Source organism: Calliphora vicina, chromosome 4 (genome assembly GCF_958450345.1).
Source record: "Calliphora vicina chromosome 4, idCalVici1.1, whole genome shotgun sequence".
In the NCBI taxonomy this organism is placed as follows: Eukaryota; Metazoa; Arthropoda; class Insecta; order Diptera; family Calliphoridae; genus Calliphora; species Calliphora vicina.
In genome coordinates, this window is record NC_088783.1 from 119,262,289 (window position 1) to 119,406,467 (window position 144,179).

Here is a 144,179-nt window from a genome sequence, read left to right on the forward strand (position 1 = left end):
AGCAGACCTAGTCTCACCTATAAATCAGTATCTAGTCTCATCTATAAAGCAATCTCGTCTCTTCTTTAGAGCAGTCTGTAGTTTAGTCTATGGATCAGTCTGTAGTTTTTTATTGCTTAAAATCAAATTATAAATATGAAAATAATTCACCCCCTTGGGGATGTTTTGACATCTTGGTGTAGCTCCACACCTTCATGTTATTTCTCAAGGGGAAATATAGAGACATCGGCGTCCAGGAGGTGCACGGACTTTTTAATTTAATTTAAATTTAATTCCTTTAAATTCGCAGCTGACTAAAGCCCTTATCTATTTCCACGGGTGATTCATTGAGCCCCAGGACTTGGACTGTTGGATCTATTGTGAGGTCACTTTGGTAAACACGTGCTGGCTATGGTTTTAAACCCAAAGCGGATGGAAAATCGTTGGTTAAAAGAATGATATTTGTGCTTGTGAGAAATTTCGGGCCACCAATTTTATCTTACTAGGTTCTAAGTCGAAGCAACAGGGCCATTGAAAGATAGCAATTGGCGCTGTGCTCAGGAAACATATTGTTGTGGTGGCATTCGTGATATACTGATCGTTAATACTTTGACTTCTATCGGCCGGAAGCATTTGAAGTCTGAGATCATATATCGGACTGGATTACCAGGCCGGATGTTGCTGCTTTGATTATTGTCTTGGGCCTGCTAATTGTCGAGCTAGCTAGGGATACCAGGAATTAAATAACCCCAGCTATCGAGCAAGGGGTTTGTTTATTGATCTGTGCATTCAATAAGTTGCCAATTGTTTGGTTCTTGCATGTCACACAATGGCGGTAATAGACGCATTGATTCTATCCAGTGTTAATATCACCGTGAGGTTGGGTCATCATGACTCATACCCATGATAATCTTAGACACATAGTATTTTCGTCCAGAATACATATCTTTTCTGTTTAGATTGTTCAAAAATGTGTAAAATTTGGGAAACTTTTAATTGTTTATAATTTTTTTGGCAGAAAGTTATAAAAATTTTAATAATTTGAGCAAACATTTATAGAAAATTACAATATTTTTAGCATATATGTCCAGAATACCAGACAATGCTGTTCAGATGGCTCACAAAATGTGTAGAATTGATAAACTTTTAATAGTTTATAATATTTTTTGAAGAAAGTTATAAAAATTATAAAATTTTTTGGGCAAATATGTCCAGAATACCTGACTATAGGTCATAAATGTGTCAAATTATAATATTTTGGGTAGAAACTTATAAAATTAACAAATTGCTAAAAATTAAATGAAAATATTATTAATAATTTATCAATTATTGGGAATTCAGCACGCTAATTCTTAACAAAAAAATTAATTTTGTATTCCCGTATAACAACTTTTTGATAAATATTAATAGTTTATAAAATTTTGTTGAAAAAATTACAATATTGTTAGAATATATGTCCAGGAAACATAGCTATTCTGTTTAGATGGGTCGAAAAAGAGTAAAATTTGAGAAACTTTTAATAGATTTTAAGATTTTATTTATTATATTAATAAAAACTAAGAAATTATTCATAAAATCTTAATAATTTCACTATTAAAATCATGAAATACCAAATTCTTCAATTATTTTATATATTTACTTCTTTTTACTTTAATTCCTCTTAGAAAAAACCGCTAAATTAACATCATTGTTATGTCAATTTAGTTACAGCAACAAAAAAAATACGTTAAATTGTTGTTGTTGTTGGTTTTTATTTCTTCTTCTGTCTCCCATATGCAAAACAATAGAAAATATTTCAGTTTTGCCATGGGATTGTTTTGATGCTTATTTGTTGATTTTTGTGTGTGTGTTTTTTGTTGATATTTATTAATTTAAATGCAAAATTATTCTATTTTATTCATTGTTTGGAGGAGATTTTTTTTTATTTATTTTTTTTTGAACAAAAAATAAAAATTTCTTTTCAAAAGAAGTGAAACAAAAACTGAAAACGAAAGTGTATTTTTTCAAATACATACATATTGCAAAATAGAAAATATTGTTTGTTAAATTTTATGATAGAAAAAATATGAAATAAAAGATTTTTGTTTAAAAAACTTACCCAATCGTTTTGTAATAATAAACTGATGATGAATTATTTTTTTTTTCAAAAATTTTAGAGTTGTGTATTTTTTTTTAATGGTTGTCTAGCTAATGATGTTTAATTGTTAATAACTTTTCTTTTTTTTGTTTGTTTATTTTTTCAGTTTTCTTTAGAAAAGAAATCTATCTATGTTTTAAAAGAGAAAAATAAAATAATTATCAAAAACTCCAAAAGGCAATTAAAATAAATTATATTTATAATTAACGGTAGATGTGATGATATTTTAAATTTCTATAATTTTTTCTCTAAATAGCTTTTTAAACACTTTTTTGGGACTAAAATTACACTATTAGAAATAAAAAAATAAAAAATTATGGCTTTTTTTGGGTGTTTGGCTAAATAACGGCACTAGCTGTAGTATTTTCTTGTTGTGTTGTTGTTGGCATTTCTTTTATTTCTCTTTTCAGCTTACGGTAGTAGTCTGCTTCTTCTTTCTTGTGTTGTAGTCGTTGTAGTTGTTGTTGTATTTCTTTAATTTAATAAACCGCGAAAAGAAAAGCTAATTACGTTAGAAACCGTTGTTTTTTCTTCTGGTTGTTGTTGTATTAGCTGTTATTGTTTTTTTTGTGTTAACCGTTTGCTGTTGTTGTTGTTATTATGGTGGTGCTTTTTCTTGATGTTGTTGTTTGTATATTTTGTCTGTATGAACAAACGAACGTGCTTACAGACGGTTTGATGGCTTCAATTACATTTTTTTTTAAACAATTTGTTTCTAATACTACAACAACAATCGATCTACCAACCAACAACAACTCACTTTTTCTATTTACAATTTTTCTTTTTTAAGCCAAAAGAATCTTAGGAGACACTTTTTACTAAAAAATTATTTTTATAAAAAAAAACACCACTTTTTAACAAGGAAAATCTATTTCCACTCTTTTTTTACACACACACACACAGACACTGTCACCTAAAACCCAGGAAAATCTTTATAATCTTTTCTAATGATTTTTCCAATTGTCTATCTAATACCTATGTATATTTTTTCCATTAAATTTTTATAGCTTTGGTGGCTGTTGTTGTTGTTTTTTTCTCTTCAGCTTCTTTGCAGCTGTTTGTATTTTTTCTTTAACTGTAAAATATTTTCTTCTGGGCTTGTGTTTTTCTTATAGGCTTTAATTAATTTTAATTGTTTTTAATTAAACTTTAATTAAAAATGAGTAAATTTTCTTTTTTAGCTGTGTTTTTTTTATTTATATATTTCTTTTTTTCATTTGTCATACCGCACTCTCAGACACCGTTGTATTAAGCTTGACTGCAATTGAAGAACTGCAAATTTTGTTGTTTTGTTTTGTTAAGAGAGTTGTTTTTTGTGTTGCTTTTTTCCCTACTTCGTTATGACAACTCTGTGTTTGGCTGTTGTTTGTTTTTGTTTTGGAAAGTTGTTTTTGTTTGGAAGTGTTTATACAAAGAGGGCGTTGAAATGGAAACTTGGTAGTACTTTTTTTGCATGAAAGAAACCGTTAGAGTTTGAATTAGCGGGGAATTTAAACAGAAATTACAAAAATGAGTTGTTTTTATAGAAAAAACAACATATATTAATAAAAATAATAATTAAATGTAATATATAAATAAATTTAAACAGAATTTGAACATAAATTAGTAATTTTTATATAAAAAACAACATACATTAATACAAAAAATTATTAATTACTTAAAATAGAATAAAATTCATAAATATAAAAGCAGAAATCACAAAAAAATTCACATATAATTCAAACTCTGAAGAATTATAAGGGAATTTTTTTGAGAATTTGGGATTATAAGTTATTTTTGTAAAAAAAACTACATTAATTAATGAAAAAAATTATTAAATACTTAAAATAAATTAAAATTCATAAATTTAAAAGCAGAAATCACAAAAAATTCACTTATAATTCATACTCTAAAGAATAATAAGAGAGTTTTTTACAGAATTTGGGAGTATGATTTATTTTCATATAAAAAAAACCTAAATTTAAAAGATTAAATTACAAAAAATGCTCTAAGAATTCAAATTCTATAGAATATTTTTTGAATGCCTTATTTTCATATAGAAAAGTACCTAAATTAATAAAAATATTTATTTAATTCTGTATTTTTGGAGAATTTATAAACTTTTAAAATAAAACTTATAAAAAATTAAATTTAGAGTTTAAATTACTAGGAAATTTTTAGAGAAATAGGGGAAAAAATTGAAATTAACTAAAAACCTATTAAATTCGAAATAATTTTCATTAAAATTGAATTTTTATACCCCTTATACCCTCTTAATCTATTAAAATCTATATATTTTGCTTTAAAATCTAATTTTTATGCTCCCTTTTTCCTCATAATCTATTGAAATCTAAATATGTTTCTTTAAAACGCAATTATTCTACCCTAATTCCCCTTTAATCTATTAAAATTTAAATATTTAGCTTTAAAACATGATTTGTCTGCCCCTAATTCACATTTAATCTATTAAAATTTAAATATTTAGCTTTAAAACCTAATTTTTCTGCTCCATATTTCCTTTAATCTATTATTTTGCTAAATATTTTGCTTTAAAACATAATTTGTCTGTCCCTAACTATCTCTTAATTTATTGAAAACTAAATATTTTACTTTAAAACTGAATTTGTCTTCCCCTAATTCCCTCTTAATCTATTAAAACCTAAATATTTAGCTTTAAAACATAATTTGTCAGCCCTAATTCCCTGTTAATCTATTAAAATCTAAAAATTTAGCTTTAAACATAATTTGTTTGTCCTTAATTCCCCTTTAATCTATTAAAATCTAGATATATAGCTTTAAAACTGAATATTTCTGCCATTAATTCCCTATTAATCGATTAAAATCTAAAAAGTTTGTTTTAAAAACAACTTTTCTGTTCCTAATTCTCTTTTAAACAATTTCACAATTTTCCCAACATGGCAACCTCATAACAAGTGCTGCCAAGTTTATTTCCCTTAGCAGGGTTTCACAACATACAGCTTTTTCTTATATTACTTTTATAAAATTACACACAAAATGAGAGTAATTCCTTTCAATTCTCTCACAAATTCCAATTTCCATTATCTAAAATCATCTAAAGAGCTATTTAAATTATCTAAGCATACAAAAAAACACACAAATCTTTAAATATTTATTAACAACAGCGCCCTCTAGAGGTCTGTAAAGACATTAAGCAGACGTCATCTCTATATTTTATTGTCTCTGCCATTTGCTAGCAGCAGAAAAAAAATTATTTTGATTAGACGGTCGTATAAAAAAAGTTTCGAAAGCCTTATAAAAAAAAAGCATAAACAACACAAAAAGTACATAAATTACAGCAAACAAATTAAAACAAATTGTTTGGACATAAATAAAAACAGCAAGAAACAAATGCAATTGCAGGGAATTAACATGAGGCGACAAGCCTAAAAAATAATGTCAAAAGAAATGAGAAAAAAGTGTGTGTGTGAAGAAAATTTAAGAAAAAAAAGGTGCTCCGCTGGCCAAAAAATAAAATACTAAAATAACCAAAAAAAAAGAAGAAAATCAAAAGAAACAAAAATAAAAAAACGAAACAATAAGAAGTTGGCTAAAATTGAAAACACAAACATATTAATGGAATTCAATAAGAAATTTATGAAATTAAAAGAATTTCCAATTTGGCAAACTAGCGTTTGTTTAATTTAAAGTGTATTGTGGCGAAAATCTTAAGAAAGACCTCCCCCGGTGTTAATGAAATTTTAATGGACTACCGGGCTTTAGGCTGAGACAACAGTGCTAGTGCTTCCTCTTGTAGTGTAAAGTTTTAAAAGTCGGGTTGTGGTTTATTTTTTGTGTTTTCTTCTATATTTCATTTAGTTGGCTCATCATCATCATTCAAAGGACATGGAAAGCATTTGTAGATTGTGCTTCCAACCGGCAGCGGTAAGTACGATGGTAAAGTATTTTTTTTATTAAAAATATTTCCTCAAAATTTTATGTGTATATTAAAAAGTTTGTTAAAAAAATTGTAAAATAGTGTGAAAAAAACAATTTGTCTTGGGTTAAAATAACAATTTGCGCGCGTCTTTTTATTGCTTTTGCAAAAATGTGTATTTTGTTGTTTTTATTGATTTTCTGGTTTCTGTTCTGTTCAGTGTGTGTGTTTTTTTTTTCATATTATTTTTTGTTGTATATTTCGTTTCTTGTTACTCTGGTTGGATGAGGAACGAGAAGGAGTATGCGGCTTTTGTTTTGTTAGAGTAAAGTTCACATATCTTCCTGTTTAGGTGGTACACTGTACAAAAACAACAACAACAAAAACCAACAGAAGCAGCAGCAGCAGTAGTAACGATAACAGAAAACTAACTACAACAACAACAAGATATATATGTATACAAAAAGCATCGGTTTTTTTGTTTGCTTTAATAAAGAGGGCGGGGGTTTTACAACAACAACAAACTACAACTTGCTTAGAAAATTTTAAAAAGGCTTGAATTGAAAATTTACAATAGTACTCCACTGTTTGTTGTTGCTGTAGTTGTTGTCCACTTGCTAAAGTAGTAGTATTTTTTATTGTGTGTCCAAACTAAGTACTAAATTTTACAACTGTGTGTTTATGTAAACACACAAACTCAAACACACAGCAAAACATAGGTAAACACTCATTCCATAAGGCTAGAGAGAGAGCGAGGCCATTCAATAGAGTGAGAGAAATATGTAGAATTTTTTTCATAGGACGAAACTTGACAAACTTGCTGAAACAGTAGTGTTTATGGGTTGGTATAGAAGTACGAAAAAAAGCGCCAAACTAATAAATTAGCGTTTTTTCTAAAGGGCCAGTTTAAAAGTATGAAAATAGTAAAAGAAAACAGTTTAATAGAGAAATAAAATAAATAAGTAAACATAATTAAAAGTATGCTTAAAAATAAATAAAAAATTCTGCATTACAGAATTAATTTAACCATCATTTTTATTAAAATTAGAGTTCGTAGTAGATATTTTTTTATATCTCTTGTAAGTTTAAAAAATTTCCACCCTCAATTTAGCTTTATTAGCAAAAAAATTTTAAATTTAACTAAAATAATGCTTTTCTGCCTACACCACATTTTCATGTCTATGAAGCAGTTTTTTTTTTAATACAAATGTTAACATTTTATTACATAGTACCTATTACAATTGCATTTTTGTATACATTCCATGTATTTAGAGCAAAACAGAGAAATTACATGAAGTTTTTATAAGAATTTTTGTACAAGGCAAAATGCTAATTACAATAATATTTAAAATAATTTTTTAAAAATAATAAAAATTTATAATTTTTTGTAAAACTATAAAAATTTTTAGCCACAGTTAAGGCATAACCATAGATAAAATATGTATTTTTTCAGGATTGGCTAACGTTAGCCTTTCAGCTCAACTACCACCGTTACCGCTTAGCTGCCGTTAGCTCTAAAATACCGTAACCGATATAATCGAAAATATCGTTACCTCTAAACACCGTTACCGGAATTCTATAAATAATTTGAATTATAAAAATACAAGTTTTTTATAATTCAACTACCGTTACCGCTAAGCAACCGTTACCGAAATATCTGCAATTAACGTTACCGATATAATCGTAAATTCCGTTACCGAAATTCTATAAATAATTTGAGTAATAAAAATACAAGTTTTAAATTCGTTACCGCTATCATCTATGTAACATTACCTCTAAGCTACAGTTACTGGACTAACTGCAATTACCGTTACCGATAAAATACCGTTATCGAAATTCTAAAAAAAATTTGATTTTTTTTTTTGATTTCATTGAGTTGATATTGAAAACAAAAAAAATTTACTTGTTTTTGATTCGTTACCTCTTTCAGCTCAACTACCGTTACCGCTAAGCAACCGTTACCGAAATAACTGCAATTACCGTTAGCTCTAAAATACCGTTATCGATATAATCGTAAATATCGTTATTTCTAAATGCTGTTATCGAAATTCTATAAATAATTTGAATTAAAAAAATACAAGTTTTTTATAATTCAACTACCGTTACCTCTAAGCAACCGTTACCGAAATATCTGCAATTAACGTTACCGATATAATCGTAAATTCCGTTACCGAAATTCTATAAATAATTTGAATAATAAAAATACAAGTTTTAAATCGTTACCGTTACCGCTAAAATACCGTTACCGAAATCCATCAATTAATGAAATTCTCTCATTAATTGATTTCAGATATTGCAATCAAAAAATTTAAAATATAATAAAATACCACATTGTCCACTTATTTTGAATTTTTGTAAATTTTATTTACCGTTAACGAAATAACCGCAATTACCGTTACCGCTAAAATATCTTTAATATAGTTTATTTTGGTAACGTTATTTTAGCGATAACAGTATTTTGACTTATTTCGGTAACGGTATTTAACGGTAACGTTATTTGCTGTTAGGTTGGTAATGGTAATTTCGCTCTGACTTAAATTAAATTCTTTATATTTCAATAAACTGAATTTTTGAAATAAAAAACTTCTCCTTTTATACACTTCCCCATGATGTTTTAATTTAAGACTACAGCAGGCTACGCCGACCACAATCTGTCAAAATTAAAATACACATGTTTATAGGAAGACGATTATTTTTTGAAGCCATCACAGCAACACGGCAACACGACCACCATTGGGGCTACAGCGGTTTAAGCTAATTTCTATGTTCGTAGGCGACAATAAACAATCAGCCCAATTATGAATAAAAATTTCCCGAAAGTTTTTTCCCTTTTACAATTTTTCCTATTCAAATTCAATGGCAAAATACTCCCGGGGAATTTTTTATTCATAATTGAAACGTCAAACTTCACTGTCAGCTGGTTACGATGATTCTGTCATTTTCATTATTATTAAGGAGCTGACTACAGGGCGACGAATGCTACCTACCAACTGCATTTTATAGCCTTTACCTTGATGCTTTTTAGTCAAATAGACTACAGCAGGCTACGGAACACAATCTGTCAAAATAAAAATACACACGTTTATAGGAAGACGATTATATTTTGAAGCCATCACAGCTACACGACCACGGTTAGGGCTACCGCAGTTTAAGCTCATTTCTATTTTCGTACACGACAATAAATAATATTTATCGAAAATTCAAAATTTACTGTCAGCTGGTTAGGACAATGCTGTCGTTTTCATTATAATTACTTAGCTGACTACAGGGAGACTAATGGTAGTCAAGTAGCTGTGTAATACATTTTGTAGAATATAATTCTATGGCGCTTTCTTGATTAATTTTGTTAAATTTCCTTTTAAAATCTCAATAGAGAAAGCTTTGAATTTTCCGAAAAAGTCATTAATATTATTGTCAATATTAATGGATATCTCATGATAGATATTTTAAAGACCTTTGCAATGACGTATATAAGACCATAGGACCTACAATGGTTCAAAATCGGAAAAAATATTTTTTAACCCGAATTTTTTTTTCACCAAAATCTTTTTTTCGCTGAATATTAAAAAAAATTTTTTAAAATTTTAAAAAAATAAATTTTAATTTAAAAAAAAAAATTTATTTAAAAAAAAAAATTGAAAAATTTTTAATTTAAAAAATTTTAAAAAACAATTCGAAAAAATTTTTTTTCCCAAAAATTATAAAACTAAATTGGAAAACAAATTAACTTTGTTTACCTAAAAATATTTAAAATTTTTATTTTGAAGTATAATTTGATAAAGACTCGGCACAACCGAATATAGCTCTCCTACTTGTTAATACTCAATTGCCCTTAAAACGTAAAGTCTTTCTATATATTAAGTTGTATATAACTGCTTGCTTATAAAAATTATACTAAAAATACCTAATTTATTAAATAAACCTGTTATAATTTCTAAATTTAAATAGAAAATTTGATTAATTATGCTGCACTTTATCGAAAATCATGTTGCGTAGGTTTGCTATGATAAAGAATTAAATACAAAGTTTGATTGATCATAATCAAGCACTTGATTGAAAATTAAAGGGAACTTTTACACTATCACGGTTCTCATATAAGCTGAATCTTATTATATTAGTTTGAAGATCAATGAGTGTAAAAACCTTTCTTTATGTGACTTAAGTTGGTCGTCAATCTTAGCTCTAAGATTAGTCAGAATTGAGCTTCAATAAAGTCAAAGTCGAGCTTCAATCGCAGCTTAAAATGTAGTCTAAACTGTGCTTCAATTGTAAGTCTTTATATAGACAAAGCCTAGCTTCACTCCTAGGTCTTTATGTAGTCCATGTTGCGATTAACTCCAAGACAAAGTCTAGTTTAAATCGTAGTCTATGTTAAGCTTCTACCGAAGCTCTTTATGCAGCCAAAGGATTTCAGGTCTTTATGTTACAATTGAAGATTAAGTTGAGCTTCAATCGCAGTCTAAGTTAAGCTTCAATCCTAGGTTTTTATATTAACTTAAACTTCATTCTCAGCCAAAGTTGAGCTGCAATCGTAGGTCTTTATGTACTCAAAGTAGATCTTCAAACGCAGCTCTCTATGTTCTCGAAGATGAGCTGCAATCGAAGGTCTTTATGTGGTCAAAGTCGACATTCAATATAATCTAAGTTGGACTACATTTGCAGAAGCTTTAGCTTTAATCGTTATTTTCTATGTTGTCCTAATTGAATATCAACCATTGTCTAAGTGAAGCTTCAATCGCAGCTCTTTCTGTATTTGAAGTTGAACTTCAAACGTAGTCTAAGTTGAGCTTATATCCAAGGTTTTTGTGCAGCCTAAAATAGGCTCTAATCGCATCTCTTTATGTCTGAGTCGAGCTTCAATTGAAGGTACATATATAGTCTAAGTTTAGCTTCATCGGATGCTCTTTAAGTAGACAAAGTAAAGCTGCAATTGAATGTCTTTATGTAGCTAAAATTAAGCTTCAAACGATGATCTTAAAGTAGCCAAAGTTGAGCTTCAATCGAGATGGTCTTATATAGTCAAAGTTGTACTGTAATCCAAGGTCTATTATAGACAAACTCGAACTTCGTGTAGTCAAAGTTGAGCTTTAATCAAAGCTCTTTAAGTAGACTGAGTCGAGCTTCAATCATAGTTATTCATGTAGTCTAAGTTGAGCTTCTGTCATTACATTTATGTCGTAAGTTGAGCTTCAAATCTGAACTGTAATCCAAGGTCTTTAAGTAGACAAACACGAGCTTCAATCGAATGTTTCCAAGTTGAGCTTCAATAGTGGAATCTGTTATAGTATAAGATTGTCTTCAATTGTATGTCTTTATATAGTTTAAGTTATGCTTCAAACGTAGCCGAAATCGAGCTTCAAACGTGAACTTAATGTGGTATGAGTTAAGCTTCAATGGAGGACCTTTATGTAGACAAAGTCTTGCTTCAATCGTAGCCTAAGTTAAGCTTCATTCGCAGTTCTCCATGTAGTCTGAGTGGATATTCCATTGATGGTCTTTATGAAGACAAAATCGAGTTTCAATTATAGTCCCTCTAAGTTGAGCTTCATTGGAAGGTCTTTAAGTAGATGAAGTAGAGTTCAATCGAATGTCTTATATAGTCAATGATGATCTGTAATCCAAGGTCTTTAAGTAGACAAACTCGAGCTTCAATCGAAGTTTTCGTGTAAGCAAAGTTAAGCTTCAATCGAAGGTCTTAAAGAAGACACAGTCTAGCTTCAATCATAGTTATTCATGTAGCCAAAGTTGAGCTTCAGTCATACCACTTATGTCGTTTAAGTTGAGCTTAATTGGTAGGCCTTTAATTAAATGAAGTAGAGCTTCAATCGATCGTCTTATATAGTCAAAGTTTAACTGTAAGCCAAGATCTTTAAGAAGACAAAAGCTAGCTTCAGTCGTAGTTTAAGCTTAGCATTAATAGTAGGTCATTGTGTAGGTTAAGTGAAGCTCTAATCGCATCTATTTATGTAGTCGAGCTATTACGAGACGAGCTTCTATCAAAAGTCGAGCTTCATCATAGTTATTCATGTAGTCTAAGTTGAGATTCAGCTATAAAACTTATGTCGTCTTAGTTGAGCTTCATTGAAAGGTCTTTAATTAGCCAAAATTAAGCTTCAATTCAAGGTCTTTAAGTATATCAATCCTCATGAGATCCAAGAGCGTCCAATGCATCCCGAAAAGTCACTGTTTGGTGTAGATTTTGGGCTGGTGGCGTCATCAGTTCATTGGATCATAATTCTTTACTAATGATTTGAGGGCATGGTCATCTGACGTAAAGGTGATGTGAACTGATCATCGAGATCGTGTACAGTGTACTCTCTCTATGCGGACACATCCCATAAACGGACACTTTTTTCAGTCCCAAACTAATTCTTTTGAATTATTTTCTACTCTCAATAGCGGACATCTCTTTAAACCGGACAAATTTGCCAGTCCCTTAGGTGTCCCCTTATGAGAGAGTACACTGTAATTTGACTTTTTCTTGTGGGGTTTTCTTAAGTTAGAGGTCTTTGTGAATAAGTCATAAACCATAGCGGCCCTCAAAGCCAACATTACCCATATGGTCGGTCAAATTCAGACTGATTTATACGCCAGAGTCCTTTGCCTTTGCATCCAGCTGTGACCAAAAGGCCTTGGACACTTGATAATCCGTCCTACTATTCCAGGATTGGTTGATGGAGTCACAGAATCTTTCATATATTAGCCTGTAGTAGTGACAAATCGGAGGTGTTACTCCGCGTTCCCCAGTATCCATGGTCTAGATCTGAGCCATGTCTGGTCAGTTTAATTATTTTTCTTTTCACAAAAAATTTTTGTTAATCTTTGTTAATCGGCTGTCGTGGGAATGACCACGACTTTGTACTTTGCTGAAGGGTATTTAAGATTCGGAAGAGCCAAATATAGCTCTCCTCCCCATTAACATAAACAGCCCAATTATGAATAAAAATTCCCCAGGAGTTTTTTTCCTTTTCTCATTTTTCCTATTCAAATTCAATGGGAAAAAACTCCCGGGGAACAAACTCCCTCGGAATTTTTTCTTCTTTTCTTGTTATGTGTTAACTTATAGTTATACTGTTGGTTAAAATAATTATTGGTATGAAAACTCAGTTTAACTTTAGGTTGTGATAATGGGGTTTATTTGATTTTCAATTCATTTATTTAAATAATTCCCTTACAATATAATAGACTTATGAAATAATTAAGCTACTATGAAGTTTTATTGACATTAGTCCTTTTTTTTCCAAACATTTTAAATGAAATTTTAATATTTTTTAAACACCTTGCTTGAGTTGGCAATTAAACAAACAGCCACCAAAAATCGCCAATAAAAAAGAAAGCAAACAGAAAAATCATTAAATTGACAACTCTGCTGTGTTAAATGTCAGTACTTTTTTGTTGTTGTTATAATAACTGTAGCAAAAGGGTTGTCAATGGGTTGTTGTTGTTGCTATTGTTGCTGCTTGTTGTTTTAAGGGTAGTTGTTGGTTGCATACACCAACACTGTGTGTGTATTTGAATAAAAAATGAAGAAGTTTTTTATGTTTGACGTAAACTTTTCATAAAGCGACAAGTGTTTTGTGTTTGCAAATAAAAAAAATCAAGAATATTTTTGTATAAAAAACCCAGAAAAAACACACCAATAATAAATTTCAATAATCAAAACAAATAACGCAAAAAAGGAAGCAAAAACAAAAAACTACAACACAAACAGATGAACTGAATAAAAAAAAAGACCACAACGACTTGAGAAATTAATTTTTTTTTTGTTTTACAAAGGGCTTCTTTTTGTTGTTGTATTATAATGGTTGTTAAAAAGAGTGTGTAAGTGGCAAAAAAAGGCTTAACAAGATTTACATAAAGTGAAATTATTTAAATGGGGAGATAATTGTTATTTTGTTAAGGTTTTTTTTTCAGAGTTTTTCACGATTTTTTTTGGGATTTTTTTTGATTTAATTGTTATAGGTCGGTTATGGTTATAAAGAAGGTAAAGAAAGGAAACGTTAAATGGCCAATAATAGCTGCTATTATTGCACTTTTTGTCACGTTTTTTTTAAGGATTTTTTTGTAGTATTAGGATTAAGTTGTAATAAATATGCTTTAAATATTACGCTAATTTCTGATTTTTTCGTGTGTTTTTTTCTACTTTTTTTTTTGGTATTACAATTGTTCTCATTATAAACATGTCTGGTTATTTATTTAGACATTATTAGATTTAAGGGAGCATTAGTGTTCGTTATTAGAAAAAACACAGTTCGTATGCAAATTTTTAGCCCATCATCCTTATTAGCAATGGCATCGCACCGCACCGCCATACACAGTCAGTCGTCAGTGTGTTTCACTATGGAAATAGTTCGTTTTAACTGTTTGCGACTGTACCTACTACATTTTATTGTTTTAAAATTCTTATTTTTTTTTTCTATCTACACTATAAAATATTCTTGAGCTTTTCCATTTAATTTAGTTTTTCTCTATTTGGCATTTTTTTTTTGTATTCTCTCGATACATATTTCTACTTTCTTATTAATTGTATTTAAAATCTTTAATTTTGAGTTTGTACACCCTTATAAATATACCGTCCATTTGCTTCAATGGTTTCAACTTGGAAATTAAAAAAAAAACATAAAAACACAAACAAATCAACATAAAACTAATAAAAAAAATCGCAAATAAATTCAAGATGGCCAGATTAATTAAAAAGGGTTAATACCCAATAAAAAGGGAAAAAATTACCAAAATTTCCAAATTACAAAAACATTAAAAATCCAATGATTTCTACATTTTTCATGATTTTAGTAAATCCCATAAAATTTCTATAATCCCATTAAATTCCTAAAAGGGGATTTTTCTTAAACAAAATGGGAATTTAAAATTTTTGTTTAAATTCTTTAAAATACTTAATAAATTTTATTAATAGATAATTTTTTAGTAATTTTAGGAAAATCCCATTGAATTCCTAAAATGGGATTTTTCTTAAATGAAATGGGAATTCATAAATTTTGCTGAATTCATTAAAAATGTTTGAAAATAGTTATAATTCATTATTTTTCAGTAATTCTGACAAATCCCACAAAATTTCCAAAATGGGATTTTTCGTAAACAAAATGGGAATTCACAATTATTGTTAAATTCTTTACAAAAACATTAAAAATCAAATAATTGGTAATTTTTTAGTAATTTTGGCAAATCCCATTGAATTCCTAAAATGGGATTTTTCTTAAACAAAATGGGAATTCATAAATTTTGCTGAATTCTTTAAAAAATTCAGTTAAAATTAAATTATTTGTACTTTTTGAAGGTTCTAGAGTAAATCGCGTTAAATTCCTAATATGTAATCCCACTATTTCTTAAAGTGGGATTTTTCATAATCAAATTAGGAATTTAAAATTTTTGTTTAACTCTTTAAAGTAATTAATAAATTTTATAAATTGATCATTTTTTAGTAATTCTGACCAATCCCACTAAATTTCCAAATTGGGATTTTTCATTAACAAAATGGGAATTAAGAATTTTTGTTAAATTCTGTAAAAATTTATTAGAAAGCTAATAATTTATAGATTTTTCAAGATTTTAGTAAATCCCATAAAATTTTCAATAATCCCTTTGAATTCCTAAAATGGGATTTATCTTAAACGAAATGGGAATTTACAATTTTTGTTTAATTCTTTAAAATACTTAATAAATTTTATTAATTGATATTTTTTTAGTAATTTTGGCAAATCCCACTGAATTCCCAAATTGGGATTTTTCTTAAACAAAATGGGAATTCATAAATTTTGCTGAATTCATTAAAAATGTTTGAAAATAGTTATAATTCATTATTTTTCAGTAATTCTGACAAATCCCACAAAATTTCCAAATTGGGATTTATCATTAACAAAATGGGAATTCACAATTATTGTTAAATTCTTTACAAAAACATTAAAACTCCAATAATTTTTAGATTTTTCATGATTTTAGTAAATCCCATAAAATTTCTAATAATCCCATTAAATTCCTAAAATGGGATTTTTCTTAAACAAAATGGGAATTTAAAATTTTTGTTTAATTCTTTAAAATAATTAATAAATTTTATAAATTGATAATTTTTTAGTAATTCTGACAAATCCCACTAAATTTCCAAAGTGGGATTTTTTGTAAATAAAATGGGAATTTAAAAATTTTTTAAAATTCTTTAAAATACTTAATAAATTTTATTAATTGATAATTTTTTAGTAATTCTGACCAATCCCACTAAATTCCCAAATTGGGATTTTTCTTAAACGAAATGGGAATTTAGAATTTTTGTTTAATTCTTTAAAATACTTAATAAATTTTATTAATTGATAATTTTTTATTAATTTTGACAAATCCCAGTAAATTCCTAAAATGGGATTTTTCATAAACAAAACGGGAAATAAAATATTTTACAAGATTCTTTAAAAATTTATTAAAAAGTAAATAATTTATAATCTTTTAAGGATTCTAGAGAACCATTTTTATAAACAATTTTAAAGCTCCTAGATTTGGCAAATTATTTAAATTTTTAAGTCATTTTCATAACTTGAACTATTTCCTTTGATAAAATTTCAAATCTCTAGCCTAGTCTAGTCTCTAGTCTAGTCTCTAGTCTAGTCTCTATTCTAGTCTCTATTCTAGTCTCTAGTCTAGTCTCTAATCTAGTCTCTAGTCTAGTCTCTAGTCAAGTCTCTAATCTAGTCTCTAATCTAGTCTAGTCTCTAATCTAGTCTCTAATCTAGTCTCTAGTCTAGTCTCTAGTCTAGTCTCTAGTCTAGTCTCTAGTCTAGTCTCTAGTCTAGTCTCTATTCTAGTCTCTAATCTAGTCTAGTCTATAATCTAGTCTCTAGTCTAGTCTCTAGTCTAGTCTCTAGTCTAGTCTCTAATCTAGTCTCTAGTCTAGTCTCTAGTCTAGTCTAGTCTCTAATCTAGTCTCTAATCTAGTCTCTAATCTAGTCTAGTCTCTAATCTAGTCTCTAATCTAGTCTCTAGTCTAGTCTCTAGTCTAGTCTCTAGTCTAGTCTCTAGTCTAGTCTCTATTCTAGTCTCTAATCTAGTCTCTAGTCTAGTCTCTAATCTAGTCTCTATTCTAGTATCTAGTCTATAATCTAGTCTCTATTCTAGTCTCTAATCTAGTCTCTAGTCTAGTCTCTAGTCTAGTCTCTAGTCTAGTCTCTAATCTAGTCTAGTCTCTAATCTAGTCTCTAGTCTAGTCTCTAGTCTAGTCTCTAATCTAGTCTCTAATCTAGTCTAGTCTCTAGTGTAGTCTCTAATCTAGTCTCTAGTCTAGTCTCTAATCTAGTCTAGTCTCTAATCTAGTCTCTAGTCTAGTCTCTAGTCTAGTCTAGTCTCTATTCTAGTCTCTAATCTATTCTAGTCTCTAATCTAGTCTCTAGTCTAGTCTCTATTCTAGTCTCTAATCTATTCTAGTCTCTAATCTAGTCTCTAGTCTAGTCTCTAGTCTAGTCTCTAATCTAGTCTCTAATCTAGTCTAGTCTCTAGTGTAGTCTCTAATCTAGTCTCTAGTCTAGTCTCTAATCTAGTCTAGTCTCTAATCTAGTCTCTAGTCTAGTCTCTAATCTAGTCTAGTCTCTAATCTAGTCTCTAGTCTAGTCTCTAGTCTAGTCTAGTCTCTATTCTAGTCTCTAATCTATTCTAGTCTCTAATCTAGTCTCTAGTCTAGTCTCTATTCTAGTCTCTAATCTATTCTAGTCTCTAATCTAGTCTCTAGTCTAGTCTCTAGTCTAGTCTCTAATCTAGTCTCTAATCTAGTCTAGTCTCTAGTGTAGTCTCTAATCTAGTCTCTAGTCTAGTCTCTAATCTAGTCTAGTCTCTAATCTAGTCTCTAATCTAGTCTCTAATCTAGTCTAGTCTCTAATCTAGTCTCTAGTCTAGTCTCTATTCTAGTCTCTAATCTATTCTAGTCTCTAATCTAGTCTCTAGTCTAGTCTCTAATCTAGTCTAGTCTCTAGTCTAGTCTCTAGTCTAGTCTCTAATCTAGTCTAGTCTCTAGTCTAGTCTCTATTCTAGTCTCTAATCTAGTCTAGTCTCTAATCTAGTCTCTAGTCTAGTCTCTATTCTAGTCTCTAGTCTAGTCTCTAGTCTAGTCTCTAGTCTAGTCTCTAGTCTAGTCTCTATTCTAGTCTCTAATCTAGTCTAGTCTCTAGTCTAGTCTCTATTCTAGTCTCTAGTCTAGTCTCTATTCTAGTCTCTATCCTAGTCTCTATTCTAGTCTCTAGTCTAGTCTCTAGTCTAGTCTCTAGTCGCTAGTCTCTAGTCGCTAGTCTCTAGTCGCTAGTCTCTAGTCGCTAGTCTCTAGTCTAGTCTCTAGTCTAGTCTCTAGTCTAGTCTCTAGTCTAGTCTCTAGTCTAGTCTCTAGTCTAGTCTCTAGTCTAGTATCTAGTCTAGTATCTAGTCTAGTCTCTAGTCTAGTCTCTAGTCTAGTCTCTAGTCTAGTCTCTAGTCTAGTTTTTAGTCTACTCTGTAGTCTAGTTTTTAGTCTAGTCTCTAGTCTAGTCTCTAGTTTAGTCTCTAGTCTAGTCTCTAGTTTAGACTCTAGTCTAGTCTCTATTCTAGTCTCTATTCTAGTCTATATTCTAGTCTCTAGTCTAGTCTATATTCTAGTCTCTAGTCTAGTCTCTAGTCTAGTCCATATTCTAGTCTCTAGTCTAGTCCCTATTCTAGTCTCTATCCTAGTCTCTATTCTAGTCTCTAGTCTAGTCTCTATTCTAGTCTCTATTCTAGTCTCTAGTCTAGTCTCTATTCTAGTCTCTAGTCTAGTCCCTATTCTAGTCTCTATCCTAGTCTCTATTCTAGTCTCTAGTCTAGTCTCTATTCTAGTCTCTATTCTAGTCTCTATTATAGTCTATATTCTAGTCTCTAGTCTAGTCTCTAGTCTAGTCCATATTCTAGTCTCTAGTCTAGTCCCTATTCTAGTCTCTATCCTAGTCTCTATTCTAGTCTCTAGTCTAGTCTCTATTCTAGTCTCTATTCTAGTCTCTAGTCTAGTCTCTATTCTAGTCTCTAGTCTAGTCCCTATTCTAGTCTCTAGTCTAGTCCCTATTCTAGTCTCTATCCTAGTCTCTAGTCTAGTCTCTAGTCTAGTCTCTAGTCTAGTCTCTAGTCTAGTCTCTAGTCTAGTCTCTAGTCTAGTCTCTAGTCTAGTCTCTATTCTAGTCTCTAGTCTAGTCCCTATTCTAGTCTCTATCCTAGTCTCTATTCTAGTCTCTAGTCAAGTCTCTAGTCTAGTCCCTATTCTAGTCTCTAGTCTAGTCCCTATTCTAGTCTCTATCCTAGTCTCTATTCTAGTCTCTAGTCTAGTCTCTAGTCTAGTCTCTAGTCTAGTCTCTAGTCTAGTCTGTAGTCTAGTCTAGTCTCTAGTCTAGTCTCTAGTCTAGTCTCTAGTCTAGTCTCTAGTCTAGTCTCTAGTCTAGTCTCTAGTCTAGTCTCTAGTCTAGTGTCTAGTCTAGTCTCTAGTCTAGTCTCTAGTCTAGTCTCTAGTCTAGTCTCTAGTCTAGTCTCTAGTCTAGTCTCTAGTCTAGTCTCTAGTCTAGTCTAGTCTCTAGTCTAGTCTCTAGTCTAGTTTTTAGTCTACTCTGTAGTCTAGTTTTTAGTCTAGTCTCTAGTCTAGTCTCTAGTCTAGTCTCTAGTTTAGTCTCTAGTCTAGTCTCTAGTTTAGTCTCTAGTCTAGTCTCTATTCTAGTCTCTATTCTAGTCTATATTCTAGTCTCTAGTCTAGTCTCTAGTCTAGTCTCTATTCTAGTCACTAGTCTAGTCTATATTCTAGTCTATATTCTAGTCTCCAGTCAAGTCTCTAGTCTAGTCTTTAGTCTAGTCTCTAGTCTAGTCTCTAGTCTAGTCTCTAGTCTTGTCTCTAGTCTAGTCTCTAGTCTAGTCTCTAGTCTTGTCTCTAGTCTAGTCTCTAGTTTCTAGTCTAGTTTCTAGTCTCTAGGCTAATCACTTGTCAGATCTCTATTCAGGTCTCTCGTCTAGTCTCTTGCAATCTTTCCTTTAAAAAACATGATTAAACATGAATGTAATTCATCAAAATCATTTAACTGCCCCCCCAAAAAATCACCTGTTCCAAAATGATGGAGAATACTTTCCCCAAATCTGGCAAGCCTTCACCAAAGAACACAAGCAAAACAAAAAAGAGTACAAAACACAACAACAACACAATACAACAAATATGAAATAAAACAACTTTGCATACAAACGTTCGTTCAGGCGCGTTTCTTTAGAAAGGTGTGGAAGGGGGCGGGGGGCTGGCTGGCTGGCTGGTGTGAGAAAGATGTTTGTTACTTTTTTTTCGTGCGTTTGTTTCTTAAGACAAACTTTGGAATGGGGAAAGATGCTGCTAGAAATGTGTGTGCTTTCCCTGTCTAACCCATTGACGAAATAGGTATGAATTGAGCGTGAGAGTGCCAAAAATAAACTTATGAATTCGCATTGGTAAAATGATTGTTGTAAAATTTTTAATTACTAAACAGGGTTGTCGTGGTTAAGATTTTCCAAAAAAACCGGTTTAAAGGGTTGAAATTTTAAATATTACACTCTTCAAATACAAAATACACAAAAACTATTTGGACAAAAGTTATTGACTACAAAAACTTTTCACTATTTTTATGTATCTTAATGAAAAAGTTGAGTTTCTATTTTTTTATTTTTTTTTTTTTGGAAATTTTTAATTACAGCACAGCGTTGCGTTGTTATTTTAGAATTTTAAAACCGGTTAAACCAAAAACAAAAAAAAAGGGTTGAAATATTGCTCTTCAATTGCAAAGAAGTTTTTATGTTTATTGTTTCGGCTATGGGGAGGGGATGACCAATTTCCTTTTTGATAGACAAAACTTCTTTAAGATACATAAGAATAGTTTAGCATAAGTGAAAGTTTTGTAGTCAGTAACTAACGTCCAAACGAAGCAAAAAAAGTTGTTCGAAGAGTTTCTTTTTTTTTTTTTTTAAATTTTTTGGTGAATTCAAGTGAAGAGTGTTGTGGAAGAAGCAAGAAATAATAAAAAACGAAAACAAAAATTAAAAAAAGAAATTTGAAAAAAAAATATAGAAAATTGAAAATAAGAAAAGTTTTTAGTTTTGAAACAAAATAACAAAAATTCTGTGATAAATTGAGATTCAAGGATTGACAAGTGCTGGGGTTTAATTGATAATTGTATTAGAATTTTTTATTAAGTTTTACCGTGTGTTTTTTCTCAAAGCTTGGTTCTTTTTTAAAAAGCATATTTTGTATAATTTTAAGGCATATTTTGTGATTTAAAAGCATATAGTTTTTAAAGTGTTTTTATTTGCATAATTTCTTCAATTGTTTTTAATAAGAAAATCTCCTGTATAATTTATTTGGTTTTTTAGTCAATATCTTTATATAAAAACAAAGTTTTTTAAACTCAATCCTGGAAAAATCTCACTAAATATTTTAAGCGGGAATATTTGTTTTCTTGCTATAGTGTTCATTACAACTATTCGTGTTAGTTTGGGGAATTATTTAATTTTTGGCGGCTGAATTATGCAGAATTTTGGAATTAAGAAGCAGAATTTAGCTAAAAAAAATTTGAAAATTTTTCAAATAAAAGTTTTGAATTAGATTTTTTTTTATTCTTGCTAAAGTGTTCATTACAAGTGTTCGTTGTCATTTAAGGAATTATTTTAAAACAGATTTGATGCAGAATTAAGATCAAATTTGGATTTTTTTTGCAAAAAAAAATTTTAAAATTTTTCAAATCCAAATTTTAAATTAGGTTTTTTTTTTATTTTTGCCTATTGTTAATTACAGGTTTGGAAAACTATTTCCAAACTATTGGCTCCAAAAGAAGGATTCTATAAAACAAACCTAAAAAATTTTTAAAATTTTCTTAATTCCAAAAAAAAAAAAAACTGAAAAGAAAAACATCTTCACCTCCAATCTATAAATCCCTCCATTTCTTAGAAACGAAATTCTCTCTCTTTACATTACTGCCTCCCATTTTGACATGTCAAAATCTTAGTTTCTCCCGGTCAAACAAAAAAATCTCCACACCACAAGAGCAAAAAAAAAAAAATTAAAAATTTTTGAATTTTTATTGAAGTTCTTAATTGGTTACACGCAGCTGTACATAATGATTTCCATATACTACAATTTTCTTAACGAATTTTTTCGCACTGAAGGGTGGACAGACAGAGTTTTTGGGACAGTTGTAGCGAGCGCATAAACGTGTTGTACAGCTATCACCTAAAATAGAGAGCAAAATAAATGTTGGCTCTCTTTAGTTTTTGAAAGTTTTTTTTTGTTTCATTTTTCAAAAAACTACTCGACAAGCGAATTTGATTTTATTATTATTGTTAGTTGTAGCCAGGCTTGCCAGACTTTGGGTATTTGGTAATGTATTTTGGTGGGGGGAAGGATTTGAATGATTGGGAATGTTTGACAATAAAATGTTATGAAAAGAAAGTTAAAATGTTGAGACTAGACTAGAGACTAGACTAGAGACTAGGCTAGAGACTAGACTAGAGACTAGACTAGAGACTAGACTAGAGACTAGACTAGACTAGAGATTAGACTAGAGACTAGACTAGAGACTAGACTGGAGACTAGACTAGAGACTAGACTAGAGACTAGACTAGAGATTAGACTAGAGATTAGACTAGAGACTAGAATAGAGACTAGACTAGAGACTAGACTAGAGACTAGACTAGAGACTAGACTAGAGACTAGACTAGAGACTAGACTAGAGACTAGACTAGAGACTAGACTAGACTAGAGACTAGACTAGAGACTAGACTAGAGACTAGACTAGAGACTAGACTAGAGACTAGACTAGAGACTAGACTAGAGACTAGACTAGAGACTAGACTAGAGACTAGACTAGAGACTAGACTAGATAATAGAGACTAGACTAGAGACTAGAATAGAGACTAGACTAGAGGCTAGACTAGAGAGAAGACTAGACTGGAGACTAGATAATAGAGACTAGACTAGAGACTAGAATAGAGACTAGACTAGAGGCTAGACTAGACTAGAGGCTAGACAAGAGACTACACTAGAGACTAGACTAGATACTAGACTAGAGGCTAGACAAGAGACTACACTAGAGAATAGACTAGATACTAGACTACAGACTAGACGTTTGTACTTGTTGTTTACAAGTGAGGTGTCGACGACCTTCGGTCCCTCTAGGCTATGAGAACGGATCCACTTTATATGGTCTGAAAACATATTGCACGGGAACTAGTATTATCCGGTTTCTTCAACTAATTCGAATACCACAAATTTCTAATTGGAATGTCAGATTTCTTTACGAGGAATTTTTTAAAAAAACTTTTTCTAAAATTTCCATCGCGAATTTTATCACGAATTTTATTTAGAAACCAGTTTTTAAAGGAATTTTATGATTTTAAAACAAAATTCTTGGAAAATTTTAACTAATTTCTTATGAATACCACAGATTTCATTACAAGGAACTTTTTCAAAAATTTCAATCGCGAATTTTGTCACGAATTTTATTCACAAACTAGTTTTTTAAGGAATTTTATGATTTTCAAACAAAATTCTTAAAACATTTGAACCAAATTCTAATGAATGCTACAAATATCTTTGCGAGGATCTTTTTCAAAAATTTCCAACGCGAATTTTATCACGAATTTTATTCACAAACCAGATTTTAAAGGAATTTTATAATTTTCAAATCAAAATTCTTAAAACATTTGAACCAATTTCTTATGAATTTTTTTACAAGGATTTTTTTTCAAAAATTTCCATCGCGAATTTTATCACGAATTTTATTTAAATAACAGTTTTTAAAGGAATTTTATGATTTTTAATCAATATTTTTTTAACATTTGAACTAAATTCCTATGAATGCCACAAATTTCTTTAAGAGGAACTTTTTAAAAAATTTTGATCGCGAATTTTATCACGAATTTTATTTACAAACCTGTGTTTAAATGAATTTTATAATTTTCCAAACAAAATTCTCTGAATATTTGAACCAATTTGTTATGATTGGCACAAATTTCTTTAAAAAGTTTTTTTTTTTTTTTAAATTTCCTTCGCGAATTTTATGACGAATTTTATTTAAATAACTATTTTTAAAGAAATTTTATAATTTTCAAACAAAATTCTTAAAATTTTTTTTACAAACCAGATTTTAAAGGAATTTTATAATTTTTAAACAAAATTCTTAAAACATTTGAACGAATTTCTTATGAATACCACAGATTTCTTTGCGAGGAACTTTTTTCAAAAATTTTCATCGCGAATTTTATCACGAATTTTATTTAAATAACAGTTTTTAAAGGGATTTATGCTTTTCAATCAATATTTTTTGATCATTTGAACTAAATTCCTATGAATGCTACTGATTTCTTTACGAGAAACTTTTTCAAAAATTTCCATCGCGAATTTTCTCACGAATTTTATTTACAAACCTGCTTTTAAAGGAATTTTATAATTTTTAAACAAAATTCTTAAAACATTTGAACCAATTTCTTATGATTACCATAGATTTCTTTACGAAAAACTTTTTCAAAAATGTCCATCGCGAATTTTCTCACGAATTTTATTTACAAAATTGCTTTTAAAGGAATTTTATAATTTTTCTTGACAAAATTTCAAATATTCAAAGAATTTCTTTGGAAAAATATAAAATTCGTTTAAAAAACAAAATGTAAATGCATAATACTGATAAAATTCGCGAATGAAAATATTGAAAAAGTTTCTAGAAAAAGATGGCACTTTAATTATATCATTAATTGAGCTTTATAGCCCCTTTTTTGAACGAATTTTATATTATTTAAATGTAATTCTTTGAAATTTCAAAATATTCAATATCTTTTCATTCTCGAATTTTATTAGTTTTATCGCGAATTTTATTATTTTCAGAAATTTTATAAAATTTACAGACTGTTTTTAAATGAATTTTATAATTTTTCTTGATAAAATTTCAAATATTCAAAGAATTTCGTCTGATAAATATAAAATTCTTTAAAAAAGAGGCTGTAAAATCTCAATAAATGATTAAATTTAATTGCCATAGGTTTGGAGAAACTTTTTAAATATTTTCATTCGCGAATTTTATCAGTTTAATCGCGAATTTTATAATTTTCCAAGGAAATACATCAATATTTGAAATGTTGATATAAAAAATTCCTATATTTTAAAATTCGCGATTAAACTGATAAAATTCGCGAATGAAAATATTTAAAAAGGTTTCTCCAAACCGATGGCAATTTAATTTGAACATTTATTGAGCTTTTATAGATTCTTTTTTAAAAGAATTTTATAATAATCAGAGGGAATTTCTTTGAATATTTGAAATTTTATCAAGAAAAATTATAAAATTCCTTTAAAAACAGTCTGAAAATTTTATAAAATTGCTGAAAATAGTAAAATTCGCGATAAAACTGATAAAATTCGCGAATGAAAATATTGAATATTTTGAGATTTCAAAAAATTCCATTTAAATAATATAAAATTCGTTTAAAAAAGGGGCTGTAAAAGCTCAATTAATGAATTTTGTAATAATCAGACGGAATTCTTTGAATATTTGAAATTTTATCAAGAACAATTTAGTTCGATATTTTATTGAGCTTTTTTAAACGAATTTAATATTAATCAGTCGGAATTCTTTGAATATTTGAAATTGTATCAAGAAAAATTATAAAATTCCTTTATAAACAGTCTGAAAATGTTATAAAATTTATGAAAAATAGTGAAATTCGCGATAAAACTGATAAAATTCGCGAATGAAAATATTGAGATTTAAAGAAAAACTAATTTGTATGCTTATTTATCTTGTAATTTTATCAGTCTGAAAAATAGTCTGTAAATGTAATAAAATTGATGAAAAATAGTAAAATTCGCGATAAAATTCGCGAATGAAAATATTGGATTAAAAAAAAACTAAATTTTTTGCTTATTTATCTTGTAATTTTATCATCCACAAACTGTTTAATTTCATTTGTATTAAACAATTAAATTTCCATTTTCCACAGGGGATTTATGGCCATTTCGTGTCACACTATTGTGTGTACAGCCAAGAAAAAATCCATGTGGCATCATAGGCACTTTGCATAGATAGAAACAAATATATGTATAATATAAATATATTTTCTTGAAGGAGAAGTTTTCCACCAATTATAATTTTCGCTATTAACAATAGAAGGCTGGAGTGGTGTGGAATGGTGGCAAACAAAAATGCCACTTTTAGATTTGCTCAAATAGCTGGTGGGAGGGTGTTTAGAAATTGAAAAGGATTTGTTAAAAATTTCTAAACACATTTTCAATACCTTTTTTTTCAATATTTCAAAGTCAGAAGAAGGTACTTTAGAAAAGTGGAAAAAGTGTCCCTAAATAACGGATTAACAAATGTAAATTTTAAAGGCTTGTTTTTTGTTTTAATTCATAAAGTTGTAGTTTATACAAAAAAAAAACTAATAAGTGGTGGTTTTCTAAACTACTTTATAACCCTTTTGAAGATATTGAGAAACTAGTTTAAATATGTTGAGAAAAAAACAGAAAAAAAACTATTTCTAAGACACACATGCTTTTATAGGCAGTACAGTTTCGTATTAAGAACAATGGATTTTAAATTAAAACTATTTCTGGAGAAGCTTTAGGAAATGGGGAAAAGTTATTTGTATTGCATCTGAAATCAGTTCAATTGCTTTTATTTGAAATTTACTAACTAGGATTTAGTTCTCTAAAAGCTTTACATCTAAAATTCATGTTAATAGGAATCGTTCTAGAACTAGTTCTAAGAGTGACAGTTTCGAACCAAAATCTCTGATGAAAGAACTAGTTCTAGAACAGTTCCTGGAACTAGTTCTCTCATCAGATATTTTTGTTTGGAACTCTCAGTCTTAGAACCACTTTCGAGTAGCAATTGAGGAGCTTTTATTCAATGATTGTTAGCTTTTTACCGGCAATAGGCTTGATAATCGATTTTTGTATTCATTCAGTGTCTAGTTGGAATTAGCAGTTGAGGATTTTTAATTCTTCCTCTGGTTCTGTTATAGAATTGACTTTAGAGATGTTATATTTACTGAAAATACTCGTGATAATCGATTTTTCTATTCAATGAGAGTTCGTTACATTCGATTTTAATGATACATTCTTGTCTGATATAGAATTCTGTTCGAAAAATGTTTGTAACAAAATTTTTACCTTATTGTGTCGCTGAAAGCATTATTTTTTATTTCAATCGCGAATTATATCACGAATTTTATTTAAATAACAGATTTTAAAGGAATTTTATAATTTTCGAACAAAATTCTTTGAACATTTTAACCAGAACTTTTTCAAAAATTTCTATCGCGAATTTTATCACGAATTTTATTCATAAACCTGTTTTTAACGGAATTTTATAATTTTCATTCAATATTTTTTGAACATTTGAACTAATTTCCTATGAATGACACAGATTTCTTTATAAGGAACTTTTTCAAAAATTTCCATCGCGAATTTTTTTGTATCAAAGAATTTTCAATAGAGAATTTTATCACATGTTGAACCTTATAATCTTTCTTTAAAGGAATTTTATAATTTTTAAACAAAATTCTTTGAACATTTGACTGATTTCTTTACGAGGAACTTTTTATAAAATTTTGATCGCGAATTTTATCACGAATTTTATTTAGAAACCAGTTTTTCAAGGAATTTTTTGATTTTCAAACAAAATTCTTTGAACATTTGACACAATTTCTTATGAATGCCACATATTTCTTTACGGGGAACTTTTTCAAAAATTTTGATCGCGAATTTTATCACGAATTTTATTCAGAAACCAGTTTTTAAAGGAATTTTATGATTTTCAATCAATATTTTTTGAACATTTAAACTAATTTCCTATGAATGCCACAGATTTATTTTTTGAACATTTAAACTAATTTCCTATGAATGCCACAGATTTCTTTACAAGGATTTTTTTTCAAGAATTTCCATCGCGAATTTTATTTAGAAACTAGTTTTTAAAGGAATTTTATAATTTTTAAACAAAATTATTTGAAAATTTTAACTTATTTCTATGAATGTCACATATTTCTTTACGGGGAACTTTTTCAAAAATTTTCATCGCGAATTTTATCACGAATTTTATTCACAAACCAGTTTTTAAAGGCATTTTATAATTTTTAAACAAAATTATTTGAAAATTTTACACAATTTCTTATGAATGCCACAAATTTCTTTACGAGGAACTTTTTATAAAATTTTGATCGCGAATTTTATCACGAATTTTATTTAGAAACTAGTTTTTAAAGGAATTTTATAATTTTCAAACAAAATTATTTGAAAATTTTAACTTATTTCTTATGAATGTCACAGATTTCTTTACGAGGAACTTTTTATAGAATTTTGATCGCGAATTTTATCACGAATTTTTTTACAAACCAGATTTTAAAGGAATTTTAGCCTCTGTACTGAACAGACGACCGAAGTCTCTGTATTGAACAGTTGGCCGAAGCCTCTGTATTGAACAGTCGGCCGAAGCCTCTGTACTGAACAGACGACCGAAGTCTCTGTATTGAACAGTTGACCACACGTTCTCGGTGGCCAGCCAATTCACAAAACCTCCACCCTGAGCTGACCATGATGATCCAATGTGACATGAGCTGTGTGGTACGTAGCGTCGTCCTGTTGAAACCACATTGCTTTCGTGCTGCACTTTCGAAGTACAACCCGAATCTAACCCAATACCTGATCTTGTAGTTTGCCGATTGTAAGAACTCTCGTAGCCGAATTCAAGAACTCGCGAATTCTTCTTGACTTCGTTGTAGTTTAGCCAATTGTAAGAACTTCCGAATGTTTCTTACATTCGTAGTTTGCATTCGTCGCAAATGTTCATATCATCCAATTTAGGTTAAAAGAAGTTTATAATCATTGACCTATAGCGCTCGCCTTTGACGATCTGATGGCCTGGCCAATGTCTTTCCCAAAGAAATTTGAACCAGCCAGCCAGCCCAAAATCCACACCAAACAGTGACTTTTTCGGGATGCATTGGAAGCTCTTGGATCTCATGTGAAGTAGTATCCTCTCAAATTCGATAAGTTTGTTTGTTGACTTTGCCATTCATCCAGAAATAAATTAGGCTTATCTTTTTTAATGAAAATTAGTGTCACAGTTTCCAACTGCTTCAGGGATCATTCAGCGAATACATTTCGTTGTCTATGAAAGTTTACCTTCATCTCCTGGGTCAGTTGAATTTTGTAAGGGTACATACCCAAGTCACGATGCCAAATTCGCCAAGTTGTGGTCTGCGAAAGACCGAGTTCTAGTGAGCGTCGCGAAATCGACTGACTCGGATAATCCTGCTCACTCTCCAAGACAGCGGCGATGTAAATGACAGATCTTGCATTTCGTTGTCGTACGTGAAGATGGTTCATTGTTTACTGACTCAAGTGGATTCAAATTTGTCCTTTCGGTAGGACCATGGCGACAGTAATATGGGAGAAGCTTACGGAATATTCCGCGAACATTTCGATAAAACAATTTTATCATTTGCATGCCTTGTTGAACTCTATATCCATCCAAGATGATTTGGCAAAACAAACTGAATAAATATCAGCCAATTCCACGGATGTAGCTTCAACAATATGGCCGCTAAAAACTGTTAAAGTTGGAAGACTCCCTGTTGGAAGACTATTTAATTTTTTTTTTGGAAGATTTTTTAATATTTACGCTCATCTGAGATTAATGTTAACAAAAACCCGCTTGAAGTTATCTGAGTGTGCAAAAACATTATAATTAGACACATTTCTGCAAACCTTTCCAAATCATCTCATCAACAAATATAGTTCCAGTTGTTCAACTTCCTAGGAAGTTTGTTCTCACATCCAAAATAATTTGAAATCAAGCAAAAACCTTCCAAAATGCCAAATGTTTGATAATATTTTTTATTCTCAAATGTATTTCAAGTGCGAAACATAAATTTCATATCCAAACAATGGAAATCAGAGAGGGAGAGAGATATAATATTTAAACACTTCAAATTTCCTTTACCTTTTCACGGGTTCTTTATCGAAATACGAAATATGAAGTTGCTTAAACTTTTTAAATTTGCTATGGCTTGGATTCTATCGAGGTTTCTTCTTCTTCTGTCCTCTTAACTCCCTGTGGAGCATAGGGCCTCGAGGTTTAATGTTCAAAAATTATCAAATTTTTACCGTAGTTTCAATATTTTCTTTTGAACACAGGATATTGAACCAAAGGATTTTCCTTGCCCAATTATTTTCGAAAGATTTTCCTCAATTATAAGCCATTGTATGGTTCACAACACATAAACAAATTCATTCAATCCCTGTCCTAATATTCCTAAGAATTAATTAAAAACTTCAAATTTTATTTTAGGTATATCTTTGTAAATTAGTTGTCCGATTTTTATAAACATGGTCTTATATAAATCGTCATATAAGGTCGTTTTTCGGCAAAACCTCGCTTCAAACGAATCAGTTGTGTTCGGTACAGTTACCCACCCAGTGATGGTCTGGTCATATTTCGGCAGCTCATGGATATTTGGCTTTGGTGTCGATTCGTCTGGTTGGTCAAGCTTCACATACGATCTCTTACGCATCTGTAGTATCGTAGTGGATTCAGTTTTCATCGCAAGTTTTTCAAGGTCTCTTGTCTTCAATTCGTATGGTAGGTACCTAAATTTCCCTGCTTTTGGGTGAATTTTGCTGCCTGCAAACGTTTTGAAATTGCTGCTTGAGTAGCTACAAATGATTTTGCAAACTCTTGTTGAGTTGAGACAACAATCTTCATGGAGTAATGCCTTCAATTCTCGGTCTTCAAACTGTTTTGGCTGGTCTGGGCGATGTTTGTCTTCCGTGTCAAAATCACCACTTCTGAACTGCACAAACAATATCTCGCACATTGAAACCGATGGAACACATTCACCACAAGCTTCGGCGAGCACTTTATTTGAAATTAAAGAAGTAAAGCAAAACTTCCAGCATATGACGTTTTGTTGGCACAAAATTCGACAGCTCATGCCAAATTGGACATTCTGCACAAACGATTTGAGGGCATGGTCATCTCAAGTGGAGGTGATGTGAACGTGACCCCGTTAGACTTTTTCTTGTGGGGTTTTCTCAGCTCTATGTGAATAAACCACAAACCTCAGCGGCCCTCAAAACCAACATAATCCATGCCATCGGTCAAATTCAGCCCGATTTATGTGCCAGAGTCATGGAAAAGGCACGCGATAGGCCTTTCAAACAAAACGAACATTTCGTTGATACAAATATCCCTTATTTAGGTTTGAGAGATTGATTTGAAACTAACATTTGATATCAATTAGAGAAAAGGAAAATTGTCCAATGTTTCTTTTTAAATCAACCTCAAATTGAATTCAAATTTAAAACACAAACCCCAGTCTTTCTTGTTTTGAATTAGCTTCGAGAATCGTGTTCCATATCAAATGTTATAATCATTATATTTCCAGTAATTTCAATTGAGTGTGCTTGGATTAGATGAGAACTCAAATAAAGTAAATGTAGGGTTGGTAATCGTTATGGCATATTTGAAAATAGTTTGACAAGTAAATGAACGACCAATTGAACGAAAAATATATATTTACAAGTGACAAAGAACTGCTTCCCAGAAAACTCTTTAGAAGTACATTATAATCACAATACTGTGCATCTTAAGAAATTCTATAAAGAACACAAACTATTTCCAAAGGAACTTCATGGTACCATTAAACAATATTTGAATTTTCGAAACAAAAAAAAAAAATTAAAAACTAAAATTTCCTTAACTGTTTGCAGAACTAGTTCCAAGTTTGACAATCTCGAATATAAAACATTGATGGAAGAACTAGTTCTAGAAGATGTGTTAGTTATACTTACATCGCTGCCGTAGAACTAGTTCCGAGGGTAATAATTTCAAGCTGTACGATTCCTTAATGGACTGTATAAAAAATAAAACACTGAATTTAAGACAAGCTAAAATCATTGATTAGAGAACTGGTTCCAAGGAAGGGATACTGGCTTTGTAATGATTCCATAGAACTTGTTCACTAAATCTATATATATAAAAATTAAATGGTCCATGTATGTAATGACATCACGTGAGAATGCCTGAAGCGATTTTGCTGAATTTTTTTTTATTAGATCCGAAATTTTCAGGAGATGGTTTTTTGTAAAGAAAAAAAATTCAAAAATTCTTGGTAAAACTCGGATTTTTTTTTTGGTGTCCAGACAACTGTATTAAAAAAGCTCCCTAAAGTATGCAGTACAAATTTAGATATTTTATTTGCAAATAAATAATAACAGGCAGGTGTATGTGGGTTGGAGAAACTTGAAGAACTAATGTTAGTAAATGCTAACGGGCGGGTCAACTAGTATTTAATAAATCAGGAATTTCGAAATTTTGTAAAATATTTTAAAACTGAATTACAATTTAATTATTTCCTTCTTTTTTTTTGAGATTTTATTAAATTTCCATATTGAGATTTTTTTATAAACAAATTACAAATTGAAAAAAATTGCAATAAAAACCTTGAAATTATATAAAAATACTTATTTTATTTTTTAAGTTTTTAAACAATTTATTATTTATATAATATGATTTGTTTAAAACTTTAATTTTGTGCACGATATCTATAAAATAGTAATTTAGCTAAACATTTGGAGATTTTTCAATAAAATAAAATACCTTAAGAGGGATTTTTTATAAATAAAATGGGATTAATTAATATTGGGCAGAATGAATGCTTTAAAAGGCAAAATGGAAATTTCAAAATTTGTTTGATTTCTTTAAAAATACATTGAAAATGTAATAATTTATGCATTATTAGAGATTTTAGCAAATCCCACTTAATTTGGAAAAAGTGGGGATTTTTTATAAAAAAATGGGAATTCATTTTTTTGGTGGAATTCTGTAAATTTGTATTAAAAATTATGTTGGGCATAGTTTTTTTGAGATTCTAGTAAATCCCAGTAAATTCCTAAAAAGGGATTTTTCTTAAAAAAAATGGGATTTGTTAAATTGGTTTTAAAACGATAAAAATTTATTAAAAAACTAATAATTTATGCATTATTAGAGATTTTAGCAAATCCCACTCAATTTGGAAAAAGTGATGATTTTTTATGAAAAAATGGGAATTAATTTTTTTGGTGGAATTCTGTAAATTTGCATTAAAAATTATGTTGGGCATAGTTTTTTTGAGATTTCAGTAAATCCCACTAAATTCCCAAAATGGGATTTTTCATAAACAAAATGGGAATTGTTAAATTTGTTTTAAAACGATAAAAATTTATTAAAAAATTAATAATTTATGCTTGATTTGAGATTTTAGCAAATCCCACTCAATTTGGAAAAAGTGGGGATTTTTTATAAAAAAATGGGAATTCATTTTTTTGGTGGAATTCTGTAAATTTGCATTAAAAATTATGTTGGGCATAGTTTTTTTGAGATTTCAGTAAATCCCAGTAAATTCCTAAAAAGGGATTTTGCTTAAATAAAATGGGAATTGAAAAATTTGGATAAATTCACAAAAATCTTTGATTGTTTTGTAAAAAATAGGGCAAATAATTTATTTAATTTTTATTTTGTAATTCTAGTAAAAAATCCCTTTAAATTGCCAAAATTTGGGATTTCTTGTACAAAGAATAGGAATTGAAAAATCTTGATTTAAAAAAAAATACCTTGAAAATATATCTAAAATAACAAATAATTTCAACAGTTTTAAACAAAAAAGAAAAGAACAAATTTATACAAAAACAAAAAAAGAAAAATCTATGAATAAAAATCAAAAATTATTAATTACTAGTTATTTTGGACTGTCGAAACGTGCCAAATCAGAACGTTGTGAAAGCTGTGTAAAGTACTGTAAACAATTCAATCATGAGACCGTCTGTTTAGGTAGCAGGTTTAGCATTTAAAAGTGGTTAGTTCTCATGCTCCTGGTACTGTATAACAACGTTTTCACAACTCTGCTACCATAATAATTATAACAATAATAAAAATAATAATGGACATGGACGACAATACTGTGACAGCTCTTCTGCGTCTGTATCTTTCTACCAGGGTATGTACAATTGAATTGAATTTATACCCCTCCACCTTAACTACGCCTTTTGTATACAGTACAACTTCTCTTTAGCGCGCACAATGTTGTTTTTTTGTTGTTTAGTTTTTTTCTTTCTTTCTGTTTTTTTTTTTTGTTTCCATACGTTGCTTTTATGTTGTGTTAGTTTTTGTTGTTTTTTTTTTCTTGTGGTGTTTTTGTTGTTGTTATTTTTAAAGCTGTCTCTTGATAGGGTTTAAACGGGGGGGGGCAGAGATATAAAGATAACCAACCTTACAATAGTTTACTGTGAGTTGGCTGGTTATATATAATTTTTTTAGTATTTCGATTTTTTTTTTGCTGTGTTGTTTTTTTTTCTTGTTACTTTTTTTATCCAATGTGATGTTAGCAGTATGATGAGGCTTGATATTTTTTTTTCATTTAATTTAATTTTTTTTTATAATAAATTTTCTATATTTCCAGTAGTAGTGGCCTTAGAGCTGTTTATTACTAAAGTTGTAGTATTTAGCTTCTTGGCTGGTTGTTGTTTTTTTTTCTGTGCTGTTTATAGAGAAGAAATTAATTTTTTTTTGTAACATAATATAGACAAACATCCAGAACTTAAAATTTAAAAACTTTAAATTCTAGTTTTTTTTTTTTAAAAAAAATAAAAATTTATTTCAATATTTCTTTCTTTTTCTATTTCAGTTGTTTCAAGTACCCGGCTATAATATACCCACCTGTGTAAAGTGTTCAGAGCATTTGACAAACAGTGGTAATGGCTTTTATCAGGCAGTAGCTGCCACTGCTTCTGGCGGCCAACCGGCACTGGCGGCAACAGCTGCTGCTGCAAACACCAATAACAACTCTAACAATAATACTACAACCAACAGCAACAATAACAACAACAACAACTCCAGCAATACAGCGAATAATTTGAATCAACAACAAATGCCTCAACAACAATTACAAAACTCCACCAATTCGACCAATAGTCTACAATCGCAGGACGATTCGGAAGATGTAAGTTAAACAAATTTTCATTTATTTTGTTTATGGTTTTTTGCTTTTTTATTATTATTACTAATAAACAATTTTTTATGGTTTATTTTTTATTGCTTACACACACAACACCCCTTCTTTTCTTCCCCCACGCCAACACAAAACAAAAACTCTTAGCTAACACTTTAAAACAATGATTTCTTATATTTTCAAAGGAAAAAATCAAAGCATACAAGCAAAAGTATTTGTTTTCTGCTATTTAAAACCTAATTTACACCACAGTTATTATGTAAATTCTTGTAAATCCCTTAAAATTCTTGAAAACTCCAAGATAAATTCAATTAGAATACAATCCCGCAAATTCCCAAATGGGGGTTTTTTCATAAACAAAATGGGAATTCCTAAATTTTTTTAAAATCCCTTAAATGTTCAATAAATAATATTAATTCATAATTTTTTAGTAATTTTAACACATTCCAGTAAATTTTCAAAAGTGGGGATTTTCGTAAATAAAATGGGAATTCTTAAATTTTATTAAAATCCTTTAAATGTTCAATAAATAATATTAATTCATAATTTTTTAGTTGTTTTGACAAATCCCAGTAAATTTTCAAAAGTGGGGATTTTTTATACCAAAATGGGAATTCCTAAATTTTGCTAAAATCCTTTAAATGTTCAATAAATAATATTAATTCATAATTTTTTAGTACTTTTGACACATCCCAGAAAATTTTAAAAGTGGGGATTTTTCAAAAACAAAATGAGAATTCCTAAATGTAGTTTAATTTCTTAAAAATAAATTAAAATGTTAATAATTTATAGATTTTTAACGATTTTTGTAAATCCCATAAAATTCCCAAAAATCCCATTAAATTCCCAAATGGGGAAATTTTATAAAAAAATGGGAATTCCTAAATTTTTGCTAAAATCCTTTAAATGTTCAATAAATAATATTAATTTATAATTTTTCAATAATTCTGTCAAATCCCAGTAAATTCCAAAAGTGGGGATTTTTAATAAACAAAATGGGAATTCCTAAATTTTGCTAAAATCCTTTAAATGTTTAATAAATAATATTAATTCATAATTTTTTAGTAATTTTGACAAATCCCAGTAAATTTTAAAAGTGGCGATTTTCATAAACAAAATGGGAATTCCTAAATTTAACTAAAATCATTAAAATTTTCAATAAATAATATTAATTCATAATTTTTTAGTGGTTTTGACAAATCCCAGTAAATTTTAAAAGTGGGGATTTTTCATAAACAAAATGGGAATCCTTAAATTTTATTAAAATCATTAAAATTTTCAATAAATAATATTAATTTATAATTTTTCAATAATTCTGGCAAATCCCAGTAAATTCCAAAAATGGGGATTTTTAATAAACAAAATGGGAATTCCTAAATTTTGCTAAAATCCTTTAAATGTTTAATAAATAATATTAATTCATAATTTTTTAGTAATTTTGACAAATCCCAGTAAATTTTAAAAGTGGCGATTTTCATAAACAAAATGGGAATTCCTAAATTTAACTAAAATCATTAAAATTTTCAATAAATAATATTAATTCATAATTTTTTAGTGGTTTTGACAAATCCCAGTAAATTTTAAAAGTGGGGATTTTTCATAAACAAAATGGGAATCCTTAAATTTTATTAAAATCATTAAAATTTTCAATAAATAATATTAATTTATAATTTTTCAATAATTCTGGCAAATCCCAGTAAATTCCAAAAGTGGGGATTTTTAATAAACAAAATGGGAATTCCTAAATTTTGCTGAAATCCTTTAAATGTTTAATAAATAATATTAATTCATAATTTTTTAGTAGTTTTGACAAACCCCAGTAAATTTTAAAAGTGGGTATTTTTCATAAACAAAATGGGAATTCTTAAATTTTTATAAAATGCTTAAAAATACATTAAAATGTTAATAATTTATAGATTTTTAACGATTTTTGTAAATCCCATACAATTTTCAAAAATCCCATAAAATTCCCAAATGGGGAAATTTTATAAACAAAATGGGAATTCCTAAATTTCTGCTAAAATCCTTAAAATGTTTAATAAATAATATTAATTTATAATTTTTCAATAATTCTGGCAAATCCCAGTAAATTTTAAATGTGGCGATTTTCATAAATAAAATGGGAATTCTTAAATTTTATTAAAATCATTAAAATTTGCAATAAATAATATTAATTCATAATTTTTTAGTGTTTTTAGCAAATCCCACTAAATTCCAAAAGTGGGGATTTTCATAAACAAAATGGGAATTCACAAATTTTTATAAAATTCTTAAAAATACATTAAAAACTAAATAATTTATAGATTTTTAACGATTTTTGTAAATCCCATAAAATTTCCAAAAATCCCATTAAATTCCTAAAGAGGGAAATTTTATAAATAAAATGGGAATTCCTAAATTTTTGCTAAAATCCTTAAAATGTTTAATAAATAATATTAATTTATAATTTTTCAATAATTCTGGCAAATCCCAGTAAATTCCAAAAGTGGGGATTTTTCATAATTAAATGGGAATTCCTAAATTTTACTAAAATCCTTTAAATGTTCAATAAATAATATTAATTCATAATTTTTTAGTAATTTTGACAAATCCCAGTAAATTCTAAAAGTGGGGATTTTTCATAATTAAATTGGAATTCCTAAATTTTTGCTAAAATCCTTAAAATGTTTAATAAATAATATTAATTCATAATTTTTTAGTAATTTTGACAAATCCCAGTAAATTCCAAAAGTGGGGATTTTCCATAATTAAATGGGAATTCCTAAATTTTGCTAAAATCCTTTAAATATTCAATAAATGATATTAATTCATAATTTTTTAGTTGTTTTGACAAATCCCAGTAAATTTTAAAAGTGGGGATTTTCATAAATAAAATGGGAATTCAAAAATTTGCCAGAATTCTTTAAAAATATATTAAAAACATAATAATTAATATTTTTTTGAGATTCTAACAAATCCCACGAAATTCCCAAAGTGGAAATACTTTAAAAAGAATTCATTTATTTTTTGAGATCAAAGTGTGATTTTTTTAATGTAATAATTTCTGTGGTAATTTTAATTGAAATCGCAAATGACAAATCCAAAACTAACAAGTATCTATCCTTTAGGGATGTTTTATTTCCATCCCATTTGCTTTATTTCAAAACTAGTTTTAATAAAACAAAACCCAAACCTTTAACACCTTTGCCATATGTTTCAATTTATTGTTGTTTTTCCCCTCAATTTCTCATTTTTTTTTTATATATATTTTTCTCTTCTCACATTATCAACACCAAACCAAATAATTGTTCTCTCTCTATGCTTTTTTTTAAGTTTTAAACAATTTATTACATTTTTTTATTTATAATTTTGCTAAAAATTTCTTTGCTCTTACTTTTTTCTTAAACCAATGAAATGTAATTTATAAAACTATAAAAGTGTTTTCATTCATTGAAATATCAATTGTTTGTTTCTTTCTTTTTCTTCTTTCTTGTGTAATTTTTTTGTTTGTTTTATATATTTTTTTTTTATTCGCCGTGCCACAAGCAGAGGGTGCAACAAACACCACGCCGTCCGCGTAAAAACGGTGTTAATAAAATCCAACAAATCACGATGTCCTCCTATGAATTGGAGAAGACCATACAACATTTAGATGTATATATCAAAGTTTTGTTTTCTAACTAAGCAAAAATAGTAGAACAATGTTTTTTTTTGGTTTATTTATTAAGAAAATTAAGTTATTTTCAAAGATTTGTGTGTAATTACAAGAAAATGTTGGCTTAAAGAAGAGGAATTCAGAATACAAATAAAATATACAAGTAAGATAACAGTTGAAAAGCTAATAATTCATATTTTTTGAGAGTCTAGCAAATCCCACCAAATTCCTAAAGTGGGATTTTTCTTAAACAAAATGGGAATTGTTAAATTTGTGTTAAATCAATAAAAATTCATTAAAAAAATAATAATTTATGGTTTATTTGAGATTTTAGTGAATCCCACTCAATTTGCAAAAAGTGGGGATTTTTTATAAAAAAATGGGAATTTATTTTTTTGATGGAATTCTGTAAATTTGCATTAAAAATTATGTTGGGCATAGTTTTTTTGAGATTTTAGTAAATCCCACTAAATTCCTAAAATGGGATTTTTCATAAACAAAATGGGAATTGTTAAATTTGTGTTAATTCGTTAAAATTATATTAAAAAGTTAATAATTTATGCTTTAATTGAGATTTTAGTGAATCCCGCTCAATTTTCAAAAAGTGGGGATTTTTTATAAAAAAATGGGAATTCATTTTTTTTGTGCAATTCTTTAAAATTACATTGAAAAGATAATAATTTATAGTTTATTTGAGATTTTAGTGAATCCCACTCAATTTAAAAAAAGTGGGGATTTTTTATAAAAAATGGGAATTAATTTTTTTGGTGGAATTCTTTAAAATGACATTAAAAATTATGTTAGGCATAGTTTTTTTGAGATTTAAGTAAATCCCACAAAATTCCTAAAATGGGATTTTTCAAAAAGAAAATGGGAATTGTTAAATTTGTGTTAATTCATTAAAATTACATTGAAAAGATAATAATTTATAGTTTATTTGAGATTTTAGTCAATCCCACTCAATTTCCAAAAAGTGGGGATTTTTTATAAAAAAATGGGAATTAATTTTTTTGGTGGAATTCTTTAAAATTACATTAAAAATTATGTTAGGCATAGTTTTTTGGAGATTTTAGTAAATCCCACTAAATTCCTAAAATGGGATTTTTCAAAAAGAAAATGGGAATTGTTAAATTTGTGTTAATTCTTTAAAATTACATTGAAGATATAATAATTTATGCTTTATTTGAGATTTTAGTGAATCCCACTCAATTTCCAAAAGTGGGGATTTTTGTAAAAAAAATGGGAATTCATTTTTTTGGTGGAATTCTTAAAAAATTGAAGATAAATTCACTAAAATACTTAATAAAAGCTACTAATCCATAATTATTAAATAATTCAGGCAAATCCCACTAAATTCCCAAAATGGGATTTTTCAAAAAAAAATAGGAATTGTTAAATTTGTGTTAATTCATTAAAATTACATTGAAAAGATAATAATTTGTGGTTTATTTGAGATTTTAGTGAATCCCACTCAATTTCAGAAAAGTGGGGATTTTTGTAAAAAAAATGGGAATTTAAAATTTTCACTGAATTGTTTAAAAAATCATTAAAAAGTAAAGAATTCATAATTTTTTTGAGATTCTAGTAAATCCCACTAAATTCCCGAAGTGGGATTTTTCAAACTCAAAATGGGAATTCAAAATTTTTTTCAAATTTCATTAAAAATTTTAAATGAATTCATTGAAATACTTAATAAGTGCTGCTAAATCCATATTTTTTCATTAATTCCGGCAAATCCTGCAAAATTCCCAAATTGGGATTTTCCATAAACTAAAAGGGAATTTAAAAATTTGCTAGAATTTTTTAAAAAACCCACTTGTATAGATGTGAAACTTACAAGCCAATTTTTAATCAAATTTATATTTCGTTCTTAAAATCACACTTTCCGTCGGCAAAAATTCCATAAAATCACCACCTTACTACTTCATTACAATACTGTGTTATAATCAAAACTATTTTTACTTAAACATAAGAACTAAATTTCTAGAGTGGAAATGTCACATTATGAAAAATGTTTTTTTTTTTTTTTTTTTTTTTGGTTGGCAGAATTCTTTAACTCTCTTTTGGCACATCATAACATTTTACCACCTTCAAAAGAAAAAAATAACCACTTGAGAAGTATTTTTGTGCTTTACGCAAGTCGCGCGGCAATATAACAATTTATTTGCTTCCGTCGGCTCCACGCAAGATTCATTTCGTTTCGTTATTAATAATAATAAGTATTTACTTATTGTTTGAGTGAAGAAAATCTTAAGTAATGTGGTCGCCGAGTAGTTTTAAAGTGCCGACGCTAAATTGGTCCAAAATATTGTTGAATTTGGTGTGTTTCATTTCATATACATATATGACAGTTTAAAAATGTGTATAATAGTTTGAAAATTTTGGATTTTTTGTTAAGAAAAGAAAATTCTATAGAAACTTAATGTAATAGTTTTGATAATTTGTTTTTAACAAATTTAAAAATATGTTTAATATTTGTTTTTCATTTTAAGTTTTATAGGATTGATGTATAATGGTTTTAGTCTAGTTTATAACAGTTACAAAATGTGTATAACAGTTTAAAAATATCCGATTTTATATAAAGTTTTGTAGGAACTTTATATAACAGTTTAAAAGGCTTTTTTCAAAATTATTATTTAAAAAATTTAAGGAAATATTGACGACAGTTCCAATAACAGTTTAAAAAAGTGTATAACAGTTAAAAAATGTATATAACTGATAAAAAATGTTTACAACAGTTTGAATATTGTTGTCTAAAATGTTAGAAAGTGTATAACAGTTTAAAAGTTATGATTGTTCTTATAAAGTTCTATAAAAATTTAGTACAACCGTTTTAATATTTTGTTAAATGTTTAGAATATGTGTATAACAGTTTAAAAATGTATTATAATATTAAAAATATCAAGTTTTTGAACAAATTATAACAAGTAAAGCAGTTTTAACATGTGTATAACAGTTTCTAATTTGGATAAGAGTTAAACTTTATCTATAACAAATTGAAATTTTGTATAACAGTTTTATATAACATTTAGAATGTGTGTATAACAGTTCTTAATTTTTGTATAACAGTTTATTATATATTAGTATAACAGTTAAGCTTTTTATAAAACAATCTAAAATATTGTATAACAGTTTTAATTTGAGTATAACAGTTTTATATAGCAGTTATAATTTTAGTATAAGTTTTAAATGTTTGTATGACAGTTTTTATTTTAGTATAATACTTTACATTTGTGGATAACAGTTTGGTTTTTTGGTATAACAGTTTCAATTTTGTTATAACAGTTAAACATGTTCTATAACAAGCTAAAATGTTGTATAAGAGTTTGAATTTAGGTATATTAGTTTTGTATAACACGTATGACAGTTTTATTTTGTGTATAACAGTTTAAATTTCTTATAACAGTATTAATTTAAGTATAACAGTTTAATATAACACTTAAAATGGGTGTATAACAGTTCGTAATTATTGTGTAATAGTTTAAATTTTAGTATAACAGTTTTAATTTTTAGTATAACAGTTTCAATTTAGTTATAAGAGTTAAAATTTTTCTATAACAATCTAAAATGTTGTATAACAGTTTTAATTTAAGTATAACACTTTGTATAACACCTTAAATTTGTGTATAACAGTTTCAATTTTGTTATAACAGTTAAACCTTTTCTATAACAATCTAAAATGTTGTATAACAGTTTTAATTTAAGTATAACAGTTTTGTATAAAATTTAAAATGCGTGTATAACAGTTTTTAATTGTTGGTTAACAGTTTGAATTTTGTATAACAGTTAAACTTTTTCAGGAAAAATTTAAAATGTTGTATAACAGTTTTAATTTGAGTATAACACTTTGTATAACACCTTAAATTTGTGTATAACAGTTTCAATTTAAGTATAACAGTTTTATACAACAATTAAAATGTTTGGTATGACAGTTTTAATTTAAGTATAACAGTTTTGTTTAACACATAAAATGTGTGTGTAACAGTTTGAATTTTGTATAACAGTTAAACTTTTTTAGGAACAATTTAAGATGTTGTATAGCAATTTTAATTTGAGTATAATAGTTTTGTATAACACTATAAATTTGTGTATAACAGTTTTAATTTGAGTATAACAGTTTTATGCAACACTTAAAATTTCTGTATAATTCAGTATAAAATAATCTAAAATGTTGTATAACAGTCTTATTTTAAGTATAACAGTTTGATTTTGTGTATAACAGTTTTGATTTTTGGTATAACAGTTAAACTTTGTGTATAACAAGTTAAAATTGTGTTTAACAGTTACAATTTAAGTATAACAGTTTTATATAACACTTTAAATTTGTGTATAGTAGTTCTTAATAGTTGGTATAACAGTTTCAATTTTGTATAACAATTATACTTTTTCAGGGAACAGTTTAAAATGTTGTATAACAGTTTTAATTTAAGTATAACAGTTTTGTATAAGACTTTAATTTGTGTATAACAGTTTTATTTTGTGTATTAGAAATTTTAATTTAAGAATAACACTTAAAATTTGTGTATAACAGTTCTAAAATTTTGGTATAACAGTTTCAATTGAACTTTTTCTCTAAAATTCTAAAATGTTGTAGAACAGTTTCCCAAACACTTAAAATGTGTGTATGAAAGTTTTAATTTAAGTATAACAGTTTTGTATAACAATTTAATTTTTTGTATAACAGTTTTTATTTTCAGTATAACAGTTTAAATTTGTGTATAACAGTTTTAATTTTTGTATAACAGTTTTTTGTGTATAAAAGTTTTCATTTAAGTATGTATAACAGTTTTCAAATGTGTGTATAACAGTTTTCAATTTTTGTATAACAGTTTTTTAAAACACTTCAAATTTGTGTATAACAGTTACATTTTTTGTCTAACAGTTCTCAATTTTTGCGTAGTAGTTTTAATTTTTGTATAACAGTTTTGTGTAACACATTTAATTTGTGTATAATAGTTTTCATTTAAGTATAACAGTTTTATATAGTTTTTTGTGTATAACAGTTCATAATTTTTGTACAACAGATTCAATTTGTCGTACCACAGTTTTTTATTTTTGTATAACAGTTTCTGATAACACTTTAAATTTGTTTATAACAGTTTAAATTCCGTGTATAACAGTTTTTAATTAATGTAGGTTTGAGCTAAATTTTGTAAAGGGTCTTTCATTAAGCGCTTCCTATCTTTAAATTTAAATAAAACAAAGTGTGTGTGAAATATCATTGACATTTTTTATTCGTTTGAAAGTCCCATTTGCCCGATGTTATCCAATATAACATCGGGCAAATGAACGCCACTACTTCGCTGGGTGGGGCTCAATCGAAATATAAAATTTTCCTTGACTCTGGCGCATAAATCAGACTAAATTTGAGCGATAGCATGAGTTATGTTGGCTTTAAGGGCCGCTGTGGTTTGTGGCTTATCCACATAGAGCTGTGACTTAAGAAAACACCACAAGAAAAAGGCTAAGGGGGATATATCGCACGATCTTGGTGCGATCTTCTGCTCAATGTGGCAGAAGATCGGCGCTACGTGCAAAACAACTCAATGTGGCATGAGTTGTTTTGCACGTAGCGCCGTCCTTTTGAAACCATATGTCGTTGGTCCAATCCAATCAAATTCTCAATGAAATATTGATGGATGACGCCGCAAGCCTAAAATCCACACCAAACAGTAACATTTTCGGCATGCATTGGACGCTCTTGGATCTCAGTTGGCTTGGTATCGCACCAAATTACTTTTATTGAGATTTCCACAAAACCCTAAAGTGGGATTTTTCATAAACAAAATGGGAATTTAAAATTTTCAATTAATTGTTTAAAAATACGTTAAATAGTTAGGAATTCACTCTTTTTTTTGAGATTCTAGTAAATCCCACACAAATCCTAAATTGGGGATTTTCATAAACAAAATGGGAATTCAAAAATTTTGCTAAATTCTTTAAAAATTGATTAGAAAGTTAAGAATTCACACTTATTTTGAGAATCCAGTAAATCCCAGTAATTTTCTAAATTGGGATTTTTCATAAACAAAATGGGAATTCAAAAATTTTGCTGAATTCTTTAAAAATTTATTAAAAAGTTAAGAATTCACACTTTTTTTGAGATTCCAGTAAATCCCAGTAATTTTCTAAAGTGGGATTTTTCATAAACAAAATGGGAATTCAAAAATTTTGCTAAATTCTTAAAAAATGTTTGCTAAATTCTTAAAATATCATTAATATTTAAATAATTCCTACTTTTTATGAGATTCTACTAAATCCCAGCAAATTCCTAAAGTGGGGATTTTCATAAACAAAATGGGAATTGTTAAATTTGTGTTAAATCAATCAAAATTTATTTAAAAGCTAATAATTTATGCATTATTTGAGATTTTAGTAAATCCCACTCAGTTTTCAAAAAGTGGGGATTTTTGTACAAAAAATGGGAATTAATTTTTTTGGTGGAATTCGTTTAAAACTAAATATAAATTCATTAAAATACTTAATAAAAGCTACTAATCCATAATTATAAAATAATTCTAGCAAATCCCACTAGATTCCTAAAGTGGGATTTTTCAAATAGAAAATGGGAATTGTTAAATTTGTGTCAAATCAATAAAAATTTATTAAAAAGCTAATAATTTATGGTTCATTTGAGATTTTAGTAAATCCCAGTCAATTTCCAATAAGTGGGGATTTTTTATAAAAAAATGGGAATTTATTTTTTTTGTGGAATTCTGTAAAATTGCATTAAAAATTAGGTTAGGCATAGTTTTTTTGAGATTCTAGTAATTCCCACAAATTCCTAAAGTGGGATTTTTCAAAAACAAAATGGGAATTGTTAAATTTGTGTCAAATCAATAAAAATTTATTTAAAAGCTAATAATTTAAGCGTTATTTGGGATTTTAGTAAATCCCACTCAGTTTTCAAAAACTGGGGATTTTTATAAAAAAAATGGGAATTAATTTTTTTGGTGGAATTCGTTAAAAATTAAATATAAATTCATTAAAATACTTAATAAAAGCTACTAATCCATAATTATAAAATAATTCTGGCAAATCCCAGTAATTTCCTAAAATGGGATTTTTCATAAACAAAATGGGAATTGTTAAATTTGTTTTAAAACAATAAAAATTGATTAGAAAGCTAATAATTTATGTATTATTTGAGATTTTAGCGAATCCCACTCAATTTCAAAAAGTGGGGATTTTTAAAAAAAATGGGAATTCATTTTTTTTGTGGAATTTTGTAAAATTAAATTAAAAATTATGTTAGGAATGGTTTTTTGGGGATTTTATTGAATCCCACACAATTTCCACAAAGTGGGGATTTTTTATAAAAAAATGGGAATTTAATTTTTTGATGGAATTTTGTAAAATTACATTAAATATTATGTTGGGCATGCTTTTTTTGAGTTTCTAGTAAATCCCACTTAATTCCTAAAGTGGGATTTTTCTTAAACAAAATGGGAATTTAAAATTTTTGCAAAAATTTTTTAATATGTGAAATATAACAGATTTAAAATGAGTTTTAATTTTGTTTAGAGAGAATTTTTATGAATTTTTTCATCTTAAGCTGGCATTTTCTTCAATTACATATTGAAAGGACTTTTTTTGGAATACAATTTTTTAGGCAAAATTTTAAGTATATATTGTTCTATTTTGATTTTTTTGATAATTTGCTTTTGTTATAAACTATATTAATGGAATTTTATTTAAAAATTTAGGTGGACTTAATATTCAATGAAGAAGGCTCATGTCCTTTATGCAATAAAACCTTTTCAAGGAAATCCTCTTTGATAACACACATACGCAATCATGCAGCTGAAAGGAAATTTGTATGCAATTATTGCAATAAAGGTAAAATCAAAAGAGAAATTTTTATAAAATTGAAAGCCAAAATTAATAAAATTTTCTTTTAAAGGTTTCACTCAAGCGGCCAATTTAAGAAATCATGAGCGCATACACACCAATGATCGTCCTTATGTTTGTGTGGATTGTGGCAAAACTTTTACACAGGTAAAATTTTTTTAACTTTTAAATAGAACAAATTATATTTATCAAAATCCTTACTTAATTACAGATCACCAATCTAAACAATCACAGACGTTTGCATACCGGCGAACGTCCCTTTGTTTGCATTGAGCCGGAATGTGGGCGCTCGTTTGCCCAAGTAACCAATCTGAATAATCATATGAAAACCCACCATAAAGTCCAACAATACTGTTGCAATCAATGCCCGAAGAAATTCACGCAAGTCACCTCGCTCAATCAACATTTACAAGCTCATGCCGGCATTACCGGCTACTATTGTCCCCGGTGTCCGGAAAAGACCTTTAAGCAGCAATCCCAGCTACACACCCATATGAAATCACATGGTCTTCAGTATCCCTTCGAGTGTTCGAAGTGTGATGAGAAATTCTTGCAGCAGGCCCACTTGGAGCAGCATCTGAAGATGCATGATGAGTTCAAATACAAGTGCAATATTTGTCCTAGTTCGTTCAATCAGGAGACCCTACTTAAGAAGCATGAACAACGTCATTTAGAGGGCAGGTGCTTGCAAAAGAACAATTTTTTACCAACGACTGCTTATTTTTTAAAACAAAAAAGCAGCCGGACTTTTTTCCAACACATTTTTGCTAATATATTAACCTTTTGTTTTTCTCTGTCTTATCTCTTTTTTTATGTTTGGCTTTGTTTGGTTTTCTATAACATGGAAATGGTATGATAATTGTGTGCAGGTACCTCACTTGCCCTGTGGCCAATTGTAATGAGGCGTTTGCTGTTCGCCAACATCTCTCGAAACATTTGCTAAATAGTCATTCGCATACCGAACTACCGCCTCCAAAACGCTCCAAGAAATGCATAACATTACAACCGCCTCAACAGCCTGTCACCATGGTTGGCCAGCCATTGTCTTTACAACATGCACCCCAACGTATGTTTATTAAAGATGAATCAGATGATGATTAAAAAAATATATTTTTATCTATTTATTTATACATACAACACACTCTTTATATATAACTCTTTATATATATAAAAAAAACAAATTTATTAAACATCTATCTATATATCTACCTATTTTAAAAACTAAATTAATTAACCTTTATGGCAATTATTAGTTTCGTTTACTAACCATAGAGATTTTTGAAAATTTTTGAGTTTTTGTAAGACCTTCCAATTCAATTCTTTATTATTATATAGAAAAATCTATGTTCTTCCCTTTTAAAATTAGTTTGAATTAATCATTCTTAATTGTATTTAAAATCTCTTAAATTTTTATCTTTTATTAAGATATCAAGACTTTAATATGTTTTGGAATAAAGTTTTATTAAGTGTTAAAGTAAAAAAACAAAAATTTTAGTTGGATATTAAGCTAAAGCTGAACAATGACTTAAAATGTTTGCTTTAGGTTTGAAATATAGACTTATAGATCGGAAACTCACCTAACTCAGTTGTCAGAAACCTTAGAGGTTTCAATGTGTTTTTTTGTTTGAGTTGCTTTCTAGTTTCCTCTTTATTTGTATTTCAGATTCAGATAAATATAGATAAATACATATAGATCGTAAACTCAGCTTTGACAGACCTAACTCAGTTGTCAAAAACCTAAAAAAAACTTATGTGAAAACAAAAACAAAGATTTAAAATGTTTGCTTTACGTTCAAAATATAGACTCATAGATCGGAAACTCACCTAACTCAGTTGTCAGAAACCTCAAAGGTGAGAATGTGTTTTTTTGTTTGAGTTGCTTTCTAGTTTCCTCTTTATTTGTATTTCAGATTCAGAAACATAGATAAATACACATAAATCGTAAACTCAGCTTTGACAGACCTAACTCAGTTGTCAAAAACCTAAGAAAAACTTATGTGAAAACAAAAACAAAGATTTAAAATGTTTGCTTTAGGTTCAAAATATAGACTCATAGATCGGAAACTCACCTAACTCAGTTGTCAGAAACCTTAGAGGTTTTAATGTGTTTTTTTTTGTTTGAGTTTTTTTCTAGTTTCCTCTTTATTTGTATTTCAGGTTCAGAAACATAGATCGTAAACTCAGCTTTCACAGACCTAACTCAGTTGTGAAAAACCTAAGAAAGAACAGTTTGAAAAGAAAAACAACACTCCTGTGATGATTTTGAATAATTTTTTCTTTGAGTTTTTTTTTTAGTTTCTGATCTATGGGTATTTCTCTATGTGAAGAGTCAGAATTAGGGGTCTGATTCATAGAGAAATACACATATTTTATTTTATTTATTTCAAAAAAATGCAGTAAGCCTATTAAGGTCATATAACGGAAACTAGAAACAAAACTCAAAGAAAAAATATTCAAAATCATTACACGAGTGTTCTTTTTGTTTTCACATAGGTTTTTGACAACTGAGTTAGGTCTATGATAGAAGAGATAGGATAAACGCTATCGGAAAATTATTTTAAAATTTTTTTGTATGAAAATCACTCAGTTTTTAAATAATTTTTGAGTATTTTTAAAACAAAAATTTTAAAATTGTTTTCCTTTTTGTGTTTCTGAATCAGGCCCTGTATTTTGGTAGTGTTTCTGAATCAGGCTGTATGTTGGAATTGGAATTTACGAGGTTTCACTAAACTTTTGTTTAAATAAATTGAATTTGAAGCCTTAAATCTTTTAATTCTGAAAAGTCTTTAAAACTTGTTATTGCCAGTCCGATTTAGCTACAAAAACTTAAACACATAATGGGATAGTTTCTCAATTAAAACATTTTATTTAAGAAAATGTTCTGTATTGAGAAACTCAAGATTCAGTGAGTTAGTTTTAAAGGAAATTTTGTAAAACAGTTATAAAATTTGGATAAATCGGATGGAACAAGGCTATAACAGTTTTATAGTTTGTATAATAGTTTAAAAATTCTCAGTTGTCATAGATTTTTAACATGGAATTTGTATAACAGTTAAAATATTTTAAATTTTTTATAGGTTTTTGTCTTGAAATTTTTATAAAAGTTTTAATATTTTGTTTAACAGTTTAAAAAACCGACATTTTCATATAAAGTTTGATACGAACTTAATATAACAGTTTAAATATGAGTATAACAGTTAGTGTGAGTTCTATAACATCTTTATTATGGGTATAACAGTTGAAAAATCTTAGGGTTTGTAGAAAGTTTTAAAGGAACATAGTAAAATAGTTGCAATATTGTATAAAGCATAATCAACTGTGTATAACACTGTAAATATTTGTATAACAGTTTTAATTTTTTATATAACAGATTCAGTAATTTGTATAACAGTTAAAAATGTTTGCTTTGAACTGTATATAACAGTTTCAGCATATATGTATAACAGTTTTCATTTCAGTAATTAGTATAACAGTTTTATTATGAGTATAACAGTTACAAATTATAGTTTTTGATATGCAATTTTATAGATACTTTATAAAATAGTTTCAATATTGTATTTATACATTTTAAAATGTTATGAATATTTGTATAACAGTTTTAAATTTTTATATAACAGTTTCACTAATTTGTATAACAGTTAAAAATTTTAGCTATGTAATAAGGTTAATAGGAACCCATTGTTATACAACATTTTGATCTGTTTATAACAGTTTAAACATCTGTATAACAGTTTCAGTAATTTGTATAACAGTTCAAAAATGTAAAACAGTTTCAATATTGTATAATATTCATTTTAAAATGTGTATAACACTATAAATATCTGTATAAAAGCTTAAATTTGATTATAACAATTAAAAGTTATAGCTATGTATAAAGTTTAATAGGGACTCATTGTTAGATAACATTTTAAACTGAGTATAACAGTTTAAATATCTGTATAACAGTTTCAGTAATTTGTATAACAGTTCAAAAATGGAATTTTTAGTATAAAATTTTATGGGGACAGTTTCAATATTGTATAATATACATTTTAAAATGTGTATAACACTATAAATATCTGTATAACAGTTTAAATTTGATTATAACAGTTAAAAGTTTTAGCTTTGTATAAAGTTTAATAGGGACTCATTGTTATATAACATTTTGAACTGAGTATAACAGTTTAAATATCTGTATAACAGTTTTAAATTAGTACAGTAATTTGTATAATAGTTGTAAATTATAGTAACTCACTGTTATACAACATTTTAAACTATATATAACAGTTTAAATATCTGTATAATAGTTTTATTTTGAGTTTTTAATATAAAATTTTATGGGAACTTTGTAAAACAGTTTCAATATTGTATATTATACATTTTAAAATGTATATAACACTCTAAATATTTGTATAACAGTTAAAAATTATAGTTTTCAGTTTGAAAAAACTTAAAACTGCTATAAGATCCCAGGTTTTCGTATATTTATTACAGTATAGCAGTCATAACAGTTTTAAAATTCTGTATAACAGTTTAAAAATTATTGATTTTTATATAAAGATTGACATAACATTTTAAATATTTGTATAACAGTTTCTGTAACAATTAAATTATAGTTTTTGTATAAATTTTAATAAGAACTCTGTATTTTTTAAAAAAAGTTCTAAAATGTATTGAATGTATTGAACATTTAGAAAATGTTCATAGATTTTTTTACAGGAAATTAGTAGAACAGTTTCTATAATTAAAAGTTTATACTTTAAAATCGCATTTTATATGAAAATTATTTTAATATTTTGAAAATTAAATTTCAGAATTATATTCTTTCTGTCTCAACTTATTTGATTACAAAATTTCCAGTACCCCAGGGGCTACTTTGTAGGAATTTTTCATAGAAACTTAACTGTCCATTCTAAGCTTCTATACATTGTGATAAAACGTAATAACCCTTCAGGGGGAACTACTGACTATACGATTCGAAAAGAAAATATGTAGAATTTATATATTTTTAGAAATTTGACATAGAAACTTAATTTGCAGGGAGACTTTCACATAATTCGTTTTGAAACTTGTATAAATTATGATAGTATATTGTAGACCCCCTTGGGGGACTAGTGGTTATACGTTTTGAATGAATTTTGTAGGAATGTTTCATAGAAACTTAACATTAAGTGGAGTTTCAACATAATTTGATTAGAAACTTATATTAATTGTGATTGTACATTGTTTACCCCCTGGGGGATCTACTGGTTCTATAATTTGAAAAGAAAATCTATAGAATTTTTTATTATTTATACAATTCCCAGGGGAGTTTATGAGAAATTCCATTAGAAAACAAAGTATAACATGTACTTATTCAGCTTTATAAAAAACTTATAGGAAGCAGGTAATTAGAGCAAAATGGACAAGAAAATCTACATACTTTCTGTATATAACATATTATTGACAACTTTGACTTGATCTCTATTAATTAAAAGTATTAGAAATCAAGGCATACAGGTGCAAACTTGAGCAAATACTTACAATTTCCTAATTTAATCTTCAAATGTTCAACATAACCTATTTTTTTTTTAATTTCCCTAAAAAATTCATTAAATTTGTACAGAAATTATAGTTCAAAGATAAGCTTAAATGTTTCAAGGCTTAATATAGAAATTTTCTTTGAAAATATTAAAAAATTTCAACCTAACCTAGAAAATATTTTTTAAATTTGCATTGAAATGCATTAAATTTGTATGGAAATAATAGTTTAAAGAAGGGATTAAATCGTTCAAGGCTTTAAAAGGAAAATTTCCTTGGAAAATGTTAAAAAATTTAAAAAATTCAATATAACCTAAAAAATTATTTCTTAAATATGCAATAAAATTCACTAAATTTATATAGAAATACTAGCTTGAAGAAGGGATTAAATCGTTCAAGGCTTTAAATGGAATTTTTCCTTAAAAAATATTAAAATATTCAACAAAATCATAAAATTTTCAACATAACCTAAAAACTATTTTATTAAATTTGCAATAATGCATTAAATGCATTAAATTTATATAGAAATAATTGTTTAAAGAAGGGGTTAAATTGTTCAAGTCTTAATATAGAAACTTTCTTTGAAAATATTAAAAATTTCAACAAAATCATAAAATTTTCAACCTAACCTTAAAAATATTTTCTTAAATTTGCAATAAAATGCTTTAAATTTATATAGATTTAATAGTTTAAAAATATTTTTTAATGTATCAAGCCTTTAAATGGAAATTTTTATGGAGAAATATTATAAAATTAAAAAATTAAAAAAAATTTCAACCTAACCTAAAAAATATTTTTGTAAATTTCCCATAAAATACGTGAAATTTATATAGATATAATATTTTAAAGAAGGGATTAAATCTTTTAAGGCTTTAAATGGAAATTTTCCCAGAAGAATTTTAGAAATTTCAACAAAATTAAAAAATGTTCAACCTAACCTAAAAAATATTTTCTTAAATTTGCAATAATATGCATTATATGTATATAGAAATAATAGATTAAAGATAAACTTAAATAATTCAAGACTATAAAAGGAAATTTTCTGGGAAAATGTTACAAATTTCAACAAAATCATACAATTTTCAACCTAACCTAAAAAATATTTTCTTAAATTTGAATTGAAATGCATTAAATTTGTATGGAAATAATAGTTAGAAGAAGGGATTAAATCGTACAAGGCTTTAAATCGAAATTTTACCTGAAAAATATTAAAAATTTCAACCAAATTAAAAAATGTTCAACCTAACCTAAAAAATATTTTCTTAAATTTGCAATAATATGCATTAAATGTATATAGAAATAATAGATTAAAGATAAACTTAAATAATTCAAGACTTTAATAGGAAATTTTCTGAGAAAATGTTACAAATTTCAACAAAATCATATAATTTTCAACCTAACCTAAAAAATATTATCTAAAATTTGAATTGAAATGCATTAAATTTGTATGGAAATAATAGTTAGAAGAAGGGATTAAATCGTACAAGGCTTTAAATCGAAATTTTCCCTGAAAAACATTAAAAATTTCAACCTAACCTAAAAAATATTTTCTTAAATTTGCATAGAAATGCATTAAATTTATAGAGAAATTATAATTTAAAGTTAGGCTAAAATGTTTTTAGGGGAAACAAGAAAATTTTTCCTGAAAATTATTAAAATTTTTTCAAAAATCTCTATTATTTAAGTTATTTTCCCTATAAATTCCTTTATTTAAACAATATTTTTTGGTTCTCTTGCATTCTGCTTACTTTCTTAAGCTTTAAGTTTATGATGGTGTATTCGCAATTAATTTTCTTTTTAACCCAGCTTATGATTAAGGGGATTGTGCTCTTTAACAAAATTTTTTATTTTTAAAAAAAATATTTAGCTGCATCTTGAAAAAAAAAACGTTTTAGTTAAACGTTTTTGCTTTAATACTTAAAACGAATGAGCTTTTACTTTAATTTTTTAAAAAAAAGCTTTAGTTATTATTTTTTTAATAAAATTTTTAAAATACTAAAAATGCAACAACTATATTATATAAACAAAAATATTTAACAATAAATTAACAGGATTTTCAGTTTTTTAAACTATAAACATTAAAAAAAATGCTTATTTTTTATACAAAATTAATTAGTTAAGTTAGTAATTCACAAATTTTAAATTTTAAGTTTTAATTTTTTTATAAAAAAACCCAATATTTACACACAATTTTAATTTTAATTTAATAAATTCAATTTTTCTTTTCACATTACATCCCCTCCCTAACCAAATCTTTTCATTTTCAAAACCTAAACAATTCACTGATTAACCTCCCCTCCCCCACCTTCACACACACACATTACTTATTATTTTTGGGAAAAACAAAAACAAAAACTTAAAAATTAAAACTTCCCCTTTAAACTATCGTTACGTCCTTGGTCCAATGTCTTCTGTTTTCTGAAACTCTTTTTAGGTGGTCGCCCCCCTAAGAATAAAAATAAGGTAAATTCTTTAAATATTCCATCATTGATTAAAATCGAAATTAATGATGTTCTGAATTATAATCAGCCAGTTATAAATAATGTAAGTGGCCTTTCGATACCACAACAATTAAATCAGCACCTGCAACAGCAGCAGCAACAACAGCAGCAGCAACAACAACAGCAGCAACAACAACAGCAGCAGCAACAACAGTTACTACAACAGCAACAACATCAGCTATTATTGGGCAATCAAGTTAAAGTCCGCTACATACCCAATAATCAAATCAAATAGAAATCAAGAAAAATGTATTCAAAACTTATGATCTGTCATAATTTTTGAATATTTCTTTCATCAACTTTATATAAATACATATTTTATTATTTTACTTTTATTTTTTTTGGCAATTTTAATTATTAACTCTATCGTTATTTTATAAGAACAAATTTATATTATTTTAAGTTTGATTTTTGTTTACAAAACTCCCCTTAGCCCCCCCTACTTCCCACAATATTTTTTCTATAAGATTTAAATATTAGATTTAAATTAATTAACTAAAACTAAAAGAAAATTATAAAAATAAAAACAATTATACAAAATTTTTAAACAAAAAAATAACTAATTTTAAGCTTATGAATAGTTTATACAAAAAAAGAAAAATAAAAACGTAATAAACAAAAAGAAAATAAAAAAAAATAATAATAATTTTTTTAAAAATGTATAACATATCTTGAACAGTTTTATAAACAGCAAAAAAGAAAACCCCTTACATGCAATAATAAAGTAATAGTAATTATTAACAACTAGTAAATACCATAAACAATAATAAACTAAAGTTTGAAGGAAAATGTAGAATAAATAGAAAACAAAAGGCAAAATGTTTTAAACAAAAAAAAAACCTAACCTAAAAAGTAATTTTTAAATTTCGCTTAAAATTCATTATATTTATAAAGAAATAATAAATTAAAGACAAACTTAAATAAATCAAGTCTTAAATAGGGAAATTTTCCTAAAAAATATTAAAAATTTCAACAAATTCATAAAATGTTCAACATAACCTAAAAAATATTTTTTTTTAATTTCCCTTAAAATTCAATAAATTTGGAAAGAAATAATAGATTAAAGAAAAACTTAAATAATACAAAGCTTTAATAGGGAAATATTCTTGAAAAATGTTGAAAATTTTAACAAAATCCCAAAATGTTTAACATAACCTAAAAAACAATTTTTAAATTTTCCATAAAATTCAATAAATTTATATGGAAACAATAGATTGAAGCTATGCTGAAATGTTTCAATAATTAAAATGGAAAGTTTCCTTTAAAAATATTAAAAATTTCAACAAATTCATAAAATGTTCAATATAACCTAAAAAATATTTTCTTAAATTTTCCTTAAAATTCAATAAATTTAGAAAGAAATAATGGATTAAAGATAAATTTAAATAATAACAAAGATTTAATAAGGAAATTTTCCTAAAAAATATTAAAAATTTCAAAAAAATCATAAAATGTTCATAACATATTTGTTTCAAATTTCTCTTAAAATTCACTAAATTTATAAAGCAATAAATAAATTAAAGACAAACTTAAATAAATCAAGTCTTAAATAGGGAAATTTTGCTAAAAAATATTGAAAATTTCAACAATTTCATAAAATTTTCAACATAACCTAAAAAATATTTTGTTAAATTTTTCATAAAATTCAATAAATTTGGAAAGAATTTATATATTAAAGATTAACTTAAATAATTGAAAGCTTTAATAGGGAAATTTTCTTAAAAAATATTGAAAATTTCATAAAAATTATAAAATGTTTATACCTAAAAAATATTTGTTTTAAATTTCTCTTAAAATTCACTAAATTTATAAAGAAATAATAGATTATTAATGAAATTAAGAAGAAATTTGTAGAAAACATTTTTAATGAATTGTAATTATGAACATGTCTTAATAATAATAATGAAATTAAATAAATCTAGGCTTCAATAGGGAAATTTTCCTAAAAATATTAAAAAGTTCAACAAATTCATAAAATTTTCAACATAACCTAAAAATATTTTTTTTAAATTTCCTTTAAAATTTATTAAATTTATAATGAAATAATAGATTAATACTGAAATTAAATAAATCAAGGTTCAATAGGCAAATTTTCTTAAAAAATATTGAAATTTCAACAATTTCATAATTTTTTTTTTTTTAATTTCCAATAAAATTTAATAAATTTATATAGCAACAATGGATTAAAGCTATACTTAAATGTGACAATGATAAAAATAGAAAGTATCCTTTAAAAATATTGAAAATTTCAACAATTTCATAAAATTTTCAACATAACCTCAAAAATATTTTTTTATTTTCCCATAAAATGCATTAAATCTACGTGGAAATAATATTTTGAAGATATTTTTAAATGTTTCAAGGCTTCAATAAGGAAATTTTCCTAAAAGATATTAAAAATTTAAACAAATTTCTAAAAATATTTATTTAAATTTGTAATAAAATGCATTAAATTTTAATAGAAATAATAGTTAACAGACAAAGTTAAATAAATCAAGGTTCAATAGGGAAATTTTCTTAAAAAATATTAAAAATTTCATAAAATTTTCAACATAACCTAAAAAATATTTTCTTAAATTTCCCATAAAATTCATTAAATTTATGTGGAAATAATATTTTGAAGTTATTTTTAAATGTTTCAAGTCTTTAAAAGGAAATTTTCCATAAGAATATTAAAAGTTTCAACAAAATTCTAAAATTTTCAACATAACCTCCAAATTTTTCACATAAACTAAAAAATATTTTCTTTAATTTCAAAAAATATTCCTAAAAATTGAGAAGAAGCAAAGTTTAAAGAAATTCCTAAATGTGTTAAGGCTTAAAAATAGACAATTTTATTAAATAGTATTAAAAATAAATCAAAATTTCAATGTAACCTTAAAAATTTCAACATAACCTCAAAATTTATTTTGAAATTTTGAGGATTCTTAAATGATTTAAGCCTAATAGCTAAGTTTTTAGCCAAAAAAACAAAATTTTTATGGAAAATTAAAAAAAAATACAAAGTTACCTTCAAAAATTCAAAATAAGAAATAATTAGAAAGTGTTAAGGCAAAAAGAAATGGTTTCAGCTTAAATATGAACTTTTTCATATAATTTGTTCACATAAGTTTAAAAAAATGTCTTGAATTTCAAATAATCTTAATAAAAATTAAGTAGAAACAAAGCTTAAAAAAATTATTAAATGTTTCAAGGAGAAAAATTAAAATTGTGCTTAAAAAGGTTTAAAAGAAAATCAAAATTTCAATGTAACCTCAATTTTTTGAACATAACCTTAAATTTATTTAATAATATCCAAATAAATTCTATACAGATTTAAAGCATGTAATAGTTTCAAGAAATACTTAAATGATTTAAGCTTAAAAAGGAGTATTTTGTAGTTTCTTTGTCTTAAAATATTAAAAATTTCATTATAACCTCAAAATTTCAAATTAAATTTTAATTAATTTTAAAAAATTTAATAAATTTTAAATTTGAATAATTTAAAAAAAAAATCAAATTTATTTTAAATTAATTAAATTTAAATTAATTTCAAACTTAGTTTCGAATTTTATTTTAAAAAATTTCAAATTATATTTAAATAAATGAAAAATTTTATTAAAATAATTTTGAAAAAAATCAAATTTAATTAAAATTAATATCGAATTTAAATTAAAAAATTAAATTTAAAATTTTATTAAATTTATAAACAGATTTCAATTTTGAATTTAATTTTAATAAATTTCAAAATTAATTTTGAAATAATTTCAAGTATAATAATTATGATTATTTTAAATTTTGATTTACGAAATAATTAAAAATATTTTGTTGGTTTTTAAAGTTTTTTCTAAATTTTAAAATAAAAAATTAAATTTTTTTTTTCAATATTTAGTTTTAATTTTTTCCAAAATTCGAAATGATTTTTTTGATTTTAAATTTTTTTCAAAATTAAAATTTATTGAATTTTTTTTTTCAAATCCAAAGTTTTTCAGTTACAGTTTAATTAAACTTGTTAGGTTTATACGCAACTTTATTCACATAAAGAATTTGTATTCTTATTCGAGAAGCATTTTCAGCTTGAGAATTATTAAACATTTTTGGGAAAGAAATTTGTTTAAAATAGAATTCATTTTGTCTATTTCATTTATACTACATTTTCCATCAATCCTCCGCAGCAAAATATTTTTGAACTATTTTCTATATATAAATTAATTAATCCAACTACCACAAACTACATAAAAATCAGTTTTCCTATAATTGTAAATACCATAAGAATACAACAATAAACAAAACAAATTTATTATAGCCAACAGCAATAAACTAAAATATTAAATTTTATTTAAAACCAGCTCTCATCATAACAACAACAATAAACCAAACTCAAATTCATTATTCATTTTTAACACTAAAAAAAAATCATTTAAAAAAACTTTTTAAAACAAAAAAAAAAAAAAATCATCGAATAATTATTGAAATATTATTTTGTGAAACATAATTTTATGTTTGGTTTTTTTATAGAAAAAAATTATTAAGTTTTTTTTTATTATTATTATTGAATTACAAATACGTACATAACAATTTACATAATAAATAACTTTAAACAAATAAACAAAAATTATATTTAATACAATTAATACAAAATAAATAAAATAAAAAAAAACTGAAGAAAATTAAGAAGTAAAAGAGAAAAAAGTAATAGCAATAGTATTTTACAATTAATTATTATTATATATTTACTATAAACAAAAACAACACACATAAAAAACAATTGTCATAAGTCTCAAAAACACTCAAAATTTCTAAAATAACAGTTTAAAACAACAAGAACAACAAACAAATCACACTACTGTAATGAGTAAATAAACAACAAATCATTATTTATGTAAGAAAAATACTGTCTTACAACACTACTGTGTTTTTAATTTTGAATAAAATTCTTAAAGAGAAAAATTAATGAAAAAAAATTATAAAAATAAAAAACTGAAGTTTTATTTAACAAAAACCGGGCAAATAACCATTTCCACGCAATTAAACCTTTACAAACCATTAACAATAAACACTTTTGTTTTGTTTTGGTCATTACAACAACAACTCACTTGTACACACAGCAATTACAACTGCTAAACAACAACAACAATACAAATTCGTCAACACTTGCCAACAACAACAACTACACCAGCAACAAACAATTAACTTCGCTAGTCACACGATTAAACATAAACACACGCACCCACACTTAACGGAAGTCATTATAAATGAGAGCTGAGCAAAAGGGGTTTCATTATAAATGAAAGCTGAGAAAAAGGGTTAAATAAGCAGCGCTGCCAGAAACTGCGTTTTTTTTGGTCAAGATTACAGAAATAGTTTTTTTAACGATTTTTGTTAAGGAAATTTGTTATTTGTGTAATAAAAAGCAAGTTTTATTAATAAATATCAATGATAACAATTATTTTTTAAGGCAGAGAGAGTAAAATAAATAAATTTAGGCTAGAAATGTTGGAATGATTTCTAATTTTCTGTTCAATAGCATTTTTGGAACAGCTTAGCGACGCTATAATTCTGAAAAGGTCATGTTGAGTCCAGCTGGCCTGAGTTCTTTTTACAGTGGGTCAAAGTTTTAATTTTTTTTAATGAAATGAAAAAAAAATTGTAAGTTAATCACCCCTATCGTGAAAAACATGTGAAATTTATGTTCCTATGAAATATTTATTTCCCTCGAAGGGAAAATTGCTATCGTGATATTCCCTTCAACTTTTCATTGTTTTTTTTATTGTTTACAAAATTTCATCTAAAAATTTCACAACATGAGGAATTTTTTCACGTGAACAAAGTTTATGAACGAAAAATGGGAAATGGGAACATATTTCATGTGAAATATTGATTCGCTATAGGGGTGAATGTCTGACAGAATTCTTATTGTTAGATTTGTATTGTGAAATTTTATGGGCATCATTTTTGTGGAAGATCTTAAACCTGTAGCTCCTCTCTTTAGGCGTCGATTTGACTCTTTTTTGAGAAAATCAAAAAAGTCCTTTCAAAAAAGACATTTAAGGATTCAAATATTCTACGAAAATTTTTGCCGGAAAATTTTAGGGGGGGTCACCAAAGATATCAAATTTATAAATAAAGTTCTTTACGCTTAATTAGCAAAATTACAAGCCACCTTGGGTTTCACAATTTTTTATAAAATCGCCAAAAATTCATTTATAATTCGAATAAGCTGAAATTGAAAATATAAATAGTCCTTGGGAAGGTCTACAAAAAATACTCATACTTGTATATTTTATTTCTTTCAGTTCAAGAGATATTTAGCTTTATTTATTTTATTTTTTAATTTTGCTCGATATTTTTTTTGGTTTTTTGGATAGACGGGCCTAAGGAGGGTCGAATTTTTTTTAAAAAAAATCTGCTATATTGGCTATAAAATTCTGAATACAATAATGGATTAAAATATTCTACGAAACCAAAATACCAAAGATACCAAAAATGTAAATAAAGCTGTTTACGCTTAATAAGCAAAATTACAAGCCACTTTGGGTTTTACATTTTTTTAAAAAATAGCCAAAAATTCATTTATAATTCGAATAAGCTGAAATTGAAAATATAAAGAGTCCTTGAGAAGGTCTACAAAAAACATGAATACGTATGTAAGTTATCTCTTTTAGTTCAAAAGATATTTAGGTTTATTTTTTTAATTTTGCACGATATTTTTTTTTGGTTTGTTGGATTTAACGGGCTTAAGGCTCCAATTTTATTTTAAAAAATCTGCTATATTGGCTATAAAATTCTAAATAAAATAAACAAATTTATTAAGAGTTATCTTGTCCCTATAAAAAGTTACAAGCATCCAAATTTTCAAGTTTTTTCCCAAAAAGGTCCCTGTATTTTTTCTTTAATAGAAAAAAATTTTCTTCGGGACTATATTTCATTTTTATATGATCCTGAAAGAGAACTTAATACAAAAGCTTATAAAATAAAATTTGGCTCATTTAAAAGGACATAGCCCCCCTAAGACCCATACAAACTTGACAAATTTTTGAAAATTTTTTTTTAATTTTGAAAAAATCTTTTATAGAAACAAATTTTCTTCGGGACTATATATAAATTTTATATGGTCTAGAAAGTGAACTTAATACATAAGCGTGTAAAATAAAATTTTGCTCATTTAAAAGGACATAGTCCCCCCTAAGACCCATACAAACTTGGCAAATTTTTAAAAAAATATTTTAGGTTTGAATGAAAAATTCTAAAAAACGCAAAGCAAAGATCCTCCTAAAAGCAACATATTTGTATAGCCCTCTATGTTATTTAAATTCATACAAAGTTTTTTTTTTACTATCACATGGTAAATACCGCCACAGTGGCCACTTTTCTAAAAAAACTCAGTTTTTGGAACACATTTTCCCCGTTTTACAAATTTCGGTATTTGAAAATAAAAACTGACCAAAATTATAATGACATTCATTTAAGGACTTTCAAATATTGTTATGATATCTTTAACCGTTGACATTTTTCAGCCCAATTATGAATAAAAAAATCCCCGGGAGTTTGTTACCCATGAGTTTTTTCCCATTGAATTTGAATAGGAAAAATGAGAAAAGGGAAAAAACTCCCGGGGAATTCTTATTCATAATAGGGCTGAATATTTTATTTTTTTTTTAGTTTTTTAAGGAATATGTCGTCTGAAAAATTTCTAAAATTATTTTATTCTACTAAAATATCAATCATGAAGTCCTAAGGTTTTCTGCAATACCAAATACTTATAGAAAAAGCTTGTATTTACTCTTCAAAGGCTCCACACACATTAACCCCTTTAAAAAATGTTCAAGTTTTTTTCATAAGCCATCTTGCGGAAAGATTTCTCATACCCAAGTGATTATTGAAAATTAAAACCACTGAACCCTCTCTCTCTCCCACTATCAATTTCCGACCGGCCAACACCATATCGTAATTTTTTTCAATTGTTTCTAGGGTAGAGCCTCGACTGGGAGTCCAGAAGGATCTGTATTTATCAAGCTTAGCCTTTATTTCAGTGACGGTTTTTATCCCCAAAAAATAATGCCAATTTCTCTTCAAGTCACAAGGTAGTCTGCTATTAATGGCTGTCAAACGCAGCTGGTTCAAATTTTGATAGGAGTCAACTGACTGCTGCCTGTTGAAAAGTGCAATGTTGCCCCCTTTCTGTTAAGAGACGGAAAATTGAAAATATGTTGGGGACAATTAAATCAAAAACAATTTAGTTTTCAATTGCAATTTACTTTACAAATATCTCTGTTACTACAAATATTTCCCATTCATTTCATAATTTTTAGTGCTTTAAATAGTTGGCATCACAATTCAACCACTCAATTCCCTCTACTCATTATTAATATTGTTGTTGTTTTGATCTTATAAAAGGGTTTGACATATATTTTTTCTGTTTGTTTTGTTTTGATTCTATCATTTTAATGTAGATGTGTGAGAGTGAGTGTGTCCATGTAATAGATATTTGATACTTTGCGTATAATTTGTTTTGATTTTGTTCTTGTAGCAAAAGTAAACAATGGTTTGTGTAGCTGTTGTTGTTTATTGTTTTGACACCTACACTCTTATGTTATATATGAATGGTGGGAAATTTGTGTTTATTTATTTTTTGTTGTAGAAAGAAACGGGAAATAATATGACCTTTTAACTTTGTTTTTGTACTAAAATATGAAGGAAAAACAAAAAGGAAATAAAAATGAGAGCGCGCGTTTTTTAAACTAATGGATTTCTATACCCCCATTCTACATTTATTCAGAGCATTATTATTTATATATTTAAATTGTTTATGAAACAAATTATATGCATATACCTACATTAAGTGTTTTATTAAAACAGACAGAAAAACACAACAATAAATTTATGAAATTTATAACAAAAAGGATGATGATGATGAAGTTGTAGGTAAATAATCATCTATCAAACCAAACAAAGTAATTTAGCCATTGTGTTGTGTGTTGTCGTTAATGGATGTTTTTTTTTTTTTTTTTTTAAAAAAAAAACATCAAAGTCATTAAATGTTGAAAGTAAAAATTGTGGTGATTTTTTTCCATTACAAACAAAGTTCATCAGTTGATGTCAGGGAACGTGGGGTAAATAAATTATTAGCTTTATAAATCATATAGATTTTCAATATTTATTATCTTTGTTTGAAAATCAGTAGCGTGGGAAGCGTGTTTTAGTTAATGTTAAGCATGTGTATGCAAATTAGCTAAAGAGGTCATGTGAATATTTTTATTGGGGAATATGTAATTTTTTTTTTTAATATGAGAAGCAGGATATTTGTGGGTTATATTGCCTAAAGGGTGTATTTTATAAATAATTTTTTAAACGTATGATTCAATTAAAATTTGGAAAAGTTTTTCAATGAAATTTTATAGATTTTGGAATATTTTTTAGAAATTTCAAACAAAATTTAAAAATTATATTATGAAAAATCAAAGTATTTCTTAAAAATCTTATTTTTATCAACATTTTATGTTCAAATTTCTGTATGGAACTTGAAATTTAAACTTTTCATAAAAGGTACTTTTTTGCAAAAAGTACTCTTTTAAATTTATTAAAGGATTCACTTAAATTCAATGAATTAATTTAAAACTTAATTAAATTTAATCAAAAAATAAAAAATATGCCAAAAATCATAATTTTTTCATAAATTTCAACAAAAAAAAAAATGTAAAAATAAAAAGTACTTTTTTAAAAATGGAAATTTTGTTCAGGAATTTTTTTAAATTCTTTAAGGATTTTATTTTAGTTTGTTCAAAACATGTTAAAATTAAGAAAATTCATTAAAAAAATACAACAATTTTTAAAGAAATTTTAATAAATCTTTTCTTTATAAAAAAGTACCTTTTAATAAAAACACATTTCTGAATGAAAATATTATAAATTCTTTGACAATTTTATTAATATTTTTTAAAGTGTCTTAAATTTAACTTTTTCTTAAAAAGTACTTATTTTTTTTTTAAAAAAAAGTACTTTTCTTAATTTTTTTATATATAAATAATATTTTTTTCAATAAATTTTATTGAACCGTACCTTTAAGATACTTTGTTGGGACTATTTCTGCTACATTTATGCAAAGGTAGCAAATTTTGGGTTTTAATGCCAGGATTTCTCAGTGAAAATATTCCACAATTTGAAATTTGTTGTATTACTACCTTTTTTTTTACTGTATTCTTTGAAAACACATTAAAATTATTATTTAATTAGTATGTAATAGGTATTCACTTTTATTTTTAAAGATCTTGTTCAGAATGAAATTTTTATTTTGCCAAAGGATTGCCAAACTAAATTTCCACATAAAGTTGGTTCTATAAACCTTTGAAAAGTTATAAATTTAATTGTGAACCAATTTAACACATGAATTGCAAAGTTATTTTCCACCTATTTTTATAATTTCCTTGATATAAAGCAGTTTTCTATTAAAATTACAATTAACTGTTTTATTTTTTAATTTAATTTTTCTAAATTCTGGTAGGTACCTATTTAATTTAAATTTTTTTCGATCTTTAAATTTTATATAAACAATACTCTTTGTTTTAGTTATTTTTATAATTTGCTTGATATAAACTCTTTTTCTATTAAAATTACATTTAACACTTTTATTTTTGAATTAAATTTTTCTAATTTTGGTTTTCAATTCTATTTTTTTATAATTTTCCTGAATTCTAAGCTATTTTAGTTTAAATTATAATTTCCACCTTTAAATTTTATATAAACAGCACTTAATAGCTCTTTGTTTTACTTATTTTTTTATAATTTCCTTAATTTAAAGCATTTTCTAATTAAATTTTAACTTCCCCTTTTATTTTTTATATAAACCTTACTTGGCAACTCTTTACGCCTCTTTAATATTAACCAAGATGAATTTATAGAATATCATTTAACAAAAACAAAGAGCCACCTACCTGTTGTTTTTGTTGTACTTCTGTCGCCTCCTTTTATTCGCGTAGATTTTTTCATTCCCCCATTTTTCTGCTTAATTGTTCAGCTTTTTTTCACACACAATGTTTACACTTAAATTTCGGTTTGAATTTTTACACTTCTTGTTAATTTTTTTTATTCAACATAAAGTTTATTAAGTTCTCTTTAATTTAACACAAATTTCATTAAAATCGATGCACTTTTACTATTTTAATTATTTAATTAATGAGGAACTAATCATGCCGTGACGAAAACACGCAATACAGCATCACATTAGCATAAACAATACTGCAATAACAACAACAAACACAATCTCACGCCACTTAAAAATATGACGTCACTATTAACAAGTACTCCAACAAAAACAATGCTACTCTCTCTCCCCCCACTCACATTCTTTACTAAAGGAATTTGATTAGTTTCTTTAAATTTTCGTCACGGCAAGATTAGTTCCTCATTAATTAAATAATTAAAATAGTAAAAGTGCTTCGATTTTAATGAAATTTGTGTTAAATTAAAGAGAACTTAATAAACTTTATGTTGAATAAAAAAAATTAACAAGAAGTGTAAAAATTCAAATCGAAATTTAAGTGTAAACATTGTGTGTGAAAAAAATGCAAGTAATGGTGGCTGGCTGCACAATTAAGCAGAAAAATGGGGGAATGGAAAAAATGGTAAAATCAAGGCGAATTAAAGGAGGCGACAGAACTACAACAAAAACAATAGGTAGGTGGTTCTTTGTTTTTGTTAAATGATAATCTTTAAATGCGTCTTCGGTAATATTAAAGAGGAGTAAAGAGTTGCCAAGTAAGGTTTATATAAAAAATAAAAGGGGAAGTTAAAATTTAATTAGAAAATGGTTTAAATTAAGGAAATTATAAAAAAAATAAGTAAAACATAGAGCTATTAAGTGCTGTTTATATAAATTTTAAAGGTGGAAATTATAATTTAAACTAAAATAGCTTAGAATTCAGGAAAATTATAAAAAAAATAGAATTGAAAACCAAAATTAGAAAAAATTAATTCAAAAATTAAAGTGTTAAATGTAATTTTAATAGAAAATGAGTTTATATCAAGCAAATTATAAAAATAACTAAATCAAAGAGTATTGTTTATATAAAATTTAAATGTGGAAACTATAATTTAAATTAAAATAGTTTAGAAAACAGGAAAATTATAAACAAATTTAATTAAATACCAAAATTAGAAAAATTTAATTAAAAAATAAAACTGTTAATTGTAATTTTAATAGAAAACTGCATTATATCAAGGAAATTATTAAAATAAGTGGAAGTGGAACGTGTTATAATGATGCACAATTAAATTTTCACATTTTCAAAGGTTTATAGAACAAACTTTATATGGAAATTTTGTTTGGCAATCCTTTAGCAAAATAAAAATTTCATGCTGAATAAGATCTTTAAAAATAAAAGTGAATACCTATTGAATATTAATTAAATAATGATTTTTATGTGTTTTCAAAGAATTCAGTAAAAAAAGGAAAAGTACCAGTACAACAAATTTCAAATTTTGCAATATTTTCATTGAGAAATGCTGAAAATTTGGCATTAAAATCTAAAATGTTGTACCTTTGCTAAAATGTAACAAAAATAGTCCCAACAAAGTAGTATCTTAAAGGTAGCAATACAATAAATTTTGAATTTTTGTCTAGAAATCCCTATATTATGGCTTCAAAAACCAATATATATAAAAAAAGGTTCCAATGTACCAAAAATAGTCACCAAAGTACTTTAAAAAAGTACCAATATAACAAATTTTAATTTGTTAAACATATTTTGTCGAAAAATTCTAATATTATATAAAAAGTACCAACTGCTTTTGGTACCTTTGCTAAAATGTACCAAAAAGTACCTTAAAAAGGTATTTTAGAAAATTTTTATTGAGAAATCCAGATATGTAAAAAAAAGTACCACTAATTTGGTACTTTTGCTAAAATATATCAAAAAAAGTGCCCAAAAAGTACCTTAAAAAGGTCCTAATATAACAGATTTTAAACTTTTGAACATTTTTGCCTAGAAATCATAATATTATGGCTTTAAAACCCAAAATTTATAATAAAAAAAACTGTAAAAAGTGTTTTAAAAAGGTACCAGTGTAACAAATGTATTATTTAGGAAAAATTTTGCCTAGAAATCCTAATATTATGGCTTTAAAATCCAAAATTTATAAAAAAGTACTAACAATTTGGTACCTTTGCTAAAATGTACCAAAAATAGTAACCAAAAAGTACCTTTAAAAAGTACCAATATATTAAATTTATTATTGTAGAATATTTTTATTGAGAAATTGTGATATTATGGCTTAAACACCCAAAATTTATAAAAAAAAGTACCAACAATTTGGTACCTTTGCTAAAATGTACCAAAAATAGTAACCAAAAAGTACCTTAAAAAGGTACCAATATAACAAATTGTAAATTAAAATCCAAAATTTATAAAAAAGTACCAACAATTTGGTACTTTTGCTAAAATGTACCAAAAATAGTAACCAAAAAGTACCTTAAAAAGGTACCAATATAACAAATTTTTTATTGTAGAAAATTTTTTGGAGAAATTGTGATGTTATGACTTTAAAATCCAAAATTTATAAAAAAGTACCAAAAATTTGGTACCTTTGCTAAAATGTACCAAAAATAGTAACCAGAAGTACCCTAAAAAGGTACAAATATAATAAAATTATTATTGTAGAATATTTTTATTGAGAAATCCTGATGTTATGGCTTAAAACACACAAAATTTACCAACAAAGTACCTAAAAAAGTACTTTGTTAAAAAATTTTTAACATTTTTGAAAAAGTACTTTTTTAGAATTTTTTAAATCATTATTAAAAGTAGTTTTTAATAAATTTCCCTTTTAAATTATGCTTTTATATATTTTGTAATATAATCCTCTTAAAACACTTTTAATTTAAATAATAACCAAGACAAATTTCTATTTCCTTTTTTGTCATTTAAGTCTTATTTTTTAAAAAAAAGAAAATCTTTGAGTTTCTCTTCAAATTCTCCCCCTTTAAGAATTATTAAGTAATTCAAATCGATGAAAACATTTACAACTTCCGGTAAAATAAGTTTCAATAAAAAACCAACCAAAGAAAACTATAACAAAAAGTAGGAAAAAAACTAAAATTCTTTAGAATAAAAAGAATAATTTGAACAACAAAAAAAAACTTGAAAACAAACTAAACAACAAATCATTTCCCCTTGACCATGTTAAAAAGAAAGAAAATGAAACAATTTTTATGGAGAACAAAAGATTTTTGTTGATTTTTCCGGTCAATACAAATCAATACAATACAGACAGACGTTCAGGACTGTATTTGTTTGGAAATGAAAATGTTATAGAAATGATAGACACTCAGGAAGTACAAGAGTAACAATAAATAATAGTTATTGTTTAATATTACAACATTATTGTCAGCTAAGTAAAGTGGCAAATCAAAATCAGTTGCCTAATTTTATTTTTATACAATTTTATAAAAAATTTGTTTAGAAAAGTAAAAGTCATATTAAAAATTTTGTTTTTCCAACAAAAATCTAAGTTTTTTTGGGAAACTTAAGTTTTCTTTCCCTTTGGCCGCCATTTTGTTATATTATTACACTTTAAAATGCTTAATTTTGATTATTTTCCAACGTCTATAAACATTTTCTTTTTTTTCTGTAAAATATAACATGAAAAAATCCTATTGTCTTCATTTTATTATTTAAAAAGTTCCCCCCTCTTGGGAAAAACATCAAAAAATCTCTACCATATTTATGACATTTTCCACCCATCGTGAATTAACAATAACAACAACTACATCATTAACCAGATTTCAATTTGTTCACAAAGTGTTTATGAGTTTTTCTTAATATTATTGTTGTTGCTCTCCTCTTCTTTACATTAAAAATTGTTTGTAACACCCCCCTCTGCTGCTCCAACACACAGCTAATAACAACTAAATGAGTTTAACCCTGTGAAACTCCACCCCTTATTTGTTTTATTGTTAAATATATACAGACAAGAACAACAACAACACACACAAACAAACCATAACAAAATCATTACACTCTGTAAACTACACACACATTTATAACCCCACATTTAGCTCTCGCTCTCTGGGGGGTTTAAAAACAAAACAAAACAAAGTCATAAATGAGGAGAGCATTTTACCTAACGGGGAATCTCTTGTTATGGGAAATCTGTTGTAAATGGGTTGGGAAAAAGAAGGGGGAATAAAAGTGAAATAAAAATGGTTTTCAATAAACCTGGTTAATAGTCACAGGGAGACGTGTGTAGACTTTTGTTGTTGCGACTTGTTTTAATAGTATTCTTCTTGTGTTTTGGCAGAAAATTTGACATTAATGGATTCTTTTATTTGGTTTTGTAGCTAATGAATTTAATGAAAGTCTGGACAAACAAGAGCATAAGTACATGTTTGGAAATGGATGCAAAAAAATAAAATTTAAGGAAAAAATAAGATGTAAAATCTTATTTTTGTGTTTAATAACATCAAGAATTTTGTTTTAATAAATCAGATTGAAAACTTAAGTATCAAGTTAAGGACTTTTTCAACAAATAATTGAATTTGGTAATTTTTGTGGGAGTTTAAATTTAAATAAAGCCATAATATCTGAATTTGTTTTATTGGTACCTTTTGTAGGTACTTTATTGGTACTATTTTTTTAGTTTTTTAACAAAAGTACGAATCTGTTGGTACTTTTTTTATAAATTCTATATTTTAAAGCCATAATATCAGGATTTCTCAATGAAAATGTTCTACGATGTTAAATTTGTTATTTTAGTATTTTTTCTGCTACTTTTTGGGTACTATTTTTGGTACTTTTTACCAAAAGTTCTAAATTGTTGGTAACTTTTTTATAAAATCTACATTTTTAAGCCATAATATCAGAATTTCTCAATAAAAATGTCCCACGATGTTAAGTTTGTTAATTTAGTACATTTTTTCAACAACATTATTGGTACTATTTTTGGTGTTTTTTACCAAAAGTACCAAATTGTTGGCATTTTTCTATAAATTCTAGATTTTAAAGCCATAATATCTTGATTTCTTAATAAAAATGTTCAACGATAATAAATTTGTTTTATTGCTTCCCTATTCAGGTACTTTTTGGGTACTATTTTCTGAGTTTTTTACCAATAGTACGAATCTGTTGGTACTTTTTTTATAAATTCTGTATTTTAAAGCCATAATATCAGGATTTCTCAATGAATAGGTTCTGCGATCTTAAATTTGTTATTTTAGTACTTTTTCATCTACTATTTGGGTACAATTTTTGGTACTTTTTTGTAAATTCTAGATTTTAAAATCATATCATCAGGATTTCTCAATAGAAATGTTCTATGATATTCAATTTTTTATTTTGGTACTTTTTTTCAGCTACTTTTTGGGTACAAAAATTGTACTTTTTATCAAAGGTACCAAATTGTTGGTACCTTTTTATAAATTCTAGATTTTAAAGACATAATATCAGAATTTCTTAATACAAATTTTGCACAATGTTAAATTTTAAATTTTGCCACCTTTATATGGTACTTTTTTAGTACAATTTTTGGTACTTTTTTGTAAATTCTAGATTTTAAATACATAATATCAGAATTTCTCAATGAAAATTTTCTACTATGTTAAATTTGTTATTTTAGTACTTTATTGGTACTATTTTTTGGTACTTTTTACCAAAGGTACCAAATTTTTGGTACCTTTTTTTTTAAAAATGTTGATTATTGAAGTCAAAATATCAATATTTTTTAATAAAAATTTTGCACAATGTTCAATTTTTTATATTGGTACCTTTTTATGGGACTTTATTGGTACAATTTTTGGTACTTTTATAAAAATTTTCATTTTATAAGCATTAATATCAGTATTTTTTAATAAAAAATTTTCAAATTATATTGGTACTTTTTAGGAGTACTTTTTGGATACTATTTTTGGTACTTTTTACAAAAGGTTTGTTTTTTTTTATAAATTTTGGGTTTTAATGTCGCAATATCAGTATTTCTCAATAAACTTGTTCAACAATTTTAAATTTGTATCTATTGGTACTTTTTTTAAGGTACTTTTTTGAGTACTATTTTTAAATAGTACTTTTAATAGAATTAAAACTGCAAATATATAGAATTCATATTCAAAATATTTAACAAATTTTAAAATTTATTAAATAAGTAATTTGAAAAAAGTACCAAATTTCTGGTACTTTTTATTAAAATTTGATTTTTAAAGTCATAATATCAGTATGTATTTGTCAATAAAACTGTTCAATAATAATAAATTTTGTTACCTTATTTGGTACCTTTCTAAGGTACTTTTTGGGCATTTCTGGTACATTTTAGAAAAGGTACCAAATTGTTGGTACTTTTTTATTTATAAATTTTGGCTTTTAAAGCCGTAATAAAAGGATTTCTCGACTAAAATATTCAACACTAATAAATTCGTTATATTGGTAACTTTCTAAGGTACTTTTTGGACTCTATTTTTGGTACATTTTAACAAAGGTACCAAATTGTAGGTACTTTTTTTTAAAATTTTGGATTTTTAAGCCATAACATCACAATTTCTCAATAAAAATGTTCAACACTAATAAATTCGTTATATTGGTACCTTTCTAAGGTACTTTTTGGACTTTATTTTTGGTACATTTTAGAAAAGGTACCAAATTAATGGTACTTTTTAATTAAAATTTGATTTTTAAAGGCATAATATTAGTATTTGCCAATAAAACTGATGAATAATTTTAAATTTGCATATTTCTAGCTTTTTTATTGTAATTTGGGACTATATTTTTGGTACATTTTCGAAAAGGTATCAAATTGTTGGTACTTTTTTTTTTAAATTCGTTTAAAAGCCATAATTGTGTGAAAAAGAACAATGTTATCATAATTTAAACTAAAGCTAAAATATGGGACAATTTTCTGTTAAGTTTTAAGGTACTTAAATAAACAAAACCATGGTACTTTTTAAGGTACCTTTTTTTAAATTTCATATTATTTTATAAAATTCTTTAAATTTTTATTCTTGGATACACTTTAACCACCACTTTTATCTAAAATCGTTCCTTATTTGTAAGATTTCTTTCAAAAATATTTGTTTTTTTTTATTTTTTACCCAAAAACCTTTAGCAATTAAGTCTTTCAATAGCATTTGCGAATAAATTCTAGCAATCAACTAAAATTTATAGCCTCCCCAGTAATGACCATTTAATGAATTGAAACCAAAAACAAATATTTCATGTTTCATTTTATATTTTTTCCACAAAAATTATTAAACGCATCACTAAACAATAAAGCCATTTATTATGACAGCCAAACGAGAAAAATTCAAACAAATATTAAGAGACTATTCTATATAGCAAAAAAAAAAAGGATTCAGACCATTAAATTCCGGAAGTAAGACAAGAGCAACAATAACGGCCAGTAAACTAACGAAAAAAATCAAAAACGAATTTGCATACAACAACCTGCCAAGAAAATAAAATGAATCTAGCTAAAAACAAACCATAAATATTACAAAAAAATAAAAACCAACTTAAAACTAAATTATAAATTATTTATAACAGAAAAAAAAGAAATGTAAACAACCCTTCCGGTTAATAAATCATTTCCAACAATTTCTCTTTAATATAAAACATTTTAAAGGAAAATAAAATATTCTTTTCCCCCTCTTAAGCCTTTAACAAAATTATTTTAAAATCTTTTTGGTGGAAATTTTTTATCATTTTCCTCACACTTCATTTAAAAACCACAGTATGGAATTTTAAGTCTTTTTTTATTTTAAAATTTTAGATTTTAAACAAACATTTTAGAAATTTTCAACTTGTTACAAACTGTGTAGAGAGCATCATGCTCTTTGGCCATTTCCGTTTCCTTTACTCATTTGTAATCTTATTGTTAAAGTTGATTTTATATTTTTGGAGTTGCTCTAGTCTTTTGTAAATATTGTTTACATACCATTTAACAAATAATTTCATTATATAGATTGCTTAAAAAAAGAAATAACATAAAAAGGATGTAATGTACAAACATATGAAAGGATTTAAAATAATACACAGAGAAAAAAATGCACAAAAATGAAAAGGAAATTCTTATAATTTCTATAAATTCCAAGATTTTATGATAAATAAAACTATTAAAACAAAATATAACAATTTCTTTTAATAAATAATAAAGATACCTTAACAAATCCTTTAATTTGATATCCTATTTGCTAATTTTACTGTTTTTTACCTTTAGCCATTAAAAATCACTAAAAAAGGGCCACATTGTGATAAACAACTACAAAAAACACGCCAATACAGCATCACATTATCATAAACCATACAGCAATAACAACAACAAACACATCATCTCAAAAAAATGGCCCACATTTATTAAACCAACAATAAAACACACCAAACAGCATCACATTTGCATAAACAATATTGCAATAACAACAACAAACACTTCATCTTAAAACACTCAAAAATATGACGTCACTATTAATATTTACTCCAATAAAAACAATGCTACTCTCTCTGCCCCCACTCACATTCTTTACTAAAGGAATTTTATTAGTTTCTTTAAAATTTCGTCACGGCATGATTAGTTCCTCGTTAATTAAATAATTAAAATAGTAAAAGTGCATCGATTTTAATGAAATTTGTGTTAAATTAAAGAGAACTTAATAAACTTTATGTTGAATAAAAAAAATTAACAAGAAGTGTAAAAATTCAAATAGAAATTTAAGTGTAAACATTGTGTGTGAAAAAAATGCAAGTAATGGTGGCTGGCTGCACAATTTAAGCAGAAAAATGGGGGAATGGAAAAAATGGTAAAATCAAGGCGAATTAAAAAGGAGGCGACAGAACTACAACAAAAGCAACAGGTAGGTGGTTCTTTGTTTTTGTTAAATGATAATTTATAATTTATGCATCAAAAGAGGAGTACAGAGTTGCCAACTAAGGTTTATATAAAAAATAAAAGGGGAAGTTAAAATTTAATTAGAAAATGGTTTAAATTAAGGAAATTATAAAAAATAAGTAAAACAAAAAGCTATTAAGTGCTGTTTATATAAAATTTAAAGGTGGAAATTATAATTTAAACTAAAATAGCTTAGAATTCAGGAAAATTATAAAAAAATAGAATTGAAAACCAAAATTAGAACAATTTAATTCAAAAATTAAAGTGTTAAATGTAATTTTAATAGAAAAATGGTTTATATCAAGCAAATTATAAAAATAACTAAAACAAAGACTGTTGTTTATATAAAATTTAAAGGTGGAAACTGTAATTTAAAATAAAATAGTTTAGAAATCAGGAAAATTATAAAAAAGTAGAAAAATTAAATTAAAAAATCAGTGGGAAAATAATAATTTAAATAGAAAAAGGTAAAACAATGAGTTATTCGATGCTGTTTCTATATAATTTGAAGGTGGAAACTATTATTTAAACCTAAAAGAGTTTAGAAATCAGGAAAATTTAAAAAAAAAATTATTTAAACACCAAAATTAGAAAAATTAAATTAAAAAATAAAACTGTTAATTGTTATTTTAATAGAAAAATGGTTTATAGCAAGGAAATTATAAAAATAAGTGGAAAATAACTTAAAAATTCATGTGTTAAATTGATTCACAATTAAATTTACAACTTTTCAAAGGTTTATAGAACCAACTTTATATGGAAATTTTGTTTGGCAGTCCTTTAGCAAAATAAAAATTTCATTTTAAACAAGATCTTTAAAAATATTTAAATAATAAATCGTTTAAAATCTATAAATTCTTAACATTTTAATGTATTTTTAAGAAATTAAACAAAATTTAGGAATTCCCAATTTATTTACGAAAATCCCCATTTTTGGAATTTACTGGGATTTGTCAAAAGTACTAAAAAATTATGAATTATATTATTTATTAAATATTTAAAAAAATTAAGCACAATTTAGGAATTCCCATTTTGTTAATAAAAAATCCCCACTTTGGGAATTTAATGGGATTTGTTAAAAGTACTAAAAAATTATGAATTAATATTATTTATTGAAAATTTTTAGGAATTTAACAAAATTCATGAATTCCCATTTTGTTTATAAAAATTCCCCACTTTAGGAATTTAATGGGATTTGTCAAGAGTACTAAAAAATTATGAATTTAAATTATTTATTACAAATTTTAAGGATTTTAACATAATTTAAGAATTCCAATTTTGTTTATAAAAAATCCTCGCTTTGGGAATTTAATGGGATTTTTTGAAATTTTATGGGATTTACAAAAATTGTTAAAAAACTATAAATTATTAAGATTTTAATGTATTTTTAAGAAATTTTTTAAAATTTGTGAATTCCCATTTTGGTAATGAAAAATCCCCAATTTGGGAATTTACTGGGATTTGTTAAAATTACTAAAAAATTATGAATTAATATTACTTATTGCAAATTTTAATGATTTTAACAAAATTTAGGAATTCCCATTTTGTTTATAAAAATCCCCACTTTGGGAATTTTTATGGAATTAACAAAAATCGTTAATAATCTATAAATTATTAACATTTTAATGTATTTTTAAGAAATTAAACAAAATTTAGGAATTCCCATTTTATTTATAAATATCCCCACTTTGGGAATTTAGTGGGATTTGTTAAAAGTACTAAAAAATTATGAATTAACGTTATTTATTCAAAATTTTAAGGATTTTTGCAAAATTTAGGAATTCCCATTTAGTTTAAATAATCCCTACTTTGGGAATTTTTATGGGATTAACATAAATCATTTAAAATCTATAAATTATTAACATTTTAAAGTATTTTTAAGGAATTAAACAAAATTTAGGAATTCCCATTTCATTTATGATAATCCCAACTTTTGGAATTTACTGGGATTGGTCAAAAGTACTAAAAAATTATGAATTAATATTATTTATTAAATATTTTAAGAAATTAAGCAAAATCTAGGAATTCCCATTTTGTTTATAAAAAATCCCCACTTTGGGAATTTAATGGGATTTACAAAAATCGTTAAAAACCTATAAATTATTAACATTTTAATGTATTTTTAAGAAATTAAGCAAAATTTGGGAATTCCTATTTTGTTTGTAAAAAATCCCCACTTTGGGAATTTACTGGGATTGGTCAAAAGTACTAAAAAATTATGAATTAACGTTATTTATTCAAAATTTTAAGGATTTTTGCAAAATTTAGGAATTCCCATTTAGTTTAAAAAATCCCTACTTTGGGAATTTTTATGGGATTAACAAAAATCGTTTAAATTCTATAAATTCCTAATATTTTAAAGTATTTTCTAGGAATTAAACAAAATTTAGGAATTCCCATTTTATTTATGAAAATCCCAAACTTTGGGAATTTAGTGGGATTTGCCAGAATTATTGAAAAATTATGAATTAATATTACTTATTACAAATTTTAAGGAATTTAACAAAATTTAGGAATTCCCATTTTATTTATGAAAATCCCCATTTTTGGAATTTGTCAAAAGTACTAAAAAATTATGAATTAATATTATTTATGAAATATTTAAAAAAAATTAAGCAAAATTTAAGAATTCCCATTTTGTTTATAAAAAATCCGCACTTTAGGAATTTAATGGGATTTACAAAAATTGTTAAAAACCTATAAATTATTAACATTTTAATGTATTTTTAAGAAATTAAACAAAATTTAGGAATTCCCATTTTATTTATAAAAATCCCCACTTTGGGAATTTAATGGGATTTGTCAAAAGTACTAAAAAATTATGAATTAATATTATTTATTACAAATTTTAAGGATTTTTGCAAAATTTGGGAATTCCTATTTTGTTTATAAAAAATCCCCACTTTAGGAATTTAGTGGGATTTGCCAGAATTATTGAAAAATTATGAACTTATATTAAAGAATCCTTAAATTTCTCTCAGTGTTTTCTAAAGACTCATTGGCGAGTGCACAATAGTGTTCTTTTCGCTTATCGCTATTAAGTTAAGACGTTAGTTCTCGTATCATTGTAATTCAATAGACACAACAAGCTTCACATAGTTTCTGTTAAGGATACTTTGGTTATTGACTTTTTGCAAATCACTTTTTATGACCTTTTTTTTTGTTGTACTTTTTCTAACAAACTACAAATAAAGAGGGTGGCTGAGGGTGTTAAAAAAAGACCATGTAAAGCTAGCAGGCATATGTTATGGGTGATTGTTTGTCTGCAGTTAAAAAAGATTTGTTTCGTTTCGCTTTTTTTTTTTTTTGTTGGGTTGAGTTTTTTTTTATATCGAGTTTGTTTTTCCGCTTAAAGTATTTCCTTTTTATTGGTTTGATTTTGTGTGGGTCTGTGTAGAACTTGACAACTTCATTGTGCTTTTTTTTATGGCCTTTTAACAATATTAAGTACTTTTGCTTTAGTGTTGTAAGAAATTTATTTATATATTGTTGATGTTGATGTTGTTGATGCTGTCAACATCATTATTGCTAATCTAAACAAATTTTATCATTAGGGCGGCAAAAAAAATCCAGCTAAATAACATATCTTTGTCTTTTTTTATGAGACCAAGGGTCAAAACAAGTGCTATGGTTAAATAAAATATTGTCAATCAATTCAATTATATGTAGTTTGTTGTTGTTTGCTCTGCATGTCTTTAACATTTGTGAGACATTACAAAGCCAAAGGCAGAGTAACATTTCCGGTGATTTATGTTGTAGTAAAGGGTCTCTCTTGTCTCCAAGTAGTTGTTTTTTGTTTGCAGCATGATGTAACATAAATTATGTGCTATTTCTTGTTTAGTTTGTTTGATTTTTATTGCGAAAATTGCTCATTATTAGGGAGTGATTTTAGTATATTTGCAATGTAAATTTAATTAATTTATGTAACAGTTTTATGTACTACTTAGCAGATTGTCTTGAAGGTACATATCTTATTTAGTAAAGCAAGGATTGACATCTTGTTGAAATCAGTTTGTCTTATCGATTTTAGATTAAATGAAAATTGCAAGAAGAGTAACCTAAATGGAGTAAAAATATTCCTAAAATGGTTTGTTTACTTTATAGGAGAACCTTTATATTATGAACATTTCAGTATGCTTTAAACATAGCCAGAAGTTTTGTTAAAAATTCTATTTTTTGTGGAAACCGAATTAGATGATCTTTCGATTCAGAGAAACAGAAACTTCCTTATTACCGGCTTATGATCACACAGGCAATTATCTTGGAAGCATGTCCGACAGGATCTTCAAGCGATCTACACGGGAACTTCTCTTGAAAACTTTCTTATTACAGGCTTATGATCACTGGCAATGATCTTGGAAGCTTGTCGGGCAGGATCTTCATGTGAACTTCTCTTGGATACTTCTTTATTGCAAGCTTATGTTCACTGGCAATACTCTTGGAAGCTTGTTCGACAGGATCTTGAAAACTTTCTTATTACAGGCTTATGATCACTGGCAATGATCTTGGTAACTTGTCCGACAGGATCTTCATGTGAACTTCTCTTGGATATTTTCTTATTACAGGCTTATGGTCACTGGCAATGATCTTGGGAACTTGTCCGACAGAATCTTCATGTGAAATTCTCTTGGATACTTTCTTATTACAAGCTTATGATCACTGGCAATGATCTTGGGAACTTCTCTTGGATATTTTCTTATTACAGGCTTATGATCACTGGCAATGATCTTGGGAACTTGCCCAACAAGATCTTCATGTGAACTTCTCTTGGATATTTACATATTACAGGCTTATGATCACTGGCAATGATCTTGGGAACTTGTCCGACAGAATCTTCATGTGAAATTCTCTTGGATACTTTCTTATTACAAGCTTATGATCACTGGCAATGATCTTGGGAACTTCTCTTGGATATTTTCTTATTACAGGCTTATGATCACTGGCAATGATCTTGGGAACTTGCCCAACAAGATCTTCATGTGAACTTCTCTTGGATATTTACATATTACAGGCTTATGATCACTGGCAATGATCTTGGGAACTTGTCCGACAGGATCTTCATGTGAAATTCTCTTGAAAAATTTATTACAGGCTTATGATCACTGGCAATGATCTTGGTAACTTGCCCGACAGGTCTTGATGTGAAATTCTCTTGGATATTTTCTTATTACAGGCTTATGATCACTGGCAATGATCTTGGAAATTTGTCCGACAGGATCTTCATGTGATCTTCTCTTAGATACTTCCTTATTATAGGCTTATGATCACTGGCAATAATCCTGTAAGCTTGTCCGACATGATCATCCAGAAAATATTTAATTTTCATTTGATCTTAAAACCTGCTCAATTTATAATCTGTGTTTAAGCTGGTATATACAAAAATTAGCTTTACTTTGGAATACCGAAATATTTGCTTTTATAAAGTTAAATTGTAAAGCATACTTTTGGGAGTTCCGTTAAAAATAAAATCTAAAGCATACTTCTAGGCGAACATTATTACAAACCATTAATTTTAAGCCTGTAGTTAATAAATTCCCTTATATTCTTTTTATATTTGCTTACTCACATGTAGATGACCCTTTTAACATTTAGATAATAAACCTACAGACAACACATGTCATAAATGTTAGAGCTGGTGATATTTGTTAAATAGATTATCATGGTAATAGTTGACTTTTGCTACAGATTATTTCAATACAATTATTAGTTGTTTATGATTTATCCATAATGCTTGTCGAATGGCATAAAAGTTAAGGACACGCGGCTTTCTTTTTTGTATTGAATGCTAAAGCAAAAAAAGGCCTGGGTAAGTGTTTTCTTTGGTAGGAATTTCCTTTTTTTTTTTTTGGTGGCAGTATAAACCACCCTGACCTATAGCTTAACTTTAATATGTTCTAGCTACAAATTTTGTAACAATATGAATGAATGACCATTTCATATTTCTCTATTTATTGATTTCATAAGTATGTATAGCTAGCTAGCTAAATAGGTATTGTGCATTTAAGTGGAAACTCTAGATAACTAATAATTTTTGATAGTTTTCGTAAAGATTTCAACATGAAGATTTTATAAAGAGTGTGTCTAATAGTTTTCAAAGGAAATCTGGTTATTATTTCTCAAAGTCATGGTTTTTACTTTCTTGTATTCTACAGAAATCTTGGAAAATTAATGATTTATGTTTATTTTTGTGTATTAAATAGTGGTCAACTATTTATTTACTTGTTTTCTGCTTTCATCAGCATAAAATTTAAGCATTATTAATAGCTATCTTGTGTGTCTAAAGGATGACCACATGATTAAGCAAAAATTATGATTAGCAAACTAAGTTAACTAAAACTAAAGCCTAATTTTAGGCTTCTCCAAATAAGAATTAAGCCAAACAAGAATCTTTTATTTCATTATCCTTTTTCCATTGCTTTATAATACTTTTTTCATTACTTACCTACTCCATCATTTTAAACTGACACTAAATCTTTTTTTCTCTTACATGACTTGTTAATAAAACAAGTGTTTCTTTCTTGCTTTCTTTCCCTTCTTTTATTATTCCATTCTACTCCCTTTTCTTTAAAATAAAATGTCTCTATTTCAATGAAAAGGCTACTCCTTCCTAGTGAAGCATACAGCAAAAGAATGAAAAAAAAGATTTTCATAAATTTGTGGTTGCTGTTTATGGGCTTAATCCTTAGTATGCGGTGGCATACATATAATAAACAGCTTTAGATTTTAATTTTAAATTTTTTTAAAAATCTCATTATCACATGATTGATGTGTGAACACCACCGGGGTGGTAGGAGTTTCTTATTATTATAATTAGTTGCTTAAATTTTATTATTAAAATTATAGCCGACTACCTTAAAAGGTATAAGGGATTTTTTTCCCCTAAATTTTTTAATTAAATTGAAAAATTATTGTTATTTTTAAACATCATAATACCATAATCCTCGTTAATGTTGCTTCTTTTCTGATAAAAAAACATTTAAAATTAAGTCATGTTTTTCATATTTAGTTCTACATATTGGTATGATTCCAAATTGAACTTCAATCCTAGGACTTTATACAGTCCAAATTTAACTTCAATCGTAAGTCTTTATACAGTCTAAATTCAACTTCAATTGTAGGCTTTTATACCGTCAAAATCTAACTTCAATTGTAGATCTTTATACAACAAATTTAACTCCAATTGTAGATCTTTATACAGTCCAAATTTAACTTCAATAGCAGGTCTTTCTACAGTCCAAACCTAACTTCAATTGTAGGTCTTTCTACAGTCAAAATTCAGCTTAAATTGTAGGTCTTTATACAGTCCAAATTTAACTTCAATTGTAGATCTTTCTACAGTCCAAATTTAACTTCAATTGTAGGTCATTCTACAGTCCAAATTCAATTGTAGGTATTTATACAGTCCAAAATAAACTTCAATCGCAGGACTTTATACAGTCCAAATTCAAAAGCTACTGTAGGTCTTTATACAGTCCAAATTCAACTGCTATTGTAGGTCATTATACAGTCCACATTCAACCGCTACTGTAGGTCTTTAAACAGTCCAAACTTAACTTCAATTGTTGGACTTTATACAGTCGAAATTTAACCTCAAATGTAGGTCTTTTTACTGTCCAAATTTAACTTCAATTGTAGGTCTTTATATAGTCCAAATTGAACTTCCATTGTCCAAATTCAACTTCAATTGTAGGTGTTTATACAGTCCAAATCTAACTTCAATTGTAGGTCTTTCTACAGTCCAAATCTAACTTCAATTGTAGGTCTTTATACAGTCCATATTCAACTTAAATTGTAGGTCTTTATACAGTCCAAATTTAACTCCAATTGTAGCTCTTTATACAGTCCAAATTTAACTTCAATTAAATTTCTTTATACAGTCCATATTTAACTTCAATTGTAGGTCTCTCCACAGTCCAAATTCAACTCCAATTCCAGGGGTTTATACATTCTAAATTTAAATTCAATTGTAGGTCTTTATACAGTCCGAATTCAACTTCAATTGTAGGTCTTTCTATAGTCCAAATTCAACTTAAATTTTAGGTCTTTATACAGTCCAAATTTATGTAACTTAAATTGTAGATCTTTATACAGTCCAAATTTAACTTCAATTGTAGATCTTTATACAGTCCAAATTCAACTTCAATTGTAGGTCTTTATACAGTCCAAATCTAACTTCAATTGCAGATCTTTATACAGTACAAATTTAACTTCAATTGTAGGTCTTTCTACATTCCAAATCTAACTTCAATTGTAGGTCTTTATACAGTCCAAATTTAACTTCAATTAAATTTCTTTATACAGTCAAAATTCAACTTAAATTGTAGGTCTTTATACAGTCCAAATTTAACTTCAATTGTAGATCTTTATACAGTCTAAATTTAACTCCAATTGTAGATCTTTCTGCAGTCCAAATTTAACTTCAATTGTAGATCTTTATACAGTCCAAATTTAATTTCAATTGTAGGTCTTTATACAGTCCAAATTTAACTCCAATTGTAGATCTTTCTGCAGTCCAAATTTAACTTCAATTGTAGATCTTTATACAGTCCAAATCTAACTTAAATTGTAGGTCTTTCTGCAGTCCAAATTTAACTTCAATTGTAGATCTTTATACAGTCCAAATTTGACTTCAATTGTAGGTCTTTCTGCAGTCCAAATTTAACTTCAATTGTAGGTCTTTCTGCAGTCCAAATTTAACTTCAATTGTAGGTCTTTCTGCAGTCCAAATTTAACTTCAGTTGTAGATCTTTCTACAGTCCAAATTTAACTTCAAGTGTAGATCTTTATACAGTCCAAATTTAACTTTAATTTTAGGTTTAAGATACAGTCCAAATTTAACCTCAATTGTTGGTCTTTATACAGTCCAAAATTTATTTCAATTTCAAAAAAAATCGTAATTTTTTTTAGGTTATTAGCTAAAAAACTAATATTGAGATACTGTTTTTCAATAATTCCCAAACTGAAACAAACTGATGTAACAACTCAATCTCCTGAAAAACCTGCTTGCTAAAAACACCCTCCACCTTCTTTCTCATGCTCTAGCTGGCTGTTCCTCTCCCCCTTTTCTTCTATAAAACCAAATAAATTCATTCATAAACTAAACAAAAAAAAAAAAAAAAACAATATTAAATAACTTGCTGACTGGTACAATATGTTTTGTTGCTGTTGCTGGTGTGGCTGTATATTTGGTTGGGCTAATAAAACAATTGATGTTAACCAAGGATTACATGACGGAAATTGAATTTTAAAAGCAGCTGCCACGTGTCGTTATAGTGCTTGAAATTGTTAATGCCGCTGACGCGCTTAAAGCAGCAGTAACAGCAACAAACAAGGGTTTGCTCATGAAATTGCGTGGTTGTCTGTCTGTCTCATCGCATTGTGGTCACTAGTAGTTCAAACATCAACTCCCACACATGTCCTTTTTGCCTTTCTTTTCCTCATTTATGCATTAATACTTTTGACGCCTTTTGTTTGGTTTGATGTTTGCAAGTTATTGTTACATTATTGTGTAATTCTTTTTTTGTTTTGTTTTAATATTAAAAATCTTTAAATAAATATTGTTGGGAATGTAGACAGACAATGAATACAAATTTTTGGATGAGCTTCTTGTTTTTCTTTTGTGGGTTGTAATAAACATTATTATGCATTTATTTTGTTTGTTGGCTGGCTGGCTGGCTGTATGTAGCTCTAAAAAGAGGGTAAATTGTTGAAAAATTAACTTAATTTCTATAATAACTTTTTTGTTCTATTGTTTTTGAGTTCATCATTGAAAAAACACTTGGTTTTAGTTTAACGGAAATATAGCAGATAACATAATAACACGCATTATCCTGCTACACAGGCTAGAAAATGTTGATAGAAATGCAAATTGCTTGGAAAAATGCATATTGCTTCACCCTGTAAGTTTCCAATTTTATCATCAATTGTAGCTCATTAAACAGTCCAAATTTAACTTCAATCGTGGGTCTTTATACAGTCCAAATTTAACTTCAATCGTGGGCCTTCATACAGTCCAAATTTAACTTCAATCGTGGGTCTTTATAGAGTCCAAATTTAACTTCAATCGTGGGTCTTTATACAGTCCAAATTGAACTTCAATCGTGGGTCTTTATACAGTCCAAATCGTGGGTCTTTAAAAAGTCCAAATCGTGGGTCTTTATACAGTCCAAATTGAACTTCAATCATGGGTCTTTATACAGTCCAAATGAACATCAATCGTGGGTCTTTATACAGTCCAAATCGTGGGTCTTTAAAAAGTCCAAATCGTGGGTCTTTATACAGTCCAAATTGAACTTCAATCGTGGGTCTTTATACAGTCCAAATTGAACTTCAATCGTGGGTCTTTAAACAGTCCAAATCGTGGGTCTTTATACAGTCCAAATTGAACTTCAATCGTGGGTCTTTATACAGTCCAAATTGAACTTCAATCGTGGGTCTTTAAACAGTCCAAATCGTGGGTCTTTATACAGTCCAAATGAACTTCAATCGTGGGTCTTTATACAGTCCAAATTGAACTTCAATCGTGGGTCTTTAAACAGTCCAAATTGAACTTCAATCGTGGGTCTTTAAACAGTCCAAATCGTGGGTCTTTATACAGTCCAAATTGAACTTCAATCGTGGGTCTTTAAAAAGTCCAAATCGTGGGTCTTTATACAGTCCAAATTGAACTTCAATCGTGGGTCTTTATACAGTCCAAATTGAACTTCAATCGTGGGTCTTTAAACAGTCCAAATCGTGGGTCTTTATACAGTCCAAATTGAACTTCAATCGTGGGTCTTTATACAGTCCAAATTGAACTTCAATCGTGGGTCTTTAAACAGTCCAAATCGTGGGTCTTTATACAGTCCAAATTGAACTTCAATCGTGGGTCTTTATACAGTCCAAATTGAACTTCAATCGTGGGTCTTTAAACAGTCCAAATCGTGGGTCTTTATACAGTCCAAATTGAACTTCAATCGTGGGTCTTTATACAGTCCAAATTGAACTTCAATCGTGGGTCTTTATACAGTCCAAATTGAACTTCAATCGTGGGTCTTTAAACAGTCCAAATCGTGGGTCTTTATACAGTCCAAATTGAACTTCAATCGTGGGTCTTTATACAGTCCAAACTGAACTTCAATCGTGGGTCTTTAAACAGTCCAAATCGTGGGTCTTTATACAGTCCAAATTGAACTTCAATCGTGGGTCTTTAAACAGTCCAAATCGTGGGTCTTTATACAGTCCAAATTGAACTTCAATCGTGGGTCTTTAAACAGTCCAAATCGTGGGTCTTTATACAGTCCAAATTGAACTTCAATCGTGGGTCTTTATACAGTCCAAATTGAACTTCAATCGTGGGTCTTTAAACAGTCCAAATCGTGGGTCTTTATACAGTCCAAATTGAACTTCAATCGTGGGTCTTTAAACAGTCCAAATCGTGGGTCTTTATACAGTCCAAATTGAACTTCAATCGTGGGTCTTTAAACAGTCCAAATCGTGGGTTTTTATACAGTCCAAATTGAACTTCAATCGTGGGTCTTTAAACAGTCCAAATCGTGGGTCTTTATACAGTCCAAATTGAACTTCAATCGTGGGTCTTTAAACAGTCCAAATCGTGGGTACAAAAATTTCATTGCATTTCTCTTACTTTCACCAATCATTCTCTATGAGTGTAAGATCCTCATTGCATTGTTCATATTCAAACAGTGGCTGTGCGGAGGTGGGTTGGTTGGTATTCAGTTGGCTTTTAAAAGGGCGTGTGATTGACTTAATTGACGTTAAAAATGAGAAATTACCAAAAAAAAAAAACCAACGAAGTAATGAACAACAAACTGCTAAATGGTTGAAATGTATGTGTAACCAGAATACCAAGACAACATAATAAACACCTCGCTTATACAACAACAACAGGATGACGAGGAAAAAAATATAAAATACAAGGGCTTCTTGTAACCAAGTTGAGGCATTTACAAAATTTTTTTTTCATTACGAAAACCCCTCAAAGGGGGTGTTTGTTGCAGGCTATTAAAATGTGTGGCATTAATATTGAAAAGAAGCGTCTTACCGAGGAGTGTGGCAAAGCAAGTGTGCTGTGTTCATGATTGCACAGTTTTACGCCATGTTAATGAAATTGTAAAATATTACAAATTTTAAAGCCATTTAGCCAACTCTCACCCTCCGCTACAGAGCCGCCTGCTAGAAAAACATACATAAAACATTAAGTTAATGTTTGTTGCTCATTTAATTTGATTTGAGGCACAAGACATAGATTGTTTACAATTTGTAGCCTGTGGTTTGGTTTATGGTCCTTCAGACTCTAAAAAGGTGTACGAAAGAGACAAAAAGATAGAAAGTAGCAACGAGTGTGGGAGCCTTAGAATTATTTTAAGATTTATAGCATTTGAAAAGTCCATATAATTATTTTAGTTATTTACATATATGACTATTTATTTCTTTATTAAAAAAGCCACTATTTAAGGATCTACAGTTGATTTTAGGATTTTCATATAAAAATCGATTTTTGATGGAAAATAGAGGTGATCACAGATTATCCTTATTTTGTCGATTGGACCACTATTTAAGGATCTACAGCCGATTTTAGGTTTTTCATATAAAAATCGATTTTTGGTGGAAAATAGAGGTGATCACAGATTATCCTTATTTTGTCGATTGGGCCACTATTTAAGGATCTACAGCCGATTTTAGGTTTTTCATATAAAAATCGATTTTTGGTATAAAATAGAGGTGATCACAGATTATCCTTATTTTGTCGATTGGGTCACTATTTAAGGATCTAAAGGCAATTTTAGGTTTTTCATATAAAAATAGATTTTTGGTATAAACTAGAGGTGATCACAGATTATCCTTATTTTGTCGATTGGGCCACTTTATAAGGATCTACAGTTGATTTTAGGTTTTTCATATAAAAATCGATTTTTGGTGGAAAATAGAGGTGATCACAGATTATCCTTATTTTGTCGATTGGACCACTATTTAAGGATCTACAGACGATTTTAGGTTTTTCATATAAAAATCGATTTTTAGTATAAAATAGAGGTGATGACAGATTATGCTTATTTTGTCGATTGGGCCACTATTTAAGGATCTACAGCCGATTTTAGGTTTTTCATATAAAAATCGATTTTTGATGGAAAATAGAGGTGATCACAGATTATCCTTATTTTGTCGATTGCACCACTATTTAAGGATCTACAGCCGATTTTAGGTTTTTCATATAAAAATCGATTTTTGGTATAAAATAGAGGTGATCACAGATTATCCTTATTTTGACGATTGGGCCACTTTATAAGGATCTACAGCCGATTTTAGGTTTTTCATATGAAAATCGATTTTTGGTGGAAAATGGAGGTGATCACAGATTATCCTTATTTTGTCGATTGGGCCACTATTTAATGATCTACAGCCGATTTTAGGTTTTTCATATAAAAATCGATTTTTGGTATAAAATAGAGGTGATCACAGATTATCCTTATTTTTTCGATTGGGCCACTATTTAAGGATCTACAGCCGATTTTAGGTTTTTCATATAAAAATCGATTTTTGGTGGAAAATAGAGGTGATCACAGATGATCATTATTTTGTCGATTGGGCCACTATTTAAGGATCTACAGCCGATTTTAGGTTTTTCATATAAAAATCGATGAAATAAAGGTGATCACGGATTATCCTTATTTTGTCTATAGGGCCACTATTTAAGGATCTAGAAATCGATTTTTGGTGGAAAATAGAGGTGATCACAGATTATCCTTATTTTGTTGATTGGGCCACTATTTAAGGATCTACAGCCAATTTTAGGTTTTTCATATAAAAATCGATTTTTGGTATAAAATAGAGGTGATCACAGATGATCATTATTTTGTCGATAGGGCCACTTTATAAGGATCTACAGCCGATTTTAGGTTTTTCAAATAAAAATCGATTTTTAGTAGAGGTGATCACAGATTATCCTAATTTTGTCGATTGGGCCACTATTTAAGGATCTACAGCCGATTTTAGGTTTTTCATATAAAAATCGATTTTTGGTGGAAAATAGAGGTGATCACAGATGATCATTATTTTGTCGATTGGGCCACTTAATAAGGATCTACAGCCGATTTTAGGTTTTTCATATAAAAATCGATTTCTGGTGGAAATTAGAGGTGATCACAGATGATCATTATTTTGTCCATTGGGCCACTAAAAATCGTTTTTTTGGTATAAAATAGAGGTGATCACAGATTATCCTTATTTTGTTGATTGGGCCACTATTTAAGGATCGAAAGCAGATTTTAGGTTTTTCAAATAAAAATCGAATTTTGGTATAAAATAGAGGTGATCACAGATTATCCTTGTTTTGTCGATTGGGCCACTATCTAAGGATCTACAACCGATTTTAGATTTTTCATATAAAAATCGATTTTTGGTGTAAAATAGAGGTGATCACAGATTATCCTTATTTTGTCCATTGGGCTACTAAAAATCGTTTTTTTGGTATAAAATAGAGGTGATCACAGATTATCCTTATTTTGTCGATTGGGCCACTATTTAAGCATCTACAGCCGATTTTAGTTTTTTCATATATAAAACAATTTTTGGTATAAAATAGAGGTGATCACAGATTATCCTTATTTTGTCGATTGGGCCACTTTATAAGGATCTACAGCCGATTTTAGGTTTTTCATATAAAAATCGATTTTTGGTGGAAAATAGAGGTGATCACAGATGATCATTATTTTGTCGTTTGGGCCACTATTTAAGGATCTACAGCCGATTTTAGGTTTTTCATATAAAAATCGATTTTTGATGGAAAATAGAGTTGATCACAGATTATCCTTATTTTGTCGATTGGGCCACTATTTAAGGATCTACAGCCGATTTTAGGTTTTTCATATAAAAATCGATTTTTGGTATAAAATAGAGGTGATCACAGATTATCCTTGTTTTGTTGATTGGGCCACTTAATAAGGATCTATAGCCGATTTTAGGTTTTTCATATAAAAATCGATTTTTGATGGAAAATAGAGGTGATCACAGATTATCCTTATTTTGTCGATTGTGCCACTATTTAAGGAACTACAGCCGATTTTAGGTTTTTCGTATAATAATCGATTTTTGATGGAAAATAGAGGTGATCACAGATTATCCTTGTTTTGTCGATTGGGCCACTATTTAAGGATCTACAGTCGATTTTAGGTTTTTCATATAAAAATCGATTTTTGATGGAAAATAGAGGTGATCACAGATGATCATTATTTTGTCGATTGGGCCACTTTATAAGGATCTACAGCCGATTTTAGGTTTTTCATATAAAAATCGATTTTTCGTATAAAATATAGGTAATCACAGATGATCATTATTTTGTCGATTGGTCCACTATTTAAGGATCTACAGCCGATTTTAGGTTTTTCATATAAAAATCCATTTTTGGTGGAAAATAGAGGTGATCACAGATTGAGCTCCATTTCTCAATTAAACGCTTATTTACAAAGTTAGAAATGATTTTCGATTTTTTGAGTTTTTCATATAAAAATCGGTCTTTGTTTTTACATTAAATCAATTATGTTTATTATTTTTATTGTTTTAGCTTCCCTATTAACTATTAATCTTCTATCTTATCTATTGACCAATTATTGTTTGAGTTTTATACAGTTTTTTTTTGTCCATTAATCATATTTCAAATCAAACCTAAAATCCTCTAATATTTAATAACGATTGTTAAAACATGTCAAACTGACAGTTGTTTGTATATTCTCCTACTGACAACAACACCCCTTTTGCCTCTTAACCAGGCACGTTCTCTTGGTTTGTTTTTAACAATGGAACTGTGGTTTTGTATTACATTTGGCCTATAGTTGCTCATAATGTGATTTAATGTGAAAATCATTATCTTATTCATACAATATTATCAATTTTTTATTGTAAATACAGCTACATATTGTTCTTTTTTACATTCTTTATTGATAAAAATAAGTTTTATCTGCGTTAGCATTTCAGGTCATTGGGGAAAAATATCAATAGCGTTTTTATCATTTGCTGAACTACATTCCTTGGAGGAAAAATGTCTCTAAAAAAACATAAATTTTCAATTGTTGCAAGAATTGTATTTATTTAACGGCAGTTTTTTTTCTGCAATATTTATTTAGTTTTTATGTTGTTAAAGATAAGAAATGTAATACTGCGAAAAGCATAAATGTCTAGACTCCAGAGACCCAGATTTTTTGAAGAGTTTAAAAAAAACTGAATAAAAGTTGTCTACTTTTAGGGGGTTTTTAAGCCAGAACATTATAATTAATGAATTATCATTTTTATTTTTGGATTCTATCTTTAATTTCAAATCATATTGTTTTTTTTTTTAGTTTCATTTCTTGATAATAAAATGTTAAAATTTCATTTGGCAGCTTGTTTGATTTTTGCTACGATCTGATAACACATTAAGGCTGACTGGTCAAAATTGTTTAATAAACGGCGCTTATCACCAGCCCACTAACAACAACTTGACTCTTCCCATTAAAACAACAAGAAAAAATGTTTATTAACTCGATATTTTGTTCAGCTTGTTGAAATTGATACGTAAAGTGATACGTATACTAAAGTAAACAGACATTTTTAAGAATGGAATCAAGTCAGGAGAAGTTATAGTTCTGTTCTAGTTCTGTTCTAGTTCTGTTCTAGTTCTGTTCTAGTTCTGTTCTAGTTCTGTTCTAGTTCTGTTCTAGTTCTGTTCTAGTTCTGTTCTAGTTCTGTTCTAGTTCTGTTCTAGTTCTGTTCTAGTTCTGTTCTAGTTCTGTTCTAGTTCTGTTCTAGTTCTGTTCTAGTTCTGTTCTAGTTCTGTTCTAGTTCTGTTCTAGTTCTGTTCTAGTTCTGTTCTAGTTCTGTTCTAGTTCTGTTCTAGTTCTGTTCTAGTTCTGTTCTAGTTCTGTTCTAGTTCTGTTCTAGTTCTGTTCTAGTTCTGTTCTAGTTCTGTTCTAGTTCTGTTCTAGTTCTGTTCTAGTTCTGTTCTAGTTCTGTTCTAGTTCTGTTCTAGTTCTGTTCTAGTTCTGTTCTGTTCTAGTTCTAGTTCTAGTTCTGTTCTAGTTCTGTTCTAGTTCTGTTCTAGTTCTGTTCTAGTTCTGTTCTAGTTCTGTTCTAGTTCTGTTCTAGTTCTGTTCTAGTTCTGTTCTAGTTCTGTTCTAGTTCTGTTCTAGTTCTGTTCTAGTTCTGTTCTAGTTCTGTTCTAGTTCTGTTCTAGTTCTGTTCTAGTTCTGTTCTAGTTCTGTTCTAGTTCTGTTCTAGTTCTGTTCTAGTTCTGTTCTAGTTCTGTTCTAGTTCTGTTCTAGTTCTGTTCTAGTTCTGTTCTAGTTATGTTCTAGTTCTGTTCTAGTTCTGTTCTAGTTCTGTTCTAGTTCTGTTCTAGTTCTGTTCTAGTTCTGTTCTAGTTCTGTTCTAGTTCTGTTCTAGTTCTGTTCTAGTTCTGTTCTAGTTCTGTTCTAGTTCTGTTCTAGTTCTGTTCTAGTTCTGTTCTAGTTCTGTTCTAGTTCTGTTCTAGTTCTGTTCTAGTTCTGTTCTAGTTCTGTTCTAGTTCTGTTCTAGTTCTGTTCTAGTTCTGTTCTAGTTTTGTTCTAGTTCTGTTCTGTTCTAGTTCTGTTCTGTTCTAGTTCTGTTGTAGTTCTGTTCTAGTTCTGTACTAGTTCTGTTCTAGTTCTGTTCTAGTTCTCTTCCAGTTCTCTTCCAGTTCATAATTTACCATTCCATACCTTTAATCACCTGTTCTCATACGTAATCTAAACCATCCCATTCTATAGATTGTTTATATTTGATAAATCATAGAAAATTTATGACCCTCGAAAATATGAGTAGCATTTTAACAAATATTTTTCCTGATATAGAAATTCGTATTTCTTACGTCTACAACATTTATGATGATTACAAAGTCAAACCAAAAATAAAACATGCTTTAAACAAATTTATAACAATTATTAAATGAATTTATGACCATAAAATGAATTTTCTTTGTATTACGAATGAAGAAATTTAAGGCCCCCCATTTGGGTGCAAATTTCAAATGCAATTTTATTGAATTGAATATTGAATGTTCAAGTACTCGTAGTTTTTTGTTGAACTCAATACTCTTGAAACAACAACAATAACAACAATTTTGTTGTACATTTGTACTTGTGTCGTCTCCTAAAAGTATCTCAAGTGATGATGAGTAATTTTTTGTTTATATTTTATTTATTTAATTAACGTTTATTGGTTTTTTTTGCTGCTGCTGCTGCTATTGTTGTTGTCAGTTGTCTTATTAGTTGAACACTTGCTGTGTAGTTTCCATTCCAGCACAATTTGTGTTTATGGGAGACACTTCAGAAATCACAAGAGTTTTGATTTGTTTTACCACATAATTTTCGAGTACATTTCGTATATTTATTTATTTGGTTTTTGATTTGTTGATGATCGTAATGATTTTTGTTTCTGTCACTTCATCAAGGTACTTGGGTACCTACTAGCACTTCTGAAGATGATTTTATTGTAGTTGTTGTTATTTTGAAGTTCTTTTTTATTGGTGCAAATTAGTGTCTAATTAAAAATGAAGTGTTATTGTCTTTCATAAAGAAATATTGTTGAAATATCGATGATTATATTATAATATGCCGTCGGTAAAAGTCATAATCAATAAAAAGTATGCGGTTAATTTAGGAAATATTGATAGCCGACGGTAAATTGTTATTATTTGTAATGATTTTGGTGGTTGCTTGAAGGTAATAATGGACTAGAACAGAACTAGAAAAGAAATAGAAAAGAAATAGAACAGAACTAGAACAGAACTAGAACAGAACTAGAACCGAACTAGAACAGAACTAGAACAGAACTAGAACAGAACTAGAACAGAACTAGAACAGAACTAGAACAGAACTAGAACAGAACTAGAACAGAACTAGAACAGAACTAGAACAGAACTAGAACAGAACTAGAACTAGAACAGAACTAGAACAGAACTAGAACAGAACTAGAACAGAACTAGAACAGAACTAGAACAGAACTAGAACAGAACTAGAACAGAACTAGAACAGAACTAGAACAGAACTAGAACAGAACTAGAACAGAACTAGAACAGAACTAGAACAGAACTAGAACAGAACTAGAACAGAACTAGAACAGAACTAGAACAGAACTAGAACAGAACTAGAACAGAACTAGAACAGAACTAAAACAGAACTAAAACAGAACTAGAACAGAACTAGAACAGAACTAGAACAGACCTAGAACAGAACTAGAACAGAACTAGAACAGAACTAGAACAGAACTAGAACACAACTAGAACAGAACTAGAACAGAACTAGAACAGAACTAGAACAGAACTAGAACAGAACTAGAACAGAACTAGAACAGAACTAGAACAGAACTAAAACAGAACTAGAACAGAACTAGAACAGAACTAGAACAGAACTAGAACAGAACTAGAACAGAACTAGAACAGAACTAGAACAGAACTAGAACAGAACTAGAACAGAACTAGAACAGAACTAGAACAGAACTAGAACAGAACTAGAACAGAACTAGAACAGAACTAGAACAGAACTAGAACAGAACTAGAACAGAACTAGAACAGAACTAGAACAGAACTAGAACAGAACTAGAACAGAACTAGAACAGAACTAGAACAGAACTAGAACAGAACTAGAACAGAACTAGAACAGAACTAGAACAGAACTAGAACAGAACTAGAACAGAACTAGAACAGAACTAGAACAGAACTAGAACAGAACTAGAACAGAACTAGAACAGAACTAGAACAGAACTAGAACAGAACTAGAACAGAACTAGAACAGATCATTTGAAAAATCCCACAGTTTTAAGTCATATGTATATCGCGGAGAGTTTCCTAAAACTCCTCTTTGAAATAAATTTTTTTTTTTAATTTTTTTTTTTAATAATTTTTATTTATATAAAACTAAATTAACATTTGTTTTGTTTTGGTTTTATTTTTGTTTGTTTAAATTTATAATACAAGTAAATATTACACAATAGATTTATATTTATCAATTTAAAAACTATAAATTCCAATAAAATGCCTTAAAAAACACAACTATTATTTAAAAATTTGTTTAATTAATTGTAATAAATTCTATAATTTGTTTTTTTTTGTGATTTTTATTAAGGTTTGTCTTTAAACTTAAAAGCTAGGAAATTTACAGGATTTCAATATTTACGAAAATAAAAGAAAGGAATTTATACATGGTTTTTTGTTAAAGAAATTGTGGCTAAAATATATACAATTATTTGTTTTAAAATTGATTTTTCACAAAAATAAAATTGCTGCAATTTATTTTTGTTTTTTAATTTTTTATTAAAGATTTTTATTGTCCAAATTGTTGATTATTCGAGTTGCTTCTAAAATGCCGTTTGTTTGGTAAAATTTATTGCTTTAATTTTGTTTGTTTGTTTTTTTTTTGGTAGCTTAAAAATGAATTTTTAAAATTCTTGTTTTCGATTTTTAAGGAATTTTTCTGTTTGTGGTAAAAGGGGCCCTGTTCTCAAAGTTTCTTTTAATAACTTTTGATTTGTTAATTAAGGCCACCCAGCAGCTTTGTTTCTCCTAAATTTGTCTAGTTTGAGTGAAAAATTCCTTTAATTTCTAATGCCACCAGGCCCTTTGATGGGCATGGGCGGCATGCATGCCTGCTGCGGCTGCCGCCGCTGCATGCTGATAAGCTGCCCCATTGGCCAACACCAAATGATGGGCAGCTGCGGCATTTTGCATAGAAGCGGTTACACAGTCCTGCGGCAATTTAGAGCCATCACTGAGACAGGGTTTGCCATTGCGCACCAGCACGGGCACGGCTACACGGCGGGGCGAGGGCAAGGCCGAGGGATGATGATGATGACCATGTAAAGCAGGATGTTGTTCATAGACGCCCTTTTCATTTTGTGCGCGTTTCGTTTTGTAGCGATGATTCTGGAACCAGATTTTCACTTGGGTGGGTGTGAGTCTTATTAAACTGGCCAAATGTTCACGTTCGGGGGCGGACAGATAACGCTGTTGCCTGAAACGTCTTTCCAGCTCATAGGTTTGGGCCTTGGTGAATAAAACTCGACGTTTTCTTTTCTTATTGGGCAGACCATCGGCCCCGGTGCCGGTATTACTGCCATCTTGATCGTTTTCATCATCGATTTCCTCCTCAATGCCGTCCTCAATTAAACTGTCATCATGGGGATTGGAGGAATTGCCGCCAGCACTGTTATTGCTATCGGTATTGGGTTTCATAAGATGGCCATTGTTTTGCTGTTGATGCAAATGATGCAGATTGTTGTTATCACCTCCGCCGACGGACAGAGCATCACTATCGGCTGAACGGCTGTAGGTTTTGTAGTCACCGGATAAGGCGGGAGAGGTTTGGCAATTGGAACCGATGTAGGTGTAGGAAACTTCAGAGTTAACGGGTGAGGTACTGTCGGGACTGGCAGGTTGTTGGACGCCTGGAAAGGGATCAAAAAAAAATAAGAGATAAAATTAGTATAAATTGCTCTCTGTTTAAAGAGTTTAAATATTGTGATAAAGAGAGAGAGCGAGATGTTCAAGAAAAGCATTAAGTACAGCTTTAATAAGTATTGACGTGAAAGAAGAGAGAGATAGAGAGAGAGCGAGATGTTCAAGAGAGAGCGAGATGTTGAAGAAAAGCTGTAAGTAAATCTTTAATAAGTATTTGTGTGAATGAAGAGAGAGAGAGCGATATGTTTAAGAGAGAGACAGCGAGATGTTCAAGAAAATCTTTAAGTAACGATTTAATAAGTATTTGCGTGAGAGAAGGGAAAGAGAGAGCGATATATTCAATAGAAAGAGCGAGTTGTTCAAGAAAATCTTTAAGTAAAGCTTTAATAAGCATTTGCGTGAAAGAAGAGAGAAAGAGAGAGCGAGATGTTCACGAGAGAGGCAGCGATATGTTCAAGAAAAGCTTTAAGTAAATATTTAATAAGTATTTGCTTGAGAGAAGGGAGAGAAAGCGACATGTTCAAGAGAGAGAGAGCGAGATGTTCAAGAAATTCTTTAAGTAAAGCTTTAGTAAATATTTGCGTGAGAGAAGAGAGAGAAAGCGACATGTTTAAGAGAGAGAGCGATATGTTCACGATATGTTCACGAAATGTTTTAAGTAAAGCTGTAATAAGTATTTGCTTGAAAGAAGAGAGAGAGAGTTCGATGTTCACGAGAGAGGCAACGAGATGTTCCAGAAAATCTTTAAGTAAAGCTTTAATAAGTATTTGCTTGAAAGAAGAGAGAGCTCGATGTTCAAAAGAGAGAGAGAGAGTGCGATATGTTCAAGAAATGCTTTAAGTAAAGCTTTAATAAGTATTGACGTGAGAGAAGAGACAACTTCCTGTGAGAAATCCTTGTGCTTTCAGTTTCGTTATCTACTTTTAGGGGCGTTAATAAATTGTGCATAATTTTCGGGATTTCTTTTGCAAAACAATATTTAAAACAAACCGAAAGGTTGGCATATTAGATCACACCTCTATTTGAGGTTTCTGTTTAACATAAGTTGACACAGTAAAGTTACTGCCTTGCCAGCCAAAAACTACCCCAGTTTTGCCACTAACTGAAGGTCACCAGGAAAACGATCATAAACACAACAAAAGAGAATGTACAGCATTGTTTAATAGAATTATGTAGCTAAAACTCCTGTGGAGTTAAAGAAAATATTTATGAATGAATTTTAGTTTTACTCTAAAGAGAGAGAGGGAGAGAGTCTACCTGAGTGAGGTTTGTACATTTGGTTTGTTTTTCAAAAAAAAAAAACAACATAAACTAAGGATTAATTGACATTTGATTTCACACACACATACAGATATGCCAAGACTAAATCCTTTTAAGATTGATAGTGTGATTTAGCAACAATACAAACAACCACCCTGAATTTTTAATGTGATTTTTGGCTAAATAATTTACCACCTCAAAACAATATTACTTTTATATTTTATATCCTGTATCCTGTTGTCTCTCAGGGTGTGTTTGTATCCCTAAATGAAGATCCTTTTTTTCCATTTTTATTGTTGTGTTTGGTAAATTATCTGGCAAATTGTAGACAAATTTTCCGTGTTTAGTTTTTAATTGTTGTGTCTCAAAAATCTTGCTTGTCATTAATTGTAAGTTAAAAAGTTATTTGGGGTTTTGTTTGTTCTTGCCAGCCATCCAGCCACTTTATTCTTTCCTATATTTATTTATTTGTTTTCTATCGATTTATTAAACTTCTCTTTACACCAAACTATAACAAAAGGCAGCTGCTTTTTTTTAGAACAGTAACGTTCTTTTTTAATCATCTTTTTTATACTAATAATTCTGTTAATAACCTCCCCTAATTTGTTAGTTTTCCAAAAAGGCAATTTGTTGTTTTTAATCTTGACTAATAGTGTTTTTTTTATTATTTTGGGTGCTTCACACTTAAGGATTATTTTGTTTGTTAGTTCGATTTCATAAGCAAATTTAAACCAAAAAAAAAGAATTGGCACGCACTTCCTTTATAAAGTCCTTCCCAAATAATGTAGCATAATTCATGTGAAGTATATGGGAATTTCTACAGCTGTTGAAAAGCTCCCTGCCAGCTCATTTATTAAGTTATTAAAAGGATAATAAAGCAAGTTGCTATGGCATAATCATTAATCACTTTTAAAACAAGCTAAATTTAAACTAAAAGCAAACAACAACATTTTATAAGTTAAATTAAAACCTTGATTCCATAAAATTTAAATTTTTCTAACAAAAAAAAGCCTAAACCTTTAATAAATTTATTAAAAGCTTTAAAAAACGTCAAATGTTAACAACAATTTATAAAGAAAATTTTAAGTTTTACAAAAAATTATAAATTTTAATATAAAACATTAAAAGCTTTTTATAAATTTAAGTAAAGCTTTTTAAAATTTAAAGCTTTAAACCAAAAAATGCATACAAATAAATAAAAAATTGATTTATAATAAAATATTTGCCTATAAATCTAACATATTCTAAAATTTAATATAAAGCTTTCATTAAATGTAAGAAAAGCTTTTACAAAATTTTAAGAAAATTTGAATTTTTTGAATTATTATAAATTTGTGTAGCTACTAGAAACCAAATTTAGTAATTTTTGGTTTTTTATACAAAAAAATTCCTAAAAGCTTTTAAGCTTTTTTAAAAATTCTTTACATTTATAGAAATATTTAATTATTTGGAATTATTTTAAAATTTTGTAGCTGTTAAGTATAAATTTCGTAATTTTTGGCTTTAAACTTAACAAAATTACCTGAAAGCTTTCAAGCTCTTTTAAAAAAAATCTTAAATTCATAAAAAATGTTAATTATTTGGAATTATTTTAAAGCTTTGTAACTGTTAAGTATGAATTTCGTAATTTTTGACTTTAATGTTAACAAAATTTCCTGAAAGCTTTCAAGATTTTTTAAAAAATTCTTAAAATTCCTTGAAAATGTTAAATGTTTGGAATTATTTTGAAGTCTTGTAGCTATTAGCTACAAATTTAGTAATTTTTGGCTTCATAGACAACAAATTTTCCTGAAAGCTTTTAAGCTTTTTTAAAAAATTCTTAAAAATTCATAGAAAATGTATATTATATGGAATTATTTTTAATTTTTATAAATGTTAATTATGACTTTCGTCATTTTTGACTTTAATGTTAACAAAATTTGCTGAAAGCTTTTAAGCTTTTCCAAAAATTTCTTCAAATTTATAGAAATATTTAATTATTTGGATTTATTTTAATGTTTTGTAACTATTAGCTACAAATTTGGTAATATTTGTTTTCAAACTTAACAAAATTGCCTGAAAGCTTTCTTAAAAAATTCTTAAAATTTATAGAAATATTTTATTATTTGGAATTATTTTAAATGTTTGTAAGTAGTAGGTACAAAATTGGTAGTTTTTAGCTTTAGAAACAACAAAATTTCCTGAAAGCTTTAAAGCTTTTTTAAAAAATTATTAAAATTCCTAGAAAATTTTAATTATTTGCTATTATTTTAAAGTTTTGTAAGTATTAGCTACAAATTCCGTAACTTTTGTCTTCAAACTTAACTAAATTGCCTGAAAGCTTTAAAGCTTTTTTTAAAAAAATTTTAAAATTCCTAGAAAATTTTAATTATTTTAATGTTTTGTAACTCTAGCTACAAATTTGGTAATTTTTGATGTCCAACTTAACAAAATTGCCTGAAAGCTTTCAAGCTTTCTTAAAAAATTCTTTAAAATTCATAGAAATATTTAATTATTTGGAATTATTTTAAAGTTTTGTAACTGTTAAGTATAAATTCCTTAATTTTTGACATTAATGTTAAGAAAATTGCCTGAAAGCTTTAGAGCTTTTTTAACAAATTCTTAAAAATTCATAGAAATATTTAATTATTTGGAATTATTTTAAATTTTCGAAAGTATAAGTTAAAAATTTGGCAATTTTTAGCTTTAAACTTAACAAAATTTCCTGAAAGCTTTAAAGCTTTTTTAAAAAATCCTAAAAATTCCTAGAAATTTTGAACTATTTAAAATTATTTAAAATTTGCGTAACTGTTAAGTACAATTTCCGTAATTTTTGTCTTCAAACTTAACAAAATTGCCAGGAAGCTTTCAAGCTTTTTTAAAAAATCTTAATAATTCATGGAAAAATTTAATTGATTTCAAATTTTGTTACAATTTCTAACTATTATGGCTATTATTTGTAAATTTTGGCTTTGAAAATAAAAAAAATTCTTCAAAGCTTTTAAGCTTTTTTTTTGATAATTCTTAAAATTCATAGAAAATTTACATTATTTCGAATTATTTGAAATTTTTGTAGCTGTTAATCATAAATTCCGTAGTTTTTGACTTTAATCTTAACAAAATTTTCCGAAAGCTTTAAAGCATTTTTAAAAAATCTTAATAATTCATAAACAAATTTAATTAATTTCAAATCTTTTACATTTTCTAACTATTATGTCTATTATTTGGTAATTGTGGCTTTAAAATAAAAAAAATTTCTTGAAAGCTTTAAAGCTTTTTTGTAAATTTATTTAGAAACATTTTATTTTGTTCGAAAATTTATAAGGTTTTGTTTCTATAGGCTTATATTTCAGTCATTCAAGACTATAAACTCAAAAATTTCTTTGGAGCTTTGAAGCTTTCAGGTTTTTATTTAATTTTTATAACTGTTTGATTAGATTTTTAGCCACAAACTGCTAAAAATTTATTTTGAAGCTATAAACACTCTAAAAATTTATTTCGAGCTTTAAAGCTTTTGTAGAAATTTAAAAAATATTCAGGTTTTTGTTAGAATTTTCTTAATTTTTAAAACTGTTTGATTCGATTTTACTAAGCATAACATAATAAAATAAAGCTTTAAGCTTTTAAAAATGTTATTTCTGAAAAGATTTTTAGATTTAAAGTCTCTTTACTCACTCTCTTCCTTTTTAACATTTAAATTTATAATTTATCATTAATTTAACACTCAACTTACCGTATAAATCATTTTCCTTGATCCATGGCGATCGCCCTGAATGCGTCAGCATTGTGTGGGCTATATGATACGAGGACATGTCATCGTTGAAACCATTGGGGAAATTTTTGGGTAAATATTGGCCGGCTGCCGCCACTGCTGCTGCTGCATTATGGCTGGCTATAAATTGAGCGGCTGCCTGAGCCTGGGCCGAAGCACTAACGGCGGCTGAAGCAGCCGAGGCTGCATTTGAGCCGTTATTGTCAGCCAAAACGCTGCCATGATTAACGTTAGCCGTTAAATGCGTTGAGTCGCCATTTAGGGAGGGAGAGGTTAAATGATTGCTATTGGCATCGGAGGTATGATGATGGGAAATATCTTGGGGATGACCGGAGGGATGCACCACACTGTGTTTGAGTTCGGAATTTTCTAGATTCAAAATGTCCGATATGTGGAAACCGGAAGATCGCTGCGATGATGGTACTTTGGCATCAAAGAGGCTGAAAACAAAAGAAACGTAGGGATAAATTAATCAAATGATTACATAAGGTATTTAGGTATTTAAAAATAAGAAGAAACAAGATTTTGTGTTAAAAATTCTACCTGTTTTTTTTGGGTAATTTTTGTTAATTGTTTTATGGTGTTAATAAAAACAGGATGTGTGTGTTTAGCTAATGCTACTATCTAATAATGTTTAAAATTAATCTTAGGATTATTCACACATTTTTAGACAAATTTAAAATGTGTTAAAAGTTAAGGCCCCGAAGTTAAACAGTTTGTAAATTAATCTTTGTAGGAAATTTGATTTTTATAATTTAATACCATCAACAATTAACTAAAATCCTGCTTTAGATTTAAAAGCAAGTAACAGGCACACTTCTTTATTAAATTGCCTAGACACACACAAGAAATTTAGTATCTACGATTAAAATTTACTACCTGTAATTTTGGGTTAATTTAGGTCCGTCCGTCCGTCTGTCTTTCTGTCCGTCCTTTACACAAAACCACAAAACTGTTGTTAATACAAAACACATGTGTAGTAAAATTGGTTTTCTTTGAGTAATTTTGGTTTTTCCCTACAAAAATTTTCCCCAGATTTTTCGCAATTTAAGCAAAATTCCCACGCCTTTTACAAACACACTCTCACACACAAGTTTAACACCTCTCTCTCTATCTATCTCTACATGTAAATAGATCCTCAGTGTATTAAGGGAATTTCCTTTTATCACTTTAGTTTAAGATCGGATTCCCCCGTGTAAATGATCTAGTGTTTAGCCGTAGTAGACTTTGTGTCGCCTGTTACGTTACTGCACAGAAATCATGTCTGTTCAACACATGTTTGAAATTTGTGTTGAAATTTTGAAATTTTCTTATGGTTTTTCCTTTAACACCTATGGGAATTTTTCAACGATCTTTGCTGTGCTGTGTTTTTAAAATGCCAATGCAAAAATTCCTTGATTTTATATGGCTCATCAGGGGAGATTAGTTTTTTATGGAAACATCCTTAAACGCGCCTTGGTTTTGTAGCGAAAATTTGGGTAAATCCTTAGCATAACAACAAATTCGCTAAACACATGTGTTTTAAGAAGGGGGAAATTACGTGATTTGTGTTAATTTTGAGATTAAAATTAAGATTTAATTATAAAACTTGCCTAAGATTAAGAGAAAACTAGAGACTTTTGGGGGATTTTCTTAGGGATTTAAAAGAGGTTTGAAAACAGGTCTTTAATTTCATCAAAATATTAGAAAAATATTAAATTTTTTTAAAGAAATTTTGGGTATTTTTGGAAAATTAAAAGGGGTTAATTTTTATTATTTTTGAATTATGAAAAATATAGTTTTCTTTTAATATATTTGTACTAAACCCATCCCCAGTGCCGCCATAAAATCTTTGAAATTTCTTTACTTTTTACAATTATCTTAATTTTAAGCTATTATCAAAGTAAATAAAGAGATTTTGAAAAAAACTGGAAAAAGCTTTTAAATTTATCAAATATGAAAAAATCTATACAAATATCACTTTCTAGGGATGTTGTACTAATAAATCCCTTTTTAAATAGAGTAATTTTTAATATTTTTTTATTTCCCAACAATTTTAGCTTTAAAAAACTAAATTTTTTTATAATTCCCTGAAAAGCTTTTAAGCTTCCACAACAATTTTAGTAACAATTTCTCGCAATCGTAAATTATTAACAATTTTTTATTATATTCAAGTTAGTATTTAGAAATTTAGTCATTTTTTGCTTTAAATTGAATAATTTTTTAAAAAGCTTTAAAGCTTTTCTTAAAAAATTCTTAATGTTATAAATTAGTTACATTTAAGTAATTTTTGCCTTAAAACTCAACAAAATATCCTGAAAGCTTTTAAGCTTTTTAAAAAATGCTTAAGAATTCAAAGAAAAACTATGCTAAATGGCTATTTTTTGATTTTTGCAAGTCTAACTTAAAAATTTACTAATTTTTGGCTTTAAACTCCAGAAAATTTTCTGAAAGCTTTTAAGCTTTTTTGAAAAAAATCTTAATAATTCAAAGAAAAACTATGCTAAATGGCTGTTTTTTGCATTTTCTAAGTCTAAATTAAAAATTTAGTAATTTTTGGCTTAAAACTCTAGAAAATTTTCTGAAAGCTTTTAAGCTTTTTTGAAAATTTCTTAATCATTTAAAGAAAAACTATGCTAAATGGATGTTTCTTGTTTTTTGTAAGCATAAGTTCAAAATGTAGTAATTTTTGGCTTAAAACTCAACAAAAGCTTTAAAGCTTTTTTAAAAAATTCTAAAGAATTCATAGAAAAATTAAGTTAATTTGCCTTTTCTTTAATTTGGTAACTATTTGTTGCAAGTTCATTAATTTTTGTCTTCAAACTCAAGCAAATTTCCTAAAAGCTATGAAGCTTTTTTTAAAATTGTTTAACAATTCATAAAAAAATTAAATTATTTAAGGTTTTGTTACATTTTGTAACTATTTGTAATAATTTTATTAACTTTTGACTAAAAACTCAACAAAATTTCCTGAAAGCTTTTAGGCTTTTTTGAAAAATTCTTAATATTTCAGAGAAAAATTATGATAATTAGCTGTTTCTTGCATTTTGTAAGTCTAAATTAAAAATTTTGTAATTTTTGGCTTAAAACTCAACAAAATATTCCTGAAAGCTTTTTAGCTTTTTTGAAAATTTTTCAAAAATTCACAGAAAAATTATGATTAAGTGTCGAATTCACAGAAAAATTATGATTTTGTAACTATTAGTAACAAATTTAGTGATTTTTGTCTATAAACTCTTGAAAATTTCTTGAAAGCTTTAAGCTTTTTTAAAAAAATCTTTATAATTCAAAGAAATATTAAGTTATTTGGCTGTTTCTTGCTTTTTTTGTAAGTTAGGTTACAATTTTATTAATTTTTGGCTTTAAACTCAACCAAATTTCCTGAAAACTTTCAGGTTTTTTTCAATATTTTTGATTTTCCCGCAAGATTTTTGCGGGAAATTTGAACTAAAAGCTTTTTAATTGAACGATTTTGATAACCAGAAGTTGTAAATTGAAAGAATTTCTTTAAATTTGTTAAGTTTGCTTTAAAAGCTTAAAGACTTTTAAGAAAATTTGCCTGTTTAAGCGAATGTTTGAAAGTTCTTAAAGTTATAAGTTTTTAGCGGACACATTTTGCTTGTATCCTTTTGTTTTTTTAGTTTTTTTCAGTATTTTCCCTTGATTTGTTTTTTTTTGTAACAAAATATCCTTGAAGCTTAAACCCTAGTTAAGTGTCGATTTGAGCTTTCAGTATTCCTCTGTTAAGTTTCAGTTGTTTTTAGATATCCTTCTATTTCTTTTTTTTGAAAAATTATTTTAAACTCTTACCCTGGTAGAGCATTACGCAAAGCCGCCGGATAGAATGCCGCTGGCAGCAATGCATGGCCCCAGTGAGGCAACAGCATGGGTGACCAGGGCAGAAAAGGAGCCGCCGCTACAGCAGCGGCGGCAGCCGAAGGCACCATTAAACTGCTCATGCTGTGCAACGAAGGAAAACCACTAAATCCTGTAGCTCCCGTTGGTATTCTCAAATGATCTTGGGCACCCAGCGACGCTGTGTTCGAGGGCACTGTGGTGGTGGCGGTTTTGGCCGTTAATTCCTCTCTTCTTAAATCCTGGGCGGCGGGTGTGGGTGTAGAGGTACGAGGCGGTGGTGAGGGAGATCTAGATCGTGGAGATCTGGCTCGTAGAGGGGTAGGCGGGGAGCACACTGAAATATCGGAATCCTTGTGTGGTGAATGTGAGGGTGAACGGCAGGGCGAGTGTCTAGCCGAGCCAGCCGAGGACTCAGAAGACTTGCGTCGGGAGGGCGAGCGGGCCGGTGAAGGCGAACGTTTCCTTTTTTCCGCCACTTTGAAGCTGTTTTTTAACACTAAAATTTTAAGTTGTTTTTGATATTTCTTTTTGGGGTAATAAAGGAGTTCAACTCCTGTTTATCTTTTTTTTGTTTAAATTATAACTGAAACACTTTTATTTTTTGTGGCTTATAGAGTTATAAAGGTTTTTCCAATTATCCTTTGGGAGTTTTATTTTTTTCACACTTGTTTGTTAAGTTAGTATTTCCGTTTAGTTTTCTTAAACACGGTTTTTCTTTTTTTAAAATTTTCCAATTTTTTTTTAAAAAATTTTCTTTAATTTTTGGAAATTTTTTTTTTCTTGGTTTAGGGTTTTTTTTTCTAGCTTTTTGGGAATATTTGTTAAATTGGTTTGGGTTTTTGGTAACGCGCGGCTGATGCAAACTATTTGAAGTGTCATCAACAACTAACTTGTAAACAAGAACTCAACATAATTCCAACCAAATTTCAGCAGTTCAAAAGTGGTTGGCTAAATCATGTACAGGGTATAGAATTTTCCCAACAACCACCACAAAACTGCAGCAACACTAACGAAAAAACCCAGACAAATCCACTTTCACCTCCGGCCATTGTGCACGTAAAATACGCACAACAACAAAAAACCTACAACAACAAACGAAAAACCCATTCACCCATCATGTAATAAAAACAGATCGATTTTATGTGCTAAGTGGGCTCTCATGTCCTTTTCAACAACAAGCACTCTCTCTTTGCCTACTACATACTCACAAACACTACAAAAACAACAACAGCTAGCTGAGCTCTTATAAACATCATCAACACCAATTGCCTTTAAGCACAAATATCCTTTCCTAACATTTCAACAGAGCGTTAGACTAAAGCAAAAGCACATAATGTTCTGCCCTCTCTGTCTAGCTTCCTTGAAGAGCGCATACTCTTCTTTATACGGGTGAGAGGGTACTTGAATGTTGTTGCTGTAGCTGTGCTCATTATTCTCATCATTTAAAATGTACTTCTACCACTTCTACTACCTTTCGTAGTCGTTCATATGCAACGAGCTGGCAGAAGTAGTTCGTTTTATCCTGTTATTTTGCTCTCGAAGTTGTTGTTTTATCACACATTTTACCTCTGCCTCTCTACTACTCCAATACTTCCATGTTTTTCCTTTTCAATTTATGTTTTCTTTTTATTTTCATTCATACTCATTCATGTTTTATTTTTTTGTTTTTTTCAGTTTGTTGTTGTTTTAGTCTCAGCCAACCATGATTGAGGCTTAAGTCTTGTACATACTTTACATGATTGGGTTTCACATTTCTGGGCTCTTCTGTTTTCAAGCATTTTTCACTTGCCTTTTAAGTACTCGGGCTCTCCATTCTGGTTCTTACAGTGTTACAATGTTTGTTTTCTGCTTTCAATATCAATATACTATAGCTAAAAATCGCTTCTTCCTGCTCCCATTATGGCTGCATTTATACAGAGTTTTTTTTGTTTATTTACTTTGGTTTTTGTTCATTGTGTTACTTGGAACTCCTTGTTTGTGGCCCCCATCTCTCTCCCCTTAGACAGTTATTTCCTTTTTGGTGGACTTATTGCCGTTTTTTTTTGTAGCCAGTCATCCATTTAAATATCTATATACTTTGTGCTGTCATCATCATTTTCATCATTACCATTTTATATTGCTTTGTTGAGCATTGGTTTAGGGAAAAAGTAAAACAATTTCCTCGAGTTTCTATTCAGGAGAGCAAATTCCTACTTGTTTAGATAAATATTAGCTTGAGAAAATAAAGAAATAAGTTTTTTGGATTCAACAAACGTAAAAGTACTTCCGAATATAAATTTCCTCTAACGTGTTTGTTTAAATCAGCTTCCCGAATCTCTCATTTAACCTAGGTTAGGTTGAACAGGATGTCTTTTAGCAGTACAAAGTCTGTACCACCCTCAACCGTATTGAGTCCTTAACCAAACCATTCTGTGAAACGAACGAAGGAAGCAAAAAGAGGCTGTCCAACATTCCGAATCTCTATTGGAGGAGGAGACTGTGGAACATCTCCTCCTCCAATATCAGGAGATTCGGGGCATTAGACAACTTCTTTTTGCATGAGCTTCCTCGTCGTTGTGAAATATGAGATGTAATCTTCTAGCATGCAATTCGAACAATCCCTGACAGCTTTGCCAGGTCATGCAGAAAGAAGCTGCCTAACGTGCCGAGTCTCAGTTCTTGCAAAAAAGAGGATACCTGACGTTCCGACTCTAAGATACAATAGGGCCGTAAATTGGCGGAGTAGATGTTCAACAATCTCCTCTTTCTCGTTATAACAACTTCAGCATAAGACGTGAAATAGGAGATTCATTTTCGTAGCATGTAATCCGAATAATCCCTGTCATCCTCGTCAGGTCTTCCAAAAAGAGGCTGCCTAAAGCGACGAATCTGAGATCCGACACAGCCGGACATTGGCAGAGGAGATGTTCAACAGTCTCCTCCACGTCTTCCTCGTTGTAGCAACTTCTCTGTAGCAGACTTGAAATAGGAGATTCAATTTCCTAGCAGGCAATCCAAACAATCTCTAACAGCTTCACCCGGTCATCCAAAACTAGATTGGTATAACGTCCCGAAACTCAGATCCTACACAGCCTTAAATTGGCAGAGGAAATGTTCAACAGTATCGTTGCCTCGTTCTGGCAAATTCTGCAGAAATCATGAGATGTTCAGCAGCCTCCTCTCCTTCCTCGTTGTGGAAACTTTTGCAGAAGTCATGAAATGGGAGATACAATCTCCTTTCATGCAATTCGTACAATCCCTGGCAGCCCTTGTCAGGTAGTGCAAACAGAGGATGCCTAACGTGCCGAACCTCAGGTCCACCGCAGCCGGACAATGGCAGAGGAAATTTTCAAAAAGTCTCCTTCTCGTTGCGGCAACTTCTGCAGAAGTCGTGAAATGGGAGATTCAGTCTCCAAGCATGCAATTCGAATAACCAGCGACCACTGCTACTAAATTCCTCAGCTAAACGTGAGGAATTTTCGTAATATCAATCGATTGACGGCAACTATATTAAGCGATATTGCCATTGCCGTTCTACAAGCATGATCCGTGGACCAACTTGTCTGTAGAGTCTCTTCGGAATCATACGTTGGTACCACGAACCAGAGTTTCCGTACCACGAACCAGAGTTTCCAGAGTATACGCCCACCTTGGCGCATTTTGGATCTTCGCACCTGAACGATCGTATCAACCGACAGGAAAGAAGTCTAGGAAACTCTGTTCTAGTTCTGTTCTAGTTCTGTTCTAGTTCTGTTCTAGTTCTGTTCTAGTTCTGTTCTAGTTCTGTTCTAGTTCTGTTCTAGTTCTGTTCTAGTTCTGTTCTAGTTCTGTTCTAGTTCTGTTCTAGTTCTGTTCTAGTTCTGTTCTAGTTCTGTTCTAGTTCTGTTCTAGTTCTGTTCTAGTTCTGTTCTAGTTCTGTTCTAGTTCTGTTCTAGTTCTGTTCTAGTTCTGTTCTAGTTCTGTTCTAGTTCTGTTCTAGTTCTGTTCTAGTTCTGTTCTAGTTCTGTTCTAGTTCTGTTCTAGTTCTGTTCTAGTTCTGTTCTAGTTCTGTTCTAGTTCTGTTCTAGTTCTGTTCTAGTTCTAGTTCTGTTCTAGTTCTGTTCTAGTTCTGTTCTAGTTCTGTTCGAGTTCTGTTCTAGTTCTCTTCTAGTTCTGTTCTAGTTCATTCTAAAATATGTTAGTCATCTAAAACCGAACTAACTTTTCCTCTTATCTATTATTTATTACTAAATATTACTGCCACTGTTAGCCATGTAACCCTTGGGGTCTATTGCCTCTATTCTAACTGCTGCTTTGTTATGTTTTTTTCTTTTCATTTTTTCCATTATTAAATCTGGGATTTATGGTGTATTAAATGTGTGTTTGTCTCTTGTTCCTCTTGCCTGACAGAGGAACTTTACTTAGTTAAATAATGATACTTCCGTTTAATATTAAAACATAAAAATCATATGAAAAAAGAACAACACATAATAATGTTACAGTTTAATGTGATTACATTTAATAATAAAAATGGAAAACACAATTAATAACTTATTAAATGTGAAGGAATTTAAGAAAAAATTATATAAAGACATTTAAAACCTTTGAAAATCTTTAAATTAAACTTGGTTTTGTTGAAACTAGTTTGGTTACAGAAAATCTGTAAGTTAAACTTGGTTTTTCTTTAAACAAGTTGTTTGGTTTAGTTTAAGATTTTCTTTTAATCTTTATTCTGAGCTGGGAAATTTTTGTTGACTTATTGGGTGTAAAAGGGGAAAATGTATTTAGTTATTGTTGCTTTAAATCTTGTAAGATTAGCTTTGATTAGCCGTAGGTTAAACTGGGGTTTTCTGTGCAAGTTACTGTGGGAAATTTTGTTGACTTATTGAAGGAATTTCCTTAAATTGGTGTGATAATCTGTGAGGTAAGCAACAGACTAGAGAAGGTAGAGTAAAGTGTGTGTTTAAGATTGACCTGCTTTTCCTTAGGGTTTTGGGAAAAAACCAAACAAATTATGAAAATTGCGAAATGTATTTTATTTATTATATTTTTAAAAAATTTAATAGAAACATTGGCAAAGTTTGCTTTCAAAAACAACAACATTTAGCTTAATTTATTTACAAAAATTCTAAACTAAAATATGTACTTCAATTAAGTTTTTTTCTTGCCAGACTAGAGAAGTGGAAAAGTCATAAATGTACTTAGTACTCAATAGTTTTAGTTATAGCCAAAACTTTTTCATGTTTTTTTTAACCAAAAAACTAATTTTCTAACTATTGATTTTTCTTGACACTAAAAATATCACAACAAAATATTTAGCACACATGCAAATTTAACATTTATAATAGAAAAAAAAGTATTTTTTATAAAGTCCCCATAAAAAAGTACTTTTGAAAATGAAAAAAGTTGGCAAACTAAAAAAAGAAATCATATAAAATACAAAAACTATTCAAAATAAATGGAAAACTATTTCAAGAATCAAGCAGAGTAAGGAGTTTAGAGTAGAGAGAAAACAGGCACGCAATCAGTTTGTTAAAATGCTCATGCTTGAGTAAATGAAGTAGTATCCTTTTTTTTGGCAAAGCAATAGAAAATAAAAAGAAAAATAACAAAATTAGAAAAAAATGTTGGTAATAGTTTTTGTCAGAGTATGTTTAATTTATTTTTAAAATAATTTTTTTCTTATTTTTCCTAGATTTAAATCTACTACTTTTTTAAAAAGTTTTGAAATTCATAGATTTCTTTACTTGATTTGAATATTTAAAATTTAATTTAAATAAATTTCAAATTTATTTCAAAATTCTACTACTTTTTAAAAAAGTACTAAAAATACTACTATTTTTAAAAAGTACTAAAAACATTTTTCAACATTCTTAAATTTTTATTTCATTCAAAAATATTAAATTTAAGGAAAAAATAATATGTAAAAATTACTAATACTTTCAAAAAGGATCAAAAAATATTACTTTTTTAAAAAAGTCTTTAAAATCATAAGTAATAGTATTTAAATATTTTGTCTAAAAAAATTAGAAATTTTTTTTTAAATTCCTTACAAAAAAATTCTACTACTTTTTTAAAAAGTATCAAAAAATTCTAAATTTTATAAAAAAAATACCAAAACACATTGATTTTCTTCTTTAAATATTTTATTTGTTTAAAAAAATTAGACATTTTTTTTAGAAATTCCTTAAAAAAAAATTCTACTACTTTTTTAAAAAGTACCAAAAAATTCTAAATTTTTAAAAAAATACCAAAACTCATTGATTTTCTTATTTAAATATTGAATTTCATTATTAATTTGATAATTTTTTAAATTTTTTGGTTGTTAAATTTTTACTACTATTTTCAAAAAGTACTTAAATGTTAAATAATTACACTTTAATATTTTTATTTAATTTTGTTTATTATTAAAAATACGTTTTTCTTATAATTTTCTAAATAATTTAGCAAATTTTAAATATACTACTTTTGTAAATCTACTACTTTTTTTAAAAAAAGTACTAAAATTTAAAAATTTTTTACTTAAGGTTTAATTTAGTTAAATTTTATAATTTATTTTATTTGAAAATTCTACTATATTTTTAATAAGTACCAAAAAATTCTACTTTTTTATAAAAATACCAAAAAAAAAAAAATTAATTTTTATATCTTTTTTTCTGTTTTTTAATATGCCAAATTTTTTAAATTTTCTAGCTTAATTTCTACTACTTTTTTTTAAAAAAAGTACTAAATTTAACAAAGTCTTAATTTTAAAATATTTGTTCTATTTTTTATACCCTTCAGCTTCGTGAGAAGGGTATATATAAGTTTGTCATTCCGTTTGTAATTTCTACATTTTTCATTTCCGACCCTATAAAGTATATATATTCTGGATCCTTATAGATAGCGGAGTCGATTAAGCCATGTCCGTCTGTCTGTCTGTCTGTCTGTCTGTCTGTCTGTCTGTCTGTCTGTCTGTCTGTCTGTCTGTCTGTCTGTCTGTCTGTCTGTCTGTCTGTCTGTCTGTCTGTCTGTCTGTCTGTCTGTCTGTCTGTCTGTCTGTCTGTCTGTCTGTCTGTCTGTCTGTCTGTCTGTCTGTCTGTCTGTCTGTCTGTCTGTCTGTCTGTCTGTCTGTCTGTCTGTCTGTCTGTCTGTCTGTCTGTCTGTCTGTCTGTCTGTCTGTCTGTCTGTCTGTCTGTCTGTCTGTCTGTCTGTCTGTCTGTCTGTCTGTCTGTCTGTCTGTCTGTCTGTCTGTCTGTCTGTCTGTCTGTCTGTCTGTCTGTCTGTCTGTCTGTCTGTCTGTCTGTCTGTCTGTCTGTCTGTCTGTCTGTCTGTCTGTCTGTCTGTCTGTCTGTCTGTCTGTCTGTCTGTCTGTCTGTCTGTCTGTCTGTCTGTCTGTCTGTCTGTCTGTCTGTCTGTCTGTCTGTCTGTCTGTCTGTCTGTCTGTCTGTCTGTCTGTCTGTCTGTCTGTCTGTCTGTCTGTCTGTCTGTCTGTCTGTCTGTCTGTCTGTCTGTCTGTCTGTCTGTCTGTCTGTCTGTCTGTCTGTCTGTCTGTCTGTCTGTCTGTCTGTCTGTCTGTCTGTCTGTCTGTCTGTCTGTCTGTCTGTCTGTCTGTCTGTCTGTCTGTCTGTCTGTCTGTCTGTCTGTCTGTCTGTCTGTCTGTCTGTCTGTCTGTCTGTCTGTCTGTCTGTCTGTCTGTCTGTCTGTCTGTCTGTCTGTCTGTCTGTCTGTCTGTCTGTCTGTCTGTCTGTCTGTCTGTCTGTCTGTCTGTCTGTCTGTCTGTCTGTCTGTCTGTCTGTCTGTCTGTCTGTCTGTCTGTCTGTCTGTCTGTCTGTCTGTCTGTCTGTCTGTCTGTCTGTCTGTCTGTCTGTCTGTCTGTCTGTCTGTCTGTCTGTCTGTCTGTCTGTCTGTCTGTCTGTCTGTCTGTCTGTCTGTCTGTCTGTCTGTCTGTCTGTCTGTCTGTCTGTCTGTCTGTCTGTCTGTCTGTCTGTCTGTCTGTCTGTCTGTCTGTCTGTCTGTCTGTCTGTCTGTCTGTCTGTCTGTCTGTCTGTCTGTCTGTCTGTCTGTCTGTCTGTCTGTCTGTCTGTCTGTCTGTCTGTCTGTCTGTCTGTCTGTCTGTCTGTCTGTCTGTCTGTCTGTCTGTCTGTCTGTCTGTCTGTCTGTCTGTCCGTCTGTCTGTCTGTTGAAATCAATTTTCTGAAGGCCCCAGATATCTCCGGGATCCAAATCTTCAACAATTCTGTCAGACATACTTTCGAGAATTTTGCTATTTAAAATCAGCAAAATCCGTCCATAAATAACGGAGATATGAGCAAAAATCCGAGACAACCTCTGAAAATTTCATCAAAACACACAATGTATTGCATGCTTTGACAAAAAAACAACAAATCGTATGGTTGAATGTGCATGCTTTGCGTATTTTGTTTTTTTTTTTGTGTTTTGTTTCTTTTGGCGTTGTTGTTGTTTTTTATACAACTAAACTTTTGTTTGGTTGTGTGTTGGTTTTTTTGACAAAAACTCAACAAATCGTATGTTTGAATGTGCATGCTTTGCGTATTTTGTTTCTTTTGGCGTTGTTGCGTATTTTGTTTTTGTTTTTTCTTTTGGTGTTTTGTTTCGTTTGGCGTTGTTGTTGTTTTTTGTGTTCTTGATAAATTTAGGATGCTGTACGCTGAAAGTGGGCAATGTACATACATATATACTAATTATAAAAAATAATAATGCATCCACAACAAAGGTGAAGGGTATATAAGATTCGGCATAGCCGAATATAGCACTCTTACTTGTTTATTATTAAAACTATTATTTTCCTAAATTTGTTTTATTATATTGCAAATTTAGAATCTACTACTTTTTTAAAAAAGTACTAAAATTAAAAATTTTGTTTGTCTTATTTAAATATTTGAGCTTTAATTTAGATAATTTTATAATTTTTTTTAATTTAAAATTCTACTACTTTTTGTAAAGGTAGCAAAATATACTACTTTTTAATAAAAGTACTTAAAAACTTAAGTAATTAAATTTAATTAAGTTATTTCTTTAAAAAATGGCAAAAATTTTAAATTTTCTTTTTGTGTAAATTCTACTACTTTTTAATTAAGTACTTATACTATACTATTTTTTTTAAGAAAATCTAAAAATCTTACCTTATTACATTTAATAATTTTATTTAAATAAAAATTATAATTTTTTTTAAATTTTCTTAAATAAAAATTCTACTACTTTTTTTTAAAAAAGTACCAAAATATAATACTTTTTTATAAAAATACAATAAAGCTAAAAACACAATATATAAATATTGTAAATGTTTTTTAAATTACTAATTTTTTACATTTAAATTCTACTACTTTTTTGGGAAAGTACCTAAAAATGGAAATTTTTGTAAAAATTATAAAAAAGCATTAGTTTTTATTTTTAAATATAAATTAATTAAATGGAAGTTTATTAATAAATAATTTTTTTAATTTTCTTAAATTTAAATTTCTACTACTTTTTTAAAAAAGTTTTAAATTTTGTAAAATTTTATTTGGAATATTTTTATTTAATTTTATTATTATTGAAAATATAATTTTTTGCAGTATACTACTTTTTATAAAAGTACTAAAATTCATAAATTTGTTCATGATTTAAATAATTGAGATTTATTTCAGTTAAATTTTGTATTATTAATTTTTTTTTTATTTTGCAATTTAACTACTTTTTGAAAAAGTACCAAAATTTACTACTTTTTTTGAAAAAGTACAAAAATATACATCATTGCATTTAAATATTTTATTTGTTAAAAAATAACAGAATTTTTAAATTTCTACTACATTTTTAAAAAAAATATTTAAATTTACTACTACTATTTAATAAAGGTATGTACTACTTTTTATAAAAGTACTAAAATTCATAATTTTTTTACTTGATTTTAAATAACAGAGATTTAATTTAGTTAAATTTTGTAATAATTTTTATTTTGCAATTCAACTACTTTTTGAAAAAGTATCAAAATTTACTAGTTTTATTAAAGTATGTACTGAAAATCATAAATTTTTTTACTTGATTTTAATAATTGAGATTTAGGGCCATTATTACAACTTGCCGTTATAGTTAAAGGTAACTTTAAGCAATAGAAAAAGGTACCCTTAAAGGTAACTTTAACTATATCAACAAGTTGTAATAATGGCCCTTAGTTTAGTAAAATTTTGTAATAACTTTTATTTTGCAATTCTACTACTATTTGAAAAAGTACCAAAATATACTACTTTTTCGAAAAAGCAAAAAATATACCTCATCCCATTTAAATATTTTATTTGTTAAAAAAAATAACAAAATTTTTAAATTTCTTTTAATAAAATTTCTACTACTTTTTTAAAAAAGTATTAAAATTTGCTACTATTTAATAAAAAAGCTAAAAATAGGAGTAAAAAATTTCAAATATTGTTTTGGTATATTAAATTGCATATTTTTTAATTTCTTTGTATATGAAATTCTACTACCTTTTTAAAAAAATACTTAAATTTGCTACTACTATTTCATAAAAGTACTAAAAACCTCTGTAAAGAATTTAAAATATTGTATTTGTTTATTAAATTGCATATTTTTTAAGTTTTTTGTATATAGAAATTCTACTACCTTTTTAAAAAAATACTTAAATTTGCTACTACTATTTAATAAAAGTAATGAAAACATGCGTAAAGAATTTAAAATATTGTTTTGGTATATTAAATTGCTAATTTTTTTATTTTCATTGTATAAAAATTCTACTACTTTTTTAAAAAAGTATTAAAATTTGCTACTATTTAATAAAAAGGCTAAACAAACTGTGTAAAAAATTTAAAATATTGTATTGGTATATTAAATTGCACATTTTTTAAATTCTTTGTATATAGAAATTCTACTACTTTTTTAAAAAAATACTTAAATTTGCTACTACTATTTCATAAAAGTACTAAAAACCTGTGTAAAGAATTTAAAATATTGTATTTGTTTATTAAATTGCATTTTTTTTAATTTCTTTTTACAAAATTTCTACTACTTTTTAAAAAAAGTATTTAAATTTGCTACTACTATTTAATAAAAGTATTAAAAACCTGCGTCGCGAATTTAAAATATTGTATTGGTTTATTAAATTGCTAATTTTTTAATTTCTTTTATATAAAAATTCTACTACCTTTTTAAAAAAGTATTAAAATTTGCTACTATTTAATAAAAAATCTAAAAAAAAACTGTGAAAAAAATTTAAAATATTGTATTGGTTTATTAAATTAAAATTTTTTTAATTTCTTTTATATAAAATGTCTGCTACTTTTTTAAAAATGTGTTTAAATTTGCTACTACTATTTAATAAAAGTACTGAAAACATGCGTAAAGAATTTAAAATATTGTTTTGGTATATTAAATTGCTAATTTTTTTATTTTCATTGTATAAAAATTCTACTACTTTTTTAAAAAAGTATTAAAATTTGCTACTATTTAATAAAAAAGCTAAAAAAAACTGTAAAAAATTTAAAATATTGTTTTCTTTTACACAAAATTTCTACTACTTTTTTAAAAAAGTATTTAAATTTGCTGCTACTATTTAATAAAAGTATTAAAATCCTGCGTCTCGAATTTAAAATATTGTATTGGTTTATGAAATTGCAAATTTTTTAATTTCTTTTTTATTAAATTCCTACTACTTTTTTAAAAAAAGTATTAAAATTTGGTACTACTATTTCATAAAAGTACTAAAAACCTGCGTAAAGAATTTAAAATGTTGTATTGGTTTATTAAATTGATAATTTTTTTATTTTCATTGTATAAAATTTCTACTACTTTTTTAAAAAAATATTTAAATTTGCTACTATTTAATAAAAAAGCAAAAAAAAAATGTGTAAAAAATTTAAAATATTGTATTGGTTTATTAAATTGCAAATTTCTTAATTTATTTTATACAAAATTTCTACTACCTTTTTAAAAAAGTATTTAAATTTGCTACTACTATTTAATAAAAGTACCAAAAACCTGCGAAAAAATTTACAATGTGGTATTGGTTTATTAAATTGCATTTTTTTTTATTTTTGTTGTATAAAAATTCTACTACTTTTTTAAAAAAATATTTAAATTTGCTACTATTTAATAAAAAAGCTAAAAAAAACTGTGTAAAAAATTTAAAATATTGTATTGGTTTATTAAATTGCACATTTTTTAATTTCTTTTATATAAAATTTCTACTACTTTTTCAAAAAAGTATTAAAATTTGCTACTATTTCATAAAAAAAACTAAAACCTGCGTAAATAATTTTTAAATATTGTATTAATTTATTAAATTGCAATTTTTTTTATTTTAATTCTACTACCTTTTTTAAAAAATGATTTCAAGATAAAATACTACTATTTTGTCAGTAAATTTCAAGTTATATGATTGTTTTGCAATTTAAATTGTTGGTCTTAGAAGAATTTTTCCTTCAAAATGCTTTGCTATAGCTTGATATCAGAGTATTTTTGTGAAAATGTTAGCTGAAATCATAGATGTGCATTAGACATTGTTTAAGGCTCTTAAATTTTTAAATATCTACAAAAATTTTCTAAAAATTTCTTTTAGTGCTTTTTACAGACGATATGTAGAGAGATTGTTTTCATTTAATCTTAAAAAAAATCAATTTTTTTACATTTTAATCCGATTTGTTTTTTCAATCTTAAAAATTTCTTAGAGCTGTTCCTACATTTTAGGATATTTTTACAAAATTTTAACATTTGGCATTAACTTTATTCAAATGCCTTAAATTTCTGACCATGTTTTTAATATTTTTCTAAACATTTGCACGGACTCTTGCTACACATAAGAGGGTACTCCACTGAGAACTTCATATTTGCGTGTCTTGTTTTCTAGTTTTGTTTTTTTTATTTAGAAATTTCTCTACAAGTTGTTGGGAATACTGCTAGAGAAGGTATTACAACTTGAGTAGGATTACTAAAATAACAAAAAAAATATATATTTTTAAAGCAAAACATGTAGTTAAACTGTTAAAAAGGATACTCCAAGTTGAACAAACAAGAACAACATAAAGCAGAGTGAAAAACCCCATTTATTATTTAAGTAAACAAGTTTAACAACAACAAACATTAATGCTTACATATAAAGGAGAATGTGTGAAGAGAGCAAGAGAAACCACAACTATGAAAACAACCAATCACAAAGCAGCAGAGTATAGGTAGCAAAGAAAACCGTTAAAGGGAAATTTTAAAGGATCAAATAAGGGAAATTTTGTTATTTTAGAGAAGAGAAACAGAAAGGAGAAATAAATGATTTTATTTAGGTAATAATTTAGGTAACGCCTCTTTTTTTTTGGTTAAACATAGCAATTTGATTACTTTTATTATAACAAAAGCGAGAGAAAGAGAGAGAACTTAAACGGAAGTATTTTGGTTTAAAAATGAAGGCGTTTTTTAAATAAAAAAGAGAGCTTGTGTTATATTTTTTTTATTGCTATTCAGGATTATATTAAATGTATATCCTTTTTATATATAAAAATCTAAACATGATTGCAGCTATTGTTATCAGAATGTTAAATGATTAGTAGTTTTTGTATAAACGAGTAGTTTTTGAAGTTTATTGTTTGAATATCTTGAGTTGTAGCTGCAATTGTTATTGTTGTTAAAAGGATCTGTCTGCTTTTAAAGGTATTTGGACAACATTATTATTGTTTTTTTTTAACAGACATATGAGTGTGAGTTTTGTTTTATTGAAGGATTTTTTTTGGAAATAAATTAAGGGTAAAACTTAAAGGTTTCAAGACGAATTTTATTAAGTATTTGTTTATTTAAACTTTTCAAGAATTTTATAAAAAGCATAACAAAGGTTAAGTTTATTGAATAAAAAAACTTGAAAAAAATATTGTTAAAAACAAGATTTTTGGTATTTTTTAATACAATAAACTCAACATTATGTAAAATATTAAATAGTTTTGAGGTAATTTACTTAATTTTAATTAAAAATATTGATTTAACTAAGATTTAAACAAATAAAAAACATTTCTTTTAAACAATGACCCTCGTTATTATTATTTTAAATAGTGATCGCACCAACTGATCATGTGACATTAGTAACTGTACTGTAATGTTGCCTAATACAAATTTTCTGTTGATCTACATTATTTTTATTGATTTTCCTTATGATAATTTTAAACAGATTCGCTTACTCTCGTGTTGGAGTTCGGCCCCTGGTTTATTAAGACTGTCGATCACTGATTTGGGATCATTAACTATTTAAAACTTATTGTTATATAAAAGAATTCGGATCTTTTTAAACATATTCTAATACAAAGTTAAATTTTACCACGATTTAAACAAATTTGTCTTAACAAGTTTAAATAATTTCTAATTTACATACGAATTTTATGCTAAAAGAGAAAATTGATTTATTTCTTAAGAATTTTATTCTTCAAAACTCTAATGATTGATTTGAAAATAATTACAAAACAATTTACTTCCGGTAAGAAAGAAAATCAGCAAAAATCAAGCCAAAAACAGCACACAAATTTGCCTTGAATGAAAACAAGTTCCGTAATGGACTCTGACACACCAAATGACAAATTGTTGGCAAAAAAAATGAAGAAGAAACAACAATCACGCCACTGGATACTAGAAACATAAAACATCAAAAGGTTGCTCAAGATGTTTTAGCAAGAGACCAGTACTTTTGAAAAATGCCTAACAAAAACAAGAGTCCTTTAGCCAAAGAAAACATTTACAAGGAATAACTAAAATCTCATTAAGCAAACTACAAGCTGATCTTTTCTGCCCCAACAAAAGAGATTCTTCAACTAAAAACAAATTTGAAATAAACAAAAGCCCAACTGAAAAACTGAATCAATTCTAAAAAAATTACATTTGAAATCTATCAAAAGAACATCATTAATAAAAATGGGCCTAAAATTGTCTTTAAACAAAATTTTACTTCAGAAATCTATAAGAAATTTCTTTTGATTGTAAATCTATCTATTTTGTTAAAATCACTTCCGCGTAACCAATGCTAAAGCAATTAATAAATTTGACAAAAAAAAAATCGAATGAAAAAAGAATGAAAACCGGATAGTTATAGAATTAAAATGGATGACAAAGGTTAATGAAACAAATGGTAAAGAGAAAACATTAACCCTAAAAGGAGATAGATAGATAAATAGGACAAGTAAAGAACTAGAAAAGAACAGAACTAAAACCTGAAATAGAACAGAACTAAAACCTGAAATAGAACAGAACTAGAACAGAACTAGAACAGAACTAGAACAGAACTAGAACAGAACTAGAACAGAACTAGAACAGAACTAGAACAGAACTAGAACAGAACTAGAACAGAACTAGAACAGAACTAGAACAGAACTAGAACAGAACTAGAACAGAACTAGAACAGAACTAGAACAGAACTAGAACAGAACTAGAACAGAACTAGAACAGAACTAGAACAGAACTAGAACAGAACTAGAACAGAACTAGAACAGAACTAGAACAGAACTAGAACAGAACTAGAACAGAACTAGAACAGAACTAGAACAGAACTAGAACAGAACTAGAACCTGAAATTGAACCGGAAAATAACCTGAAATAGATCCTGAAATAGAACCTGAAATAGAACCTGAAATAGAACCTGAAATAGAACCTGAAGTAGAACCGGAAATAGAACTGGAAATAGACCTGAAATAGAACCTGAAATAGAACCGGAAATAGAACCGGAAAAGAACCTGAAATTGAATCTGAAATAGAACCTGAAATAGACCAGAAATAGAACCTGAAATAGAACCTAAAAAAGAACTGGAAATAGAACTGGAAATAGAACCTAAAATAGAACTGGAAATAGACCTGAGATAGAACCGGAAATAGACCAGAAATAGAACCTGAAATAGAACCTAAAATAGAACTGGAAATAGAACTGGAAATAGAACTGGAAATAGACCTGAGATAGAACCGGAAATAGACCTGAAATAGAACCTGAAATAGAACCTGAAATAGAACCTAAAATAGAACTGGAAATAGAACTGGAAGTAGAACCTAAAATTGAACTGGAAATAGAACTGGAAATAGACCTGAAATAGAACCTGAAATAGAACCTGAAATAGAACCTAAAATAGAACTGGAAATAGAACTGGAAATAAAACTGGAAATAGACCTGAAATAGAACCTGAAATAGAACCTGAAATAGAACCTGAATTAGAACCTAAAATAGAACTGGAAATAGAACTGGAAATAGAACTGGAAATAGACCTGAAATAGAACCTGAAATAGAACCTGAAATAGAACCTAAAATAGAACCTAAAATAGAACTGGAAATAGACCTGAGATAGAACCGGAAATAGACCAGAAATAGAACCTGAAATAGAACCTAAAATAGAACTGGAAATAGAACTGGAAATAGAACTGGAAATAGACCTGAAATAGAACCTGAAATAGAACCTGAACTAGAACCTGAAATAGAACCTAAAATAGAACCTAAAATAGAACTGGAAATAGAACTGGAAATAGACCAGAAATAGAACCTGAAATAGAACCTAAAATAGAACTGGAAATAGAACTGGAAATAGAACTGGAAATAGACCTGAAATAGAACCTGAAATAGAACCTGAAATAGAACCTGAAATAGAACCTAAAATAGAACTGGAAATAGAACTGGAAATAGAACCTAAAATACAACTGGAAATAGAATTGGAAATAGACCTGAAATAGAACCTGAAATAAGTAGAACCTGAAATAGAACCTAAAATAGAACCTAAAATAGAACCTAAAATAGAACTGGAAATAGACCTGAGATAGAACCGGAAATAGACCAGAAATAGAACCTGAAATAGAACCTAAAATAGAACTGGAAATAGAACTGGAAATAGACCTGAAATAGAACCTGAAATAGAACCTGAAATAGAACCTGAAATATAACCTGAAATAGAACCTAAAATAGAACTGGAAATAGACCTGAAATAGAACCTGAAATATACCAGAAATAGAACCTGAAATAGAACCTAAAATAGAACTGGATGGAAATAGAACTGGAAATAGAACTGAAATAGAACTGGAAATAGACCTGAAATAGAACCTGAAATAGAATCTGAAATAGAACCTAAAATAGAACTGGAAATAGACCAGAAATAGAACCTGAAATAGAACCTGAAATAGACCAGAATAGAACCTGAAATAGAACTGGAAATATACCTGAAATAGAACTGGAAATAGACCAGAATAGAACCTGAAATAGAAGCTGAAATAGAACCTGAAATAGAACTGGAAATAGACCTGAAATAGAACCGGAAATAGAGCAGAACTACAACAGAAGTCGACCTAGATAGATAGATGGATAGATTTTTCAAGAAGCTACCTTTTTAGGGTTAATTGACATTTCCTGCAATGGCACGCATATTCAAGTATTACACAGTAAAGAACTCCTCATCATTGTCATCAAGCAATGAAATAAAATTGATTCAACTGCAGATGCATCTAACTTTTTTTTAGAAATAAAATCTATAATGGCGGTTATTTTTTTTGGAATACTAACACTCACACACCTTGCCACATACATAAATAAATACGTTACAAAAACAACACAACAAAACAAGCATGAATGAATCAATGAATGGCTGAGTGTTTGACCGTAGGCTTGTTAAACATTTTTAAAAACATTCCCTCTTTATTTTCTATATTTTTTTTTGAAGGCTGAAGGATTCGCCATAAATCTGTGTACTGTAGATAGTAGTTAGATGTACGAGTGTAATATCCATTTGATTTTTTACGCCTCTAAATTGGTAAAGCGGCATTTGTCAAGCCATTCATTCAGATGTGTTATAAAATTTATTCCCTAAATTGTAAATTTAAAAAGGGAGACTACTGAGCAGATTGTATAAAATAAAAAAGGGGGTTGTTTGGTTAAATACAATTGTATTTTTGGCTTGATGCTTGATGTTTAGCAGAGAATTTCAAGGATAATTAAATACATTAAATGCCTTGTCTATTTAGCATAAATGACAACTAATAAAGTTTAGAAGAATGGATGAATGAATGAATGAATCAATGAATGCCTAAAATGTTTGGTATTGTATTGAGGTGTGTTTTCTTTTTATTAATGGCAAAAAGGAAATGTGGTTATTATAATTATTTTATTATAGATGACATTAAAAATAATAACAATAATAATGAAAATTGTAAAAATGTTTAAGGATTTCAACAAAGGGACTTCAAAATTGGAAGTAAATTAAACAAAACTTTTTTAAATTAATAAAGAATCAATAAAAAATCTATTTAAACTCTTATTTAGCTAAATGAATAGAGTTATTATAGTTTTCACCATGATTGGCAAGGATATATATAAATTTGTCATTCCTTTTGTAATTCAGGATCATTATATGTATGTTGAAATCAACTTTCAGTAGCCTCTAAATAACTTTCATACATGATTCATACATGAATATATCCGCTATAGACCCGGTTCGATTGCTTTTTAAAATCGAGAAAATCGGCCCACAAATGGCTGAGTTATAAGCAAAAAGCCAGGACTACCTCTTTTTTTGGTTTATTTTTTATATCTGGCTTACTAAGTCATTAATATAGACAATATGGATATATAATGATAGATAATTCAAAGACACTTCCATTGACGTATAGAATGTCTTAATAATTCGGACCTACAATGGCTTAAAATTCCAAAAATTAAGGGATAAAAATTGTATTTATTTTTGGTACTTTTTTTTTCATGAAATAATGTTCTGCTATAAATTGTCGTAGAAATATGAATATTTAATTATGAGCTGCCACTATGATTGTAAAATGTTTTTGAACAAAATTTTTATCATTTTAAGGGGCCTAAAAAAGTACCAAAAAGGGGTAAAAACGGGAAAACTCATTTTATACGAAATAATCAAGCAAATTTTGATAAAAATTTAATCATTTATTCATGCAGTCATACAAAAATTAACTAACCGGCGGGCTATTTTGTATAAAAAACTAAAATATCTTGTACTTTCCAGGTAAATGACCTTTTACGTTTTTAAGTTAAACAAATTCCGCTGTAGAAGGAATCTTGAAAAACCTCTATGATTTATGAAACTTTAAAGGAAATCCTCCATATAAACCGGATGTTAAATGCTCAAAAATGTTTGTAACAAAAAACCATAAATAGTTAACAGTCATCAATAAAGAAAAAAGGTGTAAAAAGAAGTCAATACCATTACGAATCAAAAATAGACAATAAAACTCTTTAGAGTTAAAAAAATCTATAACAAAAGGGACAACACACAATTTTAGTTTAATAAACAAGTGTGAATTTCTTTAAAAAAAAGAACCAAAACTAAACGGAAGTAGAAATTGTTTAAAAGATTCTCTTAAGAAACTTCTTATAATAAAAAAAAGATACTTTAAAAAATGTTTTATAAAAAACAATAGCAAATTGACAAATGATTTTCAAACATTTGTTTTGTCTATTGATTTCTCTAAAAAGTAAATTTAGAAGCTAATTTATTATTTGATTTGTTTAATTCTACCCAAAAAAGGAAGATCTAAAATAGTTCAAATTTGTACAGAGAGTTTGAGGCAGTAACGTTTAACTTCCTTCCTTTTCTTTCCGTTTAGTAAACACAGCTTGAATTCATTTAAATTAAATCTCTTACATTTACACTCTCTCTATCTCTATCTCCCTCTCTCTGTCTCCTTTTCCTTGCTCTTTGCTTTGCTTAAACTCTTACAAATCATAATCAGATGTTTATTTATTTCAAATTGTTTTAAAATTTAGTTTCAAAACTAAACTAAAGCTGTAGCTATCTTCTGCTTTACAATTTTATGAATGAGCTAGTTTTATGAATGAACTATTTTTATGAATGAATTTTTATAGTTGTTGCTGCTTTCTATGTTTTTCCTGGTGTCCCATGGAGTTATTGTTTTAAACACCTTTTGTTTCGGGCTAAAATGGTTTGAGGCCGTAATTTAGTGTTATTTTTTTATTTCTATAGTCCAGGCTTATGACACTTTAAAAAGCCGCTTTTAAATTGTGTTTTGTTTCAAATGAGTTGTTTTTTGTTCTTCCTTTCCTTTTTGGCCTTAAAATTAATTATAATTTTTGTTAGTTTTTTGTTACTTTCTAGGCAACTATTAGACATGCGATTTTCTCTTTTTTATTTATTTATTTATAAAAACATTTGTTGAAATTCCCACTATTAAAGGCATAAAACTGCTCTTGACTAGGTTTTTATTTTGGGGGGTAATTGAGGACACTCTAGTGACAAGAGCTTCAGTATAAAAAAGTAGGCATGCTACTTTAGGCAACTCTACAAACTCACAAATAAAACCAATTCAGTTAATAAATTTATTAATATTGTAAAACACCCTAGAAATCTTATGTATGGAGAAAACACGCTCCTTTAAATATTAAGCTGGTAAAATAACATTTGTCCGTGCCTTAAAGGCTCTGAGTTAGGGAGAAGTGTTTACAACAGTGGTCGGCTTAAAGAGTACTTGGACAGTATTTTTATGTTGCAATCTAAACAGCTATTGATTTAAAATTTTGTTACTTATTTCATAATTTCTATTATCTTTGATGACATTAGCTTTAAATGAAGCATCTACAACAGTGATAGGCATAAAGAGAACGTGTAATGTCTTCCTCTTTTGAAATCTAGGCTGCCATTAATTGTGATTTTTATTATTTATTTAATAATATTTATTAATTTTCTTAGACATTCATGCTGTTTACCGTTACCTATTGGCTGCATTTGACGAACACTGATTTTTAAAATTTTTAAAAAAATATATATATAATTTTTCACACATTTTACAAAAATTGTGCCATTATATCAAACTTTTTGCATTTTAAAGTAAAATCATCTTAAAGTATAAACAATTATCTTTCTATCAAGATATAAAACACACAAATTCAATAAAAATTGTTAAAGTTATTACAAATTTCCCAGAATCTAAAAAAAAGAGAACGTGGACTTAATTTCTCTATCATAATCTCACCAGCCAATTATAGTGATTATTGTTACTTATTAGACAATTTTAATCAACTTTCTTAGATATTCATGGTTCCTACAGGTTAATAACAATTCATAATAGGCCTCTGGTGGCTATGAGTGCCGACCACTGATTTACAATGGGAAATCTTAAAGTTTTAGCAGTTTTAGCCAAAATTTTGCCATTTAATAATAATTTTTTGCAATTGTTTAAACAATACTAGTAATATATACACAATTTTCTTTCTATCAAAATATAAAACACACAACTTTTATAAGAAATGTTAATGTTATTAGAAATTTTCCATTTTAAGAAAAAAAATTTTTTAATTTTTAAAAAATATTCTAATAAAACTAGTGCTTTACTTTTAATATATCTGTAACTACTACAATATGAGTTTTTCTTTAAGTAAAATCATGTTAAGCTATTCTCAGATAAAAACAAAAAAGTAAATTTTTTGAAAGGCTTTTTCAAAACTCCAATTTATGATTATTTTTTTTTAAATTTGTTAAACATATTTTGTAATTTTTAGATAAAATCTTTAGCAATTATTTAGAATAAATAAGGCAATAAAACTAAGAAAAAATTACATCAATACCTTACTTAGTTTTGCCGTACCTAAGATTTGAATTCTAAGGTTTTGAGGAAAACTAAGTTTTCATATAGAAATATTCAAATTGCGGCAATTGTTCTATAAAAATATCAAAATTGCGGCAACTTTTCCAAAAAACATCTAAATTGAGGCAACTTTTCTATAAAAATATAAAAAAAAATTCAATAAAATATTAAAATTGTGGCAATTTTTCAATAAAAATATGAAAATTGCGGCAATTGTTCTATAAAAATTTCAAAATTGCGGCAATTTATGTATAAAAATATTCAAATTGCGGCAACTGATCTATATAAATTTAAAAATATCCAAACTGCTGCAATTGTTCTAAAAAAAATGTCAAAATTGCAGCAACTGTTCTATAAAAATCTCTAAATTGGGATAATTTTTATAAAAAATGTCAAAACAAAAATTGCGGCAACTTTTCTATAAAAATATTAAAATTCCTGTTCTCTAAAAATATAAAAATGGTGCAACTGTTCTACAAAAATTTCAAAATTGCGGCAATTTTTTTTTAAAAAAATATATAAATTGCGGCAATTGTTCTATAAAAATATCAAAATTGCGGCAACTGTTTTATAAAAATATCAAAATTGCGGCAATTTTAATATAAAAATCTCATAATTAAGAAATTTTTCTATAGAAATATCAAAATTGCAGCAACTTTTCTATAAAAATATCAAAATTGCGGCAACTTGTCTATAAAAACATCTAAATTGGGGTAATTTTTATAAAAAATGTCAAAACTAAAATTGCGGCAACTTTTCTATAAAAATATTAAAATTGTGCAACTGTTTTATAAAAAATTCAAAATTGTGGCAATTTTTTTTTAAAAAATATATAAATTGCGGCAATTGTTCTATAAAAATATCAAAATTACGGCAACTTTTCTATAAAAAAGTTCAAAATTGCGGCAATTTTTTTTTAAAAAAATATATAAATTGCGGCAATTGTTCTAAAAATAATTCAAAATTGCGGCAACTGTTCTATAAAAATGTCAAAATTGCTGGAATTATGCTATAGAAATATGAAAGTTGCTGCAACTTTACTATAAAAATCTCATAATTAAGAAATTTTTCTATAGAAATATCTAAATTGCAGCAACTTTTCTATAAAAATATCAAAATTGCGGCAACTTGTCTATAAAAACATCTAAATTGGGATAATTTTTATAAAAAATGTCAAAAATAAAATTGCGGCAACTTTTCTATAAAAATATTAAAATTGCTGTTCTCTAAAAATATAAAAATGGTGCAACTGTTCTATAAAAATTTCAAAATTGCGGCAATTTTTTTTTTAAAAAATATATAAATTGCGGCAATTATTCTAAAAATAATTCAAAATTGCGGCAACTATTCTATAAAAATGTCAAAATTGCTGCAACTTTTCTATAAAAATATCAAAATTGCGGCATTATACTATAAAAATATCATAATTAAGAAATGTTTCTATAAAAATATTAAAATTGCTGTTCTCTAAAAATATAAAAATGTTCAATAAAAATTTCAAAATTGCGGCAATTTTTTTTAAAAAAATATATAAATTGCGGCAATTGTTCTATAAAAATATCAAAATTACGGCATTTTGACTATAAAAATATTAAAATTGCGGCAACTGTTAATAAAAATATCAAAATTGCTGAAACTTTTCTATAAAAATATCAATATTACGGCAATTTATCTAAAAAAAAGTATCAAAACTACGCCAATGTTTAAAAATTGCGGCAATTTTTATATAAACATATCAAAATTGCGACAACTGTTCTATAAAAATATCAAAATGGCGGCAATTATTCTACAAAATCATTCAAAATGCTGAAATTTTTCTATAAAAATATCAAAATTTCTTCAGTCTTTCTATTAAAATATGAAAAATGGTACAGTTTTTCTATAAAAATATCAAAATTGCGATAATTTTTCTATAAAAATATAAATTTTTCTATAATAATATGAAAATTGTGTCAATGTTTCTATGAAAACATCAAAATTGCTGCAACTTTTCCAAAAAAACATCTAAATTGAGGCAACTTTTCTATAAAAATATAAAAAAATTCAAGAAAATATTAAAATTGTGGCAATTTTTCAACAGAAATATGAAAATTGCGGCAATTTTTTTTACAAAAATATGAAAATTGCAGCAACTTTTCTTTAAAAACATCAAAATTGCGGCAATTATTCTACAAATTTATCAAAAAATTTTAAATTTTTATATAAATAGCTAAATTTTGAAAACCTTTCTATAAAAATATCAAAATTGCAATAATTTTTCTATAATAATATAAAAATTGCGTCAATGTTTCTATGAAAACAACAAAATTCCGGCAACATCTAAATTGAAGCAACTATTCTATAAAAATGTAAAAAAAATTCAATAAAATATTAAAATTGTGGCAATTTTTCAATAAAAATATGAAAATTGCGACAATTTTTTTTACAAAAATATCAAAATTGCGGAAGCTATTCTTTAAAAACATCAAAATTGCGGCAACTTTTCTGTAAAAATATCAAAATTGCGGCAATTTTTTTTACAAAAATATCAAAATTGCAGCAACTTTTCTTTAAAAACATAAAAATTGCGGCAACTTTTCTGTAAAAATATCAGAATTGCGGCAATTATTCTAAAAATGTATCAAAATTGTCGCAATTTTTTTATAAATAGCTAAATTTTGGGACATTTTTTAGCTTAAAAATCAAAATAAGGGACATTTTTGTATAACTAATTAATGCTTAATCCCATTTACCTTTAGCCTACCCAAATAGTCTTTGCTAACTCACCCAAAACAGCTAAACTTTTCCAATCACACACAAACTCCAATGACATTTTCTTTATAAACAATTTGAAGATGTCATGGCTCAGTGACATTTATGACAGTTAATATAAAATTAATATGCCCTTTAGTTACATATTAAAACGGTAAATAGAAAGACATGTATGAATGAATGTGTTATTGTTTACTAAACTATCACAGTTTAAAGAAACTTTTTTTATGGCTTATTTTGGCTCATACTAAAAGCGAGAATAAATATTTATGGTAACTGGTACAACACCTTAAACTAAATAAGAGTTTAGTACTTGAAAATTATTAAAGCAATAAATTGAATCATTGGTTTATTATTACTTACTGCTTAATATAGAAATAAATAATATTGAAAAAAGGGTTATTTTCCAAAGGAAAATAAATAGTAGCAAGAGAAATTTAATGTTTTAATAACAAAGAAAGAGAAGACTTGTCAATTAGTGATAGTTACTGGTTATGGTGATCGTTATAGCGATATCATAACAGAGTTATTTCTGCCAATATTGGATGATATTGCTGATACAGCCTGTGAAACAATTGAATAACTATCGAAGACATTTTATGATCATGAACTTTAGAGAGAGAGACTAATCAAGCAGTGACAAGTGATCGTTATAGCGACATGATAACAGATTTATTTCGATAAAAATTGCATGATATTGATGCATGTCCCGTGAAACAATTCAATTACAGCTTAAGACATTTGCTGATCATGAACTCTAGAGAAAGAGACAGAGTGACTACTAGTCAAACAGTGACAGGTGATCGTTATGGCGACATGATAACAGATTTATTTCGATCAAAATTAGATGATATTGATGAATGGCCATACAGCCCGTGAAACAATTGAATTATAGCCTGAGATATTCTCTGATCATGTACTCTAACCTTTTGGTGATCGTATGGTCAATGGTGTTAGGTTTTCTGATTGTGGGTTTATTATGAAAGGTAAAGTCCACAACCATGTGGACTTTGAAAGAGACATCAATGATCATGATCATGCTGCAAATGATCATGGAAAATTTCGATAAAAGAGTGCATAGAAAATGTAGCTGAATGAATCAATAGTTGTTCTACCTTAATTGCAGTATTTAATTTAATTTCTCAGAAAAACTATTTATTTAGAGTTTTCTTGCGGCCTAAACACCTTAACTAATCTCTTTTTGCTTAAACAATGTTTGTTTGTATTGGTATTACGTTACAGCTATAATTAAATCAAATTTCTTTATATGAAATTCTGTTTATTAAAGAAATTGTCTTAAAATCTTGTGCTGTAAAAACAACTTAAATATGGCAAATAATGGTTTAAGTAGCTGTAGCAAATACTCATACAAATAAACTAAGAAATATTGCATTTTAAATACAATTAAATAAATCTTGGATGAGCCTTTTCGAGCAATAGAATTTAAAGCAACAATTTGTGTAAAGAATAAAGAAGGCCAACTCAATGTTGCAGCATTTAAATGAATATAAAAACCTATGATCACAAAATTAAACATGTCAAAGTGCAAACAATGGAAATTATTTACACTTTGTCACCTTTTTACTATAACATTGCGAAAAAAAACAGAAACAGAAAAACATTGCCAAGGAAATCATAACACACAGATTTAAAGGACTCGCTCGCACCTTAACACCAGCACTGTTTAACACTATGGGCAAATACGTTTGTTGGTTTTGGGTTTTTACACTCACACACACACTTTATTTTCAAACATTTTTTTTTGGCAAAAAGGAGTTTTTGTTTATTTTGCCTTAAACCAAACAACACATGTGAGTGAAATCGTTTGGAAAATACCGCAACAACATGATATTTTATGTTGAGATTTCCAAAATTTTTCACAATTTTCCCAATAGGTTTAAAACAAAGTCTTTTCTTTGCTTTTTAGATTCAATTTTCCCCCGTCTGGTTGCCTTTTCGATACAATAATTGTTAAATTCTGTGTTCTATGTTCTGTGCTGTGCTGTGTTGTTTGTATGGTTTGTCCATGTAATTGGGTTTTGTTTCTAATCATCGTTCTTACCTTCGGATAATCTCAGCTAATGCTGTTTGCCAATAATACAATTTAAATGTATTTAAAATAATACTGCATGTGTGTATTCATGTGTGTGACAGTTTCCTTTCACAGGATTTAAATACATAATTGAATATCAATTTAGCCAAGATTATTTAATGTTGCTTAAAACACTTGCCAAAGTAAATTTAAAGTTTTTTTGAATTTTTTACACAGAATTATTTCAAGTAATTAGTTTAAATTAATACATTATAAACCTCAAATAAATTCACCTAAACGAGTTTTTCCTTTTTTTAAAATTCCATCTAGTTCGAATCTTATTTTATTTGTTCATTAGCAGCATTGTTTGTCGGCCACGCCTATTTTCGAGTGGGCGGCACAATATTTTTTGGGCTATATCTTGAAAACTGTATTTGTTCCTTAGACAATATATATATCAAATGAAAGGTATTTAAATGGCCTTTGCAACGATATATTACATGATATATTAACATGGACTACTGGCCAAATCTGGCAAAAAATATTTTTGAAAAAATTTAAAAAAAACTTTCATATAAGTATGTATCTAGGTCGTACTATATAAAAGACAAGAGCTAATATTTAAGGTATAATATGACCCTGCAGGGATCTATATCCCAAGTTATTAGAGAAAGCTGGTGATATTTATGCTACGCGAAGAGTCTATAAGTCACCAAAGCCCAGAGTATGCGGCCAGAAATGCAACCGTAATATTCCATCATGACATTCGGTAACATGTTGCAGTACCTTTTAAAAACAAAATAGAAATAAGTGAGAACTAGAACAGAACTAGAACAGAACTAGAACAGAACTAGAACAGAACTAGAACAGAACTAGAACAGAACTAGAACAGAACTAGAACAGAACTAGAACAGAACTAGAACAGAACTAGAACTAGAACAGAACTAGAACAGAACTAGAACAGAACTAGAACAGAACTAGAACAGAACTAGAACAGAACTAGAACAGAACTAGAACAGAACTAGAACAGAACTAGAACAGAACTAGAACAGAACTAGAACAGAACTAGAACAGAACTAGAACAGAACTAGAAAAGAACTAGAACAGAACTAGAACAGAACTAGAACAGAACTAGAACAGAACTAGAACAGAACTAGAACAGAACTAGAACAGAACTAGAACAGAACTAGAACAGAACTAGAACAGAACTAGAACAGAACTAGAACAGAACTAGAACAGAACTAGAACAGAACTAGAACAGAACTAGAACAGAACTAGAACAGAACTAGAACAGAACTAGAACAGAACTAGAACAGAACTAGAACAGAACTAGAACAGAACTAGAACAGAACTAGAACAGAACTAGAACAGAACTAGAACAGAACTAGAACAGAACTAGAACAGAACTAGAACAGAACTAGAACAGAACTAGAACAGAACTAGAACAGAACTAGAACAGAACTAGAACAGAACTAGAACAGAACTAGAACAGAACTAGAACAGAACTAGAACAGAACTAGAACAGAACTAGAACAGAACTAGAACAGAACTAGAACAGAACTAGAACAGAACTAGAACAGAACTAGAACAGAACTAGAACAGAACTAGAACAGAACTAGAACAGAACTAGAACAGAACTAGAACAGAACTAGAACAGAACTAGAACAGAACTAGAACAGAACTAGAACAGAACTAGAACAGAACTAGAACAGAACTAGAACAGAACTAGAACAGAACTAGAACAGAACTAGAACAGAACTAGAACAGAACTAGAACAGAACTAGAACAGAACTAGAACAGAACTAGAACAGAACTAGAACAGAACTAGAACAGAACTAGAACAGAACTAGAACAGAACTAGAACAGAACTAGAACAGAACTAGAACAGAACTAGAACAGAACTAGAACAGAACTAGAACAGAACTAGAACAGAACTAGAACAGAACTAGAACAGAACTAGAACAGAACTAGAACAGAACTAGAACAGAACTAGAACAGAACTAGAACAGAACTAGAACAGAACTAGAACAGAACTAGAACAGAACTAGAACAGAACTAGAACAGAACTAGAACAGAACTAGAACAGAACTAGAACAGAACTAGAACAGAACTAGAACAGAACTAGAACAGAACTAGAACAGAACTAGAACAGAACTAGAACAGAACTAGAACAGAACTAGAACAGAACTAGAACAGAACTAGAACAGAACTAGAACAGAACTAGAACAGAACTAGAACAGAACTAGAACAGAACTAGAACAGAACTAGAACAGAACTAGAACAGAACTAGAACTGAACTAGAACTGAACTAGAACAGAACTAGAACAGAACTAGAACAGAACTAGAACAGAACTAGAACAGAACTAGAACAGAACTAGAACAGAACTAGAACAGAACTAGAACAGAACTAGAACAGAACTAGAACTGAACTAGAACTGAACTAGAACTGAACTAGAACTGAACTAGAACTGAACTAGAACTGAACTAGAACTGAACTAGAACTGAACTAGAACTGAACTAGAACTGAACTAGAACTGAACTAGAACTGAACTAGAACTGAACTAGAACAGAACTAGAACAGAACTAGAACAGAACTAGAACAGAACTAGAACAGAACTAGAACAGAACTAGAACAGAACTAGAACAGAACTAGAACAGAACTAGAACAGAACTAGAACAGAACTAGAACAGAACTAGAACAGAACTAGAACAGAACTAGAACAGAACTAGAACAGAACTAGAACAGAACTAGAACAGAACTAGAACAGAACTAGAACAGAACTAGAACAGAACTAGAACAGAACTAGAACAGAACTAGAACAGAACTAGAACAGAACTAGAACAGAACTAGAACAGAACTAGAACAGAACTAGAACAGAACTAGAACAGAACTAGAACAGAACTAGAACAGAACTAGAACAGAACTAGAACAGAACTAGAACAGAACTAGAACAGAACTAGAACAGAACTAGAACAGAACTAGGACAGAACTAGGACAGAACTAGAACTGAACTAGAACTAGAACTGAACTAGAACTGAACTAGAACTGAACCAGAACTGAACTAGAACTGAACTAGAACAGAACTAGAACTAGAACTAGAACTAGAACAGAACTAGAACAGAACTAGAACAGAACTAGAACAGAACTAGAACAGAACTAGAACTAGAACAGAACTAGAACAGAACTAGAACAGAACTAGAACTAGAACAGAACTAGGACAGAACTAGAACTGAACTAGAACTGAACTAGAACTGAACTAGAACAGAACTAGGACAGAACTAGGACAGAACTAGAACTGAACTAGAACTTAACTAGAACTGAACCAGAACTGAACTAGAACTGAACTGAACTAGAACTGAACTAGAACTGAACTAGAACAGAACTAAAACAGAACTAAAACAGAACTAAAACAGAACTAGGACAGAACTAGAATTGAACTAGAACTCAACTAGAACAGAACTAGGACAGAACTAGGACAGAACTAGAACTGAACCAGAACTGAACTAGAACATAACTAGAACAGAACTAGGACAGAACTAGGACAGAACTAGAACTGAACTAGAACAGAACTTAAACAGAACTAAAACAGAACTAAAACAGAACTAGAACAGAACTAGAACAGAACTAGAACAGAACTAGAACAGAACTGGAACAGAACTAGAACAGAACTAGGACAGAACTAGGACAGAACTAGGACAGAACTAGAACTGAACTAGAACAGAACTAGAACTAGAACAAGAACAGAACTGAACTACAACTGAACTACAACTGAACTACAACTGAACTAGAACTGAACTAGAACAGAACTAGAACAGAACTACAACAGAACTTAAACAGAACTAAAACAGAACTAAAACAGAACTAGAACAGAACTAGAACAGAACTAGAACAGAACTAGAACAGAACTGGAACAGAACTAGAACAGAACTAGGACAGAACTAGGACAGAACTAGAACAGAACTAGAACTGAACTAGAACAGAACTTAAACAGAACTAAAACAGAACTAAAACAGAACTAGAACAGAACTAGAACAGAACTAGAACAGAACTAGAACAGAACTGGAACAGAACTAGAACAGAACTAGGACAGAACTAGGACAGAACTAGAATTGAACTAGAACTCAACTAGAACAGAACTAGAACAGAACTAGGACAGAACTAGAACTGAACCAGAACTGAACTAGAACATAACTAGAACAGAACTAGGACAGAACTAGAACAGAACTAGAACTGAACTAGAACAGAACTTAAACAGAACTAAAACAGAACTAAAACAGAACTAGAACAGAACTAGAACAGAACTAGAACAGAACTAGAACAGAACTGGAACAGAACTAGAACAGAACTAGGACAGAACTAGGACAGAACTAGGACAGAACTAGAATTGAACTAGAACTCAACTAGAACAGAACTAGAACAGAACTAGGACAGAACTAGAACTGAACCAGAACTGAACTAGAACATAACTAGAACAGAACTAGGACAGAACTAGGACAGAACTAGAACTGAACTAGAACAGAACTTAAACAGAACTAAAACAGAACTAAAACAGAACTAGAACAGAACTAGAACAGAACTAGAACAGAACTAGAACAGAACTGGAACAGAACTAGAACAGAACTAGGACAGAACTAGGACAGAACTAGGACAGAACTAGAACTGAACTAGAACAGAACTAGAACAAGAACAAGAACAGAACTGAACTACAACTGAACTACAACTGAACTACAACTGAACTAGAACTGAACTAGAACAGAACTAGAACAGAACTACAACAGAACTTCAACAGAACTATAAACAGAATTAGAACTAGAAGAGATTTAGAACAGAACTAGAACCTGAATAAGAACCTAAAATATAATCTTTTTTCAAATAATCTACAAATTGATTTCATATATGGAATTGAAATCTCTATTTATATTTAGGAAGCTTTTGAGACTTAGGCTGGACATTAAAGTTTGACTCAAATGTTTTTCCAATCTATTTTTTTCTTTAATTCAAACATAGTTTAAGGTTTGAGAATGTTCTAACTTTTGTTTTTAAGTTTGAGAAACTTTTGAGTTCTATGTTTGAATTCACATGAATATTAAATAAATTTTCTTTGAGATCCAAATACAAATTTTATTAAGAAATAACAGAAAATAGAAATAACTTAATATTCGTTACGTTTTCTTTTGGAAACTTTAGTTTAAGTTTGCTGTAAATTATTTTTCCAACTTGTTTATTTTTAGTTAATTCAAATGTAAATTAAGGTTTGAGTAAATGATTGAGAAAATACTGATTTGGAAACTCGAATGGAAAATAATTTTAAAATTTTTCCATGAAAAATTTTCAAAAATTATTTAAAATTCTGAATCAGGCTCTATTTTGCTTTCATAAACATTTCTAAATTAAATTAAAATCGTTATAGGTTTGAGAAACCTTTGAAACATTGAAATATAATTTTAGGTTTGAGCATGATTCCGGAATTATAGTGAGCCATAACAGTGAAAACAGCTTAACCAGCAATATATTAAATTTTCGATTTTGAATGAAAATTTATTAAATAACATCATTTATTGTTATAATTATTAAATTTTGTCCGAGATTATAAACATTTTATTCAAGTTTTAAGATTTATTTCAAAATTTTTTGAATTGAAGACACAAATAATAAGTTGTTTAAAGAAGACGGAGTAAGAGTTCAGATTTTAGTTATAAATTTTTCAATTGAATAAAAAACGTTTAGTTTGGTTAAATAATTTTAATAATTCCGTCGGTTTTTTAATATTTATTGTTTCGAAAATTTAGAAAATAACAATGAAAACAATTGTAATCCTTTATTTATTTGTGTTCAAATTATGACACCTCATGAAAAGGGTTAAACCAAAAAATTACAGCTGTTTGTATTACAGAAATATAACCTAATTTCTATTATTTTCAATAACAATACAATAAAAAAAGGAATTATTTCTTACATGATTTTCACATGTCATAACAAAAATATTTATGAAAACCCCTTAATTATTGTCTTGAGATTTGTAGTTACAAAAAAGAAAGGATTATTACTTACTCATAACCATGTTTGTATTCATAATCCTGTTGCATATAATAATCCTGTTGATAAATATTATTGGCTGAGGCCGCCACTGCTGAGGGGTTAGTGGTGGTGGTGGTATAATAGCCGGAACCATAATCCTCATAATAACCACAATTTGGATTATAATTGGTCATATTTTTGTGTTTCAAATATTATTTAATAATTAAAACACTATCTAAACAATTTTATTTTCAAAATTATTTACTTTTTTTCAATTCTAATAGCTTTTTGATCTATTTCTTAAATGAAAATTGCTTTTTAATCCTTTATTTTCAAATTATAGCAACATTAATGGTTTGGTTTCTTTTTTTTTAAACTTAATTATTTGTTTATTATTTTATTAATTACTGAAGTATGTTTTTAATTTGCTGCCATAAAAATTCTCAATATGTCTAATAAATTCCATAAACAAATTAATAATGACTTTTTTGTATTTTTTTCAAAATTAACACACTTGACTTTAAATTGCTGTTAATCACCCGAAACATTTACCAAATTACTCTTCATTTAGCTGCTAGGTTTTCTAACCGATTAAATTTTTATATATTTTTTTTATTATTATTTCTTTGGTATCAATTCAAGTAGATGCGTAAATCCCGTTTGATTTGTTTTAGATCTTTTTCGCGATCGTGTTTTTTTCTTTTAATTTGGTTTAACCGTTGACACGTCTAAAGTGGGCGCTACGAATTTTTACTTTAAAAGCCTGCAATCACTTATTAAAGTCAAAAAGGTATTAAAAGTGTGAACAGAAATCATATATTTTATTTTATTTGTTTTTTTATTTGAGTTACGAGTACTTTTTTTTTTGTATAAATATATTGAACAACTACTGATATTGTTGGTGTATTTATTGCTAGTGCTCCCTCCCCAAAACAGCCAGTGGAAATATGTATATCAACAGTGTTAGATAAGGAAATAAGTATTTTCTCATAAACAGAACTAGAACAGAACTAGAACAGAACTAGAACAGAACTAGAACAGAACTAGAACAGAACTAGAACAGAACTAGAACTAGAACAGAACTAGAACAGAACTAGAACAGAACTAGAACAGAACTAGAACAGAACTAGAACAGAACTAGAACAGAACTAGAACAGAACAGAACTAGAACAGAACTAGAACAGAACTAGAACAGAACTAGAACAGAACTAGAACAGAACTAGAACAGAACTAGAACAGAACTAGAACAGAACTAGAACAGAACTAGAACAGAACTAGAACAGAACTAGAACAGAACTAGAACAGAACTAGAACAGAACTAGAACAGAACTAGAACAGAACTAGAACAGAACTAGAACAGAACTAGAACAGAACTAGAACAGAACTAGAACAGAACTAGAACAGAACTAGAACAGAACTAGAACAGAACTAGAACAGAACTAGAACAGAACTAGAACAGAACTAGAACAGAACTAGAACAGAACTAGAACAGAACTAGAACAGAACTAGAACAGAACTAGAACAGAACTAGAACAGAACTAGAACAGAACTAGAACAGAACTAGAACAGAACTAGAACAGAACTAGAACAGAACTAGAACAGAACTAGAACAGAACTAGAACAGAACTAGAACAGAACTAGAACAGAACTAGAACAGAACTAGAACAGAACTAGAACAGAACTAGAACAGAACTAGAACAGAACTAGAACAGAACTAGAACAGAACTAGAACAGAACTAGAACAGAACTAGAACAGAACTAGAACAGAACTAGAACAGAACTAGAACAGAACTAGAACAGAACTAGAACAGAACTAGAACAGAACTAGAACAGAACTAGAACAGAACTAGAACAGAACTAGAACAGAACTAGAACAGAACTAGAACAGAACTAGAACAGAACTAGAACAGAACTAGAACAGAACTAGAACAGAACTAGAACAGAACTAGAACAGAACTAGAACAGAACTAGAACAGAACTAGAACAGAACTAGAACAGAACTAGAACAGAACTAGAACAGAACTAGAACAGAACTAGAACAGAACTAGAACAGAACTAGAACAGAACTAGAACAGAACTAGAACAGAACTAGAACAGAACTAGAACAGAACTAGAACAGAACTAGAACCTGAAATAGAACCTGGAATAGAACGTGGAATATAACCTGAAATAGAACCTGGAATAGAACCTGGAATAGAACCTGGAATAGAACCTGAAATATAACCTGAAATATAACCTGGAATAAAACCTGGAATAGAACTAGAAATAGAACCTGGAATGGAACCTGAACTAGAACCTGAACTAGAACCTGGAGTAGAACGAGAACCTGAATTAGAGCTGGTTCCTTAACTAGAACATGAACTAGAACCTGAAATAGAACCTGAAATAGAACCTGGAATAGAACGTGGAATAGAACCTGGAATAGAACGTGGAATATAACCTGCAATAGAACCTGGAATAGAACGTTGAATAGAACCTGGAATATAACGTGGAGTAGAACCTGGAATATAACGTGGAATATAACGTGGAGTAGAACCTGGAATAGAACCTGGAATAGAACATGAAATAGAACCTGAAATAGAACCTGGAATAGAACCTGGAATAGAACCTGGAATAGAACCTAAAATAGAACCTGAAATAGAACCTGGAATAGAACGTGGAATAGAACTTGGAATAGAACCTTGAATAGAACCTGAAATAGAACCTGGAATGGAACCTGAAATTGAACCTGAAATAGAACCTGGAATAGAACCTGCAATAGAACCTGAAATAGAACCTGGAATAGAACCTGGAATAGAACCTGAAATAGAACCTGGAATAGAAACTGGAATAGAACCTGAAATATAACCTGAAATAGAACCTGAAAGAGAACCTGGAATAGAACCTGAAATAGAACCTGGAATAGAAACTGGAATAGAACCTGAAATATAACCTGAAATAGAACCTGAAAGAGAACCTGAAATAGAACCTGAAAGAGAACCTGGAATAGAACCTGGAATAGAACCTAAAATAGAACCTGAAATAGAACCTGGAATAGAACCTGGAATAGAACCTGAAATAGAACCTGGAATAGAAACTGGAATAGAACCTGAAATATAACCTGAAATAGAACCTGAAAGAGAACCTGGAATAGAACCTGAAATAGAACCTGGAATAGAACCTGAAAGAGAACCTGAAATAGAACCTGAAAGAGAACCTGGAATAGAACCTGGAATAGAACCTAAAATAGAACCTGAAATAGAACCTGGAATAGAACCTGGAATAGAACCTGAAATAGAACCTGAAATAGAACCTGGAATAGAACCTGGAATAGAACCTGGAATAGAACCTAAAATAGAACCTGAAATAGAACCTGGAATAGAACCTGAAATAGAACCTGAAATAGAACCTAAAATAGAACCTGGAATAGAACCTGGAATAGAACCTGGAATAGAACCTGGAATAGAACCTGAAATAGAACCTGAAATAGAACCTGAAATAGAACCTGGAATAGAACCTGAAAGAGAACCTGGAATAGAACCTGGAATAGAACGAGGAATAGAACCTGAAATAGAACCTGAAATAGAACCTGAAATAGAACCTGGAATAGAACGAGGAATAGAACCTGGAATAGAACCTGAAATAGAACCTGAAAGAGAACCTGGAATAGAACCTGAAATAGAACCTGGAATAGAACCTGAAATAGAACCTGAAATAGAACCTGGAATAGAACCTGGAATAGAACCTAAAATAGAACCTGGAATAGAACCTGGAATAGAACCTGGAATAGAACCTAAAATAGAACCTGGAATAGAACCTGAAATAGAACCTGAAATAGAACCTGAAATAGAACCTGAAATAGAACCTGGAATAGAACCTGGAATAGAACCTGGAATAGAACCTGAAATAGAACCTGAAATAGAACCTGAAATAGAACCTGGAATAGAACCTGAAACAGAACCTGAAATAGAACCTGAACTAGAACTAGGACTTGAACCTGAACTAGATCTAGTACCTGAACTGAAGTAGATTTCAAGTAGAGTTGTACCACAATTATAGTGAATATGGGATAGATTAGTAAGGAGTTCCTTTGGATCCACCTTAACTCTTTCCTTTCCCCAATATTCAACAGTGCCTTACATATTGTATCTCGTATGTTATTGTTGCTGTCATTAGTTTGTGTTGAGTGTGTGTTTTCAATATTTATCGATATCTCTCAGTTTCAGAGATAGCAAACTATTTACATTTGTTTTTGTGTGTTCTTGTTGTTGTTGTTTGTTTCCTTTATTTTCTGTGCAAGTGTTGGTGTTGCAATTGTTGTAATAATAATAAATATATTGTAAATGTTGTTGTGGACTTAAACCAAAAACTGTCAGTTAGTATTGGTAGCATTTGGTTTCCAATATTTTTTTTTATTCTTCTGTTTTTTATTATTATTTATTTATTTTGTTTAAGTTGTTGTTGTCATTGTTGACAAATACAACAATTGTTGTATTAAATGTTGGCAGAGATAAGTTTAATATTGAAATTATCATTGGCAGCAAAATAAAACACAAAAAGACATGAATAGTATTTGAAGAATTTATGATCATGGGTTGTAAATTTAAAGCACGAGTAGTTGAAATCTAATCCATTAATCCTTTTTAAAGAGCTGGATTATTAAAGCTTTTTGGAAGGTTAAAATGGGGGAAAACACAGAGACAATTTAATGACCTAGTTTAGGGAAATATTTGTTTTTTTAGAGTGGATTTTAATTAGAGCCTCTATTAAGGAGGATTAGGAGTTTAGTTACATTCATTTTTAATTAAGAGCCGTTTTGTCTAAAGCAAATTCAGTAGCAGCCAGTCAGTGTAAATTATTGTTATCAAACAAATGTATCATAATACCCAAAAACCAATTGATATCTGCTCAACCATAAAACGTTTGCTGCCACATAAATACAGTAGTTCAAACAATTTGACAGGTAAACAAACACCCCGAATAAATATTAAACCAACAAACACAGAAAATGCATACAACAGCAATCATAAAAATATCACTTTAACAGAAAAAAAACCTAAACTAAAATTGTTCAAGAGGGCCTCCCTCTAAATTACTAAAACTAAAATCCCCCCAAAAAAAGTAATGAATATAAAAACGTATTTAAATAAATCATAAATTTATTAACAAACCACCTCACCACCACTAAATTATCCCTATCTCCCTCTAACTTTTATAACGATTTGGTGAAAAAAAGAGTTAAAAAAATAAAAATAAATTCTTACTAGAACACAATAACCAACCAATTTAATCTTTGATTCAGAATTTGTTTTCAGATAAGCGTTTTTTTACATTTTAGCACAACAAAAAAAATAATAAACTTGATAACATCATGATGTTTGTATAACAGTAAACATCAACAACAATAATAATAATAATAATGTTAAACGTCAGCTAAAGAGTAAAAGAAGTAAGGACAAAGTAGCGGGGTTTAAAAAAATCGAAATTAAAGTTGAAATATGTATTTATTATGTTAAAGTTTCAAATTTATAATTAAATAAAAAATTTTCTAATTTTAATTTTAGCGATTTTTTTATTTAGCTATATTTTTGCGATATGCATACTAATTTTTAAATTTAAAAAATGTTTGTGAAAAAGCTTATTTTGATTTTAGCGATTTTTTAATTTCGCGATATTTTTGGGTATGCATACTAATTTTTAAATTTAACAATTTTTTGTGAAAAACCTGAATTTTCTTATTTTGATTTTAGCGATTTTTTTAATTAGGCGATTTTTTTTAGTTACTCAATATTTTTTTATATATACCAATTTTAAAAGTATGTATACTATTTTTGTAAAAAATCGCTTAAACAAAAAAATCGCTAAAATAAAACAACGCTTAAACAAAAATAAAATTGGTAAATTTTGCTCAATTAAAAAATATCAATAAGGAAAAACGATTTTTAAATTCATATTATGTTAAAGTTTGAAATTTATAAACAACAACAAAATTTTCAAATTTTGATTTTAGCGATTTTTTTATTTAGGTGATTTTTTAATTTAACGATTTTCAAATTAACTTTAGTTTCAAATTTATAATTAAATAAAAAAATTTTATAATTTCAATTTTAGCGATTTTTGTGAAAAACCTATTTTCGTATGTTGATTTAGCTATTTTTTATTTAGGTGATTTTTTTATTTAGGCGATTTTTTAGTTTTTCTGTTTACTAATTATAAAATTTAAAAATTTTTGTAAAACGGTTCAATAAAAAATAAAAAAAACAAAATTTAATTATTCTCAATTATGTTATTAAATTTATAAACAGCAGAAAAATTTTCTAATTTTGATTTTTTGATTGATTTTTTAATTAGCGATTTTTTTAATTAGGCTAAAATAAAATAACGCTTAACACAAAAAAAATTGGTAAATTTTGCTCAATTAAAAAATACCAATATTGAAAAACGATTTTTAAATTCATATTATGTTAAACTTTTAAAATTTATAAACAACAGCAAAATTTTCAAATTCTAATTTTAGCGATTTTTTTTATTTAGGTGATTTTTTAATTTAGCGATTTTTTAATTAAAAAATATAAATATTGAAAAACGATTTTTAAGTTCATATTATGTTAAAGTTTCAAATTTATAAACGACAGCAAAATTTTGATTTTAGCGTTTTTTTAGTTAGGTGATTTTTTATTTAGGCGATTTTTTTAGTTACGCCTTATTTTTTTTTATATATACTAATTTTAATAGTAAAAAATTTTTGTAAAAATCGCTTAAACAAAAAAAATTGGTTAATTAGCTCAATTGAAAAATATCTATATTGAAAAACGATTTTTAAATTCATATTATGTTAAAGTTTGAAATTTATAAACGAAACAAAATTTTTTAATTTTGATTTTAGCGATTTTTTATTTAGGTGATTTTTTTTATTGAAGCGATTTTTTGTAATTTAATTTTAAAATTTAAAACATGTTGTAAAAATTCGCTTAAACAAAAAAAATCGCTAAAATAAAACAACGTTAAAATTGGTAAATTATGCTCAATTAAAAAATATTAATATTGAAAAACGATTTTTAAGTTCATTTAAGTTTATGTTTGAAATTTATAAACGACAGTAAAATTTTCTAATTTTGATTTTAGCGTTTTTTTAGTTAGGCGATTTTTTTTTATATACTTATTTTAAAAGTAAAGAATTTTTGTAAAAAATTGCTTAAACAAAAAAAAAAATTGCTAAAATAATAAAACGCTTAAACAATAAAATTTATAAATTATTCTCTCAA

General features: G+C 28.0%; 4 protein-coding genes across 8 annotated transcripts; 2 read left to right on the forward strand and 2 right to left on the reverse strand.

Moving 5' to 3' along the window:
* Positions 1–5,144: 5,144 nt before the first annotated feature.
* Positions 5,145–54,820, forward strand: LOC135957499 (zinc finger protein 391). Of its 5 annotated transcripts, XM_065508251.1 has the most exons (9): positions 5,145–6,010; positions 34,692–35,006; positions 38,541–38,648; positions 46,356–46,488; positions 46,553–46,647; positions 46,712–47,181; positions 47,370–47,566; positions 54,434–54,462; positions 54,529–54,820. In XM_065508251.1, the coding sequence occupies exons 1-9, from the start codon at positions 5,960–5,962 to the stop codon at positions 54,733–54,735; spliced, it is 1,605 nt and encodes a 534-aa protein (XP_065364323.1). In that variant the 5' UTR covers positions 5,145–5,959; the 3' UTR covers positions 54,736–54,820. The 5 variants fall into 5 exon arrangements, with proteins under 5 accessions (XP_065364323.1, XP_065364320.1, XP_065364324.1 ...); XM_065508248.1 differs by having other exon boundaries at positions 54,434–54,820; XM_065508249.1 differs by having other exon boundaries at positions 5,146–6,010; positions 38,544–38,648; positions 54,434–54,819.
* Positions 54,821–94,417: 39,597 nt separating this feature from the next.
* Positions 94,418–137,713, reverse strand: LOC135958875 (homeobox protein vnd-like). Its single transcript, XM_065509810.1, has 3 exons — positions 136,969–137,713; positions 100,757–101,235; positions 94,418–95,771 (listed from the first exon to the last, which is right to left on the reverse strand). The coding sequence occupies exons 1-3, from the start codon at positions 137,127–137,129 to the stop codon at positions 94,930–94,932; spliced, it is 1,482 nt and encodes a 493-aa protein (XP_065365882.1). The 5' UTR covers positions 137,130–137,713; the 3' UTR covers positions 94,418–94,929.
* LOC135956655 (homeobox protein vnd-like) lies at positions 104,581–106,410 on the reverse strand. Its single transcript, XM_065507206.1, has 2 exons — positions 106,363–106,410; positions 104,581–105,156 (listed from the first exon to the last, which is right to left on the reverse strand). The coding sequence occupies exons 1-2, from the start codon at positions 106,408–106,410 to the stop codon at positions 104,581–104,583; spliced, it is 624 nt and encodes a 207-aa protein (XP_065363278.1).
* Positions 137,581–140,943, forward strand: LOC135958744 (uncharacterized). Its single transcript, XM_065509639.1, is given in 4 exon segments — positions 137,581–137,584; positions 139,469–139,705; positions 139,877–140,008; positions 140,045–140,943. Coding segments are annotated over 4 exon segments (1,272 nt in total).
* Positions 140,944–144,179: the final 3,236 nt, after the last annotated feature.

What these genes read in the sequence shown, in the direction of transcription:
- LOC135957499 (XM_065508248.1), top strand. Translation starts at nt 5,960, where the DNA reads ATGGAAAGCATTTGTAGATTGTGCTTCCAACCGGCAGCGGTAAGTACG. An exon ending in ATGCAATTATTGCAATAAAG is followed by an intron (nt 46,489 to 46,552) that starts GTAAAATCAAAA and finishes TTTCTTTTAAAG; the next exon opens with GTTTCACTCAAGCGGCCAAT. An exon ending in GTGGCAAAACTTTTACACAG is followed by an intron (nt 46,648 to 46,711) that starts GTAAAATTTTTT and finishes ACTTAATTACAG; the next exon opens with ATCACCAATCTAAACAATCA.
- LOC135956655 (XM_065507206.1), bottom strand. Translation starts at nt 106,410, where the DNA reads ATGCTTGAAAACAGAAGAGCCCAGAAATGTGAAACCCAATCATGTAAA. An exon ending in GTGAAACCCAATCATGTAAA is followed by an intron (nt 105,157 to 106,362) that starts GTATGTACAAGA and finishes TACCCCAAAAAG; the next exon opens with AAATATCAAAAACAACTTAA.
- LOC135958875 (XM_065509810.1), bottom strand. Translation starts at nt 137,129, where the DNA reads ATGACCAATTATAATCCAAATTGTGGTTATTATGAGGATTATGGTTCC. An exon ending in GAATACAAACATGGTTATGA is followed by an intron (nt 101,236 to 136,968) that starts GTAAGTAATAAT and finishes TTTTGTTTTCAG; the next exon opens with CCTCTTTGATGCCAAAGTAC. An exon ending in CAAGGAAAATGATTTATACG is followed by an intron (nt 95,772 to 100,756) that starts GTAAGTTGAGTG and finishes ATCCCTTTCCAG; the next exon opens with GCGTCCAACAACCTGCCAGT.